This window comes from Salvelinus fontinalis, chromosome 34, assembly GCF_029448725.1.
Source record: "Salvelinus fontinalis isolate EN_2023a chromosome 34, ASM2944872v1, whole genome shotgun sequence".
Classification (NCBI taxonomy): domain Eukaryota; kingdom Metazoa; phylum Chordata; class Actinopteri; order Salmoniformes; family Salmonidae; genus Salvelinus; species Salvelinus fontinalis.
In genome coordinates this window covers 22,628,503-22,772,681 of record NC_074698.1, presented here as the reverse complement: position 1 = coordinate 22,772,681, position 144,179 = coordinate 22,628,503, and the positions used below count along the sequence as shown (strand labels likewise).

At 44.4% G+C, this 144,179-nt stretch overlaps 3 protein-coding genes and 3 pseudogenes across 6 annotated transcripts in view; 2 read left to right on the top strand and 4 right to left on the bottom strand.

Annotated features, from left to right (window-relative positions):
• Window positions 1–22,366, bottom strand: part of LOC129833508 (nucleolar transcription factor 1-like) — a 27,533-nt gene extending 5,167 nt beyond the window's left edge. The window contains exons 1-12 of one of the 4 annotated variants that reach the window (XM_055898154.1): window positions 21,747–22,366; window positions 20,789–20,886; window positions 18,757–18,854; window positions 18,436–18,608; window positions 18,199–18,282; window positions 17,861–18,016; window positions 17,623–17,687; window positions 5,068–5,194; window positions 4,820–4,930; window positions 4,567–4,700; window positions 4,311–4,452; window positions 4,166–4,207 (exon numbers count right to left, since the gene is read on the bottom strand). In XM_055898154.1, the coding sequence (XP_055754129.1) occupies window positions 4,166–4,207; window positions 4,311–4,452; window positions 4,567–4,700; window positions 4,820–4,930; window positions 5,068–5,194; window positions 17,623–17,687; window positions 17,861–18,016; window positions 18,199–18,282; window positions 18,436–18,608; window positions 18,757–18,838 (1,116 nt within the window). In that variant the 5' untranslated portion in view covers window positions 18,839–18,854; window positions 20,789–20,886; window positions 21,747–22,366. Of the gene's footprint in view, window positions 1–4,165; window positions 4,208–4,310; window positions 4,453–4,566; window positions 4,701–4,819; window positions 4,931–5,067; window positions 5,195–17,622; window positions 17,688–17,860; window positions 18,017–18,198; window positions 18,283–18,435; window positions 18,609–18,756; window positions 18,855–20,788; window positions 20,887–21,213; window positions 21,386–21,530; window positions 21,634–21,746 lie in introns of those variants that run through there. The other 3 variants (XM_055898157.1, XM_055898155.1, XM_055898156.1) reach the window with 3 other exon arrangements.
• A 237-nt stretch (window positions 22,367–22,603) lies between these two features.
• On the bottom strand, window positions 22,604–33,723 carry LOC129833507 (band 3 anion exchange protein-like). The gene is made up of 20 exons (XM_055898153.1): window positions 33,543–33,723; window positions 30,269–30,355; window positions 30,069–30,124; window positions 29,407–29,510; window positions 29,246–29,292; window positions 28,975–29,140; window positions 28,528–28,736; window positions 28,333–28,375; window positions 27,839–28,023; window positions 27,473–27,680; window positions 27,052–27,255; window positions 26,763–26,911; window positions 26,354–26,548; window positions 25,919–26,164; window positions 25,623–25,712; window positions 25,309–25,475; window positions 24,986–25,227; window positions 24,671–24,840; window positions 24,017–24,190; window positions 22,604–23,618 (listed from the first exon to the last, which is right to left on the bottom strand). The coding sequence occupies exons 2-20, from the start codon at window positions 30,293–30,295 to the stop codon at window positions 23,541–23,543; spliced, it is 2,760 nt and encodes a 919-aa protein (XP_055754128.1). The 5' UTR covers window positions 30,296–30,355; window positions 33,543–33,723; the 3' UTR covers window positions 22,604–23,540.
• A 3,126-nt stretch (window positions 33,724–36,849) lies between these two features.
• LOC129833505 (migration and invasion enhancer 1-like) lies at window positions 36,850–39,778 on the bottom strand (annotated as a pseudogene).
• Window positions 39,779–40,019: 241 nt separating this feature from the next.
• Window positions 40,020–42,850, bottom strand: LOC129833506 (migration and invasion enhancer 1-like; annotated as a pseudogene).
• A 4,016-nt stretch (window positions 42,851–46,866) lies between these two features.
• LOC129833504 (uncharacterized) lies at window positions 46,867–50,760 on the top strand (annotated as a pseudogene).
• A 16,367-nt stretch (window positions 50,761–67,127) lies between these two features.
• On the top strand, window positions 67,128–116,396 carry LOC129833503 (tumor necrosis factor receptor superfamily member 16-like). The gene is made up of 6 exons (XM_055898152.1): window positions 67,128–67,837; window positions 73,013–73,175; window positions 85,177–85,539; window positions 102,811–103,048; window positions 104,886–105,079; window positions 111,375–116,396. Exons 1-6 carry the CDS (start codon window positions 67,799–67,801, stop codon window positions 111,419–111,421), a joined length of 1,044 nt encoding a protein of 347 aa, XP_055754127.1. The 5' UTR covers window positions 67,128–67,798; the 3' UTR covers window positions 111,422–116,396.
• The last annotated feature ends 27,783 nt before the right edge of the window (window positions 116,397–144,179 follow it).

The following is a 144,179-nucleotide window of genomic DNA, read 5'->3' as shown; positions in this document are numbered from 1 at the left end:
TCCTCCCTTTCTGCATCCTTTGACTCTCTATGTCCCCTATCCTCCAGGCCGGCTCGGTCCTCCCCTCCTGCTCCGTGGCTCGACGACTCATTGCGAGCTCACAGAACAGGGCTCCGGGCAGCCGAGCGGAAATGGAGGAAAACTCGCCTCCCTGCGGACCTGGCATCCTTTCACTCCCTCCTCTCTAGATTCTCCTCTTCTGTCTCTGCTGCTAAAGCCAATTTCTACCGATCTAAATTCCAAGCATCTGCCTCTAACCCTAGGAAGCTCTTTGCCACCTTCTCCTCCCTCCTGAATCCTCCTCCCCCTCCTCCCCCCTCCTCCCTCTCTGCTGATGACTTCGTCAACCATTTTGAAAAGAAGGTCGACGACATCCGATCCTCGTTTGCTAAGTCAAATGACACCGCTGGTTCTGCTCACACTGCCCTACCCTGTGCTTTGACCTCTTTCTCCCCTCTCTCTCCAGATGAAATCTCGCGTCTTGTGACGGCCGGCCGCCCAACAACCTGCCTGCTTGACCCTATCCCCTCCTCTCTTCTCCAGACCATTTCCGGAGACCTTCTCCCTTACCTCATCTCGCTCATCAACTCATCCTTGACCGCTGGCTACGTCCCTTCCGTCTTCAAGAGAGCGAGAGTTGCACCCCTTCTGAAAAAACCTACACTCGATCCCTCCGATGTCAACAACTACAGACCAGTATCCCTTCTTTCTTTTCTCTCCAAAACTCTTGAACGTGCCGTCCTTGGCCAGCTCTCCTGCTATCTCTCTCAGAATGACCTTCTTGATCCAAATCAGTCAGGTTTCAAGACTAGTCATTCAACTGAGACTGCTCTTCTCTGTGTCACGGAGGCGCTCCGCACTGCTAAAGCTAACTCTCTCTCCTCTGCTCTCATCCTTCTAGACCTATCGGCTGCCTTTGATACTGTGAACCATCAGATCCTCCTCTCCACCCTCTCCGAGCTGGGCATCTCCGGCGCGGCCCACGCTTGGATTGCGTCCTACCTGACAGGTCGCTCCTACCAGGTGGCGTGGCGAGAATCTGTCTCCGCACCACGTGCTCTCACCACTGGTGTCCCCCAGGGCTCTGTTCTAGGCCCTCTCCTATTCTCGCTATACACCAAGTCACTTGGCTCTGTCATATCCTCACATGGTCTCTCCTATCATTGCTATGCAGACGACACACAATTAATCTTCTCCTTTCCCCCCTCTGATAACCAGGTGGTGAATCGCATCTCTGCATGTCTGGCAGACATATCAGTGTGGATGACGGATCACCACCTCAAGCTGAACCTCGGCAAGACGGAGCTGCTCTTCCTCCCGGGGAAGGACTGCCCGTTCCATGATCTCGCCATCACGGTTGACAACTCCATTGTGTCCTCCTCCCAGAGTTCTAAGAACCTTGGCGTGATCCTGGACAACACCCTGTCGTTCTCAACTAACATCAAGGCGGTGACCCGTTCTTGTAGGTTCATGCTCTACAACATTCGCAGAGTACGACCCTGCCTCACGCAGGAAGTGGCGCAGGTCCTAATCCAGGCACTTGTCATCTCCCGTCTGGATTACTGCAACTCGCTGTTGGCTGGGCTCCCTGCCTGTGCCATTAAACCCCTACAACTCATCCAGAACGCCGCAGCCCGTCTGGTGTTCAACTTTCCCAAGTTCTCTCACGTCACCCCGCTCCTCCGCTCTCTCCACTGGCTTCCAGTTGAAGCTCGCATCCGCTACAAGACCATGGTGCTTGCCTACGGAGCTGTGAGGGGAACGGCACCTCCGTACCTTCAGGCTCTGATCAGGCCCTACACCCAAACAAGGGCACTGCGTTCATCCACCTCTGGCCTGCTCGCCTCCCTACCTCTGAGGAAGTACAGTTCCCGCTCAGCCCAGTCAAAACTGTTCGCTGCTCTGGCACCCCAATGGTGGAACAAACTCCCTCACGACGCCAGGTCAGCGGAGTCAATCACCACCTTCCGGAGACACCTGAAACCCCACCTCTTTAAGGAATACCTAGGATAGGATAAAGTAATCATTCTAACCCCCCCCCCTTAAAAGAGTTAGATGCACTATTGTAAAGTGGTTGTTCCACTGGATATCATAAGGTGAATGCACCAATTTGTAAGTCGCTCTGGATAAGAGCGTCTGCTAAATGACTTAAATGTAAATATTTGGTAGCATCGCCTTTAAATTGTTTAACTTGGGTCAAATGTTTTGGATAGCCTTCCATAAGATTCCCACAATAAGTTGGGTGAATTTTGGCCCATTCCTCCTGACGGAGGTGTTGTAACTGAGTCAGGTTTGTAGGCCTCCTTGCTCTCACATGCCTTTTCAGTTCTACCTACACATTTTCTAATCGGATTGAGGTCAGGGCTTTGTGATGGCCAGTCCAATACCTTGACTTTGTTGTCCTTAAACCATTTTGCCACAACTTTGGAAGTATGCTTTGTGTCATTGTTGATTTGGAAGACCCATTTGCGACCAAGCTTTAACTTCCTGACTGATGTCTTGACATGTTGCTTCAATATATTCACATAATTTTCCATCCTCATGATTCCATCTATTTTGTGAAGTACCCCCACAACATCATGCTGCCACCCCCGTGCTTCACGGTTGGGATGGTGTTCTTCGGCTTGCAAGCCTCCCACTTTTTCCTCCAAACATAATGATGGTCATTATGGCCAAACAGTTCTATTTTTGTCATCAGACCAGAGGACATTTCTCCAAAAGTACGATCTTTGTCCCCATGTGCAGTTGCAAACCGTAGTCTGGCTTTTTTATGACGTTTTGGAGCAGTGGCTTCTTCCTTGCTGAGCGGCCTTTCAGGTCATGTCGATATAGGACTCGTTTTACTGTGGATATATATACATTTGTACCGGTTTCTTCCAGCATCTTCACAAGGTCCTTTGCTGTTGTTCTAGAATTGATTTGCACTTTTCCAACCAAAGTACGTTCATCTCTAGGAGACAGAACGCGTCTCCTTCCTGAGCGGTTTGACAGCTGCGTGGTCCCATGGTGTTTATACTTGCGTACTACTGTTTGTACAGATGAATGTGGTACCTTCAGGCGTTTGGAAATTTCTCCCAAGGATGAACCAGACTTGTGGAGGTCTACACATTTTTTTCTGAGGTCTTGGCTGATTTCTTTTGATATTCCCATGATGTCAAGCAAAGAGGCACTGAGTTTGAAGGTAGGCCTTGAAATACATCCACAGGTACACCTCCAATTGACCCAATGATGTCAAATAGCCTATCAGAAGCTTCTAAAGCCATCATTTTCTGGAATTTTCCAAGCTGTTTAAAGGCACAGTCAACCTAGTGTATGTAAACTTCTGACCCACTGGAATTGTGATACAGTGAATTATAAGTGAAATAATCTGTCTGTAAACAATTGTTGGAAAAAATGACTTGTGTCATGCACAAAGTAGATGTCCTAACTGACTTGCCAAAACTATAGTTTGTTAACAAGAAATTTGTGGAGTGGTTGAAAAACAAGTTCATGACTCCAAAATAAATTTAGAAATCTATGTTATTCAATTATTGCACCCACACTGCTAGCGCGCTTCTGCATTGCCAAGGGCTAAAATAGAAGTCCTTTCTATTTCTGACGCAGATCACGCTACAAGTCCTGCATCTCTCATCTCCTCGTTGGTTTATAGAAGCAGGTGCCCACGTGCCTTCTCATTGGTTATACCCACGTGGGTGATTGAAAGATGAACTGTGTTGCCGGTCGTCGTGGTAATTGTATGAAAGTTTAGATGCCAATCACCATATAAGTTCAAAGATGAAAAAGCCTGGAAGGAGGAGAGATGACTAGAAACGATTCGGTTGACCGTTTTATGGTGTGGATTAATTGTCGGAGTAGAGGACCTTGTGCATTTCTGGTAAAATAACAACTCAATGTTTATATCCCAGGACAAATTAGCTAGCAACAGCAAGCTAGCTAAATTGCCATACATGTTTAATGCTTTTAAAAATTAATTAATGTAATTGGTTCAGAGTTTGTTTTGATATTTTAACCTGCGTGTCGTGATCACGTTTGGTGTTGGGAGACAAAATAAATTTATGCACGATGCCACACGCGCGCAGCCGGTTTGGGTTCCGTGTCAGTGCATGTAAACTTCCAACTTCAACTGTATATAGACACACACATACATGTTGAAAAACAAACTTACACAAAGAAACCGGTTCATCTCGACTTCGTATTCTTTCTTTCTCTGAAAAACAGAATTGTGAAAACTTGAGCACTTAAGACTTCTGACAATATGTCCAAAAAGTCAACAATGGAGTGAACAGTCCACCTGCTAGTGAAGTACAGACCTGCTCGCAGCGTTTCTGGTAGCCGTCCTTCTCGTTCTGTTTCAGCAGCTTCCACTGCTGGCTGCACATGACCATGCGCTCTGTACTGGGCACGTCCTTCATACTGGACATCAACTCAGCACAGAACATGGAGTAACCATTCCTAAAACACACACAGAATACACAACACGGTCACAATCCTCATCACCATGTCCAGTTAACAGTGTGATCACACAGTGGTAAGATTAAAAGTGTGCTGGTGGGGATTAGTACTCACGGGGGTGGTTTGTCTGGCCTGCCATCAGATTTGTCCTTCAGATGTCTCTCAGCCTTGGTGAGGGTGGACTTAACAATGTCCTCGTTGCTCATGTTGAGCTCTGGGTGAGTCTCAATGAAGCCCTTCATCACCTCCTGTGGAAAACAAACAGGGGTCACGGGTTAAAAATCTATTAACCCTCTTGGAAATACAAGTCAGGCAGTAATTTGGCCATCTTCAGAGTCTTGTGCCTCATATTTGAGGATGCTCTCACCTCATATGCTTTGTGCATCTCCAGGGACTTGGCAATCCACTTGAGTCTCTTTTTGTCTGACAGCTGTGTCCACTGCTTCCCAAGACTGTCTTTAATGTCTTTGGTGGTCGCCTAGTAACAGATATTATAGATTCAAGAACATATATGTTGCTTCAGATGGACATAGTTCAACTTTAGCATGTTAGCATTGAGTGTGAACATTGTGTTTTTGTAGGTGCTAACAAACGGTCCTGAAAAGCGTAACTCACGTCTGCGTGTGTTTTGAGGAAGGCCTTCTTCTCGTGACTGTACCATAGCTGCTGAGGTGTCCTGGGTTTCTCTGGCACATTAGAACCTTTCTTTGCCATGCTCTCCACCAGGTCGGGATGGTCCTCCCTATAGTCACACAGAAACCCAATGACTACTGTGAGAGAGAGAGACAGCTGCATGTGAGCTCTCACATTTTTCAACATGTTTTTTACAAAAGGAAAGACTTGGAGTTAGATAAACTTAGATTTTTCAGCAGGGACATATGCAGGATGCTACCCTCCACAGCATGGTCTTCGAACCTAAAACCTAATTTTGACCAAAATTAACCAGAGAGATTACTGCTACCAAGGTTTCCTTTTTCCAAGCTATACGGAGGGTTCTCTAGCAAACAAACAGCAGAGACCTGAGGATACCGTCCAACCGGGAACTGAGTGAGTAGTATTTGGTCTGATTCTATTTTGAAAACCAAGAAGAAGAAAAAAAGATTTAAAAAGTACATTACAATGATATTTTACTTCATGGGGACTGAATGCTGAGTTAAGGCTGCCTGGCTTGCAAGGACAGACCAAATACAACTTCAATTAGCCCTGAGGTGTGAAGTAAAGGGTGTCGAGGACTTTGGGCCCAACAAGTGGCAGGAATCTTTGAAGCGCCCTTTGAAGCCCCCTCCTGCTGTTCAAAGACCATTCACTGGCATTTTCTACAAGAAATCTGCTTCCAGAAATAAAAGCTTCTCCCAAGTGGGCATTGCCTGCTGCAATGCTGCTTGGATTCCACCTGACGATCTGTTCACCGTCTGCCCTGGCCCGTCTCCCCGTCTGGTACAGGTACCCCCACCACACTCCCCTCTCCTGAGCTTTCGCTCGCCTCCAGCACACACGCACTGTTGGGGCGAGTTACTCCGAATTTACAATGGCTTATTTTTTTCTTGTGCATTTTTCTATTTGCCTCATGACTCCTGCATGCTTTGTTCACTACAAACTTTCTTTACCAAACCGTGGGACAGACTGTTTGTTCCCACACTCGGGACTCTGACTCTATTGGTTACACCGACGTTTGACCTTCCATCCTATTCTAACCACCTCTCCCCGGCTTTGCATTCATGTTACCTGATGAAATTGCTGTACAATAGGGTCTTGTTGCCATCTGATGCACATTCAGGTGTCATAAATCAACACTGCAGAGCTCTCCCTGTAATATGCTGTGCCTTGATTGTATTACTGTTGATGACATCTGGAAATGAGCATGTACACCCTAGCCCATCTACTGTCGCTAGCCCCAATTCTGACTTGTGCTCTGCTATCTGCTTCACTGATTTCTGCTCTCGTAAAAGCCAGGGTTTTCTGCACGTTAACACTAGAAGCTTAATTACCTAAAATTTATCAATTGAAAGTGTGGGTTCACAGCTCCAGATGTGTTTGTCATTACTAAGACGTGGTTAAGGAAGAGTGTTTTGAATACTGATGTTAACCTTTCTGGTTATAACCTTTGCAATCTTTACCAAGGATCACCTTCAGTGCTTGGTTGTCTCCACCAAGTCTGTCTCCGAACAATTTGATTTGCTGGTTTTAAGCATTAAAACTTTCAAAAAGCTTTTTGTTGACTGTTGCTGGGTGCTATCGTTCTCCATCAGCACCGGCCTGTACCCGAACTGCCCTAAGACATGCTTAAACCACCTGACCATGTCCTAAAGCAACAAGACTCCTTAAATCTTTCTCAGATTATTACCAATCCCACAAGGTATGACTCCAAACACCCAGAAAAGGCTACTCTCCTCAATGTTATCCTCACAAATTATCCTGATAGGTATCAGTCTTGTGTTTTCTGTAATGACCTTAATGAACACTGTTTTACAGCCTGTGTTCTTAATGGCTGGTCAGCGAAACGACCTGCCCTGATGTGTCATAGACGCTTGCTAAAAAACTTTCAAATGAGCAAGTCTTCCTTCATGAACTGGCCTCTAAAAATGGTATATAAAATCAGCTTGATCCCCTGTCGAAGACGCTTGGACCTTCTTTTTTTATATTTTCAGTGGTATTGTTAACAAACACGCACACAAAGAAAATGAGAATTAAAAATAGGTTCAGCCCCTGGTTCAACCATGATCTTGCAGTTACTCCACCTCAAGAATTGCATTAGGCAAAAGGCTCGGCACACGCATACTCAGGCTGACGGGCTCTCGTTCAGGCAAATGAGAAATAAATGCACTCAGACTATCCGGAAGGCCAAAGTGAGTTACTTTAAGGAGCAGTTCTCTCTCTATGGGTCTAACCCCAAGAAGCTCTGGAAAACAGTTAAAGACATGGAGAATAAACCCTTCTCCTCACAGCTGCCCATGTCCCTTAATGTTGATGATGTGGTTGTTACTGACAAGAAGCACATGGCTGAGCTCTTTAAATCACCACTTCATTAAGTCAGGATTCCTATGACTCAGCCATGCCTGATTGCCCATTCAACATTTCCTCATCTCCTACCCCTTCTAATGCTTCTCCCTCTTTTCCCTCTGCCCTACTACAAAGTTTCTCCCTGCAGGCAGTCACGGAGTCCGAGGTGCTAAAGGAGCTCCTTAAACTTGACCCCAAAAAAACATCTGGGTCAGATGGTTTCGACCCTTTCTTCTTTAACTTCTTATGGCTGCAGGGGCAGTATTGAGTAGCTTGGATGAAAGGTGCCCAAAGTAAACGGCCTGCTCCTCAGTCCCAGTTACTAATATATGCATATTATTATTAGTATTGGATAGAAAACACTCTGAAGTTTCTAAAACTGTTTGAATTATGTATGTGAGTATAACAGAACTCATATGGCAGGCAAAAACCTGAAAAAAAATCCAAACAGGAAGTGGAAATTTTGAGGCTGGTCGAGTTTCAACCAAGATCCCATTGAAATCACAGCGAGATATGAATGAGTATTCACTTCCTACGGCTTCCACTAGATATTTTAACAACATTCTAAAGATTGATTCAGTACATCGTTTGACATGTTTCTACTGACTGTTATGGAACTTTTGGACATTGTCACGTTTTAGTGAATGTGCTTTGTGACTTTGGAATTGTTTACCAAACACGCTAACCAAAGTAGCTAATTGGACATAAATAACGGACATTATCGAGAAAAAAAAAAATCTAGCATTTATTGTGGACCTGGGATTCCTGGGAGTGCATTCTGATGAAGATCATCAAAGGGAATATTTATCATGTAATTTCTGGTATCTGTTGACTCCAACATGGCGGCTAATTTGACTATTGTTCTGAGCTCCGTCTCAGATTATTGCATGGTTTGCTTTTTCCGTAAAGTTTTTTTGAAATCTGACTCAGCGGTTGCATTAAGGAGAGGTATATCTATAATTCCATGTGTATAACTTGTATTATCATCTACATTTATGATGAGTATTTCTGTTGAAACGATGTGGCTATGCACTATCACTGGATGTTTTTGGGACTAGTGAATGTAACGCGCCAATGTAAACTCTGATTTCTTTATATAAATATGAACTTTATCAAACAAAACATACATGTATTGTGTAACATGAAGTCCTATGAGTGTCATCTGATGAAGATCATCAAAAGTTAGTGATTCATTTTATCTCTATTTGTGCTTTTTGTGACTGCTATCTTTCGCTGGAAAAATGGCTGTGCTTATTGAGGTTTGGTGTGACCTAACATAATCGTTTGTAGTGCTTTCGCTGAAAAGCATATTTGAAATCGGACACTTTGGTGGGATTAACAATAAGATTACCTTTAAAATGGTATAAGACACATGTATGTCTGAGGAATTTTAATTATGAGATTTCTGTTTTGAATTTTGCGCCCTGCACTTTCACTGGCTGTTGTCATATCATCCCGTTACCGGGATTGCAGCCATAAGGCTGCTACCCCTATCATTGCCAAGCCTATCGCTCAACTTTTAACCAGTCTCTCCTTTCTGGGGAGGTTCCCATTGCCTTGGAAGGCAGCCACGGTTCATCTTTTATTTAAAGGGGGAGATCAATCTGATCCGAACTGTTATAGGCCTATTTCTATTTTGCCCTGTTTATCAAAAGTGTTAGAAAAACTATAATAATCAAATGACTGGCTTTCTTGATGTCTATAGTATTCTCTCAGGTATGCAATCTGGTTTCAGCTCAGGTTATGGATGTGTCACTGCAACCTTAAAGGTCCTCAATGATGTCACCATTGCCCTTGATACTAAGCAATGTTGTGCTGCTATTTTTATTGACTTGGCCAAAGCTTTGATACGGTAGACCATTCCATTCTTGTGGGCTGGCTAAGGAGTATTGGTGTCTCGGAGGGGTCTTTGGCCTGGTTTGCTAACTTCCTCTCTCAAAGAGTGCAGTGTATAAAAGTCAGAAAATCTGCTGTCTCAGCCACTGCCTGTCACCAAGGGAGTACTCCAAGGCTCGATCCTAGGCCCCACGCTCTTCTCAATTTACACCAACAACATAGCTCAGGCAGTAGGAAGCTCTCTCATCCATTTATATGCAGATGATAGTCTTATACTCAGCTCCCCGGATTTTGTGTTAAATGCTCTACAACAAAGCTTTTAGTGTCCAACAAGCTCTCTACTAGAGGTCGACCGATTATGTTTTTTCAACGCCGATACCGATTATTGGAGGACCCAAAAAAAGCCGATACCGATTAAATCGGCCGATTTTTATATATATATTTGTGATAATGACAATTACAACAATACTGAATGAACACTTATTTTAACTTGATATAATACATCAATAAAATTCATTTAGTCTCAAATAAATAATTAATGTTCAATTTGGTTTAAATAATGCTAAAACAAAGTTTTGGAGAAGAAAGTAAAAGTGCAATATGTGCCATGTAAAAAAGCTAACGTTTAAGTTCCTTGCTCAGAACATATGAAAGCTGCTGGTTCCTTTTAACATGTCTTCAATATTCCCAGGTAAGAGGTTTTAGGTTGTAGTTATTATAGGACTATTTCTCTCTATACCATTTGTATTTCATATACCTTTGACTATTGGATGTTCTAATAGGTACTTTAGTATTGCCAGCCTAATCTCAGGAGTTGATAGGCTTGAAGTCAAAAACAGCGCAATGCTTGAAGCACAGCGAAGAACTGCTGGCAAATGCAGGAAAGTGCTGTTTGAATGAATGCTCACGAGCATGCTGCTGCCTACCACCACTCAGTCAGGCTGATCTATCAAATCATAGACTTAATTATAATAACACACAGACATTTGGTAATTAATATGGTAAAATCCGGAAACTATCATTTAGAAAACAAAATGTTTATTTTTTTCAGTGAAATACAGAACTGTTCGGTATTTTATCTAACGGGTGGCATCCCTAAGTCTAAATATTGCTGTTACATTGCACAACCTTCAATGTTATGTCATAATTATGTACACTTCTGGCTAATAAATTTCGGTCTTTGTTAGGAAGAAATGGTCTTCACACAGTTCACAACGAGCCAGGCGGCCCAAACTGCTGCATATACCCTGACTCTGCTTGCACAGAACGCAAGAGAAGTGACACAATTTCCCTAGTTAAAAGAAATTCATGATAGCAGGCAATAAACTAAATATGCAGGTTTAAAAATATATACTTGCGTATTGATTTTAAGAAAGGCATTGATGTTTATGGTTAGGTACACATTGGTGCAACAACAGTTCTTTTTTCGCGAATGCTCTTGTTAAATCACCCAATTGGGGAAGTAGGCTGTGATTCAATGATAAATTAACAGGCACCGCATCGATTATATGCAACGCAGGACAAGCTAGATGAACTAGTAATATCATCAACCATGTGTAGTTAACTAGTGATTATGTTAAGATTGATTGTTTTTTATAATATCAGTTTAATGCTAGCTAGCACCTTACCTTAGCTCCTTGCTGCACTCACATAACAGGTAGTCAGTCTGCCACGCAGTCTCCTCGTGGAGTGCAATGTAATCGGTCATAATCAGTGTCCAAAAATGCAGATTACCGATTGTTATGAAAACTTGAAATCGGCCCTAATTAAAATCGGCCAACCTCTACCCTCTACCCTTAACCTTGTTCTGAACACCTCCAAAACAAAGGTCATGTGGTTTGGTAAGAAGAATGCCCCTCTTCCCACAGGTATTATTACTACCTCTGAGGGTTTAGAGCTTGAGGTAGTCACCTCATACGAGTCCTTGGGAGTATGGCTAGACGGTACACTGTCCTTCTCTCAGCACATATCAAATCTGCAGGCTAAAGTTAAATCTAGACTTAGTTTCCTCTATCATAACTGCTCCTTTTTCACCCCCAGCTACCAAACTAACCCTGATTCAGATGACCATGCTAGTTTACAGAGACATAATTTATAGATCGGCAGGTAAGGGTGCTCTCGAGCGGCTAGATGTTTTTTATCATTCGGCCATCAGATTTGCCACCAATGCTTCTTATTTAACTAGGCAAGTCAGTTTTTTATTTTTATTTTTTATTTTACCGTTATTTTACCAGGTAAGTTGACTGAGAACACGTTCTCATTTGCAGCAACGACCTGGGGAATAGTTACAGGGGAGAGGAGGGGGATGAATGAGCCAATTGTAAACTGGGGATTATTAGGTGACCGTGATGGTTTGAGGGCCAGATTGGGAATTTAGCCAGGACACCGGGGTTAACACCCCTACTCTTACGATAAGTGCCATGGGATCTTTAATGACCTCAGAGAGTCAGGACACCCGTTTAACGTCCCATCCGAAAGACGGCACCCTATACAGGACAGTGTCCCCAATCACTGCCCTGGGGCATTGGGATATTTTTTAGACCAGAGGAAAGAGTGCCTCCTACTGGCCCTCCAACACCACTTCCAGCAGCATCTGGTCTCCCATCCAGGGACTGACCAGGACCAACCCTGCTTAGCTTCAGAAGCAAGCCAGCAGTGGTATGCAGGGTGGTATGCTGCTGGCTGTTAAGTTAAGAACAAATTCTTATTTACAATGATGGCCTAGGAACAGTGGGTTAACTGCCTTGTTCAGGGGCAGAACGACAGATTTTTACCTTGTCAGCTCGGGGATTCGATCTAGCAACCTTTCGGTTACTGGCCCAACGCTCTAACCACTAGGCTACCTTCCTCCAACACCACTTTCCATCAATTTGTATAGCAGACCCTCATGCCAAAATGAGTCAAAGGCTTTTTTGAAATCAACAAAGCATGAGAAGACTTTGGCTTTGTTTTGGTTTGTTTCTTAATTAGGGTGTGCAGGGTGAATACGTGGTCTGTCGTACGATAATATAGTAAGAAGCCAATTTGACATTTGCTCAGTACATTGTTTTCACTGAGGAAATGTACTAGTCTGCTGTTAATGATAACGCAGAGGATTTTCCCAAGGTTTCCCACAAGTGAAGTCATCAACATCCGGTTTGGAGCGAGCGGTCGCATTTGCATTCGCTCTGCAGGTAGTATAACTTTTCATTTCATTTTCATTACATTTCATTACATTTCATTATAGTACAACGGTTTAATTTGTCTAACCTTAGCAATTTCTTCTTAGCTAGCTACTTAGCCGTCTGTGTATAAAAGATAATTGCGTAATTATCGTATTCCGTCGTCTATCGTAGTCCACACTTATCTGCCCAGCAGCTAGCAAACGTCCACCGAATAGTAGTATAAACTTTTCATTACATTTCATTATAGTACAACGGTCTGATTTTCATTTTCACTACAGTACAACGGTTTGATTTGTTTGATCTTAGCTAGCTACATAGCCGTCTTTGCATCAAACATAATTGTGTAGTTATTGAGGTTCGCCAGCCAGCTATTTTCGCCCTAACGAAACGCAACGTAGCCAACACTGCTAGCTAGCCAGCTTGCCACCGAATAGCAGCATTGTAGAAACGAGTGCATTACAACGGAACGACTTGATCAGTGTAGTGTTGGCTGACTACACAGTTGTCTTTGCTATCTTTGATTTGTATTTGTTCGATCTTAGCTAGCTACTTAGCTGGCTCCATAGCCGTCTTTGTATCGGTGATACTTGTGTAGTTATCAAGGTTCGCTGAGGTTCGCTAGCCAGGTATTCTCGCCCTAACGTAACGTAACGTAACGTAGTCAACCCTGCTAACTAGCCAGCTAGCCACCGATTAGCAGCACGGTAGAAACGATTACATTACAACGGAACGACTTGACTTGTGTAGTGTTAGCTAGCTACATAGTTTTCTTTGCTATCTTTTTTTCTAAGATAATTGTGTAGCTTTGAGTAATTATCGGTTAGCTAGCCAGCTATTTTTCGCCTGCCGCGCTGCCGTCCTCCTACCTAGCCAACACTGCTAGCTAGCCAACTTCTACCGAATAGCAGCACTGTAGAAACTTACATTACAACGGGACGACTTGATTAGCGTAGTGTTAGCTAGTTGTCTTTGCTGTCCTTGTATCCATGATAATTGTGTAGTTTAGAGAAATTTAGTGAAATTGTCGAGGTTACCTAGCCAGCTTCACTTTCAACAACGTAGCCACTGCTAGCCAGGCTACTTCACCAGCCAGCAGTACTATATCATTTTAGTCAATAAGATCTTGTATTTTATTTTTATTTTTTTGCAACGTAAGCTTAACTTTCTGAACATTCGAGACGTGTAGCCCACTTGTCATTCTAATCTCCATTGCATTAGCGTAGCCTCTTCTGTAGCCTGTCAACCATGTGTCTGTCTATCCCTGTTCTCTCCTCTCTGCACAGACCATACAAACGCTTCACACCGCGTGGCCGCGCCCACCCTAACCTGGTGGTCCCAGCCCGCACGACCCACGTGGAGTTCCAGGTCTCCGGTGGCCTCTGGAACTGCCGATCTGCGGCCAACAAGGCAGAGCTCATCTCAGCCTATGCGTCCCTCCAGTCCCTCGACTTCCTGGCACTGACGGAAACATGGCTCACCACAGATAACACTGCTACTCCTACTGCTCTCTCTTCGTCTGCCCATGTGTTCTCGCACACCCCGAGACCTTCTGGTCAGCGGGGTGGTGGCACCGGGATCCTCATCTCTCCCAAGTGGTCATTCTCTCTTTCTCCCCTTACCCATCTGTCTATCGCCTCCTTTGAATTCCATGCTGTCACAGTTACCAGCCCTTTCAAGCTTAACATCCTTATCATTTATCGCCCTCCAGGTTCCCTTGGAGAGTTCATCAATGAGCTTGATGCCTTGATAAGCTCCTTTCCTGAGGACGGCTCACCTCTCACAGTTCTGGGTGACTTTAACCTCCCCATGTCTACCTTTGACTCATTCCTCTCTGCCTCCTTCTTCCCACTCCTCTCCTCTTTTGACCTCACCCTCTCACCTTCCCCCCCTACTCACAAGGCTGGCAATACGCTTGACCTCATCTTTACTAGATGCTGTTCTTCCACTAACCTCATTGCAACTCCCCTCCAAGTCTCCGACCACTACCTTGTATCCTTTTCCCTCTCGCTCTCATCCAACACTTCCCACACTGCCCCTACTCGGATGGTATCGCGCCGTCCCAACCTCCGCTCTCTCTCCCCCGCTACTCTCTCCTCTTCCATCCTATCATCTCTTCCCTCTGCCCAAACCTTCTCCAACCTATCTCCTGATTCTGCCTCCTCAACCCTCCTCTCCTCCCTTTCTGCATCCTTTGACTCTCTATGTCCCCTATCCTCCAGGCCGGCTCGGTCCTCCCCTCCCGCTCCGTGGCTCGACGACTCATTGCGAGCTCACAGAACAGGGCTCCGGGCAGCCGAGCGGAAATGGAGGAAAACTCGCCTCCCTGCGGACCTGGCATCCTTTCACTCCCTCCTCTCTACATTTTCCTCTTCTGTCTCTGCTGCTAAAGCCACTTTCTACCACTCTAAATTCCAAGCATCTGCCTCTAACCCTAGGAAGCTCTTTGCCACCTTCTCCTCCCTCCTGAATCCTCCTCCCCCCCCCCCCCCCCTCCTCCTCCCTCTCTGCAGACGACTTCGTCAACCATTTTGAAAAGAAGGTCGACGACATCCGATCCTCGTTTGCTAAGTCAAACGACACCGCTGGTTCTGCTCACACCGCCCAACCCTGTGCTTTGACTTCTTTCTCCCCTCTCTCTCCAGATGAAATCTCGCGTCTTGTGACGGCCGGCCGCCCAACAACCTGCCCGCTTGACCCTATCCCCTCCTCTCTCCTCCAGACCATTTCCGGAGACCTTCTACCTTACCTCACCTCGCTCATCAACTCATCCTTGACCGCTGGCTACGTCCCTTCCGTCTTCAAGAGAGCGAGAGTTGCACCCCTTCTGAAAAAACCTACACTCGATCCCTCCGATGTCAACAACTACAGACCAGTATCCCTTCTTTCTTTTCTCTCCAAAACTCTTGAACGTGCCGTCCTTGGCCAGCTCTCCTGCTATCTCTCTCAGAATGACCTTCTTGATCCAAATCAGTCAGGTTTCAAGACTAGTCACTCAACTGAGACTGCTCTTCTCTGTATCACGGAGGCGCTCCGCACTGCTAAAGCTAACTCTCTCTCCTCTGCTCTCATCCTTCTAGACCTATCGGCTGCCTTCGATACTGTGAACCATCAGATCCTCCTCTCCACCCTCTCCGAGTTGGGCATCTCCGGCGCGGCCCACGCTTGGATTGCGTCCTACCTGACAGGTCGCTCCTACCAGGTGGCGTGGCGAGAATCTGTCTCCTCACCACGCGCTCTCACCACTGGTGTCCCCCAGGGCTCTGTTCTAGGCCCTCTCCTATTCTCGCTATACACCAAGTCACTTGGCTCTGTCATAACCTCACATGGTCTCTCCTATCATTGCTATGCAGACGACACACAATTAATCTTCTCCTTTCCCCCTTCTGATGACCAGGTGGCGAATCGCATCTCTGCATGTCTGGCAGACATATCAGTGTGGATGACGGATCACCACCTCAAGCTGAACCTCGGCAAGACGGAGCTGCTCTTCCTCCCGGGGAAGGACTGTCCGTTCCATGATCTCGCCATCACGGTTGACAACTCCATTGTGTCCTCCTCCCAGAGCGCTAAGAACCTTGGCGTGATCCTGGACAACACCCTGTCGTTCTCCACCAACATCAAGGCGGTGGCCCGTTCCTGTAGGTTCATGCTCTACAACATCCGCAGAGTACGACCCTGCCTCACACAGGAAGCGGCGCAGGTCCTAATCCAGGCACTTGTCATCTCCCGTCTGGATTACTGCAACTCGCTGTTGGCTGGGCTCCCTGCCTGTGCCATTAAACCCCTACAACTCATCCAGAACGCCGCAGCCCGGCTGGTGTTCAACCTTCCCAAGTTCTCTCACGTCACCCCGCTCCTCCGCTCTCTCCACTGGCTTCCAGTTGAAGCTCGCATCCGCTACAAGACCATGGTGCTTGCCTACGGAGCTGTGAGGGGAACGGCACCTCAGTACCTTCAGGCTCTGATCAGGCCCTACACCCAAACAAGGGCACTGCGTTCATCCACCTCTGGCCTGCTCGCCTCCCTACCACTGAGGAAGTACAGTTCCCGCTCAGCCCAGTCAAAACTGTTCGCTGCTCTGGCACCCCAATGGTGGAACAAACTCCCTCACGACGCCAGGACAGCGGAGTCAATCACCACCTTCCGGAGACACCTGAAACCCCACCTCTTCAAGGAATACCTAGGATAAAGCAATCCTTCTGCCCCCCCCCCCCCCCCCTTAAAAGATCTAGATGCACTATTGTAAAGTGGCTGTTCCACTGGATGTCATAAGGTGAATGCACCAATTTGTAAGTCGCTCTGGATAAGAGCGTCTGCTAAATGACTTAAATGTAAATGTAAATGTTTCTGTTGACGCATATCCCACGGTAGTTATTGGGGTCAAATTTGTCTCTACTTCTGTGGATTGGGGTGATCAGTAGAACACATCACTGCACTCTAAACTCCTCTGTAAACTGGTCATCTCTGTATACCCATCGCACGACCCACTGGTTGATGCTTATTTATAAAACCCTCTTAAGCCTCACTCCCTCCTATCTGAGATATCTACTGCAGACCTCATCCTCCACATACAACACCCGTTGTGCCAGTCACATTCTGTTAAAGATCCCCAAAGCACACACATCCTTGGGTTGCTCCTCTTCTCAGTTCGCTGCAACTAGCGACTGGAACGAGCTGCAACAAACACTTAAAATGGACAGGTTATTCTCAATCTCTTCATTCAAAGACTCATGGACACTCTTACTGACAGTTTTGGCTGCTTTGTGTGATGTATTATTGTCTCTACCTTCATGCCCTTCGTGCGGTTGTCTGTGCCCAATAATGTTTGTACCATGTTGTGTTGCTAACATGCTGTGTTGTCATGTGTTGCTGCCTTGCTATGTTGTGGTCTTAGGTCTCTCTTTATGTAGTGTTGTTTTGTTTTTTGTCGTGATGTGTGTTTTGTCCTATATTTATATTTTAATCCCAGCAGGAGGCATTTTGCCTTTTGGTAGGCCGTGATTGTAAATAAGAATTTGTTCTTGACTGACTTGCCTAGTTAAATAAAGGTTAAATAAAAATAAACATATTCATCAAGCAAATTAAAACACATTCAACACAATGGAGAAATCCCTCCCCCCTTCAAATATATATTTACTCCAGTTGCAGATAACCTAAATTTGAACCTTACCTGAACTTTGACATGCTGTGCCCAAACGTTTCTTTGTCTTTCTGGAAGTCTTCTAGATATTTTTTCTGTTGTCAAAAAAACAAGTCAGTCGACCATGAGCAACGTCTGCAAATTACTCAGTTCAAATAAATTGTATCTACCAGGGAGAACATATTTACCCCCCCATCCCAAACGTCACTATATCCCTCCCTTTAATTGCATCTCTTCCTTTCCTTCCCACTCTCTCCCTGCTTCTGACCTTCTTTTTGTCAGGCAGCCCTCTGTACTTCATGGAGAGGATCTTGGTGAGGTCTAGGTTGCTCATCTCAGGGTGCAGCTTGGCATACTTGGCCCTCTTCTCAATGAAGAAGCGGAAATATGGCGTCAGGGGCTTTTTAGGGAAATCTGGATGCTTCTGTTCAGCGAAAAATAAAACAAAAGAACATTCGAAAGAACAATACCAAATATGAGTAAAATTACACACAAAGAGACAGTCAAATCAGTCATCAGATGACTGCATTTGCTAAGAAAATAATGTGTCACCTGTGAAAGTAGCAACTGATAGTGTCTATCATAAAAAGAGGATATGCAGCTCACCTTCAGCTTCTTGCCCTTATACGGGTTCTTGATGAAGTCTTGGGCATCGAAAATCAGCTCTGTTAATGTGCGAAATTTACGGATCTGAACCAAAGACACAGAACAACAACATAAAACGCATTGCAGAGGCAAAATGCAGTATGTACCTATTGAACTGACAAGAGTTGGAAATCCACTTTTATTCTCAAATACACAATACCCCAGTCCACAGTATAGCATGAAAGTGACATGGCGTACCACTTTGGAGACCTCGTTCCACTTCTGTTTGCACATCTCTCCTGTGAATGAGTTGAAGGCCACCTTCTCCCAGTCCAAATGGGACTCCGATGTCTTGTACTTGGCCAGGTCCTTCTGGGGAAGATTGACTTTCATGGCCTCTAGCAGATTCAGAAGGTCGTCCTGCGTCCACACTATAGCCACACAAGGACACACACATCAGCTTGCCTGTCCTGCAACCATTATCCTGGCTGAAGTGAAAAAAATCATGAATCTCTCCATTTTGCACAATATTCTGAAGGGGATGGAAGGAAGAAGTTCCATGTTGTGACTGTATCTCACCTTGATTGACTACTATGATCTCACGTTGATTGACTATGATCTCACCTTGGTCTTTAGTGGACGCGTCCATTTCTCCATTCATCTGTACTTTCTTTAACCTACACATAAACAAAACAGATCCTAATAAAACACTATCCCTTTATTTGAATGGCTGTGAATAATATACAAGGTGCAGTGAGTCGTTGTTAATCTTACCAACAATTTACTCTCACTACTGTGCCGGCAAAAATATAATCAGGATACATAATAGCCAAGTTACCTATGCATACACCTAATGCATGCAAATGTGAGAAAGTAACAGAAAACTACTTTGGCCAATGCTCTGCCTTGTGATATTAGGAAATATGTGGAAAAAATAATGCTTGGTGATTAAACACATTTGAAATGGCATAGGTTAGAGGTTAAAAATGTATATAATTCTACTAGTATATCGACTTGCATATTAAAATATGTGTCTAAAATGTGATAGTGAAAACAAGATTTATTGGACAGAGATTATTAGACTGCTTTTAATCATTCAAAACAAGATATTAGGTAAGAAATTTCAGCCTTTTAAAATACTAGAAATTAAAATCGACCTCGACATGATGGTTATTAATGTTTATTACACCGCCCCTAAACGTTTACGCTACACGGTGAGACAGGCTATAGCTTGTGACGGTTTCACATCTCAAATAACACCGCAAAAGGCAACGACTGGTAATGTTCTCTATGTCGATTTGGAAAATAGGCTAGCTTATTCTACATTAAAGTAGCAACTCATTTTGCTTTCTGTCGACCATGTCTTCTGTCGGTCGGTAATGGAGGATTTTCTCGGAGTGGTGGTGGGGAGGTTCCACAGAAGGAGGAAGCGAACATTTAGAGGCAGCTGTAGGCAACCAGCTGACTATGGACGGGAGATCTGCTTTCGGTCTCCAACGAAGGGGAATGGTGGCCAGGGAACAATACTACCAAATGAACCACTCGACAAAGCCACACTACCAACATTGAGCTGGAATTAAAACCTGCCTCCGCCTTGAATCTTTATCGGCCGACTCTTGTGAGGGGCCAAAGAGGGATACATATTACGCTTTATAATAAATTCAATTGTTGGGCATAGTCCTAAGAGACCCGTTTCTATGCTTTAATCGTTTTAGTATCGAAGTGGGCAACCATAATCAAACCGAAAAAGACTCGAAAAAGCAGGACATTCTTGCGCGAGGCGTAACCGATTTCGGATATGTGATGTCGACTCTGCAGTCAGCACCCCGCCTGTTGTTTACCCGTTCTTGGTGATATAGTACGCACGAGCTTGTGTTGGACTGCCAGTGTGTTTAAGGGGGGATACAATTATCGCTGGTCTAATGATGCGTTTAAAACAGTGGTTGGACATAGTTAGCTAGTGTCACAATAAATCAATGCCGTTTATGGGAAATTTAAAAGTACTATCCTGGTATGATAAGACGGTTTGTGGGGTCCACAAACTCCAACCGAGCCAACGACCGCGCTAGCTAGCTGCAACCGCACTACGCTGGTTCAATGCAATGGTTAGCTAGCTGCTAATTCGCTAGCTATAGTATGTTAGCAACCATCAGATTTACATTAATTTACAGCAATATGGTGGCCACCTGCGAAAATAATCAAATTACAATAATCTATACATTTTAAGGTATAAAAAAGGTATAGTAGCTAGCTACTGTAAATGTAAAATATGAAAACCACCACCAGACCAGTCAACTTTTATGCTAGCTAGCTAAAGCTTGGCTAACTTCAGGGGATTCACCATGGATAATGATTTACGTTTTTATTTTGTATATACATTTACATCAACATTGCAGGTAACGTTAACTAGATAAATGTATTTGTAATTGGTCGTTCAAAATATTACGTATTGGCCTAACGTTATTAGTTTTGCATTAACCCATAGGAAAAAATCCAGTTCCAAACGACCCAAACACTGACCTCGTCTCCATGAAAGAGAATAATGTTTAGAAGACAGACAAATTCACTGTTGTGTTTATTGAAAAACAACGATTTTAATATACAAACTCACCGTGAAACGGTTCTATCCACCCCGACTTTTCTTTCAGCTGTTGTTGAACACGGGTAAACCAGGTTTTGTAGCCGTGTGGCGAGGATGGGTCATGAAGACTGAGGCACACGAATGAAGAAAAAGGGAAATAAATGGTAACAATCTTCGCTAATCTTCAGAATTGAAATGATGATACATAACTACAATCTATCATCATTCACAAGGTTTCAATCCGCGGTTACATTGTATCAAATTGACACCACACAGAATGAAATATTTGTACATCCGAGATTGCAAATGGTTCACTGGCGCGAGGATGGTTCCAGAGCCGCCATGCTACAGGCAAAGCGCGAGTCAGTTAGGATACCGACCGTGACAAGCTCATATGGCGCACTACATGCTTAGCGAGAAATGGGGTTTAAAGTAAGCCTGGGTGTGCAACTAACCTGCCTCGCACCATAATCATAGGCAACTATAACAATACCAAAGACTGGTTTTCGCAGGTTGGCAATGATGGTTGTCAAGCGAGATAGAGGGCGAGCCCACACGGTGAGATATTAAACTGAGATCCATGATGGCTAACCAGAGAAGCGGCTGGTTCTGTCAACAACCGCATGGAGGTCTCGGCGCGGAAATAGTCAATTCTTAGCAGAAAATAAGATACATTGGTGAATTAAATTCCAAATTGACGGTGGTCCATAATCAGTGCAAATGTTATCAATTTATACCATATTATTTAGACCCTATAGTTCGCATTTCTTACCCGTGGTAAAGGAGAGGAAATTCGGGTATGGCGACCTCGGAATGGTCTACCCTACAGCAGTCAGTGTTTTGCTAACACAAGGCATTCAAGATGAGGTGTAATTTTAAAATTACTAAAGGGATAAAATAAACCATAGAGCGTAAATTGTTTGTGGAAATATTTTTGTTTATATATCTTTTGAGCAGTCGAATTGACGGAGGTGGCTGTGAGCCTTACCTGTCTCAGCGTGAGTCGAGCTCGTTGTGGAACAGGGGTTGGGTTGAATGTTAGCCAGCACTGCGCCGCCGGTCCAGGGCACAGGCGCTCCAGTCCCCGCAGAGATGGGAACTTCCCCCCGCCTCCATCTCACTTGCTTTCTCCTTCCACTCAACGCGTAGCTCTCTCGATCCGACCATTTCTCTTAGCAAAGACATCCGCATTTTCGATCTCTCCCCCGCTGCCGAACGCATCACCCACAGCCATACTATTTTTCCACATTTAGCTCTCCGACCCGCCGTTGCCAACCGAGGACAATGAGCGAGTGCAAATCTTTTAGACTACCGATACTTTAGTAAAAGTTATTTGTCCCAGACAGCTGCCTATATCTAAGTGGAACTTTAGTTAGCTGTTGTTACATCAAAGTAATTTCACGAATTATAGCATAACTATAACGTTTAATAACAATCTGCAGTGTTAAGGCCTACTGAACATTTTGAGAGAAAAAAGTGTCATAAACATATATTCATGCCAGCGCTAACTCTGTTGACAGATTGCGAAAACGATACTGGAATTTTATTCCATGGATAGGCCTATACTTTTAGTGGTGCTCCCATTTGCAAAGTCGAGTAGTTTATTTGACGGTTTCATTTTCCCACTCATGTAATTTCTTCCAACTCCACCTTGTCAGTTTGGGGGCGTAATCCAGCCATCCAATCCAGACAGCCAGATCCATTGGAAACAAATGACTTTCCAATGAGCGCACAGCCTCGTTAAACCGCGTTGGAGTGGCGCCCTTCTCAGTGCTCCTGTGGACCAGCACTGTCAGCCCTCCTACCATTGATGAATAAAGTGATGGAATGTCTCAAATTAAGAAATTAAAGGGTTTAAAATGTCTTTAATTGGTTGGGTGAAAATCAAAACAGCAGTTGTACAGTGATTCAAACACACATCAACATACAATAAACCAAATATACAGCTGTCCTTTTACACCTGTCCCTGATCAATTAAAAAATGGTGCAATAGGCCTATAGTCCGATCTTTTTGCTGTGATTCATATGTCATATTTACACATTTCTCTCCCACGTCATCATTATATTGTTACAATTCATTCAGTGATTAATCAATCATTTTCCTATATTTATCCCTCACCTTTGCAATCCCGAAAGCATTACATCCTGAAGTAAATATGTATTTAGGTATAAGAACTGAATGAGTGACACCACTGGACACCCAACAATAGAACTAAGATGATTTGAACTCCATACTCACAGTTTAGCTTGCAACTAAACAAAACAGCAAGAACAAAAGGTCATCTACATAAGACTTTCATTCAATAAGCACACAATGAAGCATAAAACCAAACTGCAATAAAGAAGAGTAATGTAACTAGGGTATAAAATAGGCTACAGAATCAAGGCTAAAATAACAGTCCCATAGAAAAGTATTTTCGTGTGACTTATAATATTGCATTTATCTATTTATCTGCCTAATACTGATGGGATTATATTTTTGGCATTATTTGTGTATTTGAGAGATAAATGTTAATTGTCATATTAATAGTATAGAATATTAGGCTACCTGTCATTAAAAATGTTTGAATGCTTACCCGAGACCTTCATTTTAGCTTGGCACACAAACATACCCAATTGCAATGAGGTTTCAGGACAGTTGGCTAAAAATACATTTTCCTAAAGAATATTTTTTGATGGCACATACCAATAAATGTGTTAGACACCGGTCCCTATTAAAGCATTGTTTGAGTTTACTGGATCCTCGTAGCGAGTTGAGAAGTGAAAGGTCGTGTCCAGGTGTTCATGGCAACGGGGACTCGTTGTACATATCCTCCCCTGGCTCCTCTTCGAACTTCACCTTGCCGTCAGAGGCATCCAGCTACAACAGGTCACACAGTCTCATTAGAGAAACACACACAGTTTAGTTGAGTCACACTGATTTATTGATTTATTATGGAGGCAGAATTTATTCTAAAACTCCTGAAATGATTTGAAAGATAGCATTTCCAATAGAAATTAAACTGAACTCAATATGTAGAAAATGAATAGCTATACTGACATTCTATTGATCAACAGCTGAATGGGTGTTTTGAAAATGTTCTCTGCAGATTCCATCAGGTCCATACTGTTCTCATGTGTATGTGATTTAGTTAAATCTTCTGACCACTCATCGGCATGACAACATAAGGTACTGACCTGGGACCAGGCTCCTACCCAAAACATATGCATGTGTTGTGATTGTAGTTAACCACATTAAAACATGTGTGTGCCACTTACACATTTCATTTCCTTGTCAGTGAAGAGTGTTCCAGTGATGGCCATGCGCAGGGGGATGGTGAGGATGAGGACAAAGGGCAGAGCCAGGGAGAAGGCACTCATCTTCACCATCCAGAGAGCTCCCAAACACACCATCTGGATCAGAGTGAACAAGTGCATCTTCATAGTAGTTACCTGCAGTAAGGAGATGAGAGAAGGAGGGTTAAGACAGGGGCAACACATTGGATATATACATATGTTTACCAGGGGCATAACTTCCACTGGGGACGGGCACATTCTGAAATAGCATTTTTGCCCCCCCCCCAGTTTTATCTTTGGAATGTGATACAAAACAAGGCGGTGGTGTGCTTTAGGACCATGCGGACGCCTCCGAGTGGTCGGGTAGGCTGTTTGGAGTGTTTATCGGATTGTAAAAAAATTAAATACAAAATTATGTCTCCCCCACTTCTAAAACCAAAGTTGCGCTCCTGATATTTACTATGGTGGAAAACTTGTAAGTGCAAAGGTAATTTATGATTTTTCAGATAATTACGTTGTGATTGCCACAGTGTGTTATTGTGTAGGAATTGTCTGGTATGTTTCATAAATTAAATAATGATATAAAATGATGAAACAGAAAGGAGGACAAATGGGGCGTGGAGAAAGGCAGCATACCCTTTGTGCGTAGGCGTCAGCAGGATAGTATTTCCTGGGTACAATAAGCAGAAGCATTCGGTCCCACATCTGGATCCCACTGAGTGAGGTTATACCCATGTAGAGGAAGATTCCAAACAGAGCCGTCATGGGAATCATCTTCAGGATAGGCTCCAAGAGAATGGACACACCTGGGAACAACAAACATTTCTCAGACATTTTTAGGAGCTCAACAAAGGACTGTGCTTACCTTTTCTTTAGACACCCAGTGTTCTGTCTGTTCGTCGGGATTGACTGCATCAGCTAAATCTCAGTAGCCTATATGGTAGCACTTACCGACCATGGCGGCCACAAGCATGCCGCTGATCCTTTGCTCCAGCACCTTCTCTATCTCAGGCTTGGGTCCCTTGCTCATGACAGTGAGGGCGTTGGCATGGGTGACAGAACGCACGGTGGCGGCACTCAGCCAGGGCACCCCAAACAGGGAGGCGATGGCACCCATGGTGACCAGGATGAGCAGGTCCAGATGGAAACCAGAGCCCTTCACCATCTTCCTCTCTGGTTTGCTCACAATCAGCCTAGAAAGGTCATAGGTCAAACAATGTTAGGAGGCTTGACGGTTGTGGAGGGACTATGGACATGAAGACAATTTTACTAACGTAGTGATCTGGGACTCGAGGAAGATGAGGATGAAGACCAGCAGGGCTGGCACGCAACACGCGCCCATCATCCAGGCAGGGAAAAGCTTCTTCTCTCCTAGGGGGTTGATGAACCAGCCTCTGGCATTGGGGTTGGACACCATAAGACCCTTGGGCACCACAAGTTTCTGCCAGGGGACACACAAAATACATATGCTGTATTTAATCTATTAATAGATATCCCTTTTTACATGAAACAGTTTAAGGATAGAGTAATATGTTATCCACCGAGATCACCTTTTAGTCAAGGCAACACAAACCTATAAATCACTAACCTGAGTGTAGGCATCCTCAATGGTGATATCCACAGCGATCATGAAGAAAATGGCAATGGGAACACCAAAATCTCCAATCATCCGACGAATCTGGTGATAGGGAAAACATATGAAGTGAAGGCTATCACACACAGAACACAGAGGGGGCTCTCCAGCCCTAAAAGACCCTATCCTGATTAATCTCTCTTCAATACTGTCCAGCAGTAACATACTGTGTAAGCACCAGGTTGTTAAAAGTTCGCTTTGCTCACAGATATACAGTAGTCATCACTGTTGAAAACAGCTGTAGCTCTTACCGGTCCAGGGAGGAAGTGGCCATTTTTGAACTGACGGAGGAAGTATGCGATGAAGAAACACCCGAACATAAGACACATGGAAAGCAGGGCGGTGTTGGGGTAGGCCCTCTCATGTATGACCTCGTACACTGTCGTGTTGCCATCCTCATGATACTCTATGTGCTCCTTGACCACCGGGTGGAAAGGGTTTTCCAGGGTGTCGTTCAAGTGATCATAGTTCAGAACCAGAGGGTGAGCTTTGAAGATCTGAATAACAAGAGAAGAAAAGTAGGTATGTAGATTAATTAGCAGCGGAGGACAGGAGGGGTGTGAAGGAAAGGAGAAAGACAGGTTTTATTTCTGTATTTACAGTTGAGGTATAAAAAAGTGCTTAGGATGGAATGTTGTGAATGTTGGGATGGATGTGAGGAGATGAGGTGGAGTGATGTGTGGTACCTTGCCGAGCTTGCTGAAGGTCTCGTAGATGAAGATGAGGGAGATGAGGATGGAGAAGATCTCCTGCGTGAAGCGGGAGATGAATTTGACCAGGAAGCTGCCCTCCACGGCCACGATAACCACCACGATGATCACCAGCCACAGGCCTACCCAGATACGGCCCACAATGTACTCAATCTCCTGGGACTTGCAGAACTAGACAATGGGATTTATAAAAATAAGTTGTTTATGTTAATGATGTACTTGCATTGTAACTTTGAAATTCATAGTTATCATAATAGCCAATGCAAATCATGTCTAATAGGATTGACATCCTGAGGACACGAAGCAGTGATGGCTCAGCATACTGTCAATAGGGGTTAGAGCTAGGGCTCACTGAGCTGTTATGTGAAAGTTCTATGATACATACCGCAAAGAAGGCCTCCTCAAACACCAGCAGTGGTCCAGAGAAGCCGATGACCAATGTAGGCTGGGCTGCGATGAAGGCGAAGATGATGCCCTGGACGCAGGTGGAGATCATCAGCTCAGACACGCCCATCATGTGCTCCGTCTTATCGGCTGGAGGCAGACGTCAGGGGGATGAAGGTCATGATTATAACCGCTGTTATGTAGGCCTACCAACAAATCCTATATAGAGTCAGTCAGTGCTCCTGTCCTCTATGATACTAGGTGGGTCCCTCCTTCAGACATGAACTCACCCAGCAGGCCTCCGAAGGTGATGGCAGGGGACAGGGCAGCAAAGTAGATGAAGATGACAGCAGCCAGGACCTGGGGGTCGAGGGCGTCTGTGAAGTCACTGATGTAATGGCGGTACCGCCGCTTCATGTCCTTTATCATCCCGCCGAAGGGAATGCCTGTCCGGGCCAGTGGGTCTTCTCTTGGCTCCTCATCGGCCTCATCAGCTGGATACAAAAACAAAACAAATAATGACTCAAAATGAGCACAGACAGAGCAAGTGTTTTAGATGGGTTTAGACTAGAATCTCCAGAATCTCTGCATTTTCTAAATATCAATTTTATTTGGAAAATCATATTAGAAGGAAATGTAGGCCAAGTGTAAACAATCCCTAATTTGGAAATTGAATTAACAAGTTATATGTAGTTAGTTTGTGTGACTGACCTTTGGCCCCGCCACCAAATATGATTCGGGTGTCAGAGGGGCGGAGTCTGTCCTTCAGCATCTTCTTCTGGAAGTCAATGATTGGCTGGAGCATGCCCTCGTCCTGGATCTCAGTGGGCGGAATGACGATGCTGCAGTCCATGAAATCAGCGATGGCATTGGTCAATTCCTTGTTAGTCTGGGCTAGGTAAGCCTCCAGACTAAAGACCTGTAGGACCGAAGACGTGGGGAGAGCATGGTTAGCTATTGTAAAACACTGAAAACATTCATCTAGATAATATGAAGCATCTTTTCATTCTTCCCCTCTCCCCTTGCGCTCCTTGGCCTTAATAAGTCCCATCCCTCTTTCCACTCCTATTTTCTCACCCAGTCAGCCATAAGGGCAGCCATGGCACGGCCACTCTCATGGTAATCCACTCCTCCCTGGCTGGGGCCCACCAGCACAAAGACGAAGCGCACCGGCACAGGGGCCTCCAGGGCCCCCTCTATCACCACAGAGTCCCCTAGCCTGACGAAGGCCACGGCAGGCTTCTCCAGGGAGTCCATCACCCCTGGAACAAACACACAGATCAGGCAGAGTATCCAGTTGGGCTCCCGAGTGGCGCAGCGGTCTAAGGCACTGCATCTCAGTACTAGAGGCATCACTACAGACACCCTGGTTCGATTCCAGGAGGTATCACAACCGGCCGTGATTGGGAGTCCCATAGGGCGGCACACAATTGGCTCAGCGTTGTCCGGGTTTGGCCGGTGTAGGCCGCCATTGTAAATAAGAATTTGTTCTTAACTGACTTGCCTAGTTAAATAAAATAAATGTAAAAAGTTGGTGGAGAGTTGTCTTTCACTTTTCACACACGACTTACCTGAGAGGACAATGGAGGCTTCCACGCTATCAGTTGTATCTCTCTGAAAAGCGATGGGAGGAAGGTCAGGGTGAGATATTGGGAGAGAAAGATAGATTTATCAAAGAAAGAGGAAGAGAGGTTGAATGAAGTCATGAAGTGCTGCAATGATATGTAGATTTAGCGGTGGGATATAGATCCTAAGCCTAGTGTTACCTGCTTGGTGACAGAGAAGGTCTGCATCTCGATGTCTCCTCCCATGGGTCGAGCTCCAGCTCCCTCAGACTGACTGCGTCTCTGCAGTAGAGCCCTCAGCAGGCCATCTCTATCAGTGGCACGGATCTCACCCTTGCGCTGCAATTCATCCACAACCTTCTCAGCCACAGCAGACAGACTGCTGGCCTGCAGGTCCAGAATGATCGCACCTGAACACACAGACAGAGTTTTGGGATAGGTCAAACATGGCCTGTTGCTGTCTGCCATCTATTGTTGGAAATACGGTTTCATATGGTGGCTGTGTGAAAAGATTCATTTGCTAATATGAAATTATCCAGATTATGTCAAGAAATTATTATAGATTATTATAATAATTATTATAGATTATTATAGATTATTATAGACTACTTCTGATCACTCTCACAGTGAATTTGTTCAGATAGTCACCTGTGCTCATGATCTTGCGAAGCTGGATCAAACTCTTGAAGGTGAGGTAGGAGACGTGGGAGGGGCCCCACTTGCCCGTTGCTGGGTTCAAATTCTCCTCATAGCCCACCCAGCGGCCAGTCTCCTGCCAGCTGCTGCCTATGAGCTCATTCAGCTCCACATAGGCCTGAGACACACACACACAACATCATGCTCAGGTTCAAAATGGCAACTTCCTTGTCAATATACTAGGTATCCGTTTATTTGAAGCTATACCCCAAATGGGGCTTACCTGAGCATCCCCTCTGGTGTTGGCGTTGGTGTTCAGGTTCAGATAGGCTGAAATACAGAGAGGTAGTGTTCAGTCCTAGCACTCCATTGGAGGTGTACTTGTGTAGGAGAGACATACAGAGGGGAGTAGAGAGAATGTGTTGATGAGCGTTTAGTGCTCACCCTCTGGGTCAGTGTGAATGACGATGCTCTGGATGGCCTGGTCGCTGTCCTCTTCCTGCCTGCTCTGCTCCAGGTCATAGTTGCCACTGTGGCCCGGTGGGGTCCTGGGGAGGGAGGGGGAGGGGGGAGAACCAGGTTAGTGAGGGGGTGCACGGGACGCAGGTGTGCTGCTCCTCAACACCTGTCCATGTCTCACCAGATCTTACAGACAACAGGCCAGGTTGTGCTCCTTTCTTTCATTAAGTACCTGCAGCTCCTGGTGTTGAGTGTTCTGGTCAAAAGGGGCAGCAAAAGCCTGTATGACATCTGTATATTCTGTAGTCTCAGAATCATTCGCTGGTTGTGTTACCAGAGATTGGTGACTTCAGTGAGAGACTTGGGCAAGCTCTGCATTATCAGTCCTGCCTTCTCAGATAAGGACGTCATGCTGGTCTAGACCAGTGGGGGGTGGTGTTGTATAATCATTTACAGTAGGCCTACTTCTGATCACTCTCACGGACAATCTAGACAACCACTTGATGTAGCTGCATTCACAATATCTTGTTTTAGACTCTTTCACCCATTCATTTAATTCCTTCTAATATTGTTCAGGTTGGACTTTTTGTATGAGGAAATGCTAATTAGACTTAAAAAATGAACTTTTAAGAGGGGAGAGCACTCACGGTCTGATCGGAGATGGGAAAGCAGAGTCACTCTCCTCCTCATAGGACATGACATCCTGGATGGAATCAGAGAGAGAGAGGGGGGGGGGGGGGGTCAAAGTAAAAGATGTAACTGAAATGTTACAAATACTTTGAATTGACAACTCATATTTCCCCATCCCATTTACTGCATTATTGCAATAAAAACGTGTGTTATCCACCTCTCCAAAAGACAGATCGTTCTCCATTGGAGTGTGTCAGTGCTTGCTTCGTCTGTCCTTAAACTTTCAGCAACGTTTGTGCATACCCTGTAATGTGAATACACATTGACATAAATTAATAAACACGCACTAGAATTAGACACATGAAATACAGACATGCATTTGACATTTATTTTACCATTGAAATTAACAATCTCTTACAAGAGAGACCTGGCCAAAAAAGCAAAACACTACAGTTTAAAAAAAATAAATGTACACATTGAGCAACAACATGGTTTAGGGAAGTGTCGTACAACTAAGGGTCAAAACACTGACAGCCCCTCACTTCATTTTATATCATAGTGTTTACCCTTGCTTTAAACAAATTTAAATGTAGGAGCTCTTATAATTTCCAGGACTTCTTGAAGCTTGTTCCAAATGGAAGGGAAACTGCTCCTCTTTCACCCCCAGCTACCAAACTAACCCTGATTCAGATGACCATCCTACCCATTCTAGATCACAGAGACATCATTTGTAGATCGGCAGGTAAGGGTGCTCTCGAGCGGCTAGATGTTCTTTACCATTCGGCCATCAGATTTGCCACCAATGCTCCTTATAGGACACATCACTGCACTCTATACTCCCCTGTAAACTGGTCATCTCTGTATACCCGTCGCAAGACCCACTGGTTGATGCTTATTTATAAAACCCTCTTAGGTCTCACTCCCCCCTATCTGAGATATTTACTGCAGCCCTCATTCTCCACATACAACACCCATTCTGCCAGTCACATTCTGTTAAAGGTCCCCAAAGCACACACATCTCTGGGTCGCTCCTCTTTTCAATTAGCTGCAGCTAGCGACTGGAACGAGCTGCAACAAACACTCAAACTGGACCGTTTTATCTCAATCTCTTCATTCGAAGACTCAATCATAGACACTCTTAGTGACAGTTGTGGCTGCTTTGTGTGATGCATTGTTGTCTCTACCTTCTTGCCCTTTGTGCTGTTGTCTGCCCAATAATGTTTGCACCATGTTTTTGTGTGCACACTATGTTGTTGTCATGTTGTGTTGCTACCATGCTGTGTTGTCATGTTTTACTGCCTTGTTATGTTGTTGTCTTTGGTCTCTCTTTATGTAGTGTTGTGTCTCTCTTGTTGTGATGTGTGTTTTGTCCTATATTTCTATTGTATTTATTAAAATACATTTTTTATCCCAGGCCCCCATCCCCGCAGGAGAAGTTTTGCCTTTTGGTAGGCCGTCATTGTAAATAAGAATTTGTTCTTAACTGACTTGCCTAGTTAAATAAAAAAAATATTTAAAAAACAATGAACCTTTTTCCTCTAGCTCTGTACGGGCCTAAGGCACAGTCAACAATGCACATGTCAGCACAGGCGATAGTTGTCATTTTTCTGCTGGACAATGTAGGTACACAGGTGAAAAGGGAGCTGTCTCAGTATGGCCTTATAAATATAAACATACCAATGACTTAGTCTCCGAAGAGCTAAGGAATGCCAGCCCGCTCTCATATAGAGGGGGGATATTAGGGGATTCCCTCTAATGTCACAATCAATGGTTCAACAGTGACATCGAATAAGACCTTGCTCTAGTCTAGACCTCTCAGCTCTATCTTGACCATTTTGGGGGAGGGGAGGGGCTTATGGCCCTGGGCCTGAATAATAATTCTGGGAATACCTGAGACTCAACTGCCCCTGCATCAGTTCTATAACTGGGGTAATCTGGGTTAAACTCCAATTGTGGTCATTTGGGGTAAACTCTGACTGGGGTAATCTGGGGTAAACTCTAAGTAGGGTAATATGGGGTACCTCTATTTGGGGTAATCTGGGGTAAACTCTGACTGGGGTAATCTGGGGTAACCTCTAATTGGGGTAATCTGGGGTAAACTCTGATTGGGTTAATCTGGGGTAAACTCTAATTGGGGTAATCTGGGGTAAACTCTGACTGGGGTAATCTGTGTTAAACTCTGACTGGGTTACTCTGGGGTAAACTCTAACTGGGCTAATCTGGGGTAAACTTTATCTGGGGTAATCTGGTGTCAACTCTAAATGGACTGTTTTTGTCATGTTTTCATGGACTACTCATACACACAGTGAACCCAAATTGGTCACAATGTGTCACAAGCCCAACCAACAGGGCATATGAACCTCTACACAAGTAAGCCTTATAAACAGACTTATGACACATTTTGAGGCCCATTTAATCAAGATACCACCAGCTCATGTCACATGTCTCATGTCCTATGAGCCGAGCTCCTAACCATGAGTCAGCCGTTGAGACAGTGTGGCCCTTGCAGTGGTTTGAGTAGGAGACTCACAGAGTCTTATCTCTGGTTTACGCCCTCCTCAGGCCAGACAGACACCCTAGTGCTCTAGTCATCTATTACAGTAACTTACAATATTACAATTCATACTGTAACAACTATTTGGTACAGTAACTTGTAATTTAACAGATCTACTCTACTCCAAAAACAGTAAAGAAAAAAAGTCTGGTGGTACAATGACAGGCAATACAATTCTTTAAGTGTAAAGTGAGAAGTAGAATATTTTAATGTGTATTAACTTAAAATTGTGTCTTCATATATCTGGTTACACAATGAACATGTAGTGCTCCAAATACACATAAAACAATGTTGATTAGAAATACTATGCAAATGTGTTTAACATTGGAACAACAGAGGCTGATGGACAGATAAGAAGACACTGTTCACTACCGCCAAAGTCTCTCAAACCTTGTGACCCTGAGTTTTTTAAACCTCCGTCGACCACTAAATTAAGGTGAGCGGGAAAACTTTAAAAAGTCAACTTTCTTCACATATACCATCACTAATTGAAGAGAAGTGTGATGTTAGCTGTTATTTGAAACATCACGGTCCACAACCAAACACTACAGACCTTAAATTGTACTATACAACTCACACATAATGCTGGTTAGATTTTACAGTCATTTTTGTACCAATTACTAACAAGAAAAAAAGCACCTGGGTCATTGTACGGTTAGTTAGCAACATACTAATTGAAAGACTTGGGTTGTAGAAAGACAAACTCCAACTTGCAGCTATGTCATTCCAAAAATGTATTCTCACTGATAGGCATATATGATACAATTTTAGTATAAACCTCAGATACATGGAAAGTTAGATAAAGTTGTCTGTCGCATGTTTCATTCAAATCCCCACCTTTTCTCACCTGTACTCCACTCAATACCACTGACCCCCAAGCCCCCTCAATGACAGACCCCCAGTAAAGGACCCCTGGCCTGGGAAGCCACCCCCTTACCTGCACAAAGGTGATCCAGCCTAGTCTGTGGCAGTAGAAATAGGTTGATCGCCACGATGCTAACGTAAACGTACCCAATGATAGAGTGACCTGGGGCTGATGGAGAGGCAGAGAGAGAGAAAGAGAGAAATGGAGGGAACACCCATTTGAAAGTACGCCGGGGCAAGAAACGCTGTACTACGTTCAGCACCAAAGGGGATAGAGAGATAAGGCCTGTGTGACAGACAAACAGCCCTATCGATGTGGCCCACCTTGGGCCAGGGATATCCCAACCCTCCTCTCTCCCCTCCGCCCTCTCTGTTTGGAATGCTGCCAAGTCAGGACACAGGGTGCCAGAGAGACCAAACCTGGATGGACCAACAGGACCAGCTTCACCCTGCATGGAGGGGAAAGGGGGTATGCAAGGGGGGCACTCTATCAGGACGTGAGCATCTTGACTTCTGACGTCCTCTTGTTTACGTACTAGGGATTCCCTTCTATGAAAGGAGGGATTCCCCTTCATGATGACCTTGAGTGGATTTTATTATTAAAAATAACCTTTTCCATTAAGAGCTGCCAAACTTATGACCAGGCCTCGGTCACACTTAATTTGGACAGTCCGGATTTTCCATCAGTAGATGGTCTACAGATGGTCATACTATCAACAATCTGTTAATAAGCAACTCCTTGCTAAGATTACGGTTAGGGTTAGGGTTAGGTTAAGAATAAGGGTTAGAGTAAGGTTAGGGTTAGAGTTAAGTTTAGGGTTAGGATAATGGTTAAGGTTAGGGATAGAGCTAGGGTTAGTAGATAGTTAGTTGAAATGTTACTGATAGTCTGTAGATAGTCCGTACAGCATCTACAAATGGACTATCCAAATAAAGTGTTACCCAGGCCCCCACTGACACATGCCGTACTGTATGACCTACTGTAACTCCCCCATCACCCTGTGGCTTAATGTTCAGACCATCTGATCAACCTTGATCCATTTAGGACCTTGATTGGGTCTTGGTTTTCAAACACTAGAAACTCATGACAGCAACATACAATGAAACAAGTAAATAGATCTTGTGTATCCAAATACAGAGAGCCTGATGGTGGGGGTCTGTGGGTGACCTGTACCATACCTCTATGAGACAGGAGAGGGTCATCCATCCGGACTTGTAATGAGATGAACAGAGATTGAAATATTTAACTATATTTCCATTTGCTCTGATTCTACAAAACACACAACATACTGTATCTGTATTTGTATCTGAATACCTGTATGAACAATCTCTCCAGCTTTGCGTGAGGAACTTTCTCTATTTTGTGCACCTCCTGTAAAGGAAATAACAAAATGTTTATACTACTCTAAATGCTGGCCCTTGTAATTGAAAAACCGTATAGCCCGGTTGAAATAAATTTTTATTAACTGGCTCAATGCTTGTTGGATCTTTCTTTTTTTTGGTGAGGTAACTTTGAGGAAATCAATAACATCCCCTGTTACCATTCAACTACTGTTGTTACTTTAAACGCAAATGTTATTGATGCTCCACCACCATTCTTGCCAGTAGTCAATTAATGCTGAATCAATCTGTGAAAAGCATGAATTGGAAATGAGAAATATGACAGTGTGTTCATCCATGCTCATGACAGAGGGGTTACTAGATAAGCAGTGGACCACACCCATGTGTTTACTTTAGAGCAGGGGTACTCATCTCTTACCCTATGAGGTCCGGAGCCTGATGGGTTTCTGATCTACCTGATAATTAATTGCACCCACTTGGTGTCCCAGGTCTAAATCGGTCCCTTATTAGAGGGGAACAATAAAAAATTGGAGTGGAACTGTCTTCAAGGCTTCGAGTTGAATTTCAGGGCTCTAGATGTTCACTGCACTTGGGCTTTTGCATTCACAATTTTTCCCCGTTTACTATAGCGCCTATGTTATTTCCCATTCAATTTATAGCACCTGTCTCAGAGCTAAATGGTATTGTAATGTACTCATTGTGAACATGTGATCTGATCAGCCTTTTATGTTATGTATATGTAAATTAAATGTTATAAGCAGGAACTGAAGCATTCTGGGAATGATAATAGTGTGTCTTGTTGAGGGAGTATCAAAGGTATTGAATTACTGAGAAAACAATAAATAATAGGACAAATCAAAAGGGGAGAAGCCTGAGAGAGAGAGGGAGACAGACAGGGATAGAGAAAATTGCAATTTTGCTGTGGCACAGGGCGGTTATCATTAATAGTTGAGGTCCATCTGCTGTGTCCGTATGCCTCTGTACTTTACCTCTTTAGCATTATCGTACGTAATATGCAGAACATAGATGAGGACATCATTCTTTTGGGGTTGTTTGTCTTGGGAGTCATGGTGTCCTCGGTTCAATCCCCGCAAGGAGCAATGTATTCCCGGCCATTAGCTACAATATTGACAAACTTAAGAGGCTGTTGGTTGCATCCTTCTTGTGACATACAGTCACTTACCAGCTTCATAATTCATCGAAACCGATGCAGGAGGGAATCTCCTCTAACAAATCATATGACAAACCAATAACACCATAAAAAAATCATACTTCACAGAGTTGAGAAATTACTGTTGACTGGTATGGAGGGGTCTATTGCATTGCAAAAATTATCATGGCAACCCAATCATATATGAATTACACAATGCTAATTTTGAATGCTTCAATTCATAAAGTTCTGATGGGGGAATTGTGTGGCACAAAATGGGCGGCAGAGACGATGACAGTACTATGGAGCTCATAGACTGAGACGATAGGCTCTATCAGGCATAGAGCAAGCAGGCTTGCATGAATTATCACTCCTTACCAGAGCCTGTACCCTGGACCCACCTAGCCAGTGTCAGCCACTTACCACCCAAGGAGCAGAAACTCATAAAGGGCCAAAGTGCAAAACCATCAACCAAGCAAAAGGAATTCAACAGACAGTACACAACGCAGAACATACTGTAGAAGTCAGATACATGTGAAAACTAATTCAGCAAATATCACTTCACAGAATAGGACTTTTTAACGCTGAGTTGAGTATGGCAAGTAATAGAAAACTGTAGGCAAAGGATTTTGCCTGTGTCACCCTCTAGTGTACAAATGTGCCTCAGTGAAAACAAGAGTCTGTATGGGTTGCGGTCTCCTCCTTCCTCCTGTGTTGCCAGTAAAGCCTGTGTTGCCAGTAAAGCCTGTGTTCTGCCTGTGTTGCCAGTAAAGCCTGGGTTCTGCCTGTGTTGCCAGTAAAGCCTGGGTTCTGCCTGTGTTGCCAGTAAAGCCTGGGTTCTGCCTGTGTTGCCAGTAAAGCCTGGGTTCTGAACATGACCACAATTAGGAAGAAAACAAACAATGTCATTTTATTTTGAGATTGAAGTCCTCCCAGTGGGTATCAAACAATGTCATTTTATTTTGAGATTGAAGTCCTCTCAGTGGGTATCAAACAATGTCATTTTATTTTGAGATTGAAGTCCTCTCAGTGGGTATCAAACATTGTCATTTTATTTTGAGATTGAAGTCCTCTCAGTGGGTATCAAACATTGTCATTTTATTTTGAGATTGAAGTCCTCTCAGTGGGTATCAAACATTGTCATTTTATTTTGAGATTGAAGTCCTCTCAGTGGGTATCAAACATTGTCATTTTATTTTGAGATTGAAGTCCTCTCAGTAGGTATCAAACATTGTCATTTTATTTTGAGATTGAAGTCCTCTCAGTGGGTATCAAACATTGTCATCAGCCATCAATAACAGTATTCAGCGATGATAATTCAAATGGCGTGTGATGAACATGGGCTGATGTCTCGTTAGTGTAGCAGACAGACCAGTGGGTGGTGGCCTTCATTACCATAACTAACAATTCATCTACTCAACTGACCAGTTCTACTTAAAGCTAATTGCAAAGCATCAGTTGCAATATGGGAGATCAATACACAGTAACACAACGCGAGACAGGCTTCAGCAGCTCAAATTGATCGTTTATCTGGCTGATGATGGTGCTGTAAACAGATAGGCATAGAAGATCTGGAATAAGGAAGTTCCACCCAACCAGACTTCACATGTCCTCCCTTTCTCTGATCCCATAACATAGGAGCTGCCAGGACTGGGGTCATCATACTATAAACCTTTCAGCTTTGGTCTACAGTAATCATATAAGTCCTGGAACACTGCAATGGGAGCAGAGAGAGAGAAGGAACAGAAAGGAGTCTCTGCTGTGTGAGTGGTGACAGACAGCAGCATCGGTCTGAGTGATAACTGTTGGAGGATGGAGGGAACTGAGATCTACAGTATGACACAAGGTGGGCGATTTCTGGTCCACTTTTCCACTTGCTTGCCATCATAGGTGTTCTGGAGAGCATCCCTGACCTGAAGGGGCATACACATTGCTGAGACCATTTGTGTGAATTTCAAAACATTTGTGTCAATTTCAGTGATGTAAACAAACTGTCTGAAGTTGACAGTTCTGCAACTTCAGAGGAGAAAGCTTCCTTTACTCACATCCTTTTCCATGGGGAAGCCACCTGTTTCCAGCTTGGAGAAGACCAGCTCCCCGTTGATCTCCAACTCAAAGCTGCCTGCAGAAACAACAGCATTACACTTCTCTTCAAAACAAATGTAGGTTTAACCTTGATGGACACATACACAAAACAGGTATGAAAACTGGTATTTTACCAAAAAGAATAGGTAAATATGACAACAATACATTTCACTGTAGCCACTGTGCTTCTGCATCTGCATTGCTTGCTCTTTGGGGGTTTAGGCTGGGTTTCTGTATAGCACTTTGTGACAACTGCTGATGTAAAAAGGGCTTTATAAAATAAATGTGATTTATTGGTTATACAGCTGACCTTTTCGTCCTACAAAGCCTGACACCTCCGCCTCAGGAAACTCCACAGCGACAGCCTGCTGAAGTTTCTTGTAGCGGGGCTCGTACCCTCATTGGCCACTGAAACAGTGATAGAAAACCAAAACTGTGATGAATAATTAAAATGGCATAAAAACATACAACATACCTGAATGTTAAAAGGTATGGCAGTTGCCATATTTCCATAGTTTGCATAATGGAAATCTTCCATGACTTCCATAGTTTCCGGCCTCTTTGTTAAACAAACGCATCCTTCCAGATATAAATGACTATAAACCTACCAGTACTCCACTCTGATCTGCACCACACCCATGGCTTTTGACCCAGATTCTTCTTCTCACTCCTTTCTTCTTGATTGTGCTTCGCTGATGTAAAGGTGTTTTGCCCAGATGACTGAGGTTGGAGAAGTAAGAAACCTCAATATGAAAATACAATAGCAGCAATCGTAACCTGCCTCCTTAGTTATAAGTCTAATAGGGTATATTGGATTTCAGGTTTACTGTCCCAGGTAGGGTTGGGCCAGTGATCAACTGAAACAGGCAAGTTACTACACGATAGTTAACTGTTTTTTCATGTAAAACAATAAAACATTGCAAAAACAAAAACCATTGACAATCGAGACACCAAAGGCTCATCATCCTGAGTTATTTGAAGTTTCTATCCTTTTCTATAGTAATGGATAAGTTCTAGATAAACATTGAAACGTGTATTGAGACAATAATATAGCTGGGCAGGGTATTGGATTCCATGTCAAGACCATAACATGCAGGAACAACACCTCCACAAAATGTCATATCTGAGAGGATCTATTCCTACTCAGAGTGAGTTGGAAACATTTCAGTTAACAGAAGTACATAGCTAGCCTGATGGCAGTGGTATTTTGAGCTGAACACCAGTTAATTCAGGAAGAAAAATTCTAATTGCCCTGAACATCTATTCAATGTGGAATTACAATTTCAGTTTACTTCCTGAATCTAATTAATTCAAATTGACTGCAAACCTGCTTAACACATTCAATACAGGAAGAAAAACTCAGACACACTTTACTGTAGCCAGTCAACAGGGTTTGATCAAGGCAGGCGCAATGTATGAAACGTACCAAGATGCTTCTTGCTCCAAAGGCTTTTCTCTTCCTACTGCAGTTGTCATGGCTGGCTGTGTTGACATTACAGCGTGGGTGTAGCCTACAGCTGTTCCCCCATAGAATGATCACATGACAGTGGCATTCGATGTCTGAATGTGAGCATCAACAAGAGAGTAATTACCGAGACCCGAGTAACACACCTGAGGTGCTATGTTGCCATGGGGACGTACTGTATGGAGAGTTCAGACCTGTGAATGAGCCAATACTCTAATAATATGTTGTTACATAGCCCTTTAGAACGGACATGTTCTCCATTCTAATGGAGTTGAGTAGTTATTACAGAAGTGAAACAAAGAGAAGAAAAAGCATGTTAAGTAGTTTTGAGCATGACACGTTAAGGCAATACTAACATATTTATACAGTTAAATAATCCATAACTTTATTTTGTGATAGAAGTTCTCCTAATGGGTATCATACTTGACAGCCCTGGGAAACAGAAAAAAATAGTATTCAGAGATGATATTCAATAAACTGTGCACATAAACAGACCAGTGAGAGATGGCTTTCAAAACAACGAAGGATTTATCTACTTGCAAGGTCAGCTCTACTAATAGTAAAGCTGATCATATATAAAAGCCACTGAGTCAATGAAAATGCATTATCTATGATTCAGTGGCAGTATACAATTGCAAATTCACAAGAGGTTTGGATACTACAGTGTTTCTCACGTTTCGGCGAAAGAGAACAGTTCAAAACAGAGATATAGTTCACTGTTAAAGACACTGCCTGGAATGCTTCAGGCAGATTAGCTATAAGATGGACAAAACTGAAGAAAAAAAACCTGATTACATCCAAGTTCTGACATTGAGATACACTAGTTTTAAAGAGAAATAAAAGTTGTGACAGAACTGAACACAAAAAAAACGTTAAAAATCTAAGCTTCAACCTTGTTTAAAGTGTCTCCACTTTAGAACACATCTTATTAAATAAATTGACAAACATTGCATTGACAGGTTCAAGCAGCACATTCATCATCATAGTTGGGTACAGGATACAAGTTGGGAAACAGGGCTTATGATGCTTAGAGCTAGGTGATAGAATTATTTTCAGAGGGCAGAAAATAATTGAGCTCCTTCCCGTCTTGCTTTTGGTATTCAATAACATTTATCTTTTACGTTCATCAAAACTTTATTTATGTCTGGCCAATGATGGTGCTGTATTATTTGAGAGGAATTAGAACAATCAGGCAGTAACTGTCTGCCAGGCAATGAGGCTTTTGGAATATAATAGGGTGCTCCCCCCAACCCGTCTGCCCCTTGATCTTACGGTCTCCTCCATTTCTCTGATCCCATAACATAGGAGCTGCCAGGACTGGGGTCATCATACTATAAACCTTTCAGCTTTGGGCTACAGTAATCATATAAGTCCTGGAACACCTCAATGGGAGCAGAGAGAGAGGGGAGAGAGAAGGCACAACAAAACCTTACGACAGGTTGTACTCTAAATCAAAGACAGTGGTCTTAGTCAAACTCTGCTAGTGTAGTTTCAACAGAGAGTTGTGTGTCACCCTCATGCCCTGTTAGTGCAAAGGCTGAGTGAGTAATGACAGTGGCAGTGATGGATGCGCACTGTCCTGTCTTCAGCATGGTGCTGTCAGGAGAGGGCAGGGTTGGAGAATAGAGGGAGAGGAGATCTACAGGATGACACAAGGCGGGCGGCTCTTGGTGATCTTCTCCACTGGCTTGCCATCATGGGCTTTCTGTATAGCGTCCATGATCTGCAGGGGGACAAGACATCTTGTGTCATTGGGGGTAGTCATTGGCAGTTGACACACACAGTATGTCAGACATTAAAATGACAGCCTTGTAAGAAGTTAACAACTTACGTCGTCTTCATATGGGAAGCCGCTTGTTTCGAGCTTGGAGAAAACTACTTGCCCGTTGATCTCAATCTCAAAACTGCCTGCAGAAACAAAAGCATCAAATCAAGGAAAACAATGTAGTCTGAGAATATAGTAGACATACTCACCAGACAGTTTATTAGGTACACCACCCAGAAAATGGTTCACTCCTACAGACAGTGAGTCATGTGGCCGTGGCTAGCTGTATAAAGCAGGCAGACCGGCAGAGGCATTCAATTGCTGTGTGATTGGATGTTAGAAGAATGGGCAAAACGAGTGACCTAAGAGACTTTGAGTGCGGTATGATTGTTGGTGCCAACAGTGGTGTGTAGAATAGCATTTTAGAACGCACATCTCATTTCATCCTTGTCACGGATGGGCTGTTGCAGCAGACATCCACACCGGGTTCCACTTCTATCAGCTAAACACAAGAAGAAGCGGCTCCAGTGGGCACGCGATCGCCAACACTGGACAATTGAGAAGTGGAAAAACGTCACCTGGTCCGACGAATCCCGGTTCCTGTTGCTTTATGCTGATGGCAGTCAGGATTTGGCGTAAGCAGCATGAGTCCATGGACCCATCCTGTCTGGTGTCAATGGTACAGGCTGATGGCGGTGGTGTACCACGATCCAATCTGCAGCAACTGCATGATGCCATCGCATCAGCGTAGACCAACATCCTTTTGGAATGTGTCTGACTTGAAGAATCCATTCCCCTAAATATTTCAGGGCGTTCTGGAGGCAAAGGGGGGTCCGTGTGGCAGTGCCACTGTCATTACTCACTCAGCCTTTGCACTAACCCGGCATGAGGGTGACACCCACCTATAATAAACTGTCCAGTGAGTATAGAAGAACATGTAACGATGTCAAAATGCTTCACATTATTAGTGTACTTTCCAACACCGTACATACCTGTATTGTCTGTAGTTGGCTATGTGGAAAGGACCAACTTACCTTGCCTTCCTACGAAGCCCGATACTTCCGCTTCAGTGAATTCCGCGGTGACAACCCGCGCGAGCTCCTGATAGCGGGGCTCGTACCCTCATCCACCGCTAAAGACAACGACAAAACAAAAACATGGCTTAGTGATGAATAATTATCCCTAAAGTAGTTGGGGGAAAATGTCTAAGCAATGTCTAAGGTAAACATTCATCAACTAACGTTAGCTAGCATAAAACATAGCCCGTTTCATAATAGAAGAGTGGGTACACTGCGCTATGAAAGTGGCTGGTTCGAGCTGCTAGCTACTGTAGCTACAGTAGCTACCTAAAACGCATGGGAGTTGCTTAAAAAAAGGCGAAAAATCCAATAAATGGAAAATAAACATACCAGTATTCGACTTTGACTTGCACACCCATGGCTGTTGAAGAAACTAGCTAGCTTGCTAGTTCCTTCTTCTCGATAAGCTGATTCAGGTTTGACCTAAAGACACGATTGTGTAACACAGATGCTAAAAAAGCTAACCTGCTAGCTAAAGCGTATTAGCAGAGAAATGCTTTTGGTTGGCGTAACCAGAGGTGGGAGGAGCGAGAAAAAGCAGGAAGAAAATACTAGCAGGGACCTGTTCCAAAACTTTTGAAATGCATCCATCCTTTCCCTTTCTTCTTCCCTTCTTTGAGATGATTGATAATATCTTTGAATGGCAAATACTATAGACATCAGACTGCACCAATTCATTAAGACATGCTTAACAACATGATGTATATACTGCCTCTCAGTCATGGGCAGGTCAACATAAGATAATAACTGTACAGATGTACTGCATCAATGACAAAGGTGGGCTAGGCAGATGACAAACTCAGACGGATGAGTCATGTCATAAAGTTGGGTATTTGTCTTCCTTATCTTTTACTTTGCAAGGCATGCTGACTCAGAGGAGTGGCTTGTTGATGTCTCTAACTGCAATAAATGGCTGGCTCCTTACTTATGCTGCATTCATAACCAAGTGGGAAAGTAGTATTTACCACATATACGACTGGTAAATATCCAGTTGAACAGCCCTCCAACTGGTAATTACTATTGGGAAGCTCGTCTGTCATCCCTGAGCTCCAACTTCTCTCACATGCTGAACTCCGACATCACCTACTAAGGAAAGTACCTTGATACCAGCATTTCGGAAGTACATTTTTTTATTTAACCTTTATTTTATCAGTGAGTCATACTGAGACCAAGGTTTATTTTACAGATTAGCCCTGAATTACAGAAATTACAGAAAATACACACATACAAATATAAATGCAAAATGCAAGCAGAAAGAAAAACACGGCCATAAAAAACAAACACATTCATCAGTAATAAGGTCCTCAATCAGCTTTCTGAGTTGGCCTAGAGGCCAATTGTTCCACAATTAAGGTGCAAGAAAACTCAGTAGAGACCAAAGGAATTTCCAGAGATAGCCATCCCTGAAACTGGGTGTGGTAACTCGTATGTCTAAAGTTTAGTAATGATGTTAAGTACAGTGGGTCTTTTTGTAAAAGAGCTTTATAAATTAAAACATAGCAATATATCAACCTACGTGTCATCAAAGAGGGCCAACCAACATTCTAGTAGAGAATGCAGTGATGAGTACTAAAATTGTCGCCCGTAATAAATCGCAATGTGCAACTAACAGCTTTAATGAAGTGGCAGCTGCATTTATATAGATGATGTCGCCATAGTCTAGGACTGATAGGAATGTCTACTGAATAATCTGCTTTCTACTAAACCCATTTTTATTCTCAGTTAATTCTCATGCATTCAATTCATATTTACAACTCCACAACTCGTAATTACCATCTTCCCATTTGGTTATAAACACAACATTATTACTGCTTATTACTGCCCACCTTCAGACTCATAAAGACATCACAAGTCATCAAGGCAACTGTCCACTCCCTTCAGAGTAAAAGCTACACCCCAGTCTTTCAGGAACTTGTTGTAAGCCAGAAGTAAAAGGACTGTGGTAAGCCAGAAGTAGAAGGAGTGTTATTGGGCATTGACACGATGACTAAAATGAGTTGGATTGCAACAATTTTGGGGAGAAACTAAGCACAGATAAAGCTTAAGATCAAGAGAAATGGCAACCAGAGATTCATCAACATGTGGTAAGTTTTTTCATCTCAATTGTCTTATATATCAACCTGAGGAAAAGTTTGTACGGTATATAAAGGACAATTTACAAGTTGTTTTTAATAACTTTAGCATCAATCAGTGTAAAAGTATTACTCTAACCCTAACATGGCCAGTTTAATGTAAGTTAAGATGATTAACTGCCCTCTTCTATCAATGTGGTGCGTGTACTGATATTTCTAGGCAACATTAAACATTATTTATAGCAACTATTCATGTTTTTATGATATCCCCATGTACTGTATGTATACTGTGTGTAGCAGGTACATACTGTGTGTAGCAGGTACATACTGTGTGTGGCAGGTACATACTGTGTGTGGCAGGTACATACTGTGTGCAGCAGGTACATAATACTGTGTGCGATAAAGCAACATGTGACAGACATCTGATCAACTTGTCAATACACCACGTTATCAGTAGTTTCATAGTGGCGTAATACACACATGCATGCTATCTGTGTCTGTTTGTGTATGTACTGTACTTGTGACTGTATGTGTGTGTGTTTATATATGTACTTGTGACTGTACATGTTTGTGTTTGTGTGTGTACTTGTGACTATGTGTGTGTTTGTTTATGTACTTGTGTGTTTGTGTGTGTACCTGTGACTGTACGTGTGTGTGTTTGTGTATGTACTTGTGACTGTACGTGTGTTTTTTTTACAATTTATTCGTTAATCATTGTGGGAATGACAGTCCCTTTAAAATGGAAGCCTAATGTCAGGCAGTATGACACAAAATGTGCACTAGCATGAACAGTAACTCGATCTCTCATGTGTCTTGTTTGTGTCTCTCTCAGACCTCAAAGTTGTCCTTCTTGGCGGCAGAAACTCTGGGAAGAGCGAAGTGGGCAATGTGCTGCTGGACAGGGAGGAGTTTGTCATCAAGGAGCGGACCACGTGCTCTAGGAGGGTGGGAGAGGTGGCAGGTGGGTGGGTTACTGTGGTGGACACACCTGGCTGGTGGTGTGACTTCAAGGTGTAGGACACGCCTCAGCTGGTGAAAAGGGAGATAGTGCGCAGTGTCTCTCTGTGCACCCCGGGACCCCATATTTTCCTTATCGTCATTAAGGCACACTCAGTGTTCTGTGAGAAGCGTTGCAGGGCTGTAGAGGAGCACCTGGCCCTCCTCAGTGAGAGAGAATCAACGGATGACACTGTGATAGACTGCATCCAGTTTGCTGAGTAGAGTGTTGGAGGCTATTTTGTAAATTACATCGCCAAAGTCGAGGATCGGTAGGATAGTCAATTTTACGAGGGTATGTTTGGCAGCATGAGTGAAGGAGGCTTGGTTGCGAAATAGGAAGCCGATTCTAGATCAATTTTGGATTGGAGATGTTTAATATGAATCTGGAAGGAGAGTTTACAGTCTAGCCAGACACCTAGGTATTTGTAGTTGTCCACATTTTGAGGTAATAAAGCTAGAATCCTTCATTTTTGAATTACAGGTCTCACAGCAAAATATTTTGGCACATATGCGAGTAAAATATCACTCCCTTGTTAATTTTCTAAATTGTAATTACTTCGCTACTATGGCCTATTTATTGCCTTACCTCCTTACGCCATTTGGACACACTGTATATAGACTTTTTGTATTGTGTGTGGAGTCACTGTATGGTCGTCTTCACCTGCAGTGACTGGCCTGGACACATGCACATGGAGCAGCAAGTCAAGAGAGGAGGCACGGCCCTCCTGTGGCTGGTGGAGAAATGCAGTCATAGGTATCACTGCCTCAACTTGAAGAGTGGACCAGGTGGAAATCAGATCACAGAGCTGTTCAGGAAGATGCAGAGACTGGTGACAGAAAATAGTGACAGCTATTTTAAAATGGAGGGACTGCTTTTACAAGAGGTGGAGGAAAATAAGAGGATAGTGGAGCAAAGGGCTCAGCATAGATTGATGAAGAAACAGAGATCTCTGCTCAATGGTGAGTTATCACTGAGATGGTTCTTAGGACACAATGCTTTGCCATATTGCCAACAGTAGATTTTAGAATGTTTCTGTTCTATCAGGGCTCTACAGCGTTACCATTTTACTCACATATGTGCCAAAATATTTTGCTGTGAGACCTGTAATTCAAAAATGAAGGATTCTAGCTTTATTACCTCAAAATGTGGACAACTACAAATACCTAGGTGTCTGGCTAGACTGTAAACTCTCCTTCTAGATCTCCCAATCCAAAATTGATCTAGAATCGGCTTCCTATTTCGCAACCGAGCCTCCTTCACTCATGCTGCCAAACATACCCTCGTAAAATTGACTATCCTAGCGATCCTCGACTTCGGCGATGTCATTTACAAAATAGCCTCCAACACTCTACTCAGCAAACTGGATGCAGTCTATCACAGTGCCATCCGTTTTGTCACCAAAGCCCCATATGCCACCCACCACTGCAACCTGTATGCTCTCGTCGCCAGACCCACTGGCTCCAGGTCATCTATAAGTCTTTGCTAGGTAAAGCTCCGCCTTATCTCAAATCACTGGTCCCCATAACAACACCCACCCGTAGCACACGCTGCAGCAGGTATATCTCACTGGTCACCCCCAAAGCCAACACCTCCTTTGGCCGCCTTTCCTTCCAGTTCTCTGCTGCCAATGACTGAAACGAATTGCAGAAATCGCTGAAGTTGAAGACTTATATCTCCCTCACTAACTTTAAGCATCAGCTATCTGAGCAGCTTACCGATCGCTACAGGTGTACACAGCCCATCTATAAATAGCCCATCCAACTACCTACCTCATCCCCATATTGTTTTTATTGACTTTTTTGTTCTTTTGCACACCAGTATTTCTACTTGCACATCATCATCTGCACATCTATCACTCCCTTGTTAATTTTCTAAATTGTAATTACTTCGCTACTATGGCCTATTTATTGCCTTACCTCCTTATGCCCTTTGCACACACTGTGTATCGACTTTTTCTATTGTGTTATTGACTGTACTTTTGTTTATTCCATGTGAAACTCTGTGTTGTTGTTTGTGTCGCACTGCTTTGCTTTATCTTGGCCAGGTCGCAGTTGTAAATGAGAGCTTGTTCCCAACTGGCCTACCTGGTTAAATAAAGGTGAAATAAAAAATGTACAAATATTTCTCATTGGCCTCCTACATTTTCCAACTTAGGTGCACATGTGCTCCTTGTAAAAAATGACAGCGTAAAGCACTATCTATTATGATGTTGCATTGTTTCCTTCTTTTCTACCAGGGGAGTCATGTCATCTCTCCAAAATCAGAGTTGTGCTGCTTGGAGCTCGGGGCTCAGGGAAGAGTTCAGCAGGAAACACCATCCTGGGTCAAGGAGGAAGCTTTGAGGTCAGAAGGAGAACAGCGCAATGCATGGTGGGAGCAGGGGATGTTGCTGGGAGACAAGTCACTGTGGTGGACACTCCAGGCTGGTGGATGAATGACTTCTCTCAGGATAGTCCTGTTTTTGACAGACAGGAGATAGTGTGTAGTGTATCTCTTTGCTCCCCTGGTCCACATGCCCTCCTGCTGATGGTGCGTGTGGACCGGTCCTTCACAGAGACCTACAGGAGAGCTGTGCAGGAGCACCTAGAGCTCATCACAGACACAGTCTGGGCTCACATCATCGTCCTGTTCAACTTTGGGGACTGGCTGGGAGACACAACCATCGAGCAGCACATTGAGAGTGAGGGAGAGGCCCTCCAGTGGCTTGTGGAGAAGTGTGGCAACAGGTATCATGTCCTCAACAATAGAAGCAACTCAGGATTTCAGGTTATGGAACTGATGAGAAAGATTGAGGAACTGATGTCATGCAACAGCAGTTGTTACTGTAAGATTGAGGGTGGCATTCTGCAGGAGTTGGAGGAGAAGAGGAGGGAAGAACAGAAAAGAGCAGGGGAGAGACTGACGAGAAGGCAGAAACAAAGAGAGACTGCCAGATCTCTATTAGGTGAGTTAAATCAATCTCTCTCAAAATGCACTTTAGGTGTCTGATTCTATTCATATTGGTGTGAAATATTTAGGATGAACATTTTCCATTCGTTCATAGAGCTTTAAATCTGACAATGTGAATGAAACACTTTGTATTCATACATTTTATGTCCACAGCAGACGTGTTATACATGACAGTTTTCTTATTTGTTTGTGACAGGGGAGCTCTACTGTCCCTCAGAGCTGAGAATAATGCTGCTGAGTGGTCGCAACACAGGCAGGAGCTCTGCTGGAAACACCATCCTGGGCAGAGAGCACTTTAAAGTAGGGTGCCATGCCACTGACTGTGTGGAAGGACAAGGAAAGGTCAGGGGTAAGACTGTGACAGTTTTGGACCCACCAGGCTGGCTGTCAGTGGGTCCTGGCTCCCTGATGTCTCCCTCAGTCTCTGGGGTAACTGTTGTCCTGGTGGTGGTGAATGTGAGCTCCTCCTTCAGCCACACTGTCTGAAGAACAGCAGTAAAACACCTGGAGGCACTCGGAGAGAAAGTATGGAATAGAACCATGGTCCGATTCACCTTTGGAGACTGGCTGGGGGACACGACCATCGAGCAGCGCATTGAGAGTGAGGGAGAGCCCCTCCAGAGGCTTGTCGAGAAGTGTGGCAACAGATATCACGTGTTGGACAGTAAGAGCCAGGGAACTGGTGCATAGGTCACTGAGCTGCTACAGAAGATAGAGGAGATGCTGGTGGAGGAGAGGTTGGAGGTTCTACAGAGAAGAGAACAGGTTGGGAAGAGTCTCACAGTGATTCAGGAGTCAGAGATGGATGGAGTGATGGGAGAGGGCATAGAGGTCCTTGTAGCAAACCACACAGACGCTCCCTTTCATGATGGTAAGCAAGACTGATGCACATTAGATAGAACTTACAGTTCATAATTTCATGATGTATTTATTCTGACAGAGCTCTCTCTTGTGTTGCAGTGTGTGAGGTGGCTAGTTCAGAGGACATTCTAACCCCAGATGACTCAGGAGCCCCAGACTTTGGTGGACAGGAGTTGGCACTACCAGAGGCCAGCGGAGGATGGTGGACTAAAGCAAATCACTCCATCCTGGATGTGGAGGGGTTTCTGTCCTGCATGGCCGGTGTGCTTCAGGGGAATCAGAAGGGGCTGATGTGGAACATGGGGGGCAGACAGACGCTAGTGGTGAACCTCCCAGACTGTCTCCACACTGGACCTACTCAGAGCCATCATCTGAGATGGAATGGACAGAATGGTAGAAAACCGGTCACCCTGTTCTCTCCAGGACACCAAGCTCTCCTCCTGGTCGAGCAACCCAAAGAACCAGAAAGAATGCTGGTGAAGAAACAGGAAGACATCGTGGATACACAGTCCCTTGGACACCCCAGGCTGAGGGACAGGACCCTCAAGGAGATTGCCAGAACAGGAGGCCTGCAGGCCTTGATTGACCAATGGGGGAACAGTAATTTGGAGGAGCTTGAATCCTTCATTGACTCCTATTTTGAAATGGTGTGGAAGAAAACCATGGGGGCTTTCATAGTAGAGGAGGAGGACTGTCTCACCAGCAACAGCCCAGAGCTGAATGATGTTGGGGAGGATCTTGTAAATAATGGTGGCCAGGAGGTGCTGTCATCCATTGACAAGAAGCTGTCTAAGCTGGACATCCTGGAAGGCTTGCAGAGACTTGCTGGACCTCAGACAGAGTCTGGATCACAGCTGTGACATCATACAGGAACTCAGGGACAAAAGTAAAGCAACACAAAAGCCTGCTGTTCCCTCTGATGCAGGGGAGGCAGAAGTGGAGGAAAGTTGCTAGAGGAGAGATGTTCAACAATAACATAAATGATAAGTTATAGATTGGTTTGTTTTATCTAAATATGCCCTAACATCATTGTTCAGGTAACAACTAATTAACAGTATTGATTTATTGATGGAGTTAATGCTAATGGTGAGGCAGTATATTAACTTCATGATGTCATGTGTTTCCACAAGGGGGAGCCCTCTGACAAGCAATTGTGGGGGGTTGGTCTCCTGCATAGGTTACTGTATCTATTCACTACATGAAATATTTCACTACATTATTATGCAAGATACCAGTCATTTTAAATCAGTTATTGTTGATCATTTCCTAGATGATCATTTTATTTATCTTATGAGGCTTGTATAAAGACAGACATATCAGGGTCCAGATGATAGCACGTGTCATGCCATAAAAGTAACATATTACATCATGAAACATATCATACCATCCAAGGGGCGACTCTTTTTTTGTGTTTGCTCATGGAATGACTTGTTCGAGTCAATGTAAAAAGAATTGACAGCAACAAAGACTGAGAGCCGTGACCCTCTTAGGTGGTGGGTAAGCTGAGGATGAAAAACTGTCTGACTGTGCTGTGGTGTGGTGACTGTCTGCAGGTGCTGCAGCCCCAGCCTCAGCCCACTGGCTGATGACTCATCTCTCTACAGCAGAAGCAGAACATGTACAGTAGAACTGGGCTGATTCACAACTGGAAGGGAAATACTGTAGGTCTTCACATTGGGTAGCTACTGTTCATAAATAAGGGCATGGAGTTTTTCCTCTTCAGGTCACATGGTTAGGAAACACTTCATGAAACACTTCATGCTATTCACAATTGCTCTCCATCTTGCAACATGCTCAGGTGTGTGAGAGGGAGAGTGAGAGAGAAAGGGGGAGAAATAGGGAGAGAAAGAGACTGCACAAGAGAGAGTGAGGGGAGAGAGAGGGGGAGAGCAAGAGAGTGAGAGAGAGATATGCAGAAACAGAGCATGTCCTAAATTACCTTCAATCTCCAGTTAATGAAAAACAGGAAGTTGGTTCAGGCAGACCAGACATTGTGTTAGCTGAGAATACCATAAAGCTGGAAGGCTATATTTCTAACCCCTTTCAGAATTTGCCCAAGAGCCAGAGAGATGAGTCACACAGACACATACAGCGGCTAATAGATTTCTGGCTGGGTAAGTAAACACTTTGCAAAGCCTGGTGCAGTCAAGGTCAATCTCGATCTACTTTTAAAGCCAACATGCAAGAACCTCAAAGTAAAGTGTTTTTATAGGGCAATTTTTGTTGAAATCCGGAAATGGGAAGACATAAAAACATTTTTTTGCCACGCTATTATTTTTTTGACCCTCTATTTTTTGTTGACCCTCTGAACAAGGTTACAACGTTGACAGATTGATTAAAAAATATATGTTTTATTGTCACATACACCAGATAGGCAGTACTGTAAAAAATATTGATACTCAGACATTGTAGAATTGCTGAAACGTAGGCCAAAAACCAGCCAGACAATTGTACTTTCCTCTCAATACAGTTTTTTTTGTCAACCTCTAGTTTAACTCTCTACATCCAATATTCACCTTTGTTAATAGCAACACTGGGTTATTTTAGAGTAAAGAAATCCCACAGCCACAAAGTGAGGCTCTTGGGGCATAAATGCACGTGTTTTATTTTTGACACATAGCCTCTGCATCCAGTCTCTTCCCTGGCCTGGTGTGTTTTTCCCTACTCAGACTAGAAGTTCCATTCTGGGAGCATGCATTATGCAGCGATCCCCAGAGTGCATGGAGAGAGTGAGGAGGGTCCCACCTGGTGTGTTCAGAGTGCATCTCCCCACCGCCCATCTTACTGGCCAATGGGAGAGAGGGTTGTGACTGCCATCCCAGCATAGCCTGGACTGGAGAGAAAGGAGAGTAAGTACAAAATGGTAAACAGAGAGGATATGGGATGTTTTAATATGTTGTAATATGAACCATGGCTCTCAAACAACAGATGTAAACTCCACTCTTAGGGAAAAGGGTTCCAAAAGGGTTCTTCGGCTGTCTCCAAAGGAGAACCCTTTTGGATTCCATATAGAACCCTCTGTGGAAAGGTTCACCTATGGGGACAGCCAGAGAACCCTTTTAGGTTCCAGATAGCACCTTTTTTTCTAAGAGTGTACAAGGGAGGAGGAAGGGAAAGTGGTGATGAGCAGATTTGGTGTTTGCAAGGCTTCCTCCCACAGTGAGCCAAAGAGGTGACTTGTTTGCAATCATGATCTCTTTATCTCTGTCAGTCTCTCTGCATCTCACTGCATTATTCCCTCATGAATATCAATCCCCCTTTTATCCACTCCTCTTTCTAGCTCTCTTGCTTTATCATCCATCCTCCTTTAGCCTCCAATAGCCTAACGTAGCAGGCATAGAAAGACGTCTGAGCGAAGTTCCCACTTCCGATATTCAGGGGAAACGGAAGTTAGGTTGAAAATACTCCATCCCTGTAAAGCAGATGTTAGCGTGTTCTAGCGACTCAGCATAGGATAGTCCTCCAGTTACTATTCTTCTCTTCCTCTCTCTACCCGCCCCCCCCCCCCCCCAATCTTACAGCTCCAGTTGTGAGTCTCAGCCCTCCCCACTCATTAAAAAAGATTTGCAGCTTGGACGGAAGCTGGAGAGAAATGGATCTCTCAACGTGATGGCGGTGCAGTGGCCGTTTGGCCCAGGAGACAGTCCTGAGCCCACATTCATCTCCATTAGTAGGACAGCCCAGCGGCCCCCCCCCCCCCCCCACACACACACGGGATCACGTTTCACCGCCTGCTATTTTTCCAGGTGGAGGGAGAGGATGGGAAAAGGGGGTAGGGAGAGAAGCAGGCATGGAGGGAGGGAGAGAGAGGGATGATTTAGACTTCGTGAAAAATAATCAGCCATCCTTCCCTTCCCCTCTCCACGCTCCAATGTCATGACCCCCCAAAGGGTCGATGTCTGTCTGAGGTGGTACGCTGTAGATCAGGGGGAGGCCTGAACTTCTATACCCCATAAAGAGTGCATCTTAATATGCATAGGGCCATATGCTCTCTGATTTCATATCAATAGAAACAAGCTGGTATTAAAAAGCTGCTGGACACAACTGTCATAATGTTTATCTACAAAAAATTAATTTAGATCGATATAATAACAAACAATAGTGAAGCTTTCAAAATATGCCATGGGACCCAGAAGGATTCTATTGGGGGAACAGGATAAGGCTTGTGATCAGGCACAGTTCCTAAAATTATTATCATCCATAAAATTATCCCTGTGGGACTTAATTTGCTGGTCCAGGGAAAGTCCATCAGGTCCACTTAAGTGGGGTGGTGGTGGGGTGGGGTGGGGGTGATTGGTTGTGATTGGTTGGCACCTGGCCTGAAACAGAGACCGCTTGGCTTACCCAAGAATGCAAAGGTAACTGAACTAAATGACTATCGCCCAGCAGCACTCACTTCTGTCATAATGAAGTGCTTTGAGAGACTAGTCAAGGATCATAACACCTCCACCTTACCTGTCACCCTTGACCCACTGCAATTTGCTTACCACCCCAATAGGTCCACAGATGATGCAATCGCCATCACACTGCACACTGCCCTATCCCATCTGGACAAGGGGAATACCTATGTAAGAATGCTGTTCATTGACTATAGTTCAGCATTCAACACCATAGTATCTTCCAAGCTCATCATTAAGCTTGAGCATTCTCAGCCCCCTCCAGTACTCCCTGTTCACCCATGACTGCGTGGCCATGCACGGCTCCAACTCAATCATCAAGTTTGCAGACGACACAACAGTAGTAGGCTTGATTACCAACAACGAGACAGCCTACAGGGAGGAAGTGAGGGCACTCGGAGTGTGGTGTCAGGATAACAGCCTCTCACTCAACGTCAACAAAACAAAGGAGATGATCGTGGACTTCAGGAAACAGCAGAGGGAGCACCCCCCTATCCACATCGACGGGACAGTAGTGGAGAAGATGAAACGTTTTAAGTTCCTTGGCATACACATCACGGACAAACTGAAATGGTCCACCCACACAGACAGTGTGGTGAAGAAGGCGCGACAGCACCTCTTCAACCTCAGGAGGCTGAAGAAATGTAGCTTGTCATCTAAAACCTTCACAAACTATTACAGATGCACAATTGAGAGCATTCGGAAGTTTACATACACTTAGGTTGGAGTCATTAAAACTCGTTTTTCAACTACTCCACAAATTTCTTGTGAACAAACTATAGTTTTGCCAAGTCGGTTAGGACATCTACTTTGTGCATGACACAAGTAATTTTTCCAACAATTGTTTACAGACAGATTATTTCACTGTATCACAATTCCAGTGGGTCAGAAGTTTACATACACTAAGTTGACTGTGCCTTTAAACAGCTTGGAAAATTCCAGAAAATGATGTCATGGCTTTAGAAGCTTCTGATAGGCTAATTGACATAATTTGAGTCAATTGGAGGTGTACCTGTGGATGTATTTCAAGGCCTACCTTCAAACTCAGTGCCTCTTTGCTTGACGTCATGGGAAAATTAAAATAAATCACCAAAGACCGTCGTTGAATGAATGAGACCAAAGCGCAGCGTGGAAAGTGTTCATGATATTTAATACTGAAACACCGACAAAAAAAATAAATATAAACGAACGTAAAGTTCTGTAGGGCTAAACAGCTACTGTGCAAAAACAAGATCCCACAAACTAGAGTGGAAAACAGGCTGCCTAAGTATGATTCCCAATCAGAGACAACGATAGACAGCTGCCTCTGATTGGGAACCATACAGAGGCATACATGATTGGGAACCAACAAAGAAATAGAAAACTAGAATGCCCACCCAAATCACACCCTGACCTAACCAAATAGAGAAATAAAAAGGCTCTCTAAGGTCAGGGCGTGACATCATTTGAGTCAATTGGAGATGTACCTGTGGAGGTATTTCAAGGCCTACCTTCAAACTCAGTGCCTCTTTGTTTGACATCATGGGAAAATCAAAAGAAATCAGCCAAGACATCAGAAAAACATTTGTAGACCTCCACAAGTCTGGTTCATCCTTAAGAGCAATTTCCAAACGCCTGAAGGTACCACGTTCATCTGTACAAACAATAGTACGCAAGTATAAACACCATTGGACAACGCAGCGGTCAAACCGCTCAGGAAGGAGACGCGTTCTGTCTCCTAGAGATGAACGTACTTTGGTACCAAAAGTGCAAATCAATCCCAGAACAACAGCAAAGGACCGTGTGAATATGCTGGAGGAAACAGGTACAAAAATATCTATATCCACAGTCAAACAAGTCCTATATCGACATAACCTTGAAAGGACGCTCAGCAAGGAAGAAGGCACTGCTCCAAAACCGCCATAAAAAAGCCAGACTACAGTTTGCAACTGCACATGGGGGACAAAGATCGTACTTTTTGGAGAAATGTCCTCTGGTCTGATGAAACAAAAATATAACTATTTGGCCATAATGACCATCGTTATGTTTGGAGGAAAAAGGGGGAGGCTTGCAAGCCGAAGAACACCATCCCAACAATGAAGCACGGGGGTAGCAGCATCATGTTGAGGGGGTGCTTTGCTGCAGGAGGGACTGGTGCACTTCACAAAATATATGGCATCATGCGGAGGAAAAATTATGTGGATATATTGAAGCAACATCTCAAGACATCAGTCACGAAGTTAAAGCTTGGTCGCAAATGGGTCTTCCAAATGGACAATGACCCCAAGCGCACTTCCAAAGTTGTGGCAAAATGGCTTAAGGACAACAAAGTCAAGGTTTTGGAGTGGCCATCACAAAGCCCTGACCTCAATCCCATAGAAAATTTGTGGGCAGAACTGAAAAAGCGTGTGCAAGCAAGGAGGCCTACAAACCTGACTCAGTTACACCAGTTCTGTCAGGAGGAATGGGCCAAAATTCACCCAACTTATTGTGGGAAGCTTGTGGAAGGCTACCCAAAACGTTTGACCCAAGTTAAATAATTTAAAGGCAATGCTACCAAATACTAATTGAGTGTATGTAAACTTCTGACCCACTGGGAATGTGATGAAAGAAATAAAAGCTGAAATAAATCATTCTCTCTACTATTATTCTGACATTTCACATTTTTTAAATAAAGTGGTGATCCTAACTGACCTAAGACGGGGAATTGTTTTTCCTAGCCGCCGTGCTTCTACACCTGCATTGCTTGCTGTTTGGGGTTTTAGGCTGGGTTTCTGTACAGCACTTTGAGATATTAGCTGATGTACGAAGGGCTATATAAAATAAACTTGATTTGACTTGATTTGTTACTAGGATTGAATGTCAGGAATTGTGAAAAACTGAGTTTAAACTTATTTGATTAAGGTGTTTGTAAACTTCCGACTTCAACTGTATATACTGTATTTTATACAATCTATTGCATCTTGTCTATGCCGCTCTGTCATTGCTCATCCGTATATTTAAATATTCTTATTCCATTCCTTTACTTATATTTGTGCGTATTAGGTAGCTGTTGTGGAATTCTTAGATTACTTGTTAGATATTGCTGCACTGTCGGAACTAGAAGCGCAAGAATTTCGCTAAACTCGCAATAACATCTGCTAACCATGTGTATGTGCCCAAGAAAATTGTATTTTACTTTTACTATCTAGCTTTTCAAGAACTGAACCTTCCCCAACCCCTCCTGCCCCCACCTGCAAATCCAAGGTCGAGGGAAACCTCAAGTACAAAGTTGCAGGAAACAATTAAGGCTAATAATTGGGCACCAGTGAAACTGAGTTCCAGTTCATTTTGAATCTGCGTCTGTTTCTCAGGGACTGGTACCTGCTAAATCATGAACCTCAAACATTGCTCTGCTACATACTGTACATTAACAACTTATGACAGGGTTGATGCTACAAATCCACCGAGAAGAAGGCTATGAGAAGACCCTCTCCTAGCCGATGAGGACTGGGTTTACCTCTATCTGACCCTGAGCTCTATTGAACCTTCAGACATGTTAATAAACTCTACCTCTCATCATGTATTACTGGATGAAGATGCAGTGGGATGGAAAACTTGCCCTGTTGCCTCAAGAGCTGTGGCCACAGATAGAGTGCTCTTACAAATTACCTAACTTAATATGAATTCCTTCCTGTTATGAAATGGCATGTCTGGATATTTCTGTGATTGTTGTTGGACTGTCTTTTTCACCTGTAAACAATTCTGATACGGATGGGGTTTGTATCGAGTGTACACTGTGATGATATAACAGCAAGGCTATTGCTTTGTGGCTGGAATGATAAGGGACACAAAGAGCAGTAGGGATGCAGTAGAGCCTGTAGGGATGCAGCATCTAAGGTTGCCTATGACGAGGTTTATTGGGCTGCTGATTGGAGAGAGAGATGATGAAAATACAGCAAATTAGAGAGAGGAGGAGAAAGGAGGAGGAGAAAGGGGAAAGAGTTCAAGTGCAAATTCTAGCATCCATTTGCAAAAACATAGAGACATAAGCATGCCACACACACTGCCACAAACACATCCTGTATACACGCTTGCATGGCACGTACTGTACAAACACACGCAAACACATGCACACGCACACAAACACACACCCACCCATGCAAACGCACACACACACACACACAGAACATTTATTTTCTCCTTGTTTGCTTGTTGGGGATTTCCAGGACATTAGCTTGAAGCCATGTGTGCTGCTTGACTGAACAAGGTTAAAGGCCTTGATCACTGCCAATGAGGCAAACAATATGGTCAGACTGACCCGTGCAAATAAGCATAAGCACAACACAGACAGACACACACACACTTTTATCTTTCCACATCCGCCCTGGGTGGCAAGTAAAATTACACACAAACAAACTAAATACATATTGAAGCACACACATCAACATAATGTAGGCCTACATTTGTGTTTGGATGTTTTGGATTCATGAGTAAGCATTCTTGGGATTGCCATTTCACAATTGGTGTATTATTTATTTATATGGTTTATTTCATTGGATCAGGCACACACTTTGATTATCCTATTAAATGTAATAATTAATTTGTAAATATTATTCAATAGAATGGAGCTGAGGAAGTCCAGTGCCTGCAGAGTTCAATGAGAGCCTGAGCTCAGATCACATTGTGGAAGGGAAGGAAGCAGGGAAGAAGAGAGAGGAGATCAGGTTATCACTGATAGCTATTCAATACCAGGCCACCAACCAATCAGATTAGTCCCTCTCTGTGCCTGGCTGTCAATACTCATCACTAAGATATTCTGTGTTAACACTTCTCCTTTCCTCCTTTCCTCCTTCCCTCGTTTGCTTTTTCTTTCAACTCCTCCCCTCCCCTCCCCTCCGCTCCTCCCTGGTGCTGTCCATTTAACAGATAAGAAGAAGACATCCAGTGGAGGTCTTGGTCTCAGTGGTTGTTAAGGATCCCAGGACACTCATACAGAGGATGAGAGGTTTAAATGATGGTCTCCTGGCTTAGTTCCCATGCACTCTCACATACACTAAGACACTTTGATCATTCCACTGTTTGATATGCTGAATACATGACTAGCTGCATGTGTCCAGAACAAAATAGCTGTGATGCCTTAACCCCCCCTGTAAAATATCTGGGTGTAGCTGGTGCAGAGGAGTCAGGCGCAGAACAGCAGAGATGAGTAATAAAAGTAACTTACTCAAAATTACCATATACATGTAGTAATACCAAGCCCACACAATAGGACCGAAATACATAAAACAAACACGCACAAAAACCATGGGGAAAACAGAGGGTTAAATAATGAACATGTAATTGGGGAATTGAAACCAGGTGTGTAGAAAACAAAGACAAAACAAATGGAAAATGAAAAGAGGATCGGCGATAGCTAGAAGGCCGGTGACGTCGACCTCCGAACGCCGCCCGAACGTAACACCCCCCCCCCCCTCCCCTCAATACATATTGTATGCATTGTATTGAGGGATATAAATGAAACCATATCATAGTGCAAATAGCAAACTACTGATACTGATATACTCATAATGAAATATATTACGTTATGTTCTTGAAATGTTATACACACCATTTTACACAATACAATAATAACAGTATTGTTGCGGAAAATTCTAATTCTGCCACAACAATATGCAATAATAATCTCCCTCCCCCCGAGAAGACCCCAGGGGAGGTTTCAAGGTCCCCACCTCCCAACATCATCAATATTCACCCAGAGCAGACCATCCATTTAGCTGATTAGAGCTAGTAGCTCAACCAAACTGATTAGAATGAGAGGGGAGAGCAGGAGGGACACTAAAGAGAATCACTCCTCTCTTTTCTGTTGCCAGTATGTGGTGGTGAGTGTCCAGTTGCAAAATACTGCTATGCATCCATCCACCAGGTTGGGTTCCTACATGTGCCCCCATGTGCTCTACGACACTCTGTACAATCAGTAGGACAAGGGAGGCAGAACCCACTGGGCACAGACGTCAATTCAACATCTATTCCACGTTGGTTCAAAGTAATTCCATTTTAATGACATGGAAACAACGTTGATTCAACCAGCGTGTTCCCAGTGGGGAGTTTTCCATTCTAGTCTACACACACAACATGAACAACCTAGCATCTATCCCACCAGTGGAAACAACATGAACAACCTAGCATCTATCCCACCAGTGGAAACAACATGAACAACCTAGCATCTATCCCACCAGTGGAAACAACATGAACAACCTAGCATCTATCCCACCAGTGGAAACAACATGAACAACCTAGCATCTATCCCACCAGTGGAAACAACATGAACAACCTAGCATCTATCCCACCAGTGGAAACAACATGAACAACCTAGCATCTATCCCACCAGTGGAAACAACATGAACAACCTAGCATCTATCCCACCAGTGGAAACAACATGAACAACCTAGCATCTATCCCACCAGTGGAAACAACATGAACAACCTAGCATCTATCCCACCAGTGGAAACAACATGAACAACCTAGCATCTATCCCACCAGTGGAAACAACATGAACAACCTAGCATCTATCCCACCAGTGGAAACAACATGAACAACCTAGCATCTATCCCACCAGTGGAAACAACATGAACAACCTAGCATCTATCCCACCAGTGGAAACAACATGAACAACCTAGCATCTATCCCACCAGTGGAAACAACATGAACAACCTAGCATCTATCCCACCAGTGGAAACAACATGAACAACCTAGCATCTATCCCACCAGTGGAAACAACATGAACAACCTAGCATCTATCCCACCAGTGGAAACAACATGAACAACCTAGCATCTATCCCACCAGTGGAAACAACATGAACAACCTAGCATCTATCCCACCAGTGGAAACAACATGAACAACCTAGCATCTATCCCACCAGTGGAAACAACATGAACAACCTAGCATCTATCCCACCAGTGGAAACAACATGAACAACCTAGCATCTATCCCACCAGTGGAAACAACATGAACAACCTAGCATCTATCCCACCAGTGGAAACAACATGAACAACCTAGCATCTATCCCACCAGTGGAAACAACATGAACAACCTAGCATCTATCCCACCAGTGGAAACAACATGAACAACCTAGCATCTATCCCACCAGTGGAAACAACATGAACAACCTAGCATCTATCCCACCAGTGGAAACAACATGAACAACCTAGCATCTATCCCACCAGTGGAAACAACATGAACAACCTAGCATCTATCCCACCAGTGGAAACAACATGAACAACCTAGCATCTATCCCACCAGTGGAAACAACATGAACAACCTAGCATCTATCCCACCAGTGGAAACAACATGAACAACCTAGCATCTATCCCACCAGTGGAAACAACATGAACAACCTAGCATCTATCCCACCAGTGGTAACAACATGAACAACCTAGCATCTATCCCACCAGTGGAAACAACATGAACAACCTAGCATCTATCCCACCAGTGGAAACGGGATGCTGTGTTTATTAGCTGACCTGCCTGCTTACAGACAACATCCTTCTCACATCTGGGGGATGTCAGGGGCACACTGGACTTCCATCCTGTTTGCTGAATTCTCAGACCACATCCTCAGGGCCAACAGAGGACCACCACGTCTGTAATTGTCTGACACCCTCTCACTCCTCAATGCTCTAATGGCCAGATAGACCATACTGTAATAGACAGGTCTGTCTCTATCACCTGTACAAACACGGAGCCATGGCCACTTCCCTGTGATATCCTCAGGATCATCCCCTCTAACAGGTCAGGTGCTTTACAACCTGGTCTCCCCAGTCTCAGTGCACCTTGCCACAACCCTGACCACTGATTCGGTTTGGCTTCGTGCTGCTGCCTTACGAGATAAAAGCAGGGGAGCGGGCGTGAGCCGGAAGGGTGACACGGGCCTGTCGCCAGGCTTGTAACCAGGAACAGGGTCGAGGGACTTTACAACCACTCAGGACCATTACATAACACCTGCCCATTGTTTATGTTAGTATTGTGGGTGCTGGGTTAGTGAGCTGAGAAAGGTGGTGTTAGTGAGTGCGTGGGTCGAGTCAGTGTAAACACATTGCACCATCACGGGCTGTGTGGAGACAGTGGTTGGGCTTGGACAGTGGTTGGACCGTGGTTTCCCTTGTCTCCTCCCAGATAGAATGAGCATCTCAGTGAGCTATAATATGACCCATAACTGCACTAGCTTTCCCTTCTGAGCCACAGAGTCAAGGGGTAGATTGGGTCAATGTCTGGTCATGGTTAGTGCCTCCTACCAGCCCCAGCCCAACTTCATCTGGCCTCACAGATGTCAGAGGAGGACTGTGACTCGAGACATGAGGTATGAGTTTACACTTTGAAGATACAGTATAGCCACACAATGCATGACGAGGGGTGCTGTATAACATATTGTATGCGTTTTGCTTTTTCCCTTTGATTTTATACAGAGCTGTCATTTGAATTCACTGTCCATGTCAGTTAGAGGAATTCAGCATAGTACAAAGCATAGTAAACATGACTCAATCTAGCAAAATACTCACAGGGGAGAGTTATGCATGCACACACATAACTAGAACAAAGGAATGTTCCCTAAAAGGAACAGAGGGAGAGATACAGTCATCTGTGATTTTGGACTTGTTGACCGCAGGTCCCAAAACAGAATGGATATCATTAGTCAGCCCATTAACGAGAAGGCTAATTAACACATAACTAATGCACTTAGCATCGCATTATGATTGAGGGGGGAGCACGGCTATGAACCCCCCCCCCCTAACCTGATGTTCTAATGAAAAGAGATTTCAGAACGATGCAGAATCTTCAGGTTTCTAAGCAATCAACAACTCCACCTGAAGGTGCTTCCTATAATAACACTTTAAGGGGGAGAGGGGGCATGTCTATCATGGTCCTGATGGGTCATCATTTTGTGCATCCTTTTTCATCATCCTCTTTGAATCCTTGACATCCGATCTGAACACAGAACTCCAGCAATCTGTCAGGGTTACGGTAAATGCCAAAATTAATGTGACAACACAAAGATGGCTGGCCAATGAAAAATGCTCCCCTGCTGCAGTCTTGGCTAAAGTCCACATTTTAACCCCTCCCCCACCGCCTATCTATACTTACAAACTATTTGAACCGCCACTCTTTAATGTAAGGGAACCATAAATCTTGTTTTTAGATGTTGGTCTTTTCTGTAACCATTCTCAGGTGATAGCCTATTCCCTTCTTAGCAATAGATACACACATGTGGTGTCCACTCTCTCCACTCCATGCTGAAATGCACACCAGGCTGTGACCTCATAGGGAACAGTCCACCTCTTAGATCAGCCTCTACCTGCCCGGTCCCAGCCTCAGTGCACACTGTGCTGATTGGCCCTAACTCATCATTTGTCTGTTAATGTTCTGTATTATGTAATGTTTCATGTTTTGTGTGGACCCCAGGAAGAGTAGCTGCTGCTTTCTCAACAGCTAATGGGGATCCTAATAAAATATAAAAAATACCAAATACTGTGCTGATAGGCCCTAACTCCAGTACACACTGTGCTGATTGGCTCTAACTCCAGTACACTGTGCTGATTGGCTCTGACTCCAGTACACTGTGCTGATAGGGTCTAACTCCAATGTACTGTGCTGCTAGGCTCTAACTCCACTAGATGTTGGAACTTTGCTGCGGGGACTTGCTTCCATTCAGCCACAAGACCATTAGTGAGGTCGGGCACTGATGTTGGGCGATTAGGCCTGGCTCGCAGTCGGCGTTCCAATTCATCCCAAAGTTGTTCGATGGGGTTGAGGTCAGGGCTCTGCGCAGGCCAGTCAAGATTTTCCACACTGATCTCTTCAAGCCATTTCTGCACGGGGGCATTGTCAGGCTGAAACAGGATGGGGCCTTCCCCAAACTGTTGCCACAAAGTTGGAAGCACAGAATTGTCTAGAATGCCATTGTATTCTGTAGCATTAAGGTGCCTAGCCCGAACCATGATAAACAGCCCCAGACCATTATTCCTTCTCCACTGTATTTTACAGTTGGCACTATGCACTGGGGCAGGTAGCGTTCTCCTAGCATCCGCCAATGCCAGATTCGTCCGTCGGACTGCCAGATGTGAAGTGGGATTTATCACTCCACATAGGGCGTTCCCACGGCTCCAGAGTCCAATGGTCGGCAAGCTTTACACCACTCCAGCCAACGCTTGGCATAGCGCATGGTGATCTTAGGCTTGTGTGTGGCTGCTAGGAAATGGAAACTCACTTCATGAAGCTCCCGACGAACAGTTCTTGTGCTGATGTTGCTGCCAGTGGCAGTTTGGAAAGCAGTAGTGAGTGTTTCAACCGAGGACAGACGATTTTTAGGAGTTACGCGCTTCAGCATTCGGGGGTCCTGTTCTGTGAGCTTGTGTGGCCTATCACTTCACGGCTGAGCCATTGTTGCTCCTAGATGTTTCCACTTTACAATAACAGCACTTACAGTTGACTATGGCAGCTCTAGCAGGGCAGAAATTGGATAAATTGACTTGTTGGAAAGGTCCCATCCTATGACGGTGCCACGTTGAAAGTAACTGAGCTCTTCAGTACCGGCCATCCTAATGCCACTGTCTTTTTATGGAGATTGCATGGCTGTGTGCTCAATTTTATACATCTGTCAGCAACGGGTGTGGCTGAAATAGGTGAATCCACTAACTTGAAGGGGTGTCCACATACCATTGGCCCTCTAGTGTAGCTCTATATTATCGAAGGGAGTTCAAAGTTCTGACTGCTGCAGGAAAAACACTGTTTTTAAAACGTTCAGTTTTGGTGGTCAATGACCTGTAGCGTCTACCAGAGGGGAGGAGCTGAAAGAGGTAATTGGATGGATGGGAGGGGTCGTTGATGATTTTCTCTGCACATTTGGAGGTGCGCTTGGTGTACAGAAAGCTCACAGAGGGAAGTTCCCAGGACAACCAGTAATCTTTGAGGCTTTCAGCACAACCCTCTCTAGTTTCTTCTTAGTGAGACTGTCCATGTTACCATACCAAACTGTAACAGACTGTATGAGGCAAAGTCATACAGTAAGGTACTTTAAGAAACTTATCATGTTTCATTACTTAATCTAATGAATAGGCCATTCAGCTACTTACCAATTCAAATCTTTAAAACGTTCAGCCTCATCAAATCATTATCAAGAGTATATTTTATGAGTGACCTTGCCGAGTGGAATGACATTGGCTTACAGTATGCTGACTAATCATAAGGACAGGAACATGATATGTGGGGCGAGAATAATGTATGACTCATAGAAGGCCTTGTCAGCACACCAGCAGCATATACATAACACTAATTAAAGAGCCCTCATTCACTGACTATTTGCTATTTATGGCCAGTTGGATAGATACATTTCAGCAAGAAGTTCTATACACCTCCATAACCATGTAATCACCATCATATTCATCATCACCTCTTTCAATGGACTGTTTATCCATTAGCAAGTTGCCGTGACAATCATCTTAACAAACCAACCAAGTGTATGACAACAAACTATGGTAGGCCTACCACCTACCATCATGGATAATAATATAGTCTTAAGAGTCATATTGTGGCTACATGCATACAAACAAAAAACAACTTGAGTGACACCATCTGTAAAGGTCAGTGACACAGTAGAAGACTTTCTTACTTGTATATTTCCTATGCAATGTTTTAGATTAAATTGACTGGTTGGTCCGTGTCCTCTGGATGGGGGACGTGGGGGTGTGAGGAGTGGGGGCTGGTCTTCTGGGAGGATGGAGGATGTAGGATCATTGATGTGTCCAGAGATCAATAAAGGAGAGTATTCAGATCTCAACCGTGAAACCCAACCAGCCTGCCAATACAAGGGGGCCCATAGAGTAGCGCAGACCCCCTCAGCTGATAGGTACAGAAGGGGTGGAGCCAGACAGGGTCAGGGGGACAATAAGGTTGTAGTGGAGGTGGGACGTGACGGTAGCAGGTTCAGTGTGCTGCAACCTGATTGGTGGCTTCTGCCCTGCCAAATTGTCTGAGATCAATAGCCATCAACACTAGTTTGTCTTTAAGTGTAAATACCTCAATGAGCAGTAAACACAATTATAGAACTCAGATGTGTATTAGTGGTCTTTCAGTGGCCTTCCCAAATTTACTGTATCATCAAGGACTATGGAGCCTGTCCAAAAACTCCACATAATGGACCATGTGATCTGCTTTGATGGGCAGGTTCAATACAGAACATATCCCAGAGGTGTGTGTATGAGCATAATGGCTCAATTGAAAATTCACACTGTCTCTCACTCTATTCACTTACCATATGGCGTTGTGTCATGGTACGATAAGTACAAGTCGTAGGTCAACGGTTGTAAGCCTTGGTATGAAATTACATGACATGAAATGATGTTATAAAATGGATTGTAAAACATGAGTCAATATTAATTCAGTTGTTTCTTTCTTGAAAGTGCACATCCCTCATTGAACTGTCTTACCTTGATAGCCTGATCATTCACAGTGGCGTTACTTCAGGGATGACCAACTATGCAAGTGAAGCAGTCTCCCTCTTGTGGTGCATCCTTATATTGTGTAAGATACTGTGCTGTGGCTGGTAAAAAGCCTAGCTCTTTGAGCCATGTTACAATTCCCACCAAGTGGGTTAACCCTATTGTCGCGTTGCATAGGGTGTTTGCCTTTCACGCCTGAGACCAGGATTCGCTTGCCGCTCCCTCTGTTCGCTACGTTGGTGTCAATTCGGATGGCGGCCGTTGGGCCATCGAAAGGCAGAGATACTTGTGAAGGGGTTTGAAAGAAAGCCGACGTGCCTACCGGCTCGAAAGGGGAATATGGCGGTCCTCGATATATGAGCCACTTTACAATTCCCACCAAGTGGGTTAACCCTATTGTCGCGTTACGTAGGGTGTTTGCCCTTCACGCCTGGATTTGCTTCCCACTTCGTTTGTTCGCTACATATACTGTATATATATAATTTTTTGGGGTGCAGCTGGTAAATATTGTAGGCTATAGGCTACTATTACGTAAACATGTAAAAAGTGCAAGAATCAAGCTGTGCCTAGAATGATGATATGCTTGACACCAGACCCTGAAGAAGGCACAGTGATGACAAAACGTTGGTGGTTTACCCAATACATTACAGGGAGCTTGTATATAGAGTATGCAACGCTTTTTGTTGCTTAGTTTGCTCCCTGTTGGCCAGCACCTCTACCAACTTTTGGGGTGTGCACCAGCTCATTAAATTCATTCATTAATATACAGTTGACGCAATAATACAGACCACATAAATTAGAAATGATCAATAAAACTGCATGTGAAAAACGCATCTGCCCAGTAGATTTCAGGTAGATTTCCGGGGATGCTTTCTTTGGCAAACAACATGCAATGCAACGCTTTGGAGGGAAAGCTAGAGAGCGAGAGAGAGAAACACACAGAGAGAGAGAGAGAGAGAGAGATAGATGAAGTGTCAGAAAAGTGACTCTAGTTGATCCGATTCTATGTAGATCAGGGTCCCCCAACTGGCACCCGAGTGCCGAATTTGTACTGCAGGTGTTTTTTGTTGTTGCATTTTCATTGTTGGACATAAAACAATGTAAATCAGCTCCAAGTTATTTTAATTTGGAATATCTGTTTCCAAGTATTCCCATGCATGATATAGAGACACATTACCATATGCAAATACAAGCAAGGTTTGGAATTATTATGTTTTAGTCAAATATTATATCTGTTTGTTCTTATTAATGCGGTAAATCTGAAGTCTACAAATGATTTGTAATTTTGTTCTTGCCCCCAACCTTCCACTCAAGAAAAAGTTGACGCGCGTCTGAATCTATTTGATGATCCCAAGTGTAGATCGTGCAAGTCGTCTACTGCAGAAGTCACAGGGTAAATCGGGAAAGAGTGGACGTGCCTCTCTTCAGTTCGTGCACGACTCTTGCCTCCGCAGTGCACTGCTGGATAGCGCTCAGTACAGTCAGCCTGCGCCGGAACGCTGCACGCACGCACCAGTGGCCTGCCAATGCGACGCATCTCACTCTCAAAAGGTCTCGAACGCTACACGGTAGCGAAGAGCATGGGGAATTCACTGCGGACTCATTGATAAAGAATTGCCACTGGAATTAAAATGAACAATTCGTCCTGTATGTTCCTTGCAGTATCCATTTAGTATAGTCTATTTGTTTATGACACTGTAGGAAACCGAAGCATGGCGGGTACCTTATCATTGGTGATGTTGTTTGGAGTGGTGAGTAGTGGCATGATTTATAACTCTGATTTCATAAAGACATATTTCCTTTTGATTGAATAGGTAGCATGGGAGAAACGTGTTCATTGTTTGCATTTTATTACTTTGCGTTATAACACTGTAGTTGTAGTGGACTGGGGATCCCCGCACTGTCCCTCGTATTTCTCCATCTAATGCTGGCAAATTAGTCACGATACTAATCTGAGGAGAACTGCTGGAGGGAAGGTGCTTATCAGCCCCCCCCCCCCCCATCTCAGAACTGATCATAATAAACCCGAATGTGTGTTTTCTAATAACAGTTATAGTTCCCCATGCTCTTCATCTGAATCCTTTATAGAACAACCATCCTGGAAGCTTTTCATAGGCAGGTGCCGTAGCCCAAGGTTCCTTTTACAATGTAGGATTTCATAGCAGGTCCATCCATTCAAAAACTGTTCTCAAACTAGTTCTTAAAATACGTTCATATGTGCACCTGAAATGCCATAGATAAATTGCAATTGAGGTCATATGTTAACAGAATGTGTCATTTAGCATGAGAAACAAAAAAACTAACGTTTCAAGTGAGAATTAGGCAGGTCTAATGCTGAAAAAAAGAAAATGATTGCCTACTTCACCCATATACCCAGTTTAACTTCTTCCAGTGTGAAGTAATTGGTAGCTTGGTAAAATATATTTTCAGAGTAGCTTCCCCAACACTGAGTATGCATATATGAAACAGATCTGTGCCATTTACTGATGACTGATCAAACCCTTAACATTTCAGCCCGTATGTGATCTAATAACAGTTTTATGCATGAACCTGTTATGAAATCCTAAAAAAAACATAATTTCTCTTTTTTTTGGCAGTAGGCTTCTGTTGAAGTGGAGGTAGTGACTTATCTGAAGTTCAGAAAGTTTTGAGTAATTCATGACACGCATGTGAATTTTCGATAGTTGGGTGATGATAATGATAATGGGGATGATTACAAACTATTTGCTATTATTTGGTGAGTGGCTGTCATAGGCTAATCCTCCTGATATTTCAAGACCTGCTGGTCTAATAAGGCTTGTTCATTCACTCACCATGTGAACAGCCCTCTACATTACTCAGGAGCAGTCTGTTTTGACAGCTTCTTTATAACATTGTGGTAGTATAGAGCATGTTCGTAGAATTAGATTCAGAAATAGTCTTTAATTGACTATGAAATCAGGGAGAGTGCAAAGCAGGCATCTCAAGGCTGGGAATGTGACCTGGTGTGTGTATGTGTGTGTGTTTGCGTGTGTGTGTGTGTGTGTGTTTGCGTGTGTGTGTTTGCGCGTGTGTGTGTGGTGGGGGGGGGGGGCATTGCCTTATTCTACACGTTTGAGTTAAAGACTTAAAGCCAATTTATGCTTGATCCTAAAATGTGGTCGGAGGCTCCGTGTGGATGGTGTGATGCAATTGCGGAGTCTACGGAGGGGAGGCACGCAGACACAAAAATGAGCTCCGTACCGCGTCGCTGTGCGCGTCTCAAATTTTGTGACAATGCGGAGGGCTCCGTATAGCTCCTCATTGACATGATTGGTTGATGATAGGTACAGTTGATGTCGGAAGTTTACATACACCTTAGCCAAATACATTTAAACTCAGTGTTTTACAATTCCTGACATTTAATCCTAGTAAAGATTCCCTCTCTTAGGTCAGTTAGGATCACCACTTTATTTTAAGAATGTGAAATGTCAGAATAATAGTAGAGAGAGTGATTTATTTAAGCTTTTATTTCTTTCATCACATTCCCAGTGGTCAGAAGTTTACATACACTCAATTAGTATTTGGTAGCATTGCCTTTAAATTGTTTAACTTGGGTCAAACGTTTCAGATAGCCTTCCACAAGCTTCACACAATAAGTTGGGTGAATTTTGGCCCATTCCTCCTGACAGAGCTAGTGTAACTGAGTCAGGTTTGTAGGCCTCCTTGCTCACACACACTTTTTCAGTTCTGCCCACAAATGTTCTATAGGGTTGAGGTTAGGGCTTTATGATGGCCACTCCAATACCTTGATTGGGGTCATTGTCCATTTGGAAGACCCATTTGCGTCCAAGCTTTAACTTCCTGACTGATGTCTTGACATGTTGCTTCAATATATCCACACAATTTTCCTACCTCATGATGCCATCTATTTTGTGAAGTGCACCAGTCCCTCCTGCAGCAAAGCACCCCCACAACATGATGCTGCCACCCTCATGCTTCACGGTTGGGATGGTGTTCTCCGGCTTGCAAGCATTTCCCTTTTTCCTCCAAACATAACAATGGTTATTATGGCCAAACAGTTATAAAAAAATACGATCTTTGTCCCCATGTGCAGTTGCAAACCGTAGTCTGGCTTTTTTATGGCGGTTTTGGAGCAGTGCCTTCTTCCTTGCTGAGCGTCCTTTCAAGTTTATGTGGATATAGGACTCATTTTACTGTGGATATAGATACTTTTGTACCTGTTTCCTCCAGCATCTTCACAAGGTCCTTTGCTGTTGTTCTGGAATTGATTTGCACTTTTCGCACCAAAGTACATTCATCTCTAGGAGACAGAACGCATCTCCTTCCTGAGCGGTATGATGGCTGCGTGGTCCCATGGTGTTTATACTTGCGTATTATTGTTTGTACAGATGAACATGGTACCTTCAGGCATTTGGAAATTGCTCCCAAGGATGAACCAGACTTGTGGAGGTCTACAATAGTTTTTCTGAGGTCTTTGGTGATTTATTTTGATTTTCCCATGACGTCAAGCAAAGAGGCACTGAGTTTGAAGGTAGGCCTTGAAATACATCCACAGGTACACCTCCAATTGACTCAAATTATGTCAATTAGCCTATCAGAAGCTTCTAAAGCCATGACATCATTTTAGGAATTTTCCAAGCTGTTTAAAGGCACAGTCAACTTAGTGTATGTAAACTTCTGACCCACTGGAATTGTGATACAGTGAATTATAAATGAAATAATCTGTCTGTAAACAATTGTTGGAAAAATTACGTGTGTCATGCACAAAGTAGACTCCAACATGAGTGCATGTAAACTTCCCACTTCAACTGTAGGTCAGGAGGTCCTCTATAAACACAAACGGACTTCCTTGACAACTTCCTTCTTAACAGTTCTGCGCTGCTCCGCTAAGCTCAAGAAGTATGAATACCTTGACTTCTGCAGAGGCCATATCACCCTAAATGATGCACGGCCAATGCAGACGTCGGATTGACCATGTAGCACCTTTCAGTCACTCAGATCATGTTGAGAGTAGCAGGCTCCTTATCAGAGGTGAAGCTGGTAAATTGCCAGTTTATTTCCCTGACAAGATGCACACAAATACAGATAAACTTGGGGGTTTGGGCGGCATTCCAAGTTCACAATTCCCCGACCTGGTGATTATAGTGTAAGACCATATTCAAATAAAAACAGGTTTAGTGCAAAGGTTTGCATAAATTAGTAAGGATAAGAAAATATGCTGATGTGTGGTTTAACAATGCTTTGGGCAATTCTCCAACAGAGGGAGACATGCCAAGAGTAGAGGGGTCACAGGCACAACTTTCACTGGGAACGGGGGGATTCTGAAATTGCATTTTGTCCTCCTCAGTTTTATCATTGGATTGTGGTACAAAACGAGGCAACGGTGTGCTTTAGGACCATACAAAGAAGATAGAGAGAGGGAAGAGAGAGAGAGGGAGAAATGTACAGAGCGGATGAGAGTCGATCGACAGAGAGAGAGAGAGACAGAGATATATAGAGAGAGAGATAGATAGATAGAGAGTGAGAGAGAGAGCTGTGCTGGCGGCTGCTCTCAGTGCATCTGTTTCTGAATGAAAGCAGGGGCTGAGGGAGGGGGAGAGAGGGGGACAGTTAAAGAGAGAGAGAAGGCATCTCAGTGAGAGAGAGACCAGCAGTTTTTCTTAGTAAAATGTGAGGCATTAAACATGAAAGCATTTCAGTCTAATGGTTTTGATGATTATGACTTCAGAATGTGCTTCACATTATTGTTTCCTTATTTAAATGCATTGTATGTATGAAAACATGCTTTAGTCCTGTGCCTGTGAAGCTGTTTGGCATTTATACCAGAGTGAGAGAGAGGAAGTGACAGCAAAGGGGAGAGAGAGGGAGAGTGGAGAGAGGCAGTGAGAAAAAGCATGGAAATAAAGAGACAGAGAGAAGATTGTGTAGCAGGAAGCAGCATGTGTGTATGCCTTTGCGTGCGTGTGTGTGGGAATTTATAGTTTTAAGTTGCGCAATATGAGGACTTGTTATGCAAATTCCAGAGAGGAATCTGTCTTTTACCACACCTAGCAATTAGAATGAAAAACAAGGACGTTAACTCTCCCAGGCCCTCCATCAACAGTAATGAGTCTGACCAATAGCCCTGTAGACAGCTCCGTTTGTCTTGGCCTTAAAGAAAAAGTGAAGCTCCTCAAATGCTTTACTTCCCGAAACAGTCCCGCCTGGACTTGCAGTATGCTCCAGCCAGCAGTATTCAACTAACATTTGCACTACAAGCGAATAAATAAGGAGGAGAGTAACCCCTATGGGGAAGAAAACACAAATCAAGTTTTAGAAAAACAAAGGTAGATCTTCTCCTTATAAATGAATGGGTTCAGGAGACTTTGTAAACACCCTGCAGACTGACAGCTTCAGTGTGAAGGGCAGTGGGCTGGACATGGATGATCGGAACAGGAATTCTGGGGGGGAAGTGTGTGTGTGTGCATGTGTGTGGGTGCACAAGTGTGTGCATGCATGGGTGGGTGTGTGTGTATGTGTGCACGAGTGTGTGCATGCATGGGTGTGTGTGTGTGTGTGTGTGCAATCATGGGTGTGTGTGTTTATGTGTGTATGGGGAGGATATATTGAAGTGCTAACATGCAACACGAGGTTGTGCATTAGGCACATATGTTTAAAGGTGTTACTTGGACCAGTCATGTGTGAGCACCTTGAGGCTTGCCTTTATGTGCCTTTGAAGGCTCTCTGAGGATGGGACAATGTATTGCTCTGTAGAAGAATTTGTCTCTGATTTAGATGTAGACAAAATTATTTATTGCGAATCATGATACGAGGTTAGATTATGAACATGATTGTAATACGCATCTGGATGTCATTTTTGCCTTCAAAACATTCCCCTCTATGAGCCAGTATTATGGGTGACCTCTGCTTTAACACCCTTCTGTCTGTTTCTCTGTCTGTGCCAGGTTGGGGTATTGGTGGCTTCTAAGACGGAGCGGGCGGTGCAGGTGCCCTGTGAGTCAGGCCAGTACACCAAGGGTGGAGAGTGCTGCGAGGTGTGCCCACCTGGAGAGGGGGTGGTGAGGAGGTGTGGTGCCAACCAGACCGTCTGCGCCCAGTGCCTAGACAGTGAGTTCATCCTTCAAATGTACAAGTACACATCTATACAGACATACTGTATTATGCACATGCACACAGGCACGCACACACAGCTATTTTCAGGTGCACAACTAGAGGTTTTCTTCTGGATCAAAAAGGGGCTTAGGTGGTGGGCATGGCAGGGGGCGCGGTTGGCCCGTCGGCGCGTCATAATTTTAGAAGCCCCCATCTTGGCGGGGTAAAGAATGGCTAATGTTGTGTTCTTTTGCTCAAACATAATAACAAAATCTATAATGCTAAATTCATTGTTTTTAGAATTTTCAATTCTCCCTGACTGTCTAGTTTTTATTTTGGAGATTGTTAGTTCTCAATGTTATAAAAAAATATATAGGTCCATTATCTTTTTTACACTCTTTATGTCTGGTTTTAGTCATTTAAGTACACACTAAAAGGGTTTTAATATCCCGAAAATGTATTTTAAAAAGTATATATACAGTATATTAGAACTCTTTTTACACTGTTTGGACTTAACCACCTCAATGATTTCAATGGCAGAAAAATCCCTGAACTACACATTTCTACTCATTTACACCACCAACGGCAATTTACACATTAATACCCCACCGTCTAAAACCATCCAATCAAAACAGAAAAAAGCTTGAACAAAAATGTTACTGTCCAATTTGCACATGACTAAAAAAAGCCTTCTGTCCCTGCTTTAATAGCAAAGTGTTCTTTATAAACAGGCAGGGGTTCCTATGTTTGATGGCTGTAAGTGGGGCCAAATGTGTTCACTTACAACTCAGGCTGAAACCCATTAGCACTGATTCAGAGGGAGGATAAAACGGGACGGGAGAGGTGCCAATGTTGTGCTAGAACGTCCTACAGAAAGGAAGAGCCTTTATGCAAACATACATATACACTTCATCTTAGGCTTTGTTTCACCATTTTCACTCTCTTTCTGTTGTTGTCCTTTACAGTAATTAAGATGCATAGTAGAAGTTAAAGTGTAGTTCTCATAGGTCACTGCATAGCATAGAAATAGAATCCAGAGAGAGAAAGTCAGCTGGATTCTACAGCACTTCTATAAGTCAAAATGTAGTTCTCAAAGGTCACTGCATGGTTGTGGTGGATGAGCAGAATGTCAGAGTGCATTGTGACTCATGGTTGGTGTCAGGTCTGCTCTATTGACTGAGTCGTACAAATAGGATCTTCTTTCACAACTGTGACAATTCACAGACAAAGTATTCTTCAGTTGAGGTCCTTTACAAATCCCAGAAATGCCAGTGTCTTCCAACACAATTTGAGCAGGACACAGAACAGACGAGGTCTAAAATTAGATCAATTAAGTAATTTAGTCAGAAGATGGCCTGTGTTGCTGCTTGATATAGTATTACCATAACAAGCTCCTACAGACACAACACTGGCCTGGGATGCCTGTGAACTGCTGCCCAACAATGTGTAAAGAAATGGTATGCACATATAATTTAATGTAACCTCCAAACATTCCTGGAACTTGGCAGTTTAACATCAAAGTCTCATCCACAGCAGCTGGTCAGGTGGTGAACAGCCAACCAGACAGTGTACATAGAGAGGTAAAAGAACAACTGGAAGGGAGGGGATGAGGAATGGAGACTAATTCATCATTATTATCAGCAAATTACACAAAGTGATGGATTACAGCAGGAAACTGGAGCCACTTGGCTTCTCTGCAAAAGCAGCAGAGACATCCTAATATGGACTCGTATTCTAAGGTTTGACTGAACCCTGCCCTAAGAGTCCTTCATTTAGAAATTAAAATGTATAAATGCTGTCCCTTTTTTCATGGGAAATGATAAACCATTACTGAGCGCTCCACTCTCATTCCCTACCAGTCTTTATGTGACTCATCGGCTGTAACGGGGACAAAAACTGGTCTGAGGGAGCATCAAGCACCAAAGAGCAGGGTCTGCTCATTCATCTTGCATGGTGTTACATGACTGCATCTTTACACATTTAAACAGACTAATTATACCAGTGCGCCGCGCCCATTTGATATCCTACACAGGGATGCAGAAAACAATGTTGTCAGTGTTGTCCCATCGCTGCAACTCCTGTATGGACTCAGGGGAGGTGAAGGTCGAGAGCCATGCGTCCTCCGAAACACGACGCCACCAAGCCGCACTGCTTCTTGACACACTGCTCACTTAACCCGGAAGTCAGCCGCACCTCATGGGTCTCCTGTCGCGGCCAGCTGCTATACAGCCCGGGATCGAATCCGGATCTGTAGTGACACCTCTAGTACTGCGATGCAGTGCCTTAGACCGCTGCGCCACTCGGGAAGCCCTAGAAAACAATTATCTTGAGCCACGATACAGACATGGTATCAATAATGTGGTAAACATTCCACAATTCAGCAGAATCGCATTAGTTTGTGACAATTTGAGTCAATTTACAATTGTTCTCTGCCTGTCCGTTTTTGTTAGTCCCAATAAAATGTTAATGTGCTTGATGCATCCCTGAAACACTAACAACGATAGGGCCTGACAGTGTTATAAATGTATGTCAGTGGCTGAAAACACAGACCTTTACCTGAATAACAAAAGCTATATACGTAGACAGAAGCAGTATTTCATAAAGCGCAGGTATTAATATTTTAAAAGGTGAAAAAACAGTCAGAGCATCCATTTCCTGTTTCATGGTAAATATGGGTGCATCTTTATTTACCTCTTCTTCCTCTCTGGATACTCTACTTCCTGTCCCGCTAACACCTCCCCACCTCCCCTCCTCATTGCCCTATCCTTTCAGGTCTAGACGCCTGCCAACGTTAGCACCGCTGAAATATTTATCAGTCCTTTCCACTTTCTCTCTCTCTCTGCCTGTCATGGGACACAGCACCTCCAGAGCTGCTTCTCAGTGAAGCATCACAAAGGGGGCTGCAACTGACTGGGGATCAGTGGGGATGGAGAGAGAGAAAAGGCCAGTCAATAAAGTGTTTAGAAAGTCCTCTGACTGAATGGGGTTCAGTTGGGGATTTAGAGAGAGAGGGAAAGAGAGAGAGACAGAGAGAAGGACATAGAGAGAGGAGAACCACAGCTTCCTTAGTCAATGGAGTGTGTAAAAGAGGACTGACTGATTGTGGATCAGTGGGTAATGGGGAGAATGAGGAGAAATTAGTTTGAGACTCCTCTGTGGCTCCTACAGCGGAAACTACTGCATTACTCCACTGACCCCAGAACAACACTAGGTGAGCTAATGAGGGATAACACATAACTGTCACCAGATATGACTTCGCTTTTTAACATCATAATAATAGCATTATAGGAACGTTAATAATACCCTAAACAGATGTTGTAAACCTTGGGGTCGAGCCAAGCAGACCACTGAAGCGTGGCGATAATTACACACTGTTAAATAAATGTTTCAAGTTTTAAAAGACAAATAGAAACCGGAATGCAGGTTTCAGAACGTTTAACGTATAGCCCTACAGAGAAACAAGAGCCAGTGAAAGGTCAGTATGTTATGTTAGCATAGCAGAAAGAGAGAAAAGAGTTAAGGAAGGAAAGCTGTCTGACATTAGTGGGGAAATGGCCATTGGCCACGGTCCCCAAGAAGAACACAGCAGGATAGTGCTGACAATGGAGAAGATGAAAGAGGATGGACACAGGAGAAACTTAAGGATGTCCAGACCTGCATTATTAATGGTGCTAATCTAATGGGGTCGAAACACTGCGATGTGAGAGGAGGGGCCTTCTCAGGCTGAATTGGCACATTTACACTACATCCATCAGCCTTCAATCACTAACTGCTGACAGGATCATACTGCTAGATATCTAGAGGAGGGTGGTCAGGTTGACAGGAACCATGAGGATCATATTCAGGAAGAGAGGAAAGATGTTGCTAACCTTAATGTTCTGCATGGTCTCAGGAGGTGACGGGCATGGTAACTGATTTTTTCCCTCCCTCCCTCCCTCCCTCCCTCCCTCCCTCCCTCCCTCCCTCCCTCCCTCCCTCCAACATGTGCGTGGTTCTGGAGCATACGGTCACGTTTAGACATGTTTATATACAATGACTACATAGGGATTTATGCATGCGAGCTAAAATTAGGTAGAGGCCTGTTGCACTGCGGGATAATTGGGGAGGTTGAGGAAAGGTTGTACCGTCAAGCCTGACTGAAAAGAAAACAAAGGATCTGAGTCCTACTTCAAATCATTATTTACCCTAAGGTCAGTTATTTTTCCACCAGATCGAAGGCCCCGCTCACTCAGTCAATGTCAGAGCTGCTCTGCTACCTCTAGCAGGAGCCATATAAAGAGACCAGACCACCATCTGAAACACTCACTGCCAAACTGGACCTGGGCTACCACCTGTCAGTGGAGGGAGCTCAACCTCAGGTCTCTCCATTGCCCTGTCACATGTTCCCTGATTCTTATGAATCATATGAATGTATATTTACTATTTGATGGTCTTTTTTGGACCAATTTTGGACCATTGTCAATGTTTTTCACTGTGTTACCTCAAATGGTTGGAGTTGGAAACCCAGAGGAAATAACATCCTGTTCTCACAGTATGAACCTGTTTAATCCAATCCTGTTCTCACAGTATGAGCCTGTTTAATCCAATCCTGTTCTCACAGTATGAACCTCTTTTATCCAATCCTGTTCTCACAGTATGAGCTTGTTTTATCCAATCCTGTTCTCACAGTATGATCCTGTTTAATCCAATCCTGTTCTCACAGTATGATCCTGTTTAATCCAATCCTGTTCTCACAGTATGAGCCTGTTTTACCCAATCCTGTTCTCACAGTATGAGCCTGTTTAATCCAATCCTGTTCTCACAGTACGAACCTGTTTAATCCAATCCTGTTCTCACAGTATGAACCTGTTCAATCCAATCCTGTTCTCACAGTATGATCCTGTTTTACCCAATCCTGTTCTCACAGTATGAGCCTGTTTAATCCAATCCTGTTCTCACAGTATGAGTCTGTTTAATCCAATCCTGTTCTCACAGTATGAACCTGTTTTATCCAATCCTGTTCTCACAGTATGAGCCTGTTTAATCCAATCATGTTCTCACAGTATGAACCTGTTTTATCCAATCCTGTTCTCACAGTATGAACCTGTTTAATCCAATCCTGTTCTATCTAATCCTGTTCTCACAGTATGAGTCTGTTTTACCCAATCCTGTTCTCACAGTATGGTCCTGTTTTATCCAATCCTGTTCTCACAGTATGAGCCTGTTTTACCCAATCCTGTTCTCACAGTATGATCCTGTTTAATCCAATCCTGTTCTCACAGTATGATCCTGTTTAATCCAATCCTGTTCTCACAGTATGATCCTGTTTAATCCAATCCTGTTCTCACAGTATGATCCTGTTTAATCCAATCCTGTTCTCACAGTATGAGCCTGTTTAATCCAATCCTGTTCTCACAGTATGAGCCTGTTTTATCCAATCCTGTTCTCACAGTATGAACCTGTTTAATCCAATCCTGTTCTATCTAATCCTGTTCTCACAGTATGAGCCTGTTCAATCCAATCCTGTTCTCACAGTATGAGTCTGTTTAATCCAATCCTGTTCTCACAGTATGAACCTGTTTTATCCAATCCTGTTCTCACAGTATGAGCCTGTTTAATCCAATCCTGTTCTCACAGTATGAACCTGTTTTATCCAATCCTGTTCTCACAGTATGAACCTGTTTAATCCAATCCTGTTCTATCTAATCCCGTTCTCACAGTATGATCCTGTTCAATCCAATCCTGTTCTCACAGTATGAGTCTGTTTAATCCAATCCTGTTCTCACAGTATGAGCCTGTTTAATCCAATCCTGTTCTCACAGTATGAGTCTGTTTTATCCAATCCTGTTCTCACAGTATGAGTCTGTTTAATCCAATCCTGTTCTCATAGTATGAGCCTGTTTAATCAAATCCTCTTCTCACAGTATGATCCTGTTCAATCCAATCCTGTTCTCACAGTATGAGCCTGTTTAATCCAATCCTGTTCTCACAGTATGAGCCTGTTTAATCCAATCCTGTTCTCACAGTATGAGCCTGTTTAATCCAATCCTGTTCTCACAGTATGAGCCTGTTTAATCCAATCCTGTTCTCACAGTATGAGCCTGTTTAATCCAATCCTGTTCTCATAGTATGAGCCTGTTTTATCCAATCCTGTTCTCACAGTATGAGCCTGTTTAATCCAATCCTGTTCTCACAGTATGAGCCTGTTTTATCCAATCCCGTTCTCACAGTATGAGCCTGTTTTATCCAATCCTGTTCTCACAGTATGAGCCTGTTTAATCCAATCCTGTTCTCACAGTATGAGCCTGTTTAATCCAATCCTGTTCTCACAGTATGAGCCTGTTTTATCCAATCCTGTTCTCACAGTATGAGCCTGTTTAATCCAATCCTGTTCTCACAGTATGAGCCTGTTTTATCCAATCCTGTTCTCACAGTATGAGCCTGTTTAATCCAATCCTGTTCTCACAGTATGAGCCTGTTTTATCCAATCCTGTTCTCACAGTATGAGCCTGTTTAATCCAATCCTGTTCTCACAGTATGAGCCTGTTTTGTCCAATCCTGTTCTCACAGTATGAGCCTGTTTTATCCAATCCTGTTCTGTTTATCCTCCACTAATGTTGCCGTTACCTCTCACATTCTCTGTTTCCACTGTGTTTAAAGTAAGGGAGATGACACCCTGTGGTGTCAGGTAGTAAGCTGTGCTCCTGTTTACAAGATGTTAGAGATATTAGGCTCAGCCTGTGCTAGTGTTTACATGCTGGAGGAGCTTCCAAGGCAAGGCAAGTGCTGGGACATTGCTGCAGGGCTTTTCACACCAGCAATACGCTCTCTCTCTCTTACTGAACACAACAACAACTGCCATCCAACACTTCTCACTGCTCGTCCTGACACAGACACACACAGACATGTGCACGCACGCACGCAGGCAGACAGACAGGCAGGCAGGCAGGCAGGCACGCACGCACGCACGCACGCACGCACACACACACCACACACGCGGTACTCTCACGCAGATGCAGACACACAAAAACATGCATCACTTGCTGTTTCTAATAGCAAGGGAAGCCTCTAAAGCTCTACATTGAACAGATTTCAGAAGATGCCTCCTCTCTCCTGTTCCCCATTTAGAAGAGCATCACACAGGAGTACAGAGGGATTTGGGGAACCCTATATCCGGTGGGGATGCCGCTGTTCTGTTATTCAAACCAGGCGGCCCCTCCTCTCCACCATCTCCTCCTCTCCTCTCTTATCCTCTCCTCTCCTCATCTCTTCCCTCTCCTCCCTTCCTCTCTCATCCTCCCTCTCCTCCTCTCCTGCAAAACGTCACTCTCATCTCTTACAGCCACGAAAATAACAGACCCTATGAATAATTCAGCAGGGTTCCAATTATATCTGAAAAAAATTCTATAAGAACATGCAATATTAATGGATGACTTTGTACCGCTAAGAACTCTCAGCTTGAGAATAACCCAGTTTGGGGTCAACACCTTCATGGCTCAACTTCTAGCACCAACATTCCTGAAGAGCACATTTTACTAATGGAACTTCATAAAGACAACTACAACTGGCTCAGCAAATAGTCATCAGGGGCCTCCTTTATAAATATTGCGGAGCTACAAAATATACCACAAAACATGCATGCACCAGTTTGGACGCAAAAGTTGTCATTTATAAAAAGTGAACTTGGCTTGAGAATGTGCTTTCCTCCACGCACATTTTCTATTAGTTGTAGTATTGTATTGCAAGCAGGCAAGTAAGTATGTTGTGCAAATGGGGGATATGAGGACACACATTCATAAGAACATAATAACAAGTTGCAACCATTTGCTGTTAGTGAGAAGAACAAAAATCAATGTGTTTTATTTTTGGAATTGAAATCAAAACATTGTTGACAAGTCCACAACAATTGGCCACTGTTTTCTCTGTCAGAAAGTGTCACAGTTCTTTACAGCCAGATACAGCATAAATACTGTCCTTTACAGCCAGATGCAGAATAAATGACTGTCCTGTACAGCCAGATACAGCATAAATTACAGCCCTTTACAGCCAGATACAGCATAAATTACAAACAGATACAGCATGAATTACTGCCCTTTACAGCCAGATACAGCATAAATTACTGCCCTTTACAGCCAGATACAGCATAAATCACTGCCCTTTACAGCCAGATACAGCATGAATTTCTGCCCTTTACAGCCAGATACAGCATAAATTTCTGCCCTTTACAGCCAGATACAGCATAAATTACTGCCCTTTATAGCCAGATACAGCATAAATTACTGCCCTTTACAGCCAGATACAGCATAAATTACTGCCCTTTACAGCCAGATACAGCATAAATTACTGCCCTTTACAGCCAGATACAGCATAAATTACTGCCCTTTACAGTCAGATACAGCATGAATTACTGTCCTTTACAGCCAGATACAGCATGAATTACTGTCCTTTACAGCCAGATACAGCATAAATTACTGCCCTTTACAGCCAGATACAGCATAAATTACTGCCCTTTACAGCCAGATACAGCATGAATTACTGCCCTTTACAGCCAGATACAGCATAAATTACTGCCCTTTACAGCCAGCTACAGAATAAATTACTGTCCTGTACAGCCAGATACAGCATAAATTACAGCCAGATACAGCATAAATTACTGCCCTTTACAGCCAGATACAGCATAAATTACTGCCCTTTACAGCCAGATACAGCATAAATTACTGTCCTTTACAGCCAGATACAGCATGAATTACTGTCCTTTACAGCCAGATACAGCATAAATTACTGCCCTTTACAGCCAGATACAGCATAAATTACTGCCCTTTACAGCCAGATACAGCATAAATTACTGCCCTTTACAGCCAGATACAGCATGAATTACTGCCCTTTACAGCCAGATACAGCATAAATTACTGCCCTTTACTACAGCCTGATACAGCATAAATTACTGCCCTTTACAGCCAGATACAGCATAAATTACTGCTCTTTACAGCCAGATACAGCATAAATTACTGCCCTTTACAGCCAGATACAGCGTAAATTACTGCCCTTTACAGCCAGATACAGCATAAATTACTGCCATTTACAGCCAGATACAGCATAAATTACTGCCCTTTACAGCCAGATACAGCATAAATTACTGCCCTTTACAGCCAGATACAGCATAAATTACTGCCCTTTACAGCCAGATACAGCATACATTACTGCCCTTTACAGCCAGATACAGCATACATTACTGCCCTTTACAGCCAGATACAGCATAAATACTGTCCTTTACAGCCAGATACAGCATAAATTACTGCCCTTTACAGCCAGATACAGCTTACATTACTGCCCTTTACAGCCAGATACAGCATAAATTACTGCCCTTTACAGCCAGATACAGCATGAATTACTGCCCTTTACAGCCAGATACAACATGAATTACTGCCCTTTACAGCCAGATACAGCATAAATTACTGCCCTTTACAGCCAGCTACAGAATAAATTACTGTCCTGTACAGCCAGATACAGCATAAATTACAGCCAGATACAGCATAAATTACTGCCCTTTACAGCCAGATACAGCATAAATTACAGCCAGATACAGCATGAATTTCTGCCCTTTACAGCCAGATACAGCATAAATTACTGCCCTTTACAGCCAGATACAGCATAAATTACTGCCCTTTACAGCCAGATACAGCATAAATCACTGCCCTTTACAGCCAGATACAGCATAAATTACTGCCCTTTACAGCCAGATACAGCATAAATTACTGCCCTTTACAGCCAGATACAGCATAAATTACTGCCCTTTACAGCCAGATACAGCATGAATTACTGCCCTTTACAGCCAGATACAACATGAATTACTGCCCTTTACAGCCAGATACAGCATAAATTACTGCCCTTTACAGCCAGCTACAGAATAAATTACTGTCCTGTACAGCCAGATACAGCATAAATTACAGCCAGATACAGCATCAATTACTGCCCTTTACAGCCAGATACAGCATAAATTACAGCCAGATACAGCATGAATTTCTGCCCTTTACAGCCAGATACAGCATAAATTTCTGCCCTTTACAGCCAGATACAGCATAAATTACTGCCCTTTACAGCCAGATACAGCATAAATGACTGAAAAAGATGAATACATTCTTCCTACACAGTACATATACCGGTAGCTTGTGTAAAAGACTTGACACTATGGATATAGGCTACAGTATTGCTGTGCGATAGGAGCGTGACATCTCAGAGACCCAAGGCAGGAGATACTGAACAAACACAATAATATATTGATCAACAAAACAATTAGTCTTTTGCAAAGAAGTGTGGGCTGTAGCATTTTAATGAAAACATTTTTGAATATACAATCAATAAAGTGTTTGGCACTCGATATAGGCAGCATGCATGTTTAGTTTGAAAAAGTCACTCTAAAACATTCTGCCCACACCTCTACAGAAATGTGATCAAATTCGCCATTGCTCTTTCTTTTAGAAACTGCCGTCCCATGGCCTAATTCCAACAGTTCCAAATCATGCAGCAAATAAAGGGTGTTGGAGGGTGTTATAGTCAGGTGAATGGAGGGCGTTTTCCTGGCAGAGTTATAATGCTTGTTCACACACGCACACTTTCATGACAAGTCTGATTTACAATGGGAAACATGCGTATGGCGTGCACTAAGTTTATTCATCTCAATATTGTTAGACGTATGTATTCTTTTCAGAAATAGCTTGAAACATACTTTAAAATGATGAAGAGTGGCCAAGCATCAAATGATCAGTGATAATTTGTGCCAAACCCAGCTTGAATACTTTGAATACTAACTTTGAATACAGGCAATCTCGTCGTCTGTTCAGAGCAGCAGAGAGCTATATGATTACAGTACAGTCGGTACAGTCCACACAGAGATCAATCTAGTAATGAGCGCGGCAGGCTTCAGACTCCTTCCTCAACAAGAGCACCTTTCATGTCTCACAACACAAATCATCCAGAGCCCACTGGATCACTGTGTCCCCCCTCTCGATGAACACAGCAGCAGTAAACATGATTCATGTCATTAGACTGACTGTCTCTCTCTCTCTCATCTCCTTCTCATATACATTTTTCCTCTCCTCCCTCCCTCCCTCCCTCCATCCCCCTTCCCCTTCACCCCTCTGTCTCATTTTTTAAATATTTTTTATTTATTTCAACTTTATTTAACCAGGTAGGCAAGTTGTGAACAAGTTCTCAATTGCGACCTGGCCAAGATAAAGCAAAGCAGTTCGACACATACAACAACACACATGGAGTAAAACAAACATACAGTCAATAATACAGTAGAAAAATAAGTCAATATACAATGTGAGCAAATGAGGTGAGATAAGGGAGGTAAAGACAACAAAAAAAGGCCATGGGTGCGAAGTAAATACAATATAGCAAGTAAAACACTGGAATGGTAGATTTGCAGTGGAAGAATGTGCAAAGTAGAGATAGAAATAATGGGGTGCAAAGGAGCAAAATAAATAAATACAGTTGGGGAGAGGTAGTTGTTTGGGCTAAATTATAGATGGGCTATGTACAGGTGCAGTAATCTGTGAGCTGCTCTGACAGCTGGTGCTTAAAGCTAGTGAGGGAGATAAGTGTTTCCAGTTTCAGAGATTTGTGTAGTTCGTTCCAGTCATTGGCAGCAGAGAACTGGAAGGAGAGGCGGCCAAGAGGAATTGGTTTTGGGGGTGACCAGAGAGATATACCTGCTGGAGTGCGTGCTGCTATGGTGGCCAGCGAGCTGAGATAAGGGGGGACTTTACCTAGCAGGGTCTTGTAGATGACCTGGAGCCAGTGGGTTTGGCGACGAGTATGAAGCGAGGGCCAGCCAATGACAGCGTACAGGTCGCAATGATGGGTAGTATATGTGGCTTTGGTGACAAAACGGATGGCACTGTGATAGACTGCATCCAAATTTATTGAGTAGGGTATTGGAGGCTATTTTGTAAATGACATCGCCAAAGTCGAGGATCGGTAGATCATCCTCCCCTCATCGTTCTCTATCCCCTTCTTCTTTCTTCTCCTCCAGGTGAGACCTACTCAGAGACCTACAGCCACACAGACACCTGTATCCCCTGCACCATGTGTACAGGTCTGATGCGCATGCAGACGCCCTGCACTGACTCCAACAATGCCATCTGCGTGTGTGACTACAACTACTACCTGAATGAGGTGTCTGGGCGCTGCGAGCCCTGCACGGTGTGCCCGGCGGGCCAGGGCGTGTTGGCACACTGCGAGCACAACCACGACACGGTGTGTGAGGAGTGTATAGACGACACCTACTCCGACCGGGACAGCTCCCTGGACCCCTGCCTGCCCTGCACCATATGTGATGAGGGCATCGAGGTGGAGCTGAGCGCCTGCACCCCCGTCAGCGACTCCCTCTGCCACAGTAAGAGAACCAACACACACTAACAGCAACATACACACACAACCTGCACGCTAGCCAGTAACAGTAACGTCTGGGAACTTATGGTAACCTTTGCCCTCCTGTCCTATCAGGGTCGTATAGTAAAGGCCTGTATGTCTCTATCACAATGTTTTCTTTCTCATGTGAATTCAGGAGGTCAACAGGGGTGACTTCCACATGTGTCTGTTCTACAGTCAGGGTCAGAGGGCCATGCAGGCCAAATTGTCAGACGGCAGAAACAACAGAACAGCGGTCACAGAGGTCAAGAAGTGGTGGAGTGTCAACACAGAGACAGTGCATAATCTCCAAACGCTCTAACTAGAGGCCAGGTATTCCCTCTGCGGGCACTGTGAACACAGATGCACTACAGGGCAGGCTGCAGCACTGGAGCACATACCAAGGAAGCTGTCAATCCAGCAGGGTGGACGTGGCATGAAATCAGCCATGTCAGTGAATAATAAGCCCAGCCTCTGGGAGTTCCACTGCTGCTTGGGCTACAAGATCTGGAGCTCCCTGCTTTGGTAGCAGGCTGGGTTAGGTTTATGGGACCTGGGTTGGCTCCACAGGCTGGGTTAGGTCTATGGGACCTGGGTTGGCTCCACAGGCTGGGTTAGGTTCATGGGACCTGGGTTGGCTCCACAGGCTGGGTTAGGTTTATGGGACCTGAGTTGGCTCCACAGGCTGGGTTAGGTTTATGGGACCTGGGTTGGCTCCACAGGCTGGGTTAGGTTTATGGGACCTGGGTTGGCTCCACAGGCTGGGTTAGGTTTATGGGACCTGGGTTGGCTCCACAGGCTGGGTTAGGTCTATGGGACCTGGGTTGGCTCCACAGGCTGGGTTAGGTCTATGGGACCTGGGTTGGCTCCACAGGCTGGGTTAGGTTTATGGGACCTGGGTTGGCTCCACAGGCTGGGTTAGGTTTATGGGACCTGGGTTGGCTCCACAGGCTGGGTTAGGTTTATGGGACCTGGGTTGGCTCCACAGGCTGGGTTAGGTTTATGGGACCTGGGTTGGCTCCACAGGCTGGGTTAGGTTTATGGGACCTGGGTTGGCTCCACAGGCTGGGTTAGGTTTATGGGACCTGGGTTGGCTCCACAGGCTGGGTTAGGTTTATGGGACCTGGGTTGGCTCCACAGGCTGGGTTAGGTTTATGGGACCTGGGTTGGCTCCACAGGCTGGGTTAGGTTTATGGGACCTGGGTTGGCTCCACAGGCTGGGTTAGGTTTATGGGCCCTGGGTTGGCTCCACAGGCTGGGTTAGGTTTATGGGACCAGCAGGTTTGAGTTCCAGTAAATATACTGTATGAAGGAAATTATCAAATTTATAACAGAGGTCCTTAACGCCACCTCCAGATGACCTTTGGTACAGTAGGACTAGAACGTTCCAAGGTTTTGTAAAGGTGATAAAAACCAGGCTTGATATTGGTTTTTGATCATGTACATTAATTTTGGGTTTTGGGAACAAGATTTCCGTAATGGTTTTGGATATTAGGTTCGGAATTTGGAACTTAAACACTTACTAGGATTAGTTACTTTTTGGATGGGGGACTTGGGCGAGGTTTGTGTGCTGGGCTTGGATGCTGCCTGGGCCAGAAATGCCACGTTGCAAATGCAAGTGGGATATCCGTGGACACCTGCTGCACTGTGCTGGAGATGCTTGTCAGGCAGATGGGGGTCATAAATCGCTCTTCTTTTAATGTTCTGTCATCTCTTGGCCGCGGCTGGCAGTTCTCAGTTAGTTGTGAAACAGACTGACAAAAGATAAACCCAGAAAGATCAGGAGAGGAGAAAACACTCTCTCGCCCACACATAGGCTGTGTCCAAAATGGCACCCTATTCCCTATATAGTGAATTGCTTTTAACCAGAGCCCGCAGCGTGTCCTGGTCAAAAGTAGTACACTACATAGTGAGTAAAGTGTCATTTAGGAGGCAGACTCCTCCTCCTCACTGACAGCTGTTTCTGTGTTCTCAAAAAGGCAGAAACACCTGCTTCTGATCAGCCAGGGACATCTCTGTTCAGAGAGAGGGAGATTAAAATGAGAAAAGAGAGAGAGAGAGAGAGAGAGAGAGACAGATAGACAGAAAGAGATAGAAAGAGATCGAAAGAGAGAGAGAGATTAAAATGAGAGAAGAGAGAGAGAGAGAGAGAGAGAGAGAGAGTAGAAGGTAGTGAGGAAAAAAGAGGACACATGTCCCAGCACCATAATCACATGAACCAGTCCAGAACCTTCCCAATTCATAATCACATGAACCAGTCCAGAACCTTCCCAATTCATAATCACATGAACCAGTCTAGAACCTTCCCAATTCATAATTACATGAACCAGTCCAGAACCTTCCCAATTCATAGTCACATGAACCAGCCCAGACATGAAAGTGTAAGAAATTGTGTCCGCTCTTCCCTTCTCTGTTTTCCTCACTACCTTCTTCTCTCTCTCAATTCAATTCAAGGGCTTTATTGGCATGGGAAACATATGTTAACATTGCTAAAGCAAGTGAAGTAGATAATAAACACTTAGTGAAATAAACAATACAAATGTACAGTAATCACATGAACACGTCACAGAACCTTTCCAATTCAGAATCACATGAACATGTCCAGAACCTGTCCCATATTCATAGTCTCATATACAGTGTTCTCTCTCTTTCTCTCCCTCTCTCACTGACTCATATGAACATAAAGTCCAGTAACCTATCCCAATTGGGCATAATCACTTATGATCCACTCCAGTACCTTCCGTGAGAGTCAGAGAGTCATATGGACTGCAGAAATCCAGTCAAACCACACCATGTGTGCCTCATACAGTGAGTGGACATCTATGTCAGGCCTTCTATTATGAGTGATGTACAGTAGGGTACAAAGCCTTGTGCTGTACCATATAGAGGACCACCAGCAGTGGAGATAAAGACAGCACACAACCAGAGCGCCTCTCACCTCTGACCTCGGGGCTCTGTCTTCTTCTCTGTGACCCTGTGTTGTGTTCCGCTGGCCACGGACAGGACTAGGGACAGTGCTAGGAACAGTAGTGACAGTATGGGGTGGCTCTGGGTGACCTTGCCCTGTGTGGTGTGTCGGGGGACTCTGGCATGTGAAAGGACCCATAAGGTCACATGGAAACATGTGGACGCCATCGAACCATTGCCATGACTGTTCTGTTCCCAAGACACCCCGGTGGTCTATGAGGACAAATTTGATGCTCACCAGATTAGTAGCAACTGCGCATGAGGACAAAAATAATTCTACAAAACAAGAAGTGGTGACAAAACATTTGAGAACATTTACAACACGCTGGTTTTCACAGCATGTCTATGTTATTTCTAGATCAGTTAAATCTGCAGCAAGAGGGAAGAAATGGTCTACAATGCTGGCCATGTCAATATTTATAATGTTGACATTTCTGAAGTGATATTTGGTTGTAAAGGCTAGCATGAGGGACAAGAAGTAGCTAGCCACAATGACCCATGGCATATAGGATAAACCCTTAGTCTCTTGGAACCTTCATTGGGACCTCTCTCTTCATCGGCAAACTGTCACGTTTAGGTAAGACCCAGATGCAGACTGTGTCGAAACAACAAAAGTCTATTACAACAACAGGGGCAAGCAAATAACAGGTCAAGGCAGGCAGTGGTCATTAATCCAGAGAGGGTGTAAAGGGTCCAGAACGGCAGGAAGTCTCAGGGTCAGGGCAGGTAGGGGTAAATAATCCAGAACGGTGGGGTAAGGTACAAACCGGCAGGCTGTCTCAGGGTCAGGGCAGGTAGGGGTAAATAATCCAGAACGGTGTGGTAAGGTACAAACCGGCAGGCTGTCTCAGGGTCAGGGCAGGTAGGGGTAAATAATCCAGAACGGTGGGGTAAGGTACAAACCGGCAGGCTGTCTCAGGGTCAGGACAGGCAGAACGGTCAACACCGGGAAGGACTAGAAAACAGGAGCAAGAAAAGAGGCAGGAGCAGGGGAACAAATGCTGGTAGGTTTTATGAACAAAACGAACTACCAACAGACAAACAGAGAACACAGGTATAAATACACAGGGGATAATGGGGAAGATGGGCAACACCTGGAGGGGGGGGGGGGGGGGGACCAACACAAAACAGGTGAAACAGATCAGGGTGTGACACAAACAGGCTTTCACAGCGTTCCATATCTGAAGACAGAAAACATCACAAAGAAACAGGCTTCATTATACTTCAATTACACAGCACAGAATATTATGTTGCTATTATCTCGCTGTCCTCAAACTTTTCCCCTCTAGGTACTGGAACTGGACAATCTTTTCATAATGTCCTGCAACAAAATGACCTGCCCTGTCCAGTAGCTGACACTCTCCCTTTACTGACAGCTGGAGATTCAATTTCACCCTCTTCCATGGTTATTATTTACAAATGCATTTGGAGACTGTGTTTTTAATTAACAATGATTACATCAAGATAGCTAGCTAATAGGAAGTTTGCTAGTTGATGACATTTAATTCACTTAGCTTAACAGTGTGTAAAGTCAGCTAATTATCAGTTCAATTGAGTTATGCCGGGTGTACACTACACAATTTTAGCTGTCCCTGAAATCTGAGACAAAAATTCCCCATGTCGTTGCCTACTCAGGGCGTGCGGCCGTCACCAACGCTCATTTAACTTGAACGGGTCAGAGACGCAATCTGAGGGCTACCGATCTCGTCTTCGAGCAGTCCCAGACATCCTGATATTTTCAAACATGTTTGATTTCATCAGAGCAAAATCTGCAATGCTCTTTAGTGTGAAATGTGCAACAACAAGCTTTTGGAACTGTGATCAGCAATAGCCAATGAGAGCTCGCCAGAGAAGAAGCCAGTGAGATGTTGACATTGTTTCGCATCACCCAGAATGACTCCCCAGCAGGAACGATGACTACTACTAGTATGCGTTTATACTTGCCTTTAACCAAAGCGTTAAATCGTTACAGCTCTGAAGTGTTGGCTAGACATTTCAACTCTGTGTGGCAAGCATGAATGTCTGACTGAAAACATTTATGAGGCTGCTTTGAGCCAAAGCTTGATGTAGCTACGTTAAATGAAATGATATCATTGTTGCAATGGAAAGTCTAGTTCATCAACTCTAAATAGCAAACCGCAGCTTGTGTAGATCTATAAAACAACATGAACCCACTCATACCAATATCAATAAGTAATTTGGGTCAATACATGTATTGGTTTATCTGTCATTAATGTTTACATGTCCACTGTCATTTCAATGTGTCGACTAGTGTGTGGGAAGATGGCGGAAGTGGATGCTGAGTTGGAATCAAGCAGCGCGTTGAGCAAATTTGGTGAAGACGAATGTTCTGAATGGACAACAGTAGTTGAAATTGTCTAAAATTGGAGTGGAGGATATGTGTGTGAATGATAATGAATTGCTTCTTGTTGGGATGCGTTTGTTGAGTAAGGATGCATATGTGGGAAACCCGTTTGAGGTGTCTAAAATGGCGTATTTTGATTCATTGTATTTCCGAAGAGCAGAGGAAGATTGCAGTGGGACTCAAAAGAATCCGGACAACAGAAGTTTTAATGTTTTGAACTTCAGAGTAGAGCACCTGTTAAAAGAGTCATCTCAGGGGCGACGACGGATGTTCAGGTTGAATACCTGAAGAGAATTCCTGGTGTCTGAACCGCTGGGGGAATGGAGAAATAGAAGAAAGTCTGTCGGTTCTGTTGGTTTTTGATAAAGAGCAAATACCTACGCATGTGAAGTTTGGTTATGTAGGAAGCTTTCGTCCCCAACCACTGCAGTGTAAGAATATTAAAGGATTTGGCCATGTTTCAAGTGTGTGCAGACGTTTCAACAGTGTGCAGACGAACAGAGTATTCTGAAGAATGGTGTGTAGAAAGATGATGGTGCTGCAATTGTGGTGGGGATCATGATCCTGAGTTCCTGGAGTGCCCTGTGAAGGTGAAGAAGGTGGCAAGAGTTAGAGCTGTCAATCAAATCTCCTATGTGGAGGGAATTAAAAGAATTGAGAAAACAAGTCAAATCAAATCACATTGTATTGGTCACATACACATGGTTAGCAGGTGTTAATGCAAGTGTAGTGAAACGCTTGTGCTTCTAGTTCCAACTATGCAGTAAAATCTAACCAGTAATCTAACAAATTCACAACAACTACCTTATACGCACAAATGTAAAGTGATGAATAAGTGCAATTGTGTAATAAGTGCATGAATATGTGCATATAAATATATGGATGAGCGATGGCGTGCGGCATAGGCAAGATGCAGCAGATGGTGTAGAATACAGTATATACCTGTACATACGAGATGAGTAATGTAGGGTATGTAAACATTATTAAAGTGGCATTATGGTAGACAGGCAGTGGCTCGAGTGGTTGTTGTCCTTGATGATCTTTTTAGCCTTCCTGTGACATCGGGTGGTGTAGGTGTCCTGGAGTGCAGGTAGTTTGCCCCCGGTGATGCGATGTGCAGACCGCACTACCCTCTGGAGAGCCTTGCGGTTGAGGGCGGTGCAATTGCCGTACCAGGCTGTGATACAGCCCGACAGGATGCTCTCGATTGTGCATCTGTAAAAGTTTGTGAGTGTTTTAGCCTCCTGAGGCACTGTGGACCATTTCAGTTTGTCTGTGATGTGTACGCCGAGGAGCTTAAAACTTTCCACCTTCTTCACTGCGGTCCCGTCGATGTGGATAGGGTGGTGCTCCCTCTAGTGTTTCCTGAAGTCCACGATCATCTCCTTTGCTTTTATGACGTTGAGTGAGAGGTTATTTTCCTGAAACCACACTCTGAGGGCCCTCACCTCCTCCCTGTAGGCTGTCTTGTCGTTGTTGGTAATCAGGCCCACCACTGTAGTGTCGTCTGCAAACTTGATGATTGATTTGGAGGCGTGCATGGCCAGGCAGTCATGGTGAGCAGGGCGTACAGGAGAGGGCTGAGAACACACCCTTGTGGGGCCCAAGTGTTGAGGATCAGCGGGGTGGAGATGTTGTTTGCTACTTTCACCACCTGGGGGCGGCCCGTCAGAAAGTCCAGGACCCAGTTGCACAGGGCGGGGTCGAGACCCAGAGTCTCGAGCTTCATGACGAGTTTGGAGGGTACTATGGTGAAAAATGCTGAGCGGTAGTGAATGAACAGGATTCTTACATAGGTATTTCTCTTGTCCAGATGGGAGAGGGCAGTGTGCAGTGTGATTGCGATTGCATTGTCAGTGGACCTATTGGGGGGGTAAGGAAATTGGAGTGGGTCAAGGGTATCGGGTAGGGTGGAGGTGATATGATACTTAACTAGTCTCTCAAAGCACTTCATGATGACAGAAGTGAGTGCTACGGGGCGATAGTCATTTAGTTCAGTTACCTTAGCTTTCTTGGGAATAGGAACAATTGTGGCCATCTTCAATTATGTGGGGACAACAGACTGGGATAGGGATTGGTTGAATATGTCCGTAAACACATCAGCCAGCTGGTCTGCACATGCTCTGAGGACGCAGCTAGGGATGCCGTCTGGGCCGGCAGCCTTGCGAGGGTTAACACATTTAAATGTTTTACTCACGTTGGCCACGGAGAAGGAGAGCACACAGGATTTGGTAGCGTGCCTTGTCAGTGGAACTGTATTGTCCTCAAAGCGAGCAAAGAAGTTGTTTAGTTTGTCTGGGAGCAAGACATCCCGGTCCGCGACGGGGCTGGTTTTCTTTTTGTAATCCGTGATTGACTGTAGACCCTGCCACATACATCTCGTGTTTGAGCCGTTGAATTGTGACTCTACTTTGTCTCTATACTGACACTTTGCCTGTTTGATTGCCTTGAAGAGGGAATAGCTGCACTGTTTGTATTCGGTCGTGTTTCCGGTCGCCTTGCCCTGATTAAAAACGGTGGTTCGCGCATTCAGTTTCGTGCGAATGCTGCCATCAATCCACAGGTTTTGGTTAGGGAAGGTTTTAATGGTCACAGAGGGAACGACATCTCCGATGCACTTGCTAATAAACTTCTTCACCGAGTCAGCGTATACGTAAATGTTGTCTGAGGCTATCCGGAATATATCCCAGTCCACGTGATCGAAGCAATCTTGAAGCATGGAATCCGATTGGTCAGACCAGAATTGTATTGACCTGAGCAACGTAAGTGAAGATATGGTAGTGGATACACCACAGCCTGTAGTAAATGTTTGCTGCCAGACAAAAGATACCCTGTGGGTTAAGAGGGTGGAATTTGTTGCATTCATTTCCACAGTTATAAGCTATACAGCACAAGTCTCAAAGAAGTCTAGAAAACTGGACAAACTGACTTAAGGATTTTACATCTGAAGACTTTCAAGGGGTACTGGCGCCGGAAGACTTGCCCTTCCAGGTTCCCCTTGAGCCTGTGTAGGGATCAGATCTGTTTTATATTTTAACAAAACGTTTTGATTGATTTTATTTTATTTATTTATTTTTGGGTAGTTTGTTCAGTTTTGGGGGGAATCCAGTTTCCCTCCTGCATAGTAGGTGGCGGGATGCACATTCAATTGTGTGATCACCAATATACCATAGAACGTGCAATCGACAATCCTCACGACCAAGTGAGGAATCTTGTAGTGTGTGATCCTTGTCTGTGCCACATGGTTTAGTGTGTGACCCCTGTCGGTGCCACATGGTTTAGTGTGTGACCCCTGTCTGTGCCACATGGTTTAGTGTGTGACCCCTGTCTGTGCCACATGGTTTAGTGTGTGAACCCTGTCTGTGCCACATGGTTTAGTGTGTGAGCCCTGTCTGTGCCACATGGTTTAGTGTGTGACCCCTGTCTGTGCCACATGGTTTAGTGTGTGACCCCTGTCTGTGCCACATGGTTTAGTGTGTGACCCCTGTCTGTGCCACATGGTTTAGTGTGTGAGCCCTGTCTGTGCCACATGATTTAGTGTGTGAACCCTGTCTGTGCCACATGGTTTAGTGTGTGACCCCTGTCTGTGCCACATGGTTTAGTGTGTGACCCCTGTCTGTGCCACGTGGTTTAGTGTGTGACCCCTGTCTGTGCCACGTGGTTTAGTGTGTGACCCCTGTCTGTGCCACGTGGTTTAGTGTGTGACCCCTGTCTGTGCCACGTGGTTTAGTGTGTGACCCCTGTCTGTGCCACGTGGTTTAGTGTGTGACCCCTGTCTGTGCCACGTGGTTTAGTGTGTGACCCCTGTCTGTGCCACATGGTTTAGTGTGTGACCCCTGTCTGTGCCACATGGTTTAGTGTGTGACCCCTGTCTGTGCCACGTGGTTTAGTGTGTGACCCCTGTCTGTGCCACATGGTTTAGTGTGTGACCCCTGTCTGTGCCACATGGTTTAGTGTGTGACCCCTGTCTGTGCCACATGGTTTAGTGTGTGACCCCTGTCTGTGCCACATGGTTTAGTATTGCACCACTATGTTGGCAAGACAACAGAATATTACAGGAAAGACGGTCGTTTAGTGTGAGAGGCTCAGCCATGTTAGCCACTACATGTGGCTGAGGCTCAGCCACTACATGTTAAGTCATGTAGTGCACACCTGGCATTACCCTACAAGTGGCCTACTGTAGCCAGCTAGCTAGCTAATAATACATTATTTTTGTGTTTACTTTCTAGGTTCTCCCACTGCCTCAGTTTTTTGGGTCCTTACAAAAACAACTATAATGGGCAATCTTAACGATATTTGCGGTGGTAACAAAGTGCAGCAAGCAGCCATGTGATGATGGAGACAGGGACAAAAGTCTGCCACCAGAGTGGTTTAGAACGTGTTGTGATGTTTGACTTTACCAGTATTATCCACTTTCAATTTCAATGAAAATAAATCGCAGACTGTCGGCCACCTTTCATAACTTGAAACTAGCATAGGCCACAACTACTGGAGGGATAACAGTGACGCACATAACACACAGCACCCCTTCTACGGGCGTGTGGGGGAGGGTTCTTGAAATGTAACATCCAATCTAAATCTTGCCTCTGGGAGCCAGTGGACCATTCAAACCGTTTTTGCAAAGAATTATCCAGACTTCGGCGGTTAACGCTTGATCTGATTGAATCTAGGCCTAACTCAGTCAATGTGTGTGATACTAGATTTCAATCTTGCTGACACAGTGTGTGTGTGTGTGTGTGTGTGTGTGTGTGTGTGTGTGTGTGTGTGTGTGTGTGTGTGTGTGTGTGTGTGTGTGTGTGTGTGTGTGTGTGTGTGTGTGTGGGTGTGTGGGTGTGTGTGTGTGTGTGTGTGTGTGTGTGTGTGTGCATGTGTGTTTAAGTAGCTGCGGCAGGCATTTTCACATACTCCCTTCATATCCAGCTGTTTCCAAGTGGCAATCACTCACAATGAGAGAATGATTAGAGAGAGAGGGTTTCGCTGGGTAACCTTTATGAGCACCGAACACTCTGCAGCAGGACCCACACAGACTTAGACACTCTCTCTCTCTCAGCTCACATCTCTCTCTCTCTCTCTCTCTCTCAGCTCACATCTCTCTCTCTCTCTCAGCTCACATCTCTCAGCTCACATCTCTCTCTCTCTCAGCTCACATCTCTCTCTCTCTCAGCTCACATCGTCAAGTTTATTTTATATAGCCCTTCGTACATCAGCTGATATCTCAAAGTGCTGTACAGAAACCCAGCCTAAAAGCCCAAACAGCAAGCAATGCAGGTGTAGAAGCACGGCGGCTAGGAAAAACTCCCTAGAAAGGCCAAAACCTAGGAAGAAACCTAGAGAGGAACCAGGCTATGAGGGGTGGCCAGTCCTCTTATGGCTGTGCCGGGTGGAGATTATAACAGAACATGGCCAAGATGTTCAAATGTTCATAAATGACCTGCAAGGTCAGATAATAATCAGGAGTAAATGTCAGTTGGCTTTTCATAGCCGATCATTAAGAGTATCTCTACCGCTCCTGCGGTCTCTAGAGAGTTGAAAACAGCAGATCTGGGACAGGTAGCACGTCCGGTGGACAAGTCAGGGTTCCATAGCCGCAGGCAGAACAGTTGAAACTGGAACAGCAGCAAGGCCAGGTGGACTGGGGACAGCAAGGAGTCATCATGCCCGGTAGTCCTGACGCATGGTCCTAGGGCTCAGGTCCCCCGAGAGAGAGAAAGAAAGAGAGAAGGAGAGAATTAGAGAGAGCATACTTAAATTCACACAGGACACCGGATAAGACAGGAGAAGTACTCCAAATATAACCAACTGACCCTAGCCCCCCGACACATAAACTACTGCAGCATAAATACTGTAGGCTGAGACAGGAGGGGTCTCTCTCATCTCTCTCTCTCTCTCATCCTCTCTCAGCTCACATCTCTCTCTCTCATCCTCTCTCAGCTCACATCTCTCTCTCTCAGCTCACATCTCTCTCTCACTCTCTCAGCGCACATCTCTCTCTCGCTCTCTCTCTCTCAGCTTACATCTCTCTCCCTCTCAGCTCACATCTCTCTCTCTCTCTCTCTCTCTCATCCTCTCTCAGCTCACATCTCTATCTCTCATCCTCTCTCAGCTCACATCTCTCTCTCTCTTTCTCAATTCACATCTCTCTCTCCATCCCTCTCTGTTCATCTCTTCATCTCTCAGCTCAGCTGTCTCTCTCCTCCACCATGCGGTTGGTTGTGTGTATCGGTGAGTGTGCAGACTGTGTGTGACAGGGTTATTGCACACTTCCTTAAACACTAAAGTTTAGCTTTTCATGACTCAGTTTATCACCTACAGACCCTTCTTAGATGAAGAGGGAGAAATTCTTTATCTCTCCCTCCTTATCTCTTCCCCACTCTCTCTTTCTCAGCCTCTCTTCACCTCCCCTCTCTCCCTCCTCCCTTTCTCCCCGAGCAGCCTTGAGGGGTTAGGCCGAGGGAAAAGAGGGGGAAAAGGGATGAGGGGAGGAGTGGGTCATTCAGTGCTTCACTGCTGCAGTGTAATTACTCCTGCTAATCAGAGCACTTTACAGCAGCGCTTCTGTTTCTCTACTCCCCCATCTCCTCCTCTCTCCCCCACTCTCCTCCACACTCCCATACACTCCCATACACTCTCCTAATACTGTCCCTTTCTGACTCTATCTACCCCCACTCTCCCTATTAACTCTCACTCTCTATGGAAAGCAGAACGCCAACTTGAATAATTTCATCCGGGGAGAGAGAAGTGTTTGACTGTGTGTGTGTGTGGTGTTTACAAGAGGCCTAGACAGATAGAGATGGGCCGTAACGAGACAGTGGGAGAGTGTTCTCTGATAGATAAAGAGGTCATTGTGCGTGTGGTGTGTTTGATAACTGTCCTCCACCCCAACTTGACTGCAAGGAAGCAAGGAGGGGACACAGTGCCTTGACTTTTTCCATGTTTTGTTGTGTTACAGCCTGAATTTAAAATGTATTCAATTGAGATGTTTTGTCACTGGCCTACACACAATACCCTATAATGTCAAAGTGGAATTATGTTTCTATACTTTTTTTGTTGTTGGACAAATTAATTAAAAATGAAATGCTGAAATGTATTTGAGTCAATACGTAGTCAACCCCTTTGTTATGGCAAGCCTAAATACATTCAGGAGTAAAAATGTGCTTAACAAGTAACATAATAAGTTGCATGGATTCACTCTGTTCGCAATAATAGGGTTTGACATGATTTTTGAATGACTGCCTCATCTCTGTACCCCACACATACAATTATCTGTAATGTCTCTCAGTTGAACAGTCAATTTCAAATACAGATTCAACCACAAAGACCCGGGAGGTTTTCGAATGCCTCGCAAAAAGAAGGGCACCTATTGGAAGATGGATTAAATATCCCATTGAATATCCCTTTCAGCATGGGGAAGTTATTAACTACACTTTGGATGGTATAATTATACACCCAATCACTACGAAGATACAGACATCCTTCCTAACTCAGTTACAAGGGATTTCAACAAGAGGCCAATGGTGACTTTAAAACAGTTATAGAGTTTAATGGCAGTTATAGGAGGAAACTAAGGATTGATCAACAACATTGTAGTTACTTCACAATACTAACCTAATTGAGTGAAAAGAAGGAAGCCTGTACATAATGCAAATATTCCAAAACATGCATCCTGTTGCAACAAGGCACTAAAGTAATACTACAAAAAATGTGGAAAAGAAAACTTTTGTTTCCTTAATATAAAGTGTTATGTTTGTGGCAAATCAATACATCACCTGTACCACTCTCCATATTTTCAAGTATAGTGGTGGCTGTATCATGTTATGGGTATGTTTGTAATCATTAAGGACTGTGGAGTTTTTCAGGATAAAAAATAAATGTAATGGACTAAGCACAGGCAAAATCCTAGAGGAAACTTCAGTCTGCTTTCCACCAGACATTTGGAGATTAATTTGCCTTTCAGCAGGACAATAAACTAAAACACAAGGCCACATTTACACTAAAGTTGCTTACCAAGAAGACAGTAAATGTTCCTGAGTGGCCTAGTTATAGTTTTGACTTAAATCTACTTGAAGATCTATGGCAAGACCTGCAAATGTTTATTGCTGCGAAGGGTGGTTCTACAAAGTATTGACTCAGGGGTGTGAATACTTATGTAAATTAGATATTTCTGTATTTCATTTTCTAATACATTTGCAAATTTCTTTTTTTAAACGTGTTCACTTTGTCATATTGTGTGTAGATGGGTGAAGAAAACATCTATTGAATCCATTTTGAATTCAGGCTGTAACAACAAAATGTGGAGTAAGTCAAGGGGTATGAATACTTTCTGAAGGCATTATATAGGGTTAACTTTACAATAAAAAAACTAAAATGCCAAATAAAATAGCATTTCTCTATCCTCCTCCAGTCCCCCTAATAAACAGTTATTCACGAGCCTGGGCTCATAAAAGCTCAGGGAAGTTTTATTTGTTTCAGAGACGTTTTAAAATCCATTGAAGCTGAAATAAAACAGTTAAACCACGGCCGCCTTTGGGTAACACGCTTAGCCGACCGAGACCGAGACAGGCACTGGAGCCGCAGGTTTATTTCCCAGTTAACTGCCTTACCTTCTAGATCAGCACAGGGCTGATGCATACATGCAGGTAAGCATGAGATATGAGAGAAAAGCAGAAAGAAAGAGGGCAAGGGGTTCAGAGGAATATAGAAAGAAAGAGAGAAAAAAGAGACACAGCTGGAAGGAGGAAAATAAAAAGTTTGTGTTGGTGACAGTGAGTGTTGAGTCACTCTGACTTACTGTGATCACCCCAGATTGCCATCCGTACGCTACCGGAGGAAATGGACACTGCTATCAGAACTCACACACACAGTCTCCAAAGGTGTGAATAAATGGTGTATGTGTGTGTGTGTGTGTGTGTGTGTGTGTGTGTGTGTGTGTGTGTGTGTGTGTGTGTGTGTGTGTGTGTGTGTGTGTGTGTGTGTGTGTGTGTGTGTGTGTGTGTGTGTGTGTGTGTGTGTGGTCATTGTAGAATTATATGGCTGACATAGTCGCTGCATGCACTGTATGACTCACACAGTGGAAAAAGTGGAAAGAGGGGAATTTGAAGTGATTGTGAAAATCTCATCTTTGGGATCCTCTTGTTTTATCACCATAATGCTAAACTGACTGTAACTGATTGGTGAATAGAGATGGAAGGAGAAGCGCACTTCCTGAAAGTTCAAGCATGTTCTGTTACACCTGCACTGGGACTGACAGACTGGAATCGTGACTACCATTCCTACTGTCCACACACTTGTGACCTGACCTTGGCCTAAAAGAATTCCCTGAAATCGACACCATGCCTTTAAATAGGTTGAGTTTTATTTTTGTGTCTTGGTGTGACGTGGCTGTGAGCAGGGAGTGTCCAGTGTGGAACGGTATTCTCTACAGTTTCAGTAAACCTATCCCTCCCTACGGACAAAGGAATGTCCTGTCATCGCCAAGGAAACAGCCAGGAGTTATCTGAGTCTTAACAAGCTGCAGAATTTAACAAATGTAAATTAAAATGGTCAAAAAGAAAGAAAAATAGCTTCTTAGCAAAGAGCAATTTCTCAAGTGGGGTGGGGGAAACTGAAAACAAGCTGGAACTCTTTCTTATTGGTTTATTAACTAATTTACAGCCTGGTGATGTCAAAACTCCATGCCACCAAAACAGGCAGAAATTTCAGGCAGTATTTTCAAACAGCTCTTTCACTAAAATGGCATTATCATAATTTTCACAGTATTATACCAACCTCACTCATAGTGTGGAAAGATACACTCGCCAGCCAGTTTATTAGGTACACCACCACGTTTCACAAAAAATGGATGGCTCCTACAGACAGTGAGTCACTTGGCCATGGCTTGCTATCTAAAGCAGGCAGCCAGGCATCGAGACATTCAGTTACTGTTCGACTGAATGTTAGAATGGGCATAACGAGTGACCTAAGTGACTTTGAGTCTGGTTTGATCGTCGGTGCCAGGTGCGTCGGATCCAGTATCTCAGAAACAGCTGGCCTCCTGGGCTTTTTACGAAGAGAATGGTGCAACAAACACAAAATCCAGTCAACGGTAGTCCTGTGAGCGACAACAGCTTGTGGATAAGCAACGACGAAGGAGAATTACAAGAATCGGGCACGCTAACAGGCGTGCCACAAACAGACAAATAACGGCGCAGTACAACAGGGGTGTGCAGAATGGCATCTCGGAACGCACAACTCGTCAGTCCTTGTCACGGATGGACTATTACAGAAAACGACCAAACTGGGTTCCACTTCTATCAGCTAAACACAAGAAGAAGCGGCTCCAGTGGGCACGCGATCGCCAACACTGGACAATTGAGAAGTAGAAAAACGTCACTTGGTCCGACAAATCCCGGTTCTTGTTGCGTTATGCTGATGGCAGAGTCAGGATTTGGCGTAAGCAGCATGAGTCCATGGACCCATCCTGCCTGATGTCAACAGACCAATATCCCTGTGGAATGTTTCCGACTTTTAGATCTGACCCGGTGTTTATAAAACACAGGAAAATCATATTATTGAGGGCTGAGGAAGCCTGCATGGGGTTCTGTTCTGTTGGGGATTACTCCTTCATATCCACACCACCACAGAGAGAGACAAGACCCATCTCCACCATCCACCATACTCCCCTCGGGGTGTGGATACTGGCAGACATACTGTAGCTACATCTAATGCTTGAAGCATAACAGTTTTATTACACAACACACACAGTAGGAGTGCGTGACACAGCAGATAACAGGGTAACCACTACAAAGAACATGACTGAGTTGTCCTGTGCTGTATGTACGTTGCCAGGGAAGCAGAAGCAAGAAGGCCTCTGGGCAGCCATGGTGAATGGTGTTGCTGGCACACTGGAAAATAGCAGTTGATCATTAATGCAATTTACAGAGAAACAGAAAGAGAGAGAGGAAATGGGACAATTTATAAAAATGTCTCCTCTTTAGTGAGTTAAGCCTGATGAAAACCAGACCCCTCCAGTAGCAGAGAGGGAGAGAGAGAGACAGTCAGTTTGTGTGTGTGTGTGTGTGTGTGTGTGTGTGTGTGTGTGTGTGTGTGTGTGTGTGTGTGTGTGTGTGTGTGTGTGTGTGTGTGTGTGTGTGTGTGTGTGTGTGTGTGTGTGTGTGTGTGTGTGTGTGTGTGTGTGTGTGTGTCATGTTATGTACAGAGATCACAGTCATGCTCCCATATAGAGAAGAACTTGGAATGCGTCCCAAATGGCAACCTATTCCCTATATAATAGTGCACTACTCATAGAGCCCCATGAGTTCTGGTCAAAAGTAATGCACTATGTAGGAAATAGGGTGCCCTTTGGGATGCGGCCCTGGTGAGAGAGTCATGATGTGCTGCTGGGCTTGGGTTATTATGTGGGTAAGTGACAGTTTGCCTCCCATCTCCTCCTCCTCCTCTAGAAGCATTCCCCCTTTTTCTCCAGATAGCATCTTACCGGAGCCCATCTGCCTATAAGAACAAGCATTCACATGTGTGCACTGTCACTCAAACATCTGCTTAGGGACATCGTCATGACTAAACCCAGGCTCAGAACTACTTGAAGAAGGATGTATACAGTTATAGTTTATGAAATTGTATTTTTTCATTATGGGGAAACGTATCTTTTTTGTTTGTTTTTATTTCCCTGGTCCCCATTGTAAATTCCCTTTTTGGTATACTGGTGTGCTAACTACAGTACAATGTGCTGGTTCCAAGGAGAATTGATGTAGGTTGCTTAGCCAATGATAATGTATTCCTAAACTGGCTATTATTACTACTGGTTAAGTGTGTGATTTACTTTAATAAAACATTCTTACCGTAAAATAATGACCTCATATGAAAATGACCTTTTCCTGTCTTATATAATAGCATTCTCTCCTTTTACCTCTCTTCCTTCACTCTCCTTAGATCCTCTCTTCCCGTCCTACACGTCTCCCACCTTTCCCCCGGACCGGTCTTCCCCCTCTTTCACAGACATCTTCCCACCAGACAGCTCCAGCAGCCCCTCCCCGGGGGGAGAGAGCACCACGGCCCAGCCCAGCCCTCACTTCATCAGACCAGGCTTCAACGAGAACCTCATCCCCATCTACTGCTCCATCCTGGCTGCTGTGGTGGTGGGGCTGGTGGCCTACATCGTCTTCAAAAGGTGAGGGGCCATGGAGTGGGAGCATAGACAAAGCAGTGAGATAGGATATGAGCAGCTATCACACAGATAGAAGCAGCTATCACACAGATATAGGAACATATCACACAGATAGAAGCAGCTATCACACAGATAGAAGCAGCTATCACGCAGATAGAAGCAGCTATCACGCAGATAGAAGCGGCTATCACACAGATATAGGAACATATCACACAGATAGAAGCAGCTATCACACAGATAGAAGCAGCTATCACGCAGATAGAAGCAGCTATCACACAGATATAGGAATATATCACACTGATAGAAGCAGCTATCACACAGATAGAAGCAGCTATCACACATATATAGGAATATATCACACAGATAGAAGCAGCTATCACACAGATATAAGAATATATCACACAGATAGAAGCAGCTATCCCACAGATATAAGAATATATCACACAGATAGAAGCAGCTATCACACAGATAGAAGCAGCTATCACACAGATAGAAGCAGCTATCACACAGATAGAAGCAGCTATCACACAGATAGAGGCAGCTATCACACAGATAGAAGCAGCTATCACACAGATAGAAGCAGCTATCACACAGATAGAAGCAGCTATCACACAGATAGAAGCAGCTATCACACAGATATAGGAACATATCACACAGATAGAAGCAGCTATCACGCAGATAGAAGCAGCTATCACACAGATATAGGAATATATCACACTGATAGAAGCAGCTATCACACATATATAGGAATATATCACACAGATAGAAGCAGCTATCACACAGATATAAGAATATATCACACAGATAGAAGCAGCTTTACCACAGATATAAGAATATATCACACAGATAGAAGCAGCTATCACACAGATAGAAGCAGCTATCACACAGATAGAAGCAGCTATCACACAGATAGAGGCAGCTATCACACAGATAGAGGCAGCTATCACACAGATAGAATCAGCTATCACACAGATAGAATCAGCTATCACACAGATAGAAGCAGCTATCACACAGATAGAAGCAGCTATCACACAGATAGAGGCAGCTATCACACAGATAGAGGCAGCTATCACACAGATAGAATGGTGTTTGAGTGATGTAGCCCATGGCTAAAGAAAGGCAGGGAGCCAGATAGAGAGCGACTGTATGGTGAAATGTTCAGTTACACCACATGATTACACACGCACACGCACACGCACACACGCACCATAATGCATTTCAAAGGTCACACACTCAGAGTAAAAGGATTGACAGAGGTGAGTGAGATATTTAAACAATAGAAATGACGCACACAGACGCACGCACACATACACACACACAAGCATTTGCACACAACACATACACACACACACGCCGATTCAAACACACCATGTACCAAGTAAACAAGCTCATCATCAAATCCAGTATCGATTGTAAAGTGGAGTCCAGTTGAAATCCGAGTGGCTAGTTCGTCAACACAAACAGTTACGGGGCTACTTTAATATCTGTCTCCTTCCACTGTATAAACAGGTCCAACACTGTCTGTTAAAAGGCTTTGATTGACTGATTGATTAGATCATTAGGACTAGGAGGCTGCTCCAGCCAGAGACAACATTACAGTAAAAATGACGGAGGATTAAACCACGATGAGGCCAGAAGGCTTGTTTCCCTGCTGGTCCTTTAGGTTTACTGGAAGACTTTCAGAGATGTCTGATGACTGATCCCTCCTCGTCCCTTCCACGTTTCCTGATGACCAGCCCAACCACAAAACGTCCATTACTCGCATCACATCAATTAAACCACTTCTGGGAACACAGTGTTGCGGGCATGACTCACTTCTTCTCCGTTCACACCTTCCCAGGTGGAACAGCTGTAAGCAGAACAAACAGCCGGCTAACAACCACCAAGCCACAGCAGCCAATCAAACGGTGACGCCGGAGGGGGAGAAGCTGCACAGTGACAGCGGCATCTCAGTGGACAGCCAGAGTCTGCAGGAGCAGCAGCATGCAGCCCAGGCCCAGGTCCAGACACAGACACAGAGACAGGAACAGATAGGTGAGCTCCCATAACACTGTTACACTGTTACCCTACAACACACACTGTACACTTAGCTAGATGCTGTAATGGATGTTTGTGTGTTCACCTGTTGGGTCTGTTAGGAGATTCTATGCTAGCTGGACTAGGCATATACAAGTGAGAGATGAAAGTGGTAACAAAGTGAATTTAGGATACATATTTTATTATTGTACATAGCGAGTCTCAGATATTATCCCGTTGTGTGTACATACTTAGATACGACTTTGGAAATGTCACAAAAGAAGTCTTAACATGGGAGGTTATGAAGGAGGGAAGGATGAGTAGTCTACACAATTTACATCTGATATCTGTGTTTTACCAATGTATACCCCTTTACCCATGCCACATGTGACCCAGCCTTCGATATATGGGTGTGAGAGAGAGAGAGAGAGAGAGAGAGAGAGAGAGAGAGAGAGAGAGAGAGAGAGAGAGAGAGAGAGAGAGAGAGAGAGAGAGAGAGAGAGAGAACAGGGTGGTCCAGTATTCGGTGGGAGACAGCACCACTGCCTTGTGGGAAATACATGATGAATGGTCGTGAAGGAGGAGAGCAACTTTTTAAACGGAACAAGAAAGTGAAAACAAAAGCAAGAGCTTCAGGAATGTGAAGTGGTCTCTCTATAGAGCCTGGAGCAACCTATCTTCCTTTAATTCAAAAATCCATGGCAGAGACACAGTCAGTCCTCTTATACTGAGGAGAACCATGCTCTACTTACTCCTCTCTCCATCTCTTTAGCTCTTTCAACTTATCTCTCTCTTTCTGTGTCTCTCTACATATCTACTCTTTCTCCCTCCCTTTCTATCTCCCCTTTTCTTTATCTCTCTCTCTCTGGAGTCTCAGTGGCGTGGCACAGTTTCTATCCCCTCAGAGGAGTGATAGAGAGAGCTTTGTCGTCAAAAGGAAGAGAGGAGACCAACTACAAAGTGAAGAGATTGTTTTTCCAACCTCCTAAGTGCTGAGCCAGAGCCTAAGGGGCCCTACACATCCAGTGACTCAGCGTCTCTCTCTATGCAGTCATGAATGCATAACTGAAGACGTTATGAATAGTAATGAGGTAGTTCAGAAGACAATTATAAAGTTATGTTCGTGAATCGTGAGTTAACTTATGCACCATCACCTGATCTGACCCTGGACCTCTGCTGTTTTGGATCTTACCCACAACCTAAATGCATACCCATGCCCATGTGATGTCTGGGAAGCCTGGGAAATGCTGCTATTGTTTTATTTTGCGTTGTGGGAATTCTATTCATTTCCCCCCACTCAGAAATGCAAAGCCTCAGTATAATGGAGAAAAGGGGGCATCTTTTCCTGGGTATTAGCATGTGATTGGGTCATTAAGTAGATGCCCGCCCCTTTAACCCTTGTTTCTGTGTGTGATTGGCTCATTAGCAGGTGTTGTGTGATGGAGGCCAGGCCCGATCCCCCTGCCTGTTTAAATCTGATCCAGCAACAGTGTTTAATGTCTGCTAATTAGCGTCAGCGCTGTCTTTTGGCGCAGAAGCCATTAAAATACAGTACTGCACACAGCATGCTGTGGGTTGGGCGGCTACTCCACTAGTAAATGGGGACTTGTTAAAATATAAAACACCCAAGGGGGTGAGAATATGTCCAATAAATCCATAAAATCACATGGATTTCCCTTTTCAAATGAACCATATTTTACACATAGAGTATGACTGAAAAGCCCACAGCAGTCTTTGTAGACGGTGTCATACCCAGTCAAAACAAGTCAATTAAGATTTCAAGTGAAATATGAAAATCTATAAAAGATGCCATGTGCTTTGATTGACAAGCTCAAAAGGACTCCCCGGGTCCCTGCCTTGGGGTAAGAACTCCCAAAAGACTTACAGACATCTATAATATGTCTTCGTTACTCTCCAGTGCAATCTGGTGATCTTTTAAAAAGAAATCTGTCTTTTCCCTCTGAGGCCCCTTCCCCTTTACGCTGGAGTATTCCTTCCTCAAGGGGCAGAGGGGTGTTTAAAATTTAAATGGGACTCAAACCTCTCACTCATCTCTCATCATCGTGCCTCTGTCCTTAATCTGATCCCATTCTCTACCTGAACGATAGTAATGGAAACTGTCAATCAAAGTCTGCTCGTTCCAGGTTGGAGGGGCAGTGGGCTAAACCTAGTAGTACAACGCTAGTGTAGTAGGAGAGTAGCTAGTGTAGCAGGAAAGTAGCTATTAGGGGTAGGCTTGTAGCTAGTGCTTTAGGAGAGTGGCTAGTAGGGTAGGAGAGTAGTTAGTGGGGTAGAGGAGTAGCTGGTAGGGTAGGAGAGTAGCTAGTGCATTGGGAGAGTAGATAGTGCAGTAAGAGAGTAGCTAGTGTAGTAGGAGAGTAGCTAATGGGGTAGGAGAGTAGCTAGTGTAGTAGGAGAGTAGCTAATGGGGTAGGAGAGCAGCTAGTGGGGTAGGACAGTAGCTAGTGGGGTAGGAGAGTAGCTAGTGGGGTAGGAGAGTAGCTAGAGGGGTAGGAGAGTAGCTAGTGGGGTAGGAGAGTAGCTAGTGGGGTAAAAGAGGAGCTAAATTGGTAGGAGAGTAGCTAGTGCATTAGGAGAGTAGCTAGTAGGGTAGGAGAGTAGTTAGTGGGGTAGAGGAGTACCTGGTAGGGTAGGAGAGTAGCTAGTGCATTGGGAGAGTAGCTAGTGCAGTAAGAGAGTAGCTAGTGTAGTAGGAGAGTAGCTAATGGGGTAGGAGAGCAGCTAGTGGGGTAGGATAGTAGCTAGTGGGGTAGGAGAGTAGCTAGTGGGGTAGGAGAGTAGCTAGAGGGGTAGGAGAGTAGCTAGTGGGGTAGGAGAGTAGCTAGTGGTGTAAAATAAGAGATAAATGGGTAGAAGAGTAGCTAGTGCATTAGGAGAGTAGCTAGTAGGGTAGGAGAGTAGCTAGTAGGGTAGAATAGTAGCTAGTGGGGTAGGAGAGTAGCTAGATGGGTAGGAGTTTAGTTAGTGGGGTATGAGAGTAACTAGTGGGGTAGGAGAGTAACTAGTGGGGGAGGATAGTAGCTGGTGGGGTAGGAGAGTAGCTGGTGGGGTAGGCAAGTAGCTAGTGGGATAGGAGAGTAGCTAGTGGGATAGGAGACTAGCTAGTTGGGTAGAAGAGTAGCTAGACGGGTATGAGTTTAGCTGGTGGGGTAGGAGAGTGGCTTGTGGGGTAAGAGGGTAACTAGTGGGGTAGGAGAGTAACGAGTGGGGGAGGAGAGTAGCTGGTGGGGTAGGCGAGTAGCTAGTGGGATAGGAGAGTAGCTAGTGGGTTAGGAGAGTAGCTAGAGGGGTAGGAGAGTAGCTAGAGGGGTAGGAGAGTAGCTAGAGGGGTAGGAGAGTAGATAGTAGGGTAGGAGAGTAGCCAGTGCTAGGAGAGTAGCCAGTGGGGTAGGAGAGTAGCTAGTAGGGTAGAAGAGTAGCTAGATGGTTAGGAGAGTAGCTAGTACATTGGGAGAGTAGCTAGTAGGGTAGGAGAGTAGCTAGATAGTGGGGTAAGAGAGTAGCTAGTGGGATAGGAGTGTAGCTAGTGGGTTAGGAGAGTAGCTAGTGGGGTAGAATAGTAGCTAGATGGGTAGGATAGTAGTTAGTGGGGTAGGAGAGTAGCTAGTAGAGTAGGAGAGTAGCCAGTAGGGTAGGAGAGTAGCTAGTAGAGTAGGAGAGTAGCTAGTGGGGTGGGAGAGTAGCCAGTAGGGTAGAGGGAGTGGCTAGATGGGTAGGATAGTAGTTAGTGGGGTAGGAGAGTAGCTAGTGGGGAAGAAGAGTAGCTAGTGTAGTAGAAGAGTAGCTAGTAGAGTAGCAGAGTAGCTAGTGGGGTAGGAGTGTAGCTAGGAGAGTAGGAGAGTAGCTAGTGGGGTGGGAGAGTAGCTAGTAGGGTAGAAGAGTAGCTAGATGGGTAGGATAGTAGTTAGTGGGGTAGGAGAGTAGCTAGTGGGGTGGGGGAGTAGCTAGTAGGGTAGAAGAGTAGCTAGATGGGTAGGACAGTAGTTAGTGGGGTAGGAGAGTAGCTAGTGGGGTTGGAGAGTAGCTAGTAGGGTAGAAGAGTAGCTAGATGGGTAGGATAGTAGTTAGTGGGGTAGGAGAGTGGCTAGTGGGGAAGAAGAGCAGCTAGTGTAGTAGAAGAGTAGCTAGTAGAGTAGGAGAGTAGCTAGTGGGGTGGGAGAGTAGCTAGTGTAGTAGAAGAGTAGCTAGTAGAGTAGGAGAGTAGCTAGTAGGGTAGGATAGTAGCTAGATGGTTAGGAGAGTAGCTAGTGGGGAAGAAGAGTAGCTAGTAGAGTAGGATAGTAGCTAGTAGAGTAGGAGAGTAGCTAGATGGTTAGGATAGTAGCTAGTGGGGAAGAAGAGTAGCTAGTAGAGTAGGATAGTAGCTAGTAGAGTAGAAGAGTAGCTAGATGGTTAGGATAGTAGCTAGTGGGGAAGAAGAGTAGCTAGTAGAGTAGGATAGTAGCTAGTAGAGTAGGAGAGTAGCTAGATGGTTAGGAGAGTAGCTAGTGGGGAAGAAGAGTAGCTAGTATAGTAGAAGAGTAGCTAGTAGAGTAGGAGAGTAGCTAGTGGGGTAGGAGAGTAGTTAGTGCAGTAGAAAGCTGGTGTAGTAAGGAGTAAAACCCTTTCTGTTGAGGAGGCAGCCCTGGGATGTGGATGAGGTAGACAGCAAAAGTTTTAGAGCAGGACAAATACTGACGTATTGCTTTGTCCAAAGCACTTTGAGACTAAATGAAAATAGCTATATAAATGCTAATCCATTATTGGTATTAATCATGAATAAATGTAACATATTGTAGTGAGGACCTCTGTACTGAGTAAAATAGAATAACTTGAGTCTGTATTGATTCAGTTCTAAAAGAAAGAGGGATGTCAGTGGTGGGAGGGGTACAGTGTGACAATCAGACAGAGAAGCTAGGGCCAAGTCACATTTACATTTTACATGTACACTTTGGAAATTTAGCAGACGCTCTAATCCAGACAGATTTACAGTCAGTGCATTCAATTAAGGTAGGTAAAAAAACTACAAATCACAGTCCCTGTTTAAGCAAAATCACATCACAGAGAGGGTAATCGAATGTGAGGAGGAATGTGAGACGCCTCAAGGTGCCAGAGGCAATGAGGTACATGTAACTGCCGGCTGATTGACAGGTAGTGTGTGAGGGGTCCTGGTCAAATGACCCTGGGGCAACAGAAGGTAATCAGCATGTCTCCTGTATTCCATTCTTGCCATTAAGAGGAGAGCAGTTGATTGCCTATTCACTACCGATCTCAATCGCAGTCTTAATCAGCTATCTTTAAAGCTTCGGAGTGGCCTGAAATTAAATCAGCATCGGCTGAACATGCTAATGGAAGATCGACTGTTAGATCGACTATTCTGAACATGCCCAGTAGAATTTCATCTGATAAAGACTGGTCAATAGCTTAGAATTGGAATGGGTGAAACAGTGGTTCCCATTTAAAGCTACCATTAGATTTTCTGTGTCAACAATATTTATCAAGGAAGCCACCAACTGACTCAGTAGGTTTACATTTGCAGTCTAGGGAGGGCTGCATGAACCATTCAAAGTGGAGATCCTGAAGAGGAACACAAGTATGAAAAGACAGAATGATTCAGCAAGACTGCTCAGTGTCTGTCTGCAGTGTCTGTCTGCAGTGTCTGTCATGCCTGCAGGATGGCTGTCTAAACAGGAAGGAGAACAAGTCACAGACTGCATGACGTGCTCTGGAGAGAATCAACATGAATAACGAGAGCTAAAGGAGAGCCAGAGGATTTCAGAAAGAAATGGAATGTTTGTAGAATGAGAGAAGATCGACGGTAGCAGGCTTCGCCGAGCTCCGCCTCTGTGCACCACATACACTTAAACAGGCCTGATGATGTCATAGCGTGGTTGATACAAAAAAGCCCTTCTTGTGAACCTTTAGAATTAGAGCTCTCTTCTGGCTGGCACAGGGGTGCATTGATCAAGACAAGAAAACAACCAGTGAGCTCGGAGCTCCTCTAAAAACCGCCTCTGCATTCCGGAAGCGTTTCCATGGCACCCCTCAATTGACAACAGGTTGAGGGCTTGTGGGAAAAGGGGACATTTGTCCCACTTCCTCACTCCCTGTAGTAATGAGTTCAGTGAAACAGTTGGAGGGGTTGATGAGTTTGTGACCTCACAAGGCCCCCTACAGGGCAAGTGTGTCAGAGTGGACACAGCATCAAAGACCGCTGACCACTGATACTGCGTTACTTCATACGACCAGAGAACATCTGCATGCTTCACCACTGATCATATATGTTTTTAACATGTTTCTCTCTCTTTCTCAGTGGTGAGGGTGGATGGGGGACCTGACTCACCTCCCCCCCAGGTCTGAGGAAGAGGAGAAGCCGCTGACAGGAAGGAGGAAAAGGAGGAGAGGGGGAAGTGGGGTTGCCATGGAAACCTTGATGTGGGAATGGACCTACAGTATAAGAGTACAGACTGAGTGGGCTTCTTGGATACAACAAGGAAGTTGACGACATTATCGGCCCTTTTCACCAAGGGTGGCCACTGTTTCTGACTGGCCTCTTGTCCCAGTATGGACCCTTATTGGACAGACTGGAGCATCACAGGCTGACCCAGTATCTCTACACAGAACCCAACTCTGCCAGTGTGTCTTTGAACACTAAACCTCTACGCCAGTACCAACCCTACCACCAACCCCAACACCAACCCCAAATGTCTGCCTCAAGTCACTAAAGTTGCAATATCACTACCACCCATAATCCAAGAAGCATCACTGTGTTAGATATCCTGGTCTCTGTCTTTTCTGTCAGCTGGTGTTGACCAATCATTATGAAAAGTGTGTTAGTATGTTATCACATGAAGGAGTTTTATCATGTGTCCCCATAAGTTCACTGCCAACTTCCTTTGACCATTTGCAAAAATGATTATTCATCCACCCCCAGATTCCCCCCTACTCACATCATCAAATGTTTGTGCCTCAGAGGTAGATAAACTCTCTGTCCCCTCTCTCCCCTTGTCTGTACTCTCTCTCTCTCAGCGTGTAACTATCTGTCCCTCTTTCCATCCCTCCATCTATTCCTATCCTATCCTAGTGTGTTCTCAGGGCTAGTCCTGCAGTAGTCTCTCAGTGACTCCGTCACACCTCCAGACTGTCTTCTCAGACCTCAGCAGCCTGTTGTAATCCTCCATGTGATCCTGTCTGATAGTATCCCACTGTTATCTATTCAACATAACTCAGTGGGGGAAAGGTTATGCTGCGTTTAGATGGTACGAGGTAGGCGGCGTTCGGATGTCATTGTTTTCAATGAGAGCACGACGGTAAATGCCGTTGAGGTCACGGAAGACGGGACATGCCACCAGAGTTAAAATATTTAAACTTTTGTTATCTGTCGTAGCGTTGTTTTCTTCCCGATGTTGATTTGCACTGTTCGTTTACCGAAATCACCATAGCAACCATACCGTCGTCCTGGCTTGCTTTCTTCTTGTATGATGGTTTCTGCATCCTTCGTCTAAATGCAGCATTAGTCACCAATTCCAAAACCTCCTATCCTTTTTCTTACCACAGCCACAGACATTCCTAAGGTGTACAGGGACTGACACATTTGTGTTGTTGTTATACTGTTGCCTCTGATTACTGTGCTCTCCTATTCTCATTGGCTGTGGATCATTCCATCATTCCGTCACCACAACATGATACACCATCCCTCCTCTGTTTTCTGACACACTTGACTCCTTTTCTCCATCCAACATGGACTCCAGGATTCTGTTGGAATGATTCATGCTTTGAATGTAACAGATTCTAGATGTTTCTCTCATGTCTGTTTGTGGCGCATCTGCCTCTCTTAGTGGTTTGAGTTACAAGGCTTCCTCAGCAGTGCAGCTCCATTACCCCAGGAGCTGTGATATGCAATATGAGGAGCATTTTTGGACTATTGAACATTGCTGACTCATTGACCTGACACATAATGTGATGTCCAACTGCCAAAAATGGAACTGTGACATCATCAGAAAGAGGCTCGGCAGTATCAGTATTCGAGGCTGTTCCATGGTAGCCTGACGAGAGTTGGCTAGAAATAGTATACAGAGTTTATATACAAACACTGTATAGTAGGCTATACTCAAGACTCCCCTTAATTATCCATTATATTGTACTTGGTAATGAGTGGAGACATGGGACACTCGTCAGAGACTTCCGTCTCACTGAAATAAACACGAGCACTTGCACACACACACTCACGTGCAGATATGTGTGTGTGCTAAAGAGTGTGCGGTGGCGCTAATGTGTCTGCTGCGGTATGGTATGGTAGGGGTATGGTATGGTAGAGGTATGGTAGAGGTATGGTATGGTAGAGGTATGGTATGGTAGGGGTATGGTATGGTAGAGGTATGGTATGGTAGAGGTATGGTAGAGGTATGGTATGGTAGGGGTATGGTATGGTAGGGGTATGGTATGGTAGAGGTATGGTATGGTAGAGGTATGGTATGGTAGATGTATGGTATGGTAGAGGTATGGTATGGTAGAGGTATGGTATGGTAGGGGTATGGTATGGTAGGGGTATGGTATGGTAGAGGTATGGTATGGTAGAGGTATGGTATGGTAGGGGTATGGTATGGTAGAGGTATGGTATGGTAGAGGTATGTATGATAGAGGTATGGTATGGTAGGGGTATGGTATGGTAGAGGTATGGTATGGTAGAGGTATGGTATGGTAGAGGTATGGTATGGTAGAGGTATGGTATGGTAGAGGTATGGTATGGTAGAGGTATGGTAGAGGTATGGTATGGTATGGTAGAGGTATGGTATGGTAGAGGTATGGTATGGTAGAGGTATGGTATGGTAGAGGTATGGTATGGTAGAGGTATGGTATGGTAGGGGTATGGTATGGTAGAGGTATGGTATGGTAGAGGTATGGTATGGTAGAGGTATGGTATGGTAGAGGTATGGTAGAGGTATGGTAGAGGTATGGTATGGTAGGGGTATGGTATGGTAGAGGTATGGTATGGTAGAGGTATGGTATGGTAGAGGTATGGTATGGTATGGTATGGTAGAGGTATGGTATGGTAGAGGTATGGCATGGTAGAGGTATGGTATGGTAGAGGTATGGTATGGTAGAGGTATGGTATGGTAGAGGTATGGTAGAGGTATGGTATGGTAGAGGTATGGTATGGTAGAGGTATGGTATGGTAGAGGTATGGTATGGTAGAGGTATGGTATGGTAGGGGTATGGTATGGTAGAGGTATGGTATGGTATGGTAGGGGTATGGTATGGTAGAGGTATGGTATGGTAGAGGTATGGTATGGTAGAGGTATGGTATGGTAGGGGTATGGTATGGTAGAGGTATGGTATGGTAGAGGTATGGTATGGTAGAGGTATGGTAGAGGTATGGTATGGTAGAGGTATGGTATGGTAGAGGTATGGTATGGTATGGTAGGGGTATGGTATGGTATGGTAGAGGTATGGTATGGTAGAGGTATGGTAGGGGTATGGTATGGTAGAGGTATGGTATGGTAGAGGTATGGTATGGTAGAGGTATGGTATGGTAGAGGTATGGTATGGTAGAGGTATGGTATGGTAGTAAACACAGGGGCCATTAGGGAGACAGTCCTGACAGGCAGGTATATTTACCTCAGGGTTTCAGGTTCATTTAGCTTCACTCAGTCAGCTGGCTCTCATCTGGATCCCTCTGTTCTGTACTGCACAGAGACATACAGGACGCTTTTAAAGTGGCAACAACGTGACATTACCATTGCTCACCTCTCATGTGTCTGAGAGAGCAGTGACATTTTACTGTATCACAATAGTGGTCCCCCCCCACCACCACACATGATAAACTGTATGTATTTGTTGCCTTTGATCACTTTTGTATGTATCTATATTGGCACGCAGCATACTGATCACGCAGTAGGTATTAGATGTTGGCAATGTAGCTGCGCTAACTGTAAGTCCAGGTTTGATTCCCAGGGACATGTGATTACTCAGGGTCCCTTTGGTGTGGTTTGATGCTTGAATTTAGATGTAGGTAGATAGCAAAGTAGAGATATTAGCAGAGATACTTTTGTGTGTGAGAGAGAGAGAGAGAGAGAGAGAGAGAGAGAGAGAGAGAGAGAGAGAGAGAGAGAGAGAGAGAGAGAGAGAGAGAGAGCGAGATAATCTGGTGTAGCAAAGATACAGTAGGGAAGACGCTCTCATAGTAGTGAGTTTTGAGGCTTTAAATAGAAAACAAACCAACACACCCACACTATATTCCCCCGGGAGGCCTCTCTCTGCTTGTGACATATCCAGTGGCTTCACACACACAGTGTTTCACACAATATTATTGACGGCAGTGTGATTCATATTGCTCCACAATGGAAGTGCAGTAGGACCCAGTGGACCAACAGATTGGCATAATACCACTGACTGACAGGAGGGATTGTCATCAACGACTGGTGAACAACTGAACATTTCACTGTGGCTGGCGGCCCCACGGGCCCAATCTAACACTGTGCTGTCTCACAGGTGAATAGAGGTGTCAATATAGAATCTACAGTATGACTCAATCTGTACTGTTCCTCCACAGCAGGGGACACTGGTAGAGTGAAGGACGATAATATAAGAATGTAAAGCTGAATAACGTTACAGACATAAATATGCAAAAGAATTCAATGTTCTTCTATTGTTTTTGTTATGAATATAATTCTCTTTTTTGAAATCAGTATTTTTTTGTAAACGGTTTCTTGTTTGAGCACTTATTAGATGTAATATGCACACTCAAAGACTGCTATACAAGTGCCTGTGTACAGAGTCAGGTGTCTGAGTTATGTTCAGAACACTTTCTGTTGTTCTTCTTCTTCTGTTTTTATTCTCCCTTGTTGTATGATCTGTGTTTTGTTTCATCCTTTGAGTGTTACTGAAGGTTTCAGGAAGTATAGGCCATAGGTTAAAACATCCTACTGTTGTTGTTGAAATCCATATAGCATCATCTACGTACATGCCATCTGCTGTGGTCCTATTTTACCCACCACAACATACTCTATCTACAGTGCAAAAGTGGCAACATGTGATGAGCATGACCAGTATGTTGTTACATGTTCAGCTTGTCCAGAGGTTGTGGACAGACATGCCATGTATGAGGAGGATTCACTGTGATTCTCTATATTAATATCCAAGATATAATAAATCCCCACAGAAATTTCAGACCCCGTCCTCCCAAAAGCTGAATGTTACATGTACTTACCTACTAGTGTAAAATGCATTGTGTAAATGTGAATTTCTTAGAGTTGTTACAATATATAAATACACTATAAAATTGAAAAAGCAAACAAATTAGTTAACTGATAGAATAAAAACAAATGTAATTGCACCTTTGTCAAGTCATTTGTCCTCAATACTGAATGTTGATAATATAGCAAGTCAGCTGATGGGTTCTCATTCCCTACTGTGAATTCATTGTTGCTTGGGAAAGAAATATAGTAGACACAATACACTGAAATATGCTTCTTCGCTTAAAACATCTAAAATTGCCAATGTTTAACACTGGTGGTCGGCTATCTCTCCTGGGAAATCCTTGATTATAACAATATTGGACAGCACCCAGTACAAACTCTCCCGACCCTCATCTATAAGCCAAAACTGATATAACAGTTACAGGAATAATCTCTGTGGGTTTGTGTCTCATTGACAGTTTTGGCTTTCTGTATGAAAATACCCAAAAGGTTCCCCTTTAGAATTACCCCCAAAGTATTTCTGAAAAAGGCCTCAAGCTAATGAAAATAAAACGTTTAAACCACAAAGTACGGAGCATGTGACCTTAGCCAAACCACAGTTAAAAACAGGACCATATGTGAGGGTTCATTGGACTGTTGGAGTCTAGTTCTCTATTCTCTTATCATCAGGTACGCGTTCAATAACATGGAGATGTCTGGTAGATATGGTTCTCACACACACACACACACACACACACACACACACACACACACACACACACACACACACACACACACACACACACACACACACACACACACACACACACACACACACACACACACACACACACACACACACACACACAGCTAAGACATAGTGTGATGAATTGCTGAATCATCAGAATGTGCGGTTGATCCCAAACCAGCAAACCAGATGGGAGCTAGACACGCTACATAGTTTAATAGACACGCTACATAGTATAATTTGATTAGCCGGGACCGTTCAAATAGAGGCGCTAATCAAATGCTGAAATGTATTTTTTTTCCTACCTGAACATTAATCAAGAGCATGAGTCAGCTGAAATTGCAAAGAAAGGAACATCGTTAAAGAGAAAAATAGAACAACCATGACTAAAATGTATGTATGTGGAGATGCGGGGGAAAAGCGTTCAGAAATGTGATTGAGGTGATCACATTCAATGTGGATGATGTCATTAATTATGCTTACTGTATAAAGTATATGCAAATACTGACCTTCATAAGTCTAACCTCATTCAACTTTTTGGTGTTTTGTGTAACAGATGTCACGTATGCTCCCTCTCCGGCCTCTTGGTCATCAGGCTGCTGATTATCCCACACACCTGTCACCATCGTCTCGCGCACCAGCGCCTCATGACACTCACCTGGACTCCATCACCTCCTTGATTGTCTTCCCTATATCTGTCCCTCCCCTTGGTTCTTTCCTCAGGTGTTATTGACTCTGTTTTCATGTCGGTGTGTTGTTTGTGTTACGTGTTTATTGTTTCATTTATTTATTAAAACACTCACTCCCTGAACTTGCTTCCTGACTCTCAGCTCACTCGTTACAGTCTCTTTCCATTCACCACTGTTTGGAGGCTGGACATGCATGTACAGTGCATTCAGAAAGTCTTCAGACCCCTTCCCTTTTTCCACATTTGTATATATTACAGCCTTATTCTAAAATGAGTTGAATAAAACCATTTCCTCATCAAGGGGCGGCAGGTAGCCTAGTGGTTAGAGCGTTGGATTTGTAACCGAAAGGTTGCAAGACCGAATCCCCGAGCTGACAAGGTAAAAATCTGTTGTTCTGCCCCTGAATAAGGCAGTTAACCCACTGTTCCTAGGCCGTCATTGAAAATAAGAATTTGTTCTTAACTGACTTGCCTAGTTAAATAAAGGTCAAATAAAAAATCTACACACAATACCCCATAATGACAAAGCAAAAACAGATTTTTAGAAATGTTACCAAATTTATGAGAAAACAGAAATACATTATTTACATAAATATTGAGAACCTTTGCTGTGAGGCTCGAAATTGAGCTCAGGTGTTTCCATTGATCATTTTTTAGATGTTTCTACAACTTGATTGGAGTCCACCTGTGGTAAATGCAATTGATTGGAAAGGCACACACCTGTCTATATAAGGTCCCACAGTTGACAGTGCATGTCAGAGCAAAAACCAAGCCCTGAGGTTGAAGGAATTGTCTGTACAGCTCCAAGACAGGATTGTGTCGAGGCACAGATCTGGGGAAGGGTACCAAAACATTTCTGCAGCATTGAAGGTCCCCAAGAACACAGTGGCCTCCATCAATCTTAAATGGAAGAAGTTTGGAACCACCAAGAACCTTCCTAGAGCTGGCCGCCCTGAGCAATCGGAGGAAAAGGGTCTTGGTCAGGGAGGTGACCAAGAACCTGATGGCTACTCTGACAGAGCTACAAAGTTCCTCTGTGGAGATGGGAGAACCTTCCAGAAGGTCAACCATCTCTGCAGCACTCCACCAATCAGGCCTTTATGGTAGAGTGACCAGACGGAAGCCACTCCTCAGAAAAAGGCACATGACAGCCCTCTTGGAGTTTGCCAAAAGACACCTAAAGACTCTCAGACCATGAGAAACAAGATTCTATGGTGTGATAAAACCTGAATGTCTGAGTGCCAAGCGTTACGTCTGGAGGAAACCTGGCACCATCCCTACGGTGAAGCATGGTGGTGGCAGCATCATGCTGTGGGGACGTTTTTCAGCGGCAGGGACTGGGAGACTAGTCAGGATCGAGGGAAAGATGAACGGAGCAAAGTACAGAAAGATCCTGAAAACCTGCTCCAGAGCACTCAGAACCTCAGACTGGGGCGAAGGTTCACCTTCCAACAGGACAACGACTCTAAGCACACAGCCAAGACAACGCAGGAGTGGCTTCCGGACAAGTCTCCTAATGTCCTTGAGTGGCCCAGCCAGAGCCCGGACTTGAACCCGAACTAACATCTTTGGAGAGACCTGAAAATGGCTGTGCAGCGATCCTCCCCATCCAACCTGATAGAGTTTGAGAGGATCTGCAGAGAAGAATGGAAGAAACTGTCACGAATTCCGCCGAAGTCGGTTCCTCTCCTTGTTCGGGTGGCGTTCGGCGGTCGACGTCACCGGTCTTCTAGCCATCGCCGATCCACTTTTCATTTTCCATTTGTTTTGTCTTGGTTTCCTGCACACCTGGTTTACATTCCCTCATTATTTGACGTGTATTTAACCCTTTGCTCCCCCCATGTCTGTGTGTGGAATTGTTTGTTGTTACGTGTATGTGCACGTCAGACTGGTTTGCGCCGGGTTATGTCAACCCGTATTTGTTTATTGTTCTTAGTGCCGTGTGTCTGTTCGCCGTAATAAAGGGCTCCGTTTGCTACCCAATTCTGCTCTCCTGCGCCTGACTTCCCTGCAGCCAGTTACGCATACACTACAGAAACTCCCCAAATACAGGTATGCCACGCTTGTAGCGTCATACCCAAGAAGACTTGAGGCTGTAATTGCTGCCAAATGTGCTTCAACAAACTACTGAGTAAAAGATTTGAATACTTATGTAAATTTGATATTTCAGTTATTTATTTATTTCTAAATGTCTAAAAACCTGTTTTTGCTTTGTTATTATGGGGTATTGTGTGTGGATTGATGAGGTAAAAAAAAACAATTTCATGTTACATTATAAGGCTGTAACATAACAGAAAGGATTCCTTTGAAGTGATTGCTTGACAATCAGATGAAGGCATCGTGATTGGTTGTTTGTATGCCACAATGAAAGGTAATACATTTTAAAAGTTAAATGACAAATCTTCACGACTAGGTCTACAGAGATCCTATTGAATTAATAGCAGTTCTATATGGAATTCTATGATTAGGCCCATAGAAAATACACCCCTGCTAACCTGAATGTTACAGAAACTCTGACTTTCTCCTTTATCTCATCCACTGACCATGTTGAATAGCCTGTGAGACATCAGAACTCTTACCACTCATTGTTGTGTCTACAGACTCTGGTAAGCAGAGACTTTGCCTGTTGGAAGCAGTTCAGAATAAGGTCAAGGTGATTGACGAAGGCATCTTATTGCCTGATCGAAGATGACACAGGCGTAGGCCTAGAACAAGGCAGGCATGAGAGAAAGTGATTCACATACACAGAAAAACACTCCCAGAATGCGTTGGCACACGCAGTTAACCAAAAGACAGCTGCAGAGCCACCCTATAGTCTTTCATCCCTTTCTGAACATAGACCACAGATTGGTAGGTAGGACTACTGCTGTACTGAGATCATTATCAAGTCGCTCTGTTACTGTTCCTGCTGCTGGGTTTTACTGGGTTTTCTCAGGTGTTTGTTTACAAGTCTCTGTAGTGATCTGTGTGGGGAGCTGGCTGGAACAGGCTACAGGGCATCATCCAACATGTCGGTTTCCTCTCCTCTCTGGGCTAGTAGAAACTGGTGTTAGAAACTGGTGTTAGAACGCCCATGAGGAAACCATCTGGAACACCACAGCAATTAATACGAGTAAATCAAACAGCCCCACCCATCCTCCATTCCTCCATCCTCCCACACAGGTGGAGAGGAACCACCCTGTCTGTCACTCTGCCTTATGAGAGGGAGAGGGAGAATAGGGAGAGAGAGACATACCCCTCCCTGGGATGGAGACCAGCTGTAAGCACCAGACCCTTTAAGTGTCTTGCCCCCCTCCCCTCTCAACCCACCCACTCACACACACCCTTACTCATCTATATCCAATTATCTGTTTCCAATGCCAGGGTACTAGTGATACTGTAGAGCACTTAAAATTAATTCACAACCTACAGCATTGCAACACAAACTGTACTCCCTCCCTCCCGACCACACCCCACAACACTTTCACTCATACAAAAGTCTGGAAATGAGGCCACACACACTCACACATGCAGCCATACATGCACAGACGCACAGACACACACACACACACAAATGAGGCCATTACCCTGCCACTGTTTCTTCATTATGTGATTCCGTTCCCATTGTGTTAACCATTGACCACAATGACAGCACCACCCGCCTGTCTATTTATGACAGTTGCCTTGAAAAGCAACTCATCCTATTTTCCAACGGCTGAGTGTAGGTCTGGCTAATTTCACATGGTCTGCTGACATTAAGATGATTTAACTGCAATACGATCATGTGTCTGTAATTTACATACCAGTATCGGACTGATGTCTCATGCCTTAACAAACCATTGGGGTTGGCTGCTAAACACAGACACCTGGTTGTTGATAGTCAGCAGAGCTTTTACAGTAATGGGATACAAGCAGAAAGGATCAGACAACACTTTGTCTGCATTCATCTCTGCTCTGACACACCTGAGTCTCTGGGAGTTCTCTTCATCCGCTACTTTGTTGATAAGACAAGACAGGATTTATATCCTTGTAATTATCTCTTCCTGTTGTCCCAGTGGATTTAAGCGTCTATTATACACACACACACACACACACTAAACAGACGCTGGCATACACAAACTGATTTTCCAGACAGGAAGGCATACAACACCATAGTCTGGAGTCTGATCCGGTACAGATCAAAAACACTCAGACATTTCTGATAATACCAAGGTGAACGGAACAGGGCAAAATTATATTCCACCATTAGACCAAGCCAAATCCTGCTTAGCATTGCTGGTATCAGTTACATGAACCTGAGAAAGTGAGGAAGCAGCCTACCTATCCTTCCAAACTCATAATGCAACAAGGGCTGTGGGCCAAACAAGAGGCTTGCTTTCAAAGAGTGTAACAGTTTACTTTTTCTCTGTACTTTGTTCCATCATTCAAACCCACCAATTGCTGTCACCAACAATACACTGTGAGTTTGTTTTTCTCTGCATGGCTCAGATGCATTTGGCTCTATGCCGTCTGAACACCAAGCATTTCCTACGTGCATATGGTGGGTATGTGGGCCCCCTGTGTGTATAGCATGTGACTGCATGCAGATGCTTATGCAAGGGACAAGTTTTTTGCATGTTTGGAATACAATCTATATACGCAAGTAATAGGGTGTGTGTGTGTGTCCATGTATACGTGTGCGCTTGTGTTTGTGAATGAATGAGTCACTGAGTCAGTGAGACGGGGATATCTGACAGAGAGCCAGAAGAAAGCAGGGTTGCTATGGATCCCACACACATCCCCCCAGGGAAAGCCTGAGGCTGCTGGGTACCCAGGGCACGTCTCCACGTCTCCCTGACTCTGACTCAGGCTGCCTACATGGCTGTCTCTGTGACAGTGAGGAAGAGGAGGCAGGCTGCTCTGCACGTACCATACTGTAATGAGCTAGGGAGTCACTTTAATGATAATCGCCTGCATGTGTTTGTACCAAATCCATTACACTGAGACAATAAAGCACACCTGTCATTCGGCAGCAGTAGTTCTTCTCCATTTCTCTCTCCGCTCATCGCTGAATATACCATATCAAGGGGAAATCATCACTATTAACAGTAGTGAATGGGAGACTGCCCAGAGGGGCTACCGTGCCCCCCACCCCACCCCATCTACACCACCGCCAATCCTTAGATGTCTCTGATTGGGAGCCATATTTAAGGTAACCATAGGCTTTAGCTGTTTGTGGGGAATTGTCTATGTTGTGTTTTGTGTCAGCACTTATGTTTGTATAGCTTCACGGTCGTTTGTTGTTTTTGTATGGTTTGTAATAGTGTTTCGTTTCATGTTCATCTTCGTAGAAAAATAAAAGAAGATGGCTTATTTTCCACATGCTGCGTTTTGGTCCGTCTCTCCTCCACACGATCGTGACATTAGATGACATTATGAAGAATGAATAAGTCTCACTTTATTTTCTTCATCTCACGAGTCAAGCAGTCTGATAAATGTTTTTTTTAACTTTTTAAACCAGAAACAGACAAACAACCAACTGCAGCATTACCCACTTAAAAATGAACCAGGGAAGTGGGCTACTGTCCAAAACATAAATGGATAAGAAAAAAAAGAAAAAAAGCATATACATTTTTTTATAATATTGTGATTTGTCTGCCAGGAAGTGAAGTGATGCAAATGCTAAATTAGTTTTTCTGGGCTTGAATTCATTGGCATTCATAAAGTATTTAAAGGGTTAGTTGGAGTTCTCCATTGTTCTTATTTATATGAAGAGTCAAAACTCATTACATATCATTCTGAGTAGCATAAATATATTTAATCATAGGACAGCTAATAGAACCCTCACATCCCATAGATCATTACTCTCCCAGTACAAAGCCATGCTGAAACCACAGTGGACTTTATTGTTCAGGAAATGCCATACAAACAACACTGATTTCGCAACATGTTGGGACAGTAACAAGTTGCCCTGAAAAACGGCTGTATTTTCAGGATGAGACCCTCTGTTAAACGTTTATAAACGGTTGCCAATGCATGGTAATGAAGAAGACAGCTCCCAAACTAAAATAAAAGTACAGATGTAGGATCTTAATTTGATCACTCTTTTGTTGTTGAGAATTTTCCTGCACAGCAGGAAATGCAAACTTGTAGTGTATTCAAGTTTTTAAAGGCTTCTAAAGTTTGTAAACTCTGACTTGATTTGCCCTAATGAAAAATGTATCAACGCCTAGAAAAATGCCCATTCATTAAAATCCACATAATAATTCACATTTCCTGTTGCTGCAGGATTATTTTCCTGCCGTAGCAAACTGACTCAAATTAAGATCCTATATCTGTAGGATCATGTTTATGTCTGTGATCAAATGGAAGAATGCAATGAGACATGGAAAGAAAACATATCAACTTATCATATCAAACATATCAAGTAGCTCTGATAGAATAAAGGACTGACTGTAAACTTTAACTCTCCAACTCTGGTCACCTTTGCTCTCTTTTTTTTTTTTTTTTTTTTTATCCCATTTTCTCCCCAATTTTCGTGGTATCCAATCGCTAGTAATTACTACCTTGTCTCATCGCTACAACTCCCGTACGGGCACGGGAGAGACGAAGGTCGAAAGCCATGCGTCCTCCGAAGCACAACCCAACCAGCCGTACTGCTTCTTAACACAGCGCGCCTCCAACCCGGAAGCCAGCCGCACCAATGTGTCGGAGGAAACACCGTGTACCTGGCCCCCCTCGGTTGGCGCGCACTGCGCCCGGCCCGCCACAGGAGTCGCTGGAGCGCGATGAGACAAGGATATCCCTACCGGCCAAACCCTCCCTACCCCGGACGACGCTATGCCAATTGTGCGTCGCCCCACGGACCTCCCGGTCGCGGCCGGCTGCGACAGAGCCTGGGCGCAAACCCAGAGACTCTGGTGGCGCAGTTAGCACTGCGATGCAGTGCCCTAGACCACTGCGCCACCTGGGAGGCCGCACCTTTGCTCTCTTGCAGTAAATTACAGTTAGTGCTCTGAGGACACACCAACAGACTATAAAGTAGATAAACCTCTGAGCCCCACCACACAGAGCACCCTGAGTCATCCATCAGAGTTCCAGCCATGCATCAACAACCTATGGGCGTGGGTAGTGTCCCAATGCAGGAAGTCTCAGGACAGGGTGAGCCAAGTCCTTCAAGCTGGAACTCTGGCAGGGGCCTTAGTCAAACATCCTCACCTATCTTAGCACTGATCCCTGCATTCACTACAATGACCTACCCTGCTTCCACTTTAATGCTGTGCCAGAAATCTGCTCGCCACATGTGGTGAGAGAGAGAAACAGAAATAGAGAGGGGAATGGGAAATAGGGAAAATAAGTGAAAAAAGGGATGACTGGTCTCTGGTGAAGAGGCAGGAGGAAAGACTAGTAGGTGAGTGGTAGTCTCCAAACTTGACACAGTGTCATGTTAACTCCCCGATGAGGTCATCAATCAGCGCCACAGAGGGACAGGGTCTGACAGTTACTAATTTGGAGGGACGGCTGAAGGGTGGTCAGAAAAATAAGATGACTAGTCACAGCTGAGAAAGAAGACAACATGAGAGTGAAAGTCCACTCCAATTTCCTCCTTTCCCAAATCTTCCCCTTCTCGCGTTCCCTCCTTTTCTCCCTCCTTCCATCCTTTCTGGTCGGTTCACAGTTAAACCCTCACCATGAGCCCTTCCTGTTGCAGCCTTGTCAACACATCTGTCAGGAGAGCTTACTGTTCTCATCCATGTTCACACCCTGTTTCCTCAATGTGTCACCAGATCTCAACAGTCCTGCTACAGCTCCCTGTTCTCCACCAGCCTTCCCAGTCTACAACATCTGTGTGTCCCAAATGGCCCCCTTTTCCCTAAATAGTGCACTACTAAGACCAGAGCCTAGGCCATGTTTTCTCCATTGTAATGTCATCTGAGCAATGAAAATATCTCTGAAGAGTGGCTTTTCTTAAAAGAAAACAGCAGACCCTGCGGAGGGGTAAACCTAAACCTAGCCTGGACAGACTAGCCTAACAGATCCCCCCCTCTTCTCCTCCCTCCATCTCATTACAGCATGGGAACTAATAAAGACATGGCCTGATGGCACAGGCCGGGAGAGTTCCCCTGGGTCTGTATTACCATGTATACTGTTACACACTGTACTGTAAATGAACACGTGTTCTGTTAAAGGACCACATGGACTGGTAAACTGTGCCAGTGATCATGAACGGACTGCTATATAGTGTGATATATGGTTGCTCATGTACAGTAGAATTCTTAATGGCTTCCAAATGGTATGACCACACAACATTGTTAGATGCTTTTATCCAAGGTGACCTACAGTAATCCGTGCATACATTTTACGTATGGGTGGTCCTGGGAACTGAACCCACAACCAACTGAGCCATACAGGACCACTGGTTAAGTGTTGTAGACTGGTCTGGTCATATTAAGAACCCTGTGATCAATAATGTGATATGAGAGAACAGGGGGATGAGGGCCAACATTGGACCTACACCCGAAAGCTTTTCTTAAAAAAAAAAAGAAACTTCATTTTGGCTTTTCATTTCACTTGAAGCACTTGTTTCACTTCTGATTTCACACTGATGACACTGTTTTCTTCATTGTTATTTTAGATGCCTAATGTCATCCGAGCAATGGAAAAGACCTCTGAATAGAATGGCTCTTCCTAAATGAAAACAGCAGTATAAAAGTGCAAGCTAAGAATGAGCTTCCAACTAACCCTTAAACAACCCATTCTAGTGTTGGTTCCTTAGCCAAATTCCTCTGTGTAGGACAGGATTGTGTAACTGTACAGATGCAGCTGTGCTTGTCGTTAGTCAGCCCACGTGGACCCTCGCCCCGTCCTGATGGAAATGCTTTTACAAAACTGTATTAGATTATATCCCTACTCTGCCCCCTCTTTTCCCATTTTATCATATCTCTGTCTCTCTCCATTTTATCATATCTCTGTCTCTTTCTCTCGCTCTCTCCTTCTCTTTCAGAGGCAGAACTCTGTGGTTCATTAGCTTGAGGTGTTGTTGTACCAGGGAGCAGAGAGACCCAGGGACCAGGGTCTGTAGCATAGAGGAATGGAGGAGGTGTTGTTGTACCAGGGAGCAGAGAGACCCAGGGACCAGGGTCTTTAGCATAGAGGAATGGAGGAGGTGTTGTTGTACCAGGGAGCAGAGAGACCCAGGGACCAGGGTCTGTAGCATAGAGGAATGGAGGAGGTGTTGTTGTACCAGGGAGCAGAGAGACATAGGGACCAGGGTCTGTAGCATAGAGGAATGGAGGACGTGTTGTTGTACCAGGGGAGCAGAGAGACCCAGGGACCAGGGTCTGTAGCATATAGGAACGGAGGAGGTGGTGTTGTACCAGGGAGCAGAGAGACCCAGGGACCAGGGTCTGTAGCATAGAGGAATGGAGGACGTGTTGTTGTACCAGGGAGCAGAGAGACCCAGGGATCAGGGTCTGTAGCATAGAGGAATGGAGAAGGTGTTGTTGTACCAGGGAGCAGAGAGACCCAGGGACCAGGGTCTGTAGCATAGAGGAATGGAGGAGGTGTTGTTGTACCAGGGAGCAGAGAGACCCAGGGACCAGGGTCTGTAGCATAGAGGAATGGAGGAGGTGTTGTTGTACCAGGGAGCAGAGAGACCCAGGGACCAGGGTCTGTAGCATAGAGGAATGGAGGAGGTGTTGTTGTACCAGGGAGCAGAGAGACCCAGGGACCAGGGTCTGTAGCATAGAGGAATGGAGGAGGTGTTGTTGTACCAGGGAGCAGAGAGACCCAGGGACCAGGGTCTGTAGCATAGAGGAATGGAGGAGGTGTTGTTGTACCAGGGAGCAGAGAGACCCAGGGACCAGGGTCTGTAGCATAGAGGAATGGAGGACGTGTTGTTGTACCAGGGAGCAGAGAGACCCAGGGACCAGGGTCTGTAGCATAGAGGAATGGAGGAGGTGTTGTTGTACCAGGGAGCAGAGAGACCCAGGGACCAGGGTCTGTAGCATAGAGGAATGGAGGAGGTGTTGTTGTACCAGGGAGCAGAGAGACCCAGGGACCAGGGTCTGTAGCATAGAGGAATGGAGGAGGTGTTGTTGTACCAGGGAGCAGAGAGACCCAGGGACCAGTGTCTGTAGCATAGAGGAATGGAGGAGGTGTTGTTGTACCAGGGAGCAGAGAGACCCAGGGACCAGGGTCTTTAGCATAGAGGAATGGAGGAGGTGTTGTTGTACCAGGGGAGCAGAGAGACCCAGGGACCAGGGTCTGTAGCATAGAGGAATGGCGGAGGTGTTGTTGTACCAGGGAGCAGAGAGACCCAGGGACCAGGGTCTTTAGCATAGAGGAATGGAGGAGGTGTTGTTGTACCAGGGGAGCAGAGAGACCCAGGGACCAGGGTCTGTAGCATAGAGGAATGGCGGAGGTGTTGTTGTACCAGGGAGCAGAGAGACCCAGGGACCAGGGTCTTTAGCGATCTCATTAGCAGGTCCTGGAGGCTGAGGGCCAGAGCTCTGCTGACTGCTGCTCCCTGACTGTCACTCACACACACACACACACACACACACACACACACACACACACACACACACACACACACACACACACACACACACACACACACACACACACACACACACACACAATCCATGCTAACAATACAGTAACAAGCACTAGAGCCAGCCAGACTGTATACAGCACTGCAGACACCTAATGAAGTTAGTGTTTAGGTTGTTACTGCAATAAGAACCATTAAAATAGCATTATGGCAATGAGATTGCTGTGTAGATGAACTAAATGAGCATATGTTAGCTTTATTACATTGTTTATTGTAATTGGTATGGGCAAACAGTCTGATTCCTGCACGGCTGTTCTTACAGTGTAGTACAGGCATGTAGTGCAGGTTCAGGAGAGGTCATGGAGTTTTAACACAGGATGGGCGTGGGTAGGTTACAACCCCTCAGAAATGTTGTAATTAACCACATTCTCATTGAGTAACTGCATCATTTCATTCTTCAACTTTATGCATTTTTGATGTGCCAATCAAGTTAGTCTACTTGGAAAAACTTGACATCAACATGACAAGGCGAGGCAGAGGAATACTCTTCTATCGAGAGGAGAAAAGATGTTCTCTGTCAAACTGCATCCACTGTCAAACGCTTGTTGACTTCATAACGTAGGAAGCTGCCAAACTGTTAACAATGACACACCCTGTTGTTCTATTGTTTTAAGTTGATTCAATTAACAAGTCCAATGCATTTTCCATTGGGTTTTATTAGTTCATCTCTCCAGACTTCTGTGAGGACAATCAAGCCTCAATTTACAAATCATGAATCATTACAAGTTTCTTAGTCTGCTGTGCTGTGTGGGCTTTATAGTACCATAACACTCCAGTATAATGTCCACTGCGGATAGTTTATGTGTGGGGAGTGACCTATGCCCTATGCTATAATGGAGAGAGCATCACATTGTGCAGTAAGGAATAAGGGGTCAGGTTTTACAATGCATCTCATTGCGGTTCTCTTTACCGTGACTCATTGCTGAGTGTGTCTGCTGAGAGAGGTGGTTCAATGCATCAGACAAGCTGAGGAGGATCAAAACAAAAGACCATACATGGGTCCTTCGCTGGCGCTGCAGGCCCGTCTAGGAAAGTGCCGACCCAATTATAAATCACAAAGACCCTCTCTGCCCCTGCTTCTCAGTGACGTGCTCCACATATCATAACGGTTAGAAGCCTAGATGCGAGTCTTTAAATTCACCTCAATTATTCAAATTCATGCATGTACATTAGCGGTAAAGCAAGCATAGATGGGTGCAGATAAAAGCAAAGTTGAGTTGTGTAGAGCTTTCTATGACACTGAAATAGTTAGGTAATAGGGGGTATAGTGTTCAATATGCTTCTCTCTGCTTAAAACCTGCTGTATGCACTCCATGTCCATTTGTAAGGTCAGAAGACTACTCAGTTGTATTACTGTACGTACAGATGGAGGATCTTAATTTGAGCCAGTTTATCACAGCAGGAAAATAATCCTACAGCAACAGGAAATGTGAAATATTATGTGGATTATAATTAATGTACATTTCTTGTTGGGGTTGATACATTTTTCGTGAGGGCAAATCAAGTCCGACATTTTAAAGTGGAAATTACAAACTTTAGAAGCCTTTTAAACCTTGAATACACTACACGTTTGCATTCTCAACAACAAAAGAGTGCTCAAATTAGGATCCTACATCTGTATGTGAAATGTGGGATAATAAATGTAAGCTACCTCTAATGAAGACCCAAACGGCCCTAAGTGAGTGCAATCAAGCCAATGGCAGGACTGACCAGTGCTCCAGTGCCCGAGAAAATCAAACTACAAAGTCCACTTTTCAAAGTTACTATACAAGACCTGATCTATAGCCTTAAAAACCTGATCTATAGCCTTAAAGATCTGATCTATAGCCTTAAAGACCTGATCTATAGCCTTAAGGACCTGATCTATAGCCTTAAAGACCTGATCTATAGCCTTAAAGACCTGATCTATAGCCTTAAGGACCTGATCTATAGCCTTAAGGACCTGATCTATAGCCTTAAGGACCTGATCTATAGCCTTAAAGACCTGATCTATAGCCTTAAAGACCTGATCTGTAGCCTTAAAGACCTGATCTATAGCCTTAAAGATCTGATCTATAGCCTTAAAGACCTGATCTATAGCCTTAAGGACCTGATCTATAGCCTTAAAGACCTGATCTATAGCCTTAAAGACCTGATCTATAGCCTTAAGGACCTGATCTATAGCCTTAAGGACCTGATCTATAGCCTTAAGGACCTGATCTATAGCCTTAAAGATCTGATCTATAGCCTTAAAGACCTGATCTATAGCCTTAAGGACCTGATCTATAGCCTTAAAGACCTGATCTATAGCCTTAAAGACCTGATCTATAGCCTTAAGGACCTGATCTATAGCCTTAAGGACCTGATCTATAGCCTTAAGGACCTGATCTATAGCCTTAAAGACCTGATCTATAGCCTTAAAGACCTGATCTATAGCCTTAAGGACCTGATCTATAGCCTTAAGGACCTGATCTATAGCCTTAAGGACCTGATCTATAGCCTTAAAGACCTGATCTATAGCCTTAAAGACCTGATCTGTAGCCTTAAGGACCTGATCTATAGCCTTAAGGACCTGATCTATAGCCTTAAGGACCTGATCTATAGCCTTAAAGACCTGATCTATAGCCTTAAAGACCTGATCTGTAGCCTTAAAGACCTGATCTATAGCCTTAAAGATCTGATCTATAGCCTTAAAGACCTGATCTATAGCCTTAAGGACCTGATCTATAGCCTTAAAGACCTGATCTATAGCCTTAAAGACCTGATCTATAGCCTTAAGGACCTGATCTATAGCCTTAAGGACCTGATCTATAGCCTTAAGGACCTGATCTATAGCCTTAAAGATCTGATCTATAGCCTTAAAGACCTGATCTATAGCCTTAAGGACCTGATCTATAGCCTTAAAGACCTGATCTATAGCCTTAAAGACCTGATCTATAGCCTTAAGGACCTGATCTATAGCCTTAAGGACCTGATCTATAGCCTTAAGGACCTGATCTATAGCCTTAAAGACCTGATCTATAGCCTTAAAGACCTGATCTATAGCCTTAAAGACCTGATCTATAGCCTTAAAGACCTGATCTGTAGCCTTAAGGACCTTATCTATAGCCTTAAGGACCTGATCTATAGCCTTAAAGATCTGATCTATAGCCTTAAAGATCTGATCTATAGCCTTAAAGATCTGATCTATAGCCTTAAAGAAAGACCTTGTTTTTCCACTGAGTATCTACAGAGATGTACTGCTAGTATGTTGTCCAGCCCCTAAATACTTCCAGAGGCTTGGAGGATTACAGGTGTGTGCCATATTTTGGGGTTCAGAGGGCCTCTGCTGCCTCCCGACCCCCCACCCCACCCCCGTTATCTTCATCCAGGAAGACAGTCAACTGATGAGGGATTTAAGACAGAACGGCCAGCTGAGCAGCATCAGTGCACTGTCAAATCTCTGAACCCTCTAGGACAACCCCGTCTGTCCCTGTACTCAGTCTCCTCCTGGCCCATACACACTCTTTGATACTGGTCCATATACTCCATTCCAGCCATGTCAATGAGCCCGTCCTCCTATAGCTCCTCCCACCAGCCTCCTCTGGTATACAGCCACCCCTGTTCAGTTCTCAATCCATAACAACTTAAATCAAGGGTAAAGTATAACTTTAAACACAATCACACACAAACTGCCCAGTAATTGGTCCCTTAGGCTCCACCTGGAGGGCTCTGTTCTGTGAAGAGGGATTCTATTGAACCCACCATCATCAGACGTCTCTGGATTTAGTCTGGAGGAGAAACATTCATTTCCAGCTGACTGCCAGGCACCTTGGCTGGCTAACCACAAACCGTTCAACTGGTCTGTAATGGCAGTGTCTCTCACTCAAGCATACAGAACACAGTGTATCACCCGCCACATGACGGAATCCACCAGCCACCTCAAAGAGAGAGACCAGGATGGAAGTGCTTAATTTTACGAGAACAGAATTCCGTGGCTGCTGTTGTTGTTGTCGTTAATATCTGAGAACATTCACTGAAATCAACATGGTACTTTCTGTGGCTGTTGTTGTTGTCGTCAATATCTGAGAACATTCACTGAAATCAACATGGTACTTTCTGTGGCTGTTGTTGTTGTCGTCAATATCTGAGAACATTCACTGAAATCAACATGGTACTTTCTGTGGCTGTTGTTGTTGTCGTCAATATCTGAGAACATTCACTGAAATCAACATGGTACTTTCTGTGGCTGTTGTTGTTGTCGTCAATATCTGAGAACATTCACTGAAATCAACATGGTACTTTCTGTGGCTGTTGTTGTTGTCGTCAATATCTGAGAACATTCACTGAAATCAACATGGTACTTTCTGTGGCTGCTGTTGTTGTTGTCAATATCTGAGAACATTCACTGAAATCAACATGATACTTTTTGCAGACATGGAATGTGTGTTAACTCTTTTACCTCTAACATCAACAAACACACATAAGCTCATGGAAGCACGCACACACATGCACGCACACACACACAAATTATTCCATCTCAAATTTGCTGACAGGGCATCGTTCTCAGCTGCAGTCTGACAGCTTAACCAGAAGTGGGGTGGTGTGCTGTGGGTGGATGGCTGACCTCTGAACTCATGTGAACAGATCTCCACATATAATAATAGACCCAGCAGCTGTTTCAGCTCCACAACCCAGGCCGTAAGCCAGGCCATGTCAGGTGTCACCAACAGCCAGGCCGGGGAACAGCAGAGGGGTGTAGGTTCAAGTCCCTGATGGGATCGTTGCTACTCCGACCCCCATGTTTGCCAGGCATCTCTCTGTGGTATATTTCCAGCTGTCCAGATTGATTAGAAATGTAAGCTCTTGTAATAGCTGTAAATAGGCAGCGGCTACCAAGAAAGTGAGAACATAATCAGTCTATTTAGGTCTAACTCTATCAAGAAATGATATACTTCTGTCAGATTTATAGAGGCTAAGGCATAGCCATAAAGGTCCTTTCATTTTCTCTCTCTCTATCCTCATCTCTCTCGCTGTTTCCCCTTCTTCATTACCTTTTCTCTAATAACCTATATCATCTTCCTTTTTCCCTTTCTGTGTCTTGCCCTTCTCTGTATCAAAATCAAATTGTATTTAGCAAATGGGCCGAATACAACAGGTAGACCTTACAGTGAAATGCTTACTTACAAGCTCTTCCCTAATGATGCAAAGTCAGAAAAGAAAAATGCAGGGAAAGTGGTAATTGAGGTAGATACCCAGCTACCACATTTGGTTTCTTGGAAGTCTTCTTGGAATGTACGTTTTTGGTTTCCCATTGAGTCTGGGAACAAAACCATACGTTTCCTGATCGGTAAAATTGAGGGGTTGTTTTGTTCTGAGAACAGAAGTGAACATTTCGCCTGTTCTGGGACTGTTTATTTTTAGGATGCAGGGAGGTTCTGAGAACATTTTACTCTGTTTCCTTGAAAGTTTTCCTGGGAGGTTTTATAACGCTGAGAATAAAAATTATAAGTTATTTCACTGAATGTTTCAAGACACTTTTCCCCCCCTTTTTCATGGTATCCAATTGGTAGTTACAGTCTTGACTCGGGAGAAGACATGTGAGCCATGTGTCCGCCAAAACAAGACCCCGCCAAGCCACACTGCTTCTTGACATAGTGCTGAATGCTGAAATGTGTTCTGGTATAACCCTCAGGTAGCCTGTTTCTGGTCTCAGGTTCAGGAATGACTGAAAAAGAATAACACTAATCAAAAATGTACCCTAGAAATAGCATTGTTGGGAGATCTGGAGAGACCTGGTCAATCAATTACTAATATGCAAATACTCTTAGTAAAAGCATTTATCTTAAACTCGTAATCTGTGGATTCGACGAATAGATTCAAATTGTATGTTAAACATCACAGCATAGTTGAAAGATATATGTTGTGTAGAAATCCGTAGAGTGGCCAGCAAAGATAGGTGGGACGGGCTGAGGGAAACTGAGGGTTGGGATGTGGAACTGGAGACACGTGGGAGTGGAGTTGCTGGGCGGGGGATAGAACGACAGTCAAAGAGTGCGCACGCACACACACACACACACACACACACACACACACACACACACACACACACACACACACACACACACACACACACACACCCACCCACCCACCCACCCACCCACCCACACCTATGTAAATAGTGCCACATATGCACTCAAATGCAAACGTTCGGCCTTGCTGTGTTGATATTTTTTTTTTGTCTGTTTTTTTCTTTCTCTTTTTTTTTAAAATTTTTATCCCATTTTCTCCCCAATTTTCGTGGTATCCAATCGCTAGTAATTACTACCTTGTCTCATCGCTACAACTCCCGTACGGGCTCGGGAGAGACGAAGGTCGAAAGCCATGCGTCCTCCGAAGCACAACCCAACCAGCAGTACTGCTTCTTAACACAGCGCGCCTCCAACCCGGAAGCCAGCCGCACCAATGTGTCGGAGGAAACACCGTGTACCTGGCCCCCTTGGTTGGCGCGCACTGCGCCCGGCCCGCCACAGGAGTCGCTGGAGCGCGATGAGACAAGGATATCCCTACCGGCCAAACCCTCCCTACCCCGGACGACGCTATGCCAATTGTGCGTCGCCCCACGGACCTCCCGGTCGCGGCCGGCTGCGACAGAGCCTGGGCGCGAACCCAGAGACTCTGGTGGCGCAGTTAGCACTGCGATGCAGTGCCCTAGACCACTGCGCCACCCGGGAGGCCCGTGTTGATTATTGTTGACCTTGATGTCTTTTGTTTTTGTGTTGTTGTTTTCCTCTTTTGTTCATTTTGTTGGTTGTTGGCGCGTTGGGGGACGGTGGCTGTGGGGGAGATTTGGAGGTGAGGAGTGGAGAGGTTCGAGGGGGTCTCGGTTGGTTGAGAGGCAGCTCTCGGGGAACTGTGGGGGGGGGGGGGGGGGATCTTGGATGGTTGGTAGCCTGGCAGTTGGGAGCTTGGGCCGGTGGCCGATAGGTCGCTGGTTTGGTGGTTGATACGTTGCTTGGTGGAAGATCTGTCGACCTGCCCTTGGGCTGGGAGCTTGACCCTGGTTGCTCCTGTGGGTCGCTCTGGATGGGAGTGTCTACTAGATGACTGGATGGGAGTGTCTACTAGATGACTGGATGGGAGGGTCTACTAGATGACTGGATGGGAGTGTCTACTAGATGACTGGATGGGAGTGTCTACTAGATGACTGGATGGGAGTGTCTACTAGATGACTGGATGGGAGAGTCTACTAGATGACTGGATGGGAGGGTCTACTAGATGACTGGATTGTGGGAAAGTTGTAAGCATAGAGCAACCATGCTCTCACCAAGCTCTAAGAAACATAGGGTTCTCAGAATGTTATGTGCTTGCTGGGTATGTACATGTAGGCAGGGGTAAAGTGACTAGGCATCAGGAGAGATAATCAGGGTAAAGTCAAAAGTAGCAGCAGCGTATATGTTGGAGCCTGTTGGTCTGAGACCTGATGCTTCGGTACCAATTGTCTGACAGGAACACAGAGAACAGTCCATGGCTTGGGTGGCTGTAGTCTTTGGCAATTTTCTGGGCCTTCCTGGGCCAGGTATAAAGTTCCTGGATGGCAGGGAGCTTGGCCCCAGTAATATACTGGACCGTCCGCCCCACCCTCTGTAGAGCCTAATGATGCAGCCAGTTAAGTTGTTGAAGCTACAACATCTCACTCTTGCCTCCTTTCTCTGCCTCCTTTCTCTCCCTCCATCCCTCTCCTCCCTCTACACCATAAACTGGGGGATATAACTCATTGAGGCAGGCAGGCAGTTAGGCGACTTACTGAAGGCCTATTCTCTCAGTGTACAGTCACAGCTGAGGAGGCACACTCAGCCCAGGCCTGCGGAGAGGAAGTGCAGCAGCGTGGAATAGAGAGCTTCTTAAAAGCCAGTGAATAAAAGCATTGACATCCCCTTTGCCCGCCGTCCCCATCCCTCCTCCCCCTCCCTATTGTTTTGCCAGAGCATATTAGGATGCTGCAGACACAATTAAGAATGGTGTAATGAAATCATACTCTGTGCACTGGTAAATGGAACTGAGTGGAAAGGGTCAGGGATGGAGTAGGCGCGGGGGAGATGGAGGGACGGAGGGGGAGGAAGAGGAGGGGGGTAGTTCATTCCTTCAGAGGCTCTAGTGAAATTCTCTTACATACAGAACATTACCAGCAATGAATGGTGAAAGGTCATGCATGCTGTATGTCCTATAAGCAGACGTACATAGAACATCAAATACATAGACCAGGACTCAATCTAAGGATCATTGTAAAGACAGACATTGAACTTTTTAAGGTAATTTATGGTTGAGCCAACATTTGTAGAATTCACCGTGAATCTCCGCCGACGTTGGGAATATTGCATTTAAAAGGCACATTACTAGTCATTAGTCAGTGTAGCATGCTTATTTACAATGCACACTGGATTGAATTCCAGGCTTACACCACTAACATGTTGTAATTCACCCTTCACTGGTACTCAGACACCATAAGTCATCTCATTGTAAAACATTCCAAATGGAAGTGAAGGAAGGTGCATCAACACAGGACTGGAGGTGATGTGAAGATGAAACTCTCCACTAAAAACATGAGCTCTAATAAAGATGATAAACTCATCAAAGTGATAGTCTCCTTGTTTATAGATCTTTAAATATGTGTTTTCAAATGAAACATTATGTGGGATTGGAGTGCCCCATAAATGGTGTTGTGTTATTAACAATATAACTACAGGAGTGTTTAGTCTACAGGTCGTGAGGATAACAGTGTAACTACAGGAGTGTTTAGTCTACAGGTCGTGAGGATAACAGTGTAACTACAGGAGTGTTTAGTCTACAGGTCGTGAGGATAACAGTGTAACTACAGGAGTGTTTAGTCTACAGGTCGTGAGGATAACAGTGTAACTACAGGAGTGTTTAGTCTACAGGTCGTGAGGATAACAGTGTAACTACAGGAGTGTTTAGTCTACAGGTCATGAGGATAACAGTGTAACTACAGGAGTTTTTAGTCTACAGGTCGTGAGGATAACAGTGTAACTACAGGAGTGTTTAGTCTACAGGTCATGAGGATAACAGTGTAACTACAGGAGTGTTTAGTCTACAGGTCGTGAGGATAACAGTGTAACTACAGGAGTGTTTAGTCTACAGGTCATGAGGATAACAGTGTAACTACAGGAGTGTTTAGTCTACAGGTCATGATGATAACAGTGTAACTACAGGAGTGTTTAGTCTACAGGTCGTGAGGATAACAGTGTAACTACAGGAGTTTTTAGTCTACAGGTCGTGAGGATAACAGTGTAACTACAGGAGTGTTTAGTCTACAGGTCGTGAGGATAACAGTGTAACTACAGGAGTGTTTAGTCTACAGGTCGTGAGGATAACAGTGTAACTACAGGAGTGTTTAGTCTACAGGTCGTGAGGATAACAGTGGTTAATAGAGCCTCCTGGCTGTTAATACTTAACAAGCGCTTCAACTAATGGCCCCGGCTGTATCAATCAGAGACAACACATTGTAGAGAGGGAGAGAGCATGTGGCTAGAGGAAGTGTTTGGTCTTTTCCAAGAATGAATTGACCTTGATCATGCTTATTTACTGTAACAGCCTTGCACACAGCTGATCTAAATCTGGCAGGTTCAATTACAGGTTATCCTTTGACCGTTTGTAACGACATCACAATATACAGGTGCGTAATGATCCATGGTGATTCATACCATAGGACGTCACTGTACTGTGCACTGTCACACACGTGGATTGTAACACATGGCTGCTCACTGATAATACATATATAATATACATATATAGTGGCGCAGCACAGCAGGTGGTTAATGAACCTCTGATGATTGGCCGTTAACAAAGCATGTGTCCTATCACAATTTGATTAGACGATGTGGAAGCCTAACACAACTCTGTGTTGTTTAGAGGGCAGCTTCTTCCATGACCTCTGAGGAAACACAAGAGGTGTACCAACCCAATGACCTCCACTTGTAAATCAGAGCCATAATGAAATGCATCCTCATCGTCATGAGGAGCACAGGGTCCCTGGATTGGAGAGGAGAGAGGAGAGGAAGAGAGGAGGGGAGACACAGTGGCTGGTAGTAAAGGAGAAGCTATGGGGATTTAGTGCACTAACTGGGACTCTATTCACACGCACACACACCCTCCCCTGTCAACCACTCCCAGTCTATTCACTCAGAGAGCGTTATCCAGTGAAGGGGTCCTGTGGGGGTTTAATCAGCTGACTGGATGCTGGTCCATCCACAGGGCCAGGCATGGAGAAGGCTGAACCAGCCCCCTTATACAGATGCACAAGTTTTTTAATCAAACTTCCAGCTCAGTCTATTTTTGAACGTTTGATTAAATTACAGCTTTGATCTCCCAAAGCCAATCTGCTCCTTCCTTCCAGATCACACACACTCCATACACACACACTCATATCCATACACACTCATATCCATACACACACACTCCATACACACACACACACTCATATCCATACACACACACTCCATACACACACTCATATCCATATACACACACACTCATATCCATACACACACACTCATATCCATGCACACACACTCCATACACACACACTCCATACACACACTCATATCCATATACACACACACTCATATCCATATACACACACTCATATCCATGCACACACACACACTCATATCCATACACACACACTCATATCCATACACACACACTCATATCCATATACACACACACTCATATCCATACACACACACTCATATCCATGCACACACACACACTCATATCCATACACACACACTCATATCCATGCACACACACTCCATACACACACACACACTCATATCAATACACACACAGACTGACACAGATGGGCAGGACACACACAGATTCTGGGGCATAAAACGTATACATGCTTTAGTGGACTACACTCTAAGAAAAAAGGGTTCCTACAGGGTTCTTTGGCTGTCCCCATAGGCAAACCCTTTTTGGTTCCAGGAAAACCCTTTTTGGTTCCTCTGTGGAAAGGGTTCTACATAGAGCCCAAATGGTTCTACTTGGAACCAAAATGGTTCAACATGGAACCAGAAAGGTTCTTCAAAGGGTTATCCTATGGGGACAGCCGAAGAACCCTGTTAGGTTATAGATAGAACCTTTTTGTCTAAGAGTGTAGGAGTATAACTGAAGCTTTACAGCCTGCTTGGATCTCGCCAACGGGCCACCCAGGCACTATTCCAGAGAATCACTATAGCTGTCTGCCATCCCTGTGGAAACAACAGCTCCATCTGTCATTCAGACTCAGATTCTCCATCAAGTTTAGAATAAAGACATATTTCACTGCATTGACAAAGTCATAATTCTACCTCCTGGCTCCTAACCAAGATTATTATTGCTCTCGTTACTTTTATGCCTTGCATGTGGCTCATTCATCCATCCAGGATGATTTGTGTGTCTTACATTTCACACTTCAGAGTGTTGGATGCTTTAGCAAAGTGATTCAAGTGGATTTCCATGCTCTCACCTGTGAGTTGAGCCGAGAACCCTGGTCATATGAGACCGTGGAGGCTAAAAGACTGCGCAGGAGAGAGCAATCATGTGATATGTGATATAAAGCATATCTCTAAGCTGCCACTGCTGTGGTAATGGGCTGCTGCTGACTCTGGACTGGTGTCAATCCTTACCTCTCCTGACCTTGCCTTAGTATGCCGTGCTGTCAAATGTCTTCCACAGATAGTACAGACAGGTCTTGTGTGTTGATCTTGGTTCAAAGTATGGTGAACATATGACCGAAAGGAAAGTAATACTTAATAGCACCACCAGTAAACTCTCCATATTTCACTGTTACAGAACATTGACCGATCTCCGTTCTCAAGGACAGAAAGTGGGTAAAAAGTGTCTCCACTTAAAACAAACAAATAACACTGACAAAAACACACATAACCAAATAAGGGTTAGATTTAATCTCTCTGTCAGAAGCACTTTGTACCACAGCACTGGAATCCTGGAACTATTATCAAGGGAGAGAGTGATTGAAAGAGTGGAAAAAGAGTTGCGCAGATGGAGAGGTAATAATGGAGGGAGGACATGGGGTGGAGGGATGAAGGGAGTAGAGGGGGGCGTCTGGAGGAGAGGAAGAGATACGGTACACACTGCATGGCTTTTAGGAGAACTGTCCAGATGAATCATGGGATGGATGTAGCGCCGTGCTGTTTAAACTAATGAAGAGGGAATTTATGGTAACACTTAGAGAATGAGATCAATAGGGGCTATGCTTCTAGAGCAGCGGAGGAGAGAGGGAAGAAGAAAGAGAGAGAGAGAGAAGGAGAACAGAGAGGAAGAGAGAGATATCTGAGGCTCTGGGTCAATATCGGCCAGGAAGGATCAGCTTACAGCTCTGTCTGAAGAGGTCAACTCCTGGGGAGGAAAACAATGGAGAGAACAGTCAACATTAGCTACCTGTAGACCTGTGAAGGTGTCACGATCGTCGAAATAACATTCAGACCAAGGCGCAGCGTGATATGGGTTCCATATCTTTATATTTGTGAAATGCACAAAACAATAAAAACAGCAAACGATACGTGAAGCTATGGAGTGCTCACAGGCAACTACACATAAACAAGATCCCACAAATCACAGTGGGGACAGTGGGGCTGCCTAAATATTATCCCCAATCAGAGACAACGCTAAACAGCTGTCTCTGATTGGGAACCATACCAGGCCAACATAGAAATAAAACAACCTAGATCACCCACCCTAGTCACACCCCGACCTAACCAAAATAGAGAATAAAAAGGCTCTCTACGGTCAGGGCGTGACAGAAGGCCCAAATCCATTTCATACACTAAACATAAACTATTTACTACAACAAGCAGTATATTCAAAATCACATGTCTAGAATGTTGTGTAAAAAGATACTGCATACTGTGTTGTGATATTGTTATGAAATGGTCTGGATAATTCATGGTTAGAGCTACAGTAAACAGCAGTAGTTGTGGGAGGAATCTTCACAATCAGACCATTTATGGGAGTTACAGAGACTCCATAAAACAGAGCGGAGGAGAGACAGATGTAAAACAGAGCGGAGGAGAGACAGATGTAAAACAGAGGGGAGGAGAGACAGATGTAAAACAGAGGGGAGGAGAGACAGATGTAAAACAGAGCGGAGGAGAGACAGATGTAAAACAGAGCGGAGGAGAGACAGATGTAAAACAGAGCGGAGGAGAGACAGATGTAAAACAGAGCGGAGGAGAGACAGATGAGGAGAGACACATGTAAAACAGAGGGGAGGAGAGACAGATGAGGAGAGACACATGTAAAACAGAGCGGAAGAGAGACAGATGTAAAACAGAGCGGAGGAGAGACAGATGAGGAGAGACAGATGTAAAACAGAGGGGAGGAGAGACAGATGTAAAACAGAGGGGAGGAGAGACAGATGTAAAACAGAGCGGAGGAGAGACAGATGTAAAACAGAGCGGAGGAGAGACAGATGTAAAACAGAGCGGAGGAGAGACAGATGCAAAACAGAGGGGAGGAGAGACAGATGAGGAGAGACACATGTAAAACAGAGCGGAGGAGAGACAGATGTAAAACAGAGGGGAGGAGAGACAGATGAGGAGAGACACATGTAAAACAGAGGGGAGGAGAGACAGATGTAAAACAGAGCGGAGGAGAGACAGATGTAAAACAGAGCGGAGGAGAGACAGAAGAGGAGAGACAGATGTAAAACAGAGGGGAGGAGAGACAGATGAGGAGAGACAGATGTAAAACAGAGGGGAGGAGAGACAGATGTAAAACAGAGGGGAGGAGAGACAGATGTAAAACAGAGCGGAGGAGAGACAGATGTAAAACAGAGCGGAGGAGAGACAGATGTAAAACAGAGCGGAGGAGAGACAGATGTAAAACAGAGGGGAGGAGAGACAGATGTAAAACAGAGGGGAGGAGAGACAGATGTAAAACAGAGCGGAGGAGAGACAGATGAGGAGAGACAGATGTAAAACAGAGGGGAGGAGAGACAGATGTAAAACAGAGGGGAGGAGAGACAGATGTAAAACAGAGGGGAGGAGAGACAGATGTAAAACAGAGGGGAGGAGAGACAGATGTAAAACAGAGGGGAGGAGAGACAGATGTAAAACAGAGGGGAGGAGAGACAGATGTAAAACAGAGGGGAGGAGAGACAGATGTAAAACAGAGGGGAGGAGAGACAGATGTAAAACAGAGGGGAGGAGAGACAGATGTAAAACAGAGGGGAGGAGAGACAGATGTAAAACAGAGGGGAGGAGAGACAGATGTAAAACAGAGGGGAGGAGAGACAGATGTAAAACAGAGGGGAGGAGAGACAGATGAGGAGAGACAGATGAGGAGAGACAGATGAGGAGAGACAGATGTAAAACAGTGCGGAGGAGAGACAGATGTAAAACAGAGCGGAGGAGAGACAGATGAGGAGAGACAGATGTAAAACAGAGCGGAGGAGAGACAGATGAGGAGAGACAGATGTAAAACAGAGGGGAGGAGAGACAGATGTAAAACAGAGCGGAGGAGAGACAGATGTAAAACAGAGCGGAGGAGAGACAGATGAGGAGAGACAGATGTAAAACAGAGGGGAGGAGAGACAGATGTAAAACAGAGCGGAGGAGAGACAGATGTAAAACAGAGCGGAGGAGAGACAGATGTAAAACAGAGCGGAGGAGAGACAGATGAGGAGAGACAGATGTAAAACAGAGCGGAGGAGAGACAGATGTAAAACAGAGCGGAGGAGAGACAGATGTAAAACAGAGGGGAGGAGAGACAGATGAGGAGAGACAGATGTAAAACAGAGGGGAGCAGAGACAGATGTAAAACAGAGGGGAGGAGAGACAGATGTAAAACAGAGCGGAGGAGAGACAGATGTAAAACAGAGCGGAGGAGAGACAGATGTAAAACAGAGCGGAGGAGAGACAGATGAGGAGAGACAGATGTAAAACAGAGCGGAGGAGAGACAGATGTAAAACAGAGCGGAGGAGAGACAGATGTAAAACAGAGGGGAGGAGAGACAGATGAGGAGAGACAGATGTAAAACAGAGGGGAGCAGAGACAGATGAGGAGAGACAGATGTAAAACAGAGCGGAGGAGAGACAGATGAGGAGAGACAGATGTAAAACAGAGGGGAGGAGAGACAGATGTAAAACAGAGCGGAGGAGAGACAGATGAGGAGAGACAGATGAGGAGAGACAGATGAGGAGAGACAGATGTAAAACAGAGGGGAGGAGAGACAGATGTAAAACAGAGGGGAGGAGAGACAGATGTAAAACAGAGGGGAGGAGAGACAGATGTAAAACAGAGGGGAGGAGAGACAGATGTAAAACAGAGGGGAGGAGAGACAGATGTAAAACAGAGGGGAGGAGAGACAGATGTAAAACAGAGGGGAGGAGAGACAGATGTAAAACAGAGGGGAGGAGAGACAGATGTAAAACAGAGCGGAGGAGAGACAGATGTAAAACAGAGCGGAGGAGAGAAAGATGAGGAGAGACAGATGTAAAACAGAGGGGAGGAGAGACAGATGTAAAACAGAGGGGAGGAGAGACAGATGAGGAGAGACACATGTAAAACAGAGCGGAGGAGAGACAGATGAGGAGAGACAGATGTAAAACAGAGGGGAGGAGAGACAGATGTAAAACAGAGGGGAGGAGAGACAGATGTAAAACAGAGGGGAGGAGAGACAGATGTAAAACAGAGGGGAGGAGAGACAGATGTAAAACAGAGCGGAGGAGAGACAGATGAGGAGAGACAGATGTAAAACAGAGCGGAGGAGAGACAGATGAGGAGAGACAGATGTAAAACAGAGGGGAGGAGAGACAGATGTAAAACAGAGGGGAGGAGAGACAGATGTAAAACAGAGGGGAGGAGAGACAGATGTAAAACAGAGCGGAGGAGAGACAGATGTAAAACAGAGGGGAGGAGAGACAGATGTAAAACAGAGGGGAGGAGAG

Bases quoted from the DNA above. Each gene is read 5' to 3' on its own strand.
- LOC129833507 (XM_055898153.1), bottom strand. From the start codon at position 30,295: ATGGAGAACGATCTGTCTTTTGGAGAG. The intron at 29,511-30,068 runs GTGAGTGCTCTC...CTCCCTCCCCAG, and splicing joins TTCCCATCTCCGATCAGACC to GACCCCACCGGGCCACAGTG. The intron at 27,256-27,472 runs GTCAGTCACACA...TTTTGTATCCAG, and splicing joins ATTTGGTGGCGGGGCCAAAG to CTGATGAGGCCGATGAGGAG.
- LOC129833503 (XM_055898152.1), top strand. From the start codon at position 67,799: ATGGCGGGTACCTTATCATTGGTGATGTTGTTTGGAGTG. The intron at 67,838-73,012 runs GTGAGTAGTGGC...TGTCTGTGCCAG, and splicing joins TGGTGATGTTGTTTGGAGTG to GTTGGGGTATTGGTGGCTTC. The intron at 73,176-85,176 runs GTGAGTTCATCC...CTTCTCCTCCAG, and splicing joins CTGCGCCCAGTGCCTAGACA to GTGAGACCTACTCAGAGACC.